The sequence below is a fragment of the Perca fluviatilis genome, chromosome 19, assembly GCF_010015445.1.
Source record: "Perca fluviatilis chromosome 19, GENO_Pfluv_1.0, whole genome shotgun sequence".
NCBI lineage: Eukaryota > Metazoa > Chordata > Actinopteri > Perciformes > Percidae > Perca > Perca fluviatilis.
Genome location: NC_053130.1, coordinates 35,416,535 through 35,560,713, shown reverse-complemented (window position 1 = coordinate 35,560,713; position 144,179 = coordinate 35,416,535). Strand labels below are relative to the sequence as shown.

At 41.7% G+C, this 144,179-nt stretch overlaps 1 protein-coding gene, 3 long non-coding RNA genes and 1 pseudogene across 4 annotated transcripts; 4 read left to right on the top strand and 1 right to left on the bottom strand.

Annotated features, from left to right (window-relative positions):
• The first annotated feature begins 10,720 nt into the window (after positions 1 to 10,720).
• Positions 10,721 to 11,296, top strand: LOC120548520. The gene is made up of 3 exons (XR_005637184.1): positions 10,721 to 10,976; positions 11,072 to 11,122; positions 11,204 to 11,296. It is a non-coding gene; the product is annotated as an uncharacterized LOC120548520 (long non-coding RNA).
• A 35,761-nt stretch (positions 11,297 to 47,057) lies between these two features.
• LOC120548342 lies at positions 47,058 to 47,412 on the top strand. The gene is made up of 2 exons (XR_005637171.1): positions 47,058 to 47,126; positions 47,226 to 47,412. It is a non-coding gene; the product is annotated as an uncharacterized LOC120548342 (long non-coding RNA).
• Positions 47,413 to 49,449: 2,037 nt separating this feature from the next.
• Positions 49,450 to 50,788, top strand: LOC120547823 (annotated as a pseudogene).
• An 18,800-nt stretch (positions 50,789 to 69,588) lies between these two features.
• On the top strand, positions 69,589 to 71,407 carry LOC120548395. The gene is made up of 3 exons (XR_005637180.1): positions 69,589 to 69,941; positions 70,240 to 70,366; positions 71,109 to 71,407. It is a non-coding gene; the product is annotated as an uncharacterized LOC120548395 (long non-coding RNA).
• Positions 69,897 to 135,240, bottom strand: LOC120548394 (synaptic vesicular amine transporter-like). Its single transcript, XM_039784658.1, has 15 exons — positions 135,231 to 135,240; positions 134,926 to 135,107; positions 129,867 to 130,203; positions 124,330 to 124,388; positions 124,147 to 124,230; positions 112,910 to 113,002; positions 112,231 to 112,320; positions 108,210 to 108,253; positions 103,433 to 103,493; positions 93,827 to 93,922; positions 91,399 to 91,477; positions 90,699 to 90,750; positions 89,792 to 89,855; positions 89,582 to 89,701; positions 69,897 to 70,400 (listed from the first exon to the last, which is right to left on the bottom strand). Exons 2-15 carry the CDS (start codon positions 135,056 to 135,058, stop codon positions 70,126 to 70,128), a joined length of 1,587 nt encoding a protein of 528 aa, XP_039640592.1. The 5' UTR covers positions 135,059 to 135,107; positions 135,231 to 135,240; the 3' UTR covers positions 69,897 to 70,125.
• Positions 135,241 to 144,179: the final 8,939 nt, after the last annotated feature.

Here is a 144,179-nt window from a genome sequence, read left to right as displayed (position 1 = left end):
CGTTCTCTTAATACACCCATGGGCTGACAAAGGTTCCGGTTTTTGGGAGGTTGACGTCAACTTCCAGCTTTGTTGGGATTCGCCCGTTTTCAGCGGCAGTTTCAAAATATGAGATTTTCATAGTAAAGGGGTGTCAATGGGACATTGAGCTTCTATGTATGTCCTATTTACCCACCGAACTGTCGTTATTCAACTATGACAGGGTAAAATCGGTCAGGGTAAAATCGGTCATTCTATCACCTCTTTAAAGTAAGGTGACCAGATTTCTGAGACAATATCCGGGAACATTTTCGGCTCAGAAGCGGAAATACCTCCAAAACAGCTATTCAATCAGGAGAGACTTTGTTGCAGATATGCAAAGGTTTATTTGTATGTATGCATAATATGAAATGTACAGAGTCTTTGGAGATTAGACTCCATCGTTATAAAATTATTTTTAAAGGGGTGGAGAAGCCAAGACATATTCCCCTGATGGAGTCTAGACACTGCTGGTGGTGGTGAAGGAGCCTGAAGACCGGAACGAAGGGGTCGACGGGAACGGTCAGCCGGAGGAAGACCCAGGGTGCCGTAGGTGATGATGACTGGAGGTGGAAGGGGAGGAGGAGGGTTGCACTCTATGGGCCCTATCTTGCACTCAGCGCAATTGCCTTTGTACACCGACGCATGTATCATTCCTATTTTGCACCCGACGCACAGCGGACTTTTCCCTCCACAGACGCACGTCGGTAAATTAGGGAATGTATTTGCGCTCCAGGGGGCGGTTCAGCAAAAAGAGGAGGCGTGTTCCGGCGCAAACATTACGTGGTCCTATTTTGCAGTTTCAGAAAACAATTCCGCCACTGACCAGGAAAAACCTGGTCTAAAGTCAGTGGTGCTAGTCTAAAGTCAGTGGCGCTAGTCTAAAGTCAGTAGCGCGTTATTCAGATGCTATTTTAGGGACGAATGCTTGGCTATAATGTAGCGTGTGCACAACGCGCATACACTTCTCTCATCTACAGCAGTTCCCATTTTTGAAAACCATACATAATTATAAAGAAAAAATAAACACCGTTATAATAGCAACAGCGCCAGAGATCCGCCCACAAAGCTACTTGGGTTTGGCGTTTCATACTTGCGTTTCAGATCGTTAAAATAGGGCCCTTTGTTTGAAATGACAGCTGAAAGCAGTAGGGAGAGAAACAGATTTAAAGCAGGGATGTAATGCTGTGATTGGTTCGTGAAATTCATGGCCGATTTTGATTGGTTTAACTGACAAGTGTCGACCGGTGTGGCAGTTCGCTGAGGCGTCGCGTCGCTCCTTGTGGCCGAGCCTTTTTATTGCCTTCCCCGGGGCGGATGTTTTGACCTATACTAAAAAGGAGTTGCTTTTGACGCTTCCCTGATTAATTTAGTTTATAGAGACACACACGCCCTCCGTCTAAGGAGAAGCCCTCGCCCGGATCAGGGAGCCCGAAGGCGAGACAAGAGGTTAGATACACACTACACCAGACGTCCCCAAAAACACGGGCTCTTATCCCCCTGTATATGACAAGCACTGCCCGAGGGGATCTTTAAAACCAATGATTTTTCTTTAGTACTTACGGTCTGTTAGCCGTCCTCCCAGGGTCACGGAGGTCCCTTCCTTCTCAAGGACGCCCGCCTTGCCCTTCTTGGTCGCCGGACTGAGAGATGGGGATGCTCAGAGGCTCTGACCAGGCCGCGCGGATAGGGAAATGCACTCCCACTAGGAGATAACAGGAGGTCTGCGTGTCCAAGTCGATCCCCGCCGGGAGGCAACTCTCCACGGGCGGTTAAAGAGGAGTCGCTAACACCCGTAAGGGGGGAAACCCCACCCGCTTGACAGCGGGCGGTACGATCCCAGAGAAAATAAAGAACTGGCAAAGATTGGCTCCCCTAGTCTAAAATCAGACTCAGGTGATTTTTATTATTTTGTAACAAAAGCAGAAATTAAAAGCAAGTGGTCCTCTACAAAATAAAACTAAAACTAAGAATAAAGATAAGGCCTCCGCTCTAACAGAGGTATTTAAAGCCGCTTCTCTTTTCCTCCTGGCCCTGTCTCTCCCACACTCATAAACGAGCAGCAGGAACCCCTCTCCGGCTGGGAGAGTGATAATGAATCTTCCCCAAAACACAGAAAGTGCAAGGGTAGATAAAGAAGGCTTCATGGTATCCCGATGCCACGTAAAGCACTCGGTAAAAGAGCCCGAAGGAAGCCCAAAAGGGACCCAAAAGGGACCCAAAAGGGTAAAAGGGGCCAAAAGGCACCCAAAAGAGGGGCTCACCCGAAAAAGGGCCGCTACTCGGCAAAAACACTCATATTCATACACAAAAAAACATTTTACTCCTCCCAAAATTATCAAAAGGGGTACCTATATGTACTTCCCTATCCTTGTAAGGTAATGTAGGAAACACTTCACAAATAACGTAACAGTAATGAACTTCATGAACTCTACAGCTCGTGTGCTGTGTATGGCCACACATGTGCCTTCAAGACGCACACACACACAGCTGCATGCACCGGTCAAGGCCGCAGCTCCTGCCTGTGCTCTTATCTGTCTAGGTGCTTTCCTACACTTTACTGTTTCTCAAAGAAAACTCTTTCTGTCATAAAATGCAAAAACAGATTAGTATGTAAGCAAAAAACAGATTAATATGTGAGCAAAAACAGATTAATATATAAGCAAAATATATGTTATTTTTTTTGGGTTTCAACACACACTCTAAGCAATGATATAGTTTGCTTTTCAAAACACATCTATCTAAGTGATTATATGGTTATCTTGTTAACACTGACAACGCTATATATGTTGTAAAGCAAGAAATGACATGGATTCTGATATTTCTTCGTTTTTGAGTTTTCATCTGGCCTTGCGGACAACATCCTCCCATGAAAACACAAAAACTATCAGTGTTCAAAGTTTATTATAGTCCAGAATGATGACCAAGGGGTCCTGATCACGGTTCGTCAGGATCAGGAACCTGTTGCTGGTTGCGGTAAACACATGCCAGTGTTTATCGACAGGAATGCATTCTCCGTCTCCATCTGGGAAATCAGAGGTCACCGTCTTCAGATGAGTAGAATTCTTGATAAAGTAATCCATATTTGCTGTGGAAGGTTCTATCATCCAATTGTGGCGGAACTGTCCCAGTTTCACGTGTGTGAAATATTTCCACATGGCCGGGTCACCAGTTGCACGCGGGTGAACCCTAGTTTTCTTGTGTCTGTCCCTCACCTGACCAAACTGGTAGATCCTGAAGGCTGACTCCTCTGTTGCCTGAGAGTCAGGGATTGGCACAGGGACAGGGGTGTCCATCGGGACAGGGGCATCCATTGATACCTCAGAGTTTGGGACCGGTGTAGGAACAGGATTTCCTACAGGTCCCTCTGGTTCAGTCTGAGTTCCTCTAGACATTTTGGCAGGGAAATTAGAGGGGGTTTGAGTTTGAGTACTTTTTCTCTTCTTCTTGTGTTTTCTGACATGCGGGCGAGTCTCAGAGCTTGCGGGAACAGCAGGCAGTGGTGAGGGGAACAGCGAGGAGGAGGGGGAGCACTGGTCTGGATCTTGCCCACCTGCTACCGGGGACCCGGCTTGCTGACTGCTCGTGGCCGCCTCCTGAGTGGATTCCTGGCCCGTTCTGCCGGGCCCGGGTTGCAGTAGCTCACCAGCCGCTCCAAGATGCCTCTCCTTCTTGTCTTTCCTCCGGTTCTTTGCTCTGCTGGGTTCACCTCCAGTGTTGTTTCTGTTCCACCCGCTTGTGTCGTCTCCCGGGTTGAGGACTGACACGGATAGGGGTCGAACACGACATACGGCTCCGGCCCGGTTTTCGCCAGCATCTTCGTTATCTCTCTCTGCTCTGCAGTCTGCCAAAACCACGGTGTGGGGGGCCACGGTATTGATGGGTCGGGAGTATATATTGTCAATGGCTGAGGAGATGATCTCTCCGGTGTCAGTGGGGGGGATGGACTCCTCTCGGGTGTGTGAGAGGGAGTCCTCACCAGCAGGATCGGAGAGGGCCTCTCCGAAGTCAGCAACGGGGATGGATCTCTCTCGGATGTGTGAGGGGAAGTCCTCACTGGCAGGATCGGAGAAGGGCACCTCAATGCCGAAGCTGATCCTGCCAAGGCTGAGGAGCTGGTACTCTCCATCCTCTCCATCCCCGATGCCAAGACTGTCAAGAGTTTGGAGGAATGATTCACCCGAGCATCCATCTCCACCGTCACTCGCCTCTGGTCCTCCACCCTTGGTTGGAGGAATATTTGACAGGTAGACATCCCGTGGCTGGTAATTGTCATATCTTTTGCTGAGGCTACTTCTCCAGTCCGGGTATTGAACACTATCCACCCTTCTCCTTCATCCAGAGTAAACTGGTAGAACAGAAGAGGGCATGATTACTTACTGTGTTCACAAAAATAAACCCTTCTTCTATTCCTAATGTCTATCTACAGAAGACCTCCTACCCGTCCTCTTTCTTAACTTAGAGGGGCCCAGCATCTCAGCCAGGTTTTTATGGAGGTTATTTATGGCCAGAATCCACCTATATTGGACCTGGTATAACTTTGTAATAAACCTCCCCAATTATACATGGGTGAAAATAACCTAAGATGCTTTAATAAGCCTGCCACTTTCCTATTTCTATCTTTACTACATTTATGACATAAACCCACAGATAATTACTGCATGGCCTGAACACAACAAGTGCCAGGTAGTCATAATTCATGGGCAGGCAAAAGCATTCTATGGCCTACAATATTTTTTAAGCAATGGTACATTTTGCTATATGTAACCTATACAGAAAACCCTATTGACACTACAAGATACTTCAATAGGTAAATAATAAAACCTTACCCCATTAAGCATGTTCAAACTTTCATCCAACTCTGCGAAAGAGTCAATCTGGTTTGCTTCGTTCTCCATTGCTTTTGGATAATAAATTTGTCAAGGCGCAGTTACACGCTCTAGTCTCCTCACTATTCGGGGAGCAAAATGAAAATGATTGCTTAGTGCATGTAATTATATTGTTTATGTGTGGTTATCAGTTCCACCTCCTCTTCCGGTGGTGGTAAGGCCCAATAGAGTTCTGTTCTTCAAGGTCAGGTGTCTTCCTCTATATCTTATCTTTAAATGGCTTGATTGAGCATCTTGTATTTTCTGCTTTTGCATTTTCGCTGTATTAACAGCCATGTTAGTTTCCAGCTAGCGAATCCAACAACTATGCAAGACAGCAAAGCCACAAGAGCATATAAACATCCCCATAATGCATTACCCACCCATCCCATAACAGAGCCAACTGAGCCCGCAACAGCAGTCACTGTCACCTCTGCAGCCCTTTTTATGTTGGTAGGTAAAGACACCATGGCATCTGTAAACACAGACAAAAACCTTTTATTTTGGTAGCTTAACAAGTGATTCCAGTTCCTGGCAGCCACGATATCAACACATTGGCTGCAGAAAGCAAACCTAGCATTACCACTGCATTCAATCCCTGTTTTGGCCACTACCGGTTTCCTTGCTGTGGGCCTGGTTGCTCTAAGGCCTTGCCAGACTATTTCATAGCACTGGATCCCACAGTGGACACAATGTCCAGGTATATAATTTTCCCATTTCAAAATGCCATTGGATCGTTCATCATCATTTTTACCCACATATTGGACTCCTCTAAAGTCGACGGACAGCAGAAATCGGTATCTGGGACGAATCGTAACCATCTTGGGTGTGTCTCTTTCTAAGCTGTAGTTGGGAAATATGTACTGGTTATTTATAACCTTTTAGTACTACTAGATTGTTAGGTAGCTGAAATTGAACTACCAGACGGATATTTCTGTGAACTTATCAAGGGACAGACTGTGAACTGTCCCGGATTTAGCAAGGTTTACCGAGATCCGCTGCAACTCTCAGTTCTTTTTAAATCAGGACTGAGGACCTATTTTTTTGATGTTTTTTCTTTACATACTCTATTTTATCTGCTTTTATATGTTTAACTGTTTTAACTGCTCTTTCACGTTTCATGTAAAGCACTTTGGATTGCCTTGTTACTGGAATATGCTATATAAATAAAGCTGCCTTGCTTTACCCCCGCTCCCTGAAGCTTTGATTTAACACTTGCTTCAGTCTTCGTGTAATCCGAGTATATCTAGACCTCGTCCCCGTCCTGACAAACAGGAGAGGAGTTGGTAACTTGTTTTGGTTTATAATCTACCAGTTTCCCCTGACTCAGTGCTTCATTCATATATGCCACTCCTGCTGTAAACCCACTTTTCCTACACTGTTCTAAGTACTGCTTATCGCTCTGCCCATCTTTTCGACTGGGCATTATATCTAGCAGACTAATCTGTCCCAGCAGAAATACTGGGCCTTCTTCAGGCTCCATGAGGCCGTCAGACAGCAGGCTATCCCACTGGCTTCCCGTACGTCTGTATCCAGACCCCGAGGAAGCTGTAGGCCAGCCGCCACTTGTCCTCCTGACCTGGTCATGAAAGTCCCTGAAAGTCTCCACATCCTCCTGATTTTCCTCAGGAGATTCCTGTCCATTCAACCTCGGGGTACTATTCCTTTGGGGCGGTTTCTGGGGTTCCCATCCTCCTGAGCCCCTTAAGGGATCTGGATCTGGGTCACCTCCTTCTCCACCACCTCCGGCTCTTCCCCCGGATCTACTGGCAGGCACATCCCTATACTGCCTTTCTACAGATCTATCTCTATGAATACAGACTTCCCGGTAAAAATCATATCCTTGTTTAAGATATGAGCTTTTCCAGGGTCCCCTGATTCTTGGCATTGCCAGAACTTCAGGGCCTGTCATAGACTTCTCTACGCATCTTTTTTTTTCTCCCAGCGAGACTGGGTACCAACCCGTTCCCTCCAATATAGGCTCCTCTTCCCAGCCCGAGTCGTACTCTCCCTGCTCCAGGAGCTTGGGATTGTACCGACCTGAATCAGTCTGGTATGTAGGTGCACTACACAGATATTGGTCAGGGTTGTACAGTCTATCTGGTAACGGCTTAACTGATCTCCCCAATCTGCCCCTGGGGGCCCGTTTGGGTATCGGTGGGTAAACAATAGTAGCCTAATTGATTTCTTCATCTGGTGCCTTCCAGGGGGTCTCATTGTCTGAAAACCCCTCGGTTGCTTTCCAGATGTAAACAATATGCCCCTAGGTCCTGGTGTGGGAGAAGTAGAAACTGGTACTGCCCGCGTCAGGTTTTTTTTTTTTTTTTTTTTTTTAAACCTCTGCGTTCAGTCCTGACTCCCACTTCCCGACCTCTCGCTAGGGGTACTTTTACATACGGGTCATATGCCGCTCTATAGCCTATCCCCTGTGCAGAGGTCAGACAATCCAGCGCATGAAAGTTTCCTTTCTTACACACCGGTCTAGCCTGTATCTCTGTGGGGTACTCCCTGCCTGTCCAGACTACTAGCTGTTGTTCATAGTCCGGTAGAGGCTCCTTCCTCATATGCGATTTGAGGCATTCTGAGGCAAGCACGTATGTGCTGCTATACTGAGGGTACCCCTCTGGCCCCCTCAGCATGTGCACTACGGCCCTGTGCCCAGCTTCCCCATCTCCGGTTTCGCTGAGTATCTCCCTCCCTTGGCTTCCTGAAGCCGAGGAACCCCCAGATAGCTCTACGGCCCCTCTGGGGTAACTTTGGCTTTTCTGACTCAATCTGTCTGAACCACCATGCTGTTTTCCTGGGGCTCCAGTCCGCTGGCTTGGGCTGTCCCCGCCTGCGTCTCTGGAATTCCCTGGAATGTACACAGTTACTAACTTTGCCGGACAGTACGACCGGGGCTCATGTCTGACAAAAGGATCAGGGCAGATAGGGCCCGGATCTACCAGGGCTTGCTCTATCATTCCCTTCTCACTTTCAGAACAGCACACCACCCATTCGTACCTCCGGTACTCCCTCAGCATTCTGGCCAGAGCACTCACCCCAGCCTGCATCGGGTACTGGAATAACCCTGTGCCAAACAGGTTAATCACCCTGTAAGGGTGTCTAGCTAATGTTACACTATTACAGAGTATTCTGTAAACGTAAACTTCATCCTCTGCGTCGTAGAATTCTGACGCTAGCCTAGTCTGGTCTGACTTTATGCTAAAACAGCAGTGTACTACCTCCCCGTATGTACCACTTTTTGTAGTGCTGTGCGCCTGACGGACTACAGTGCCATCAGGTAATGCCTGCACTGGTGCCCAGTCACAAGACTGGGGAAATCGTTGCTTAAGTGCTAATGCTACACCTCCCCCATGGTCCAACTCTCTATTTGCTGGGTTGAACCATGAAATTGGTCTTAGCTGATTAGGCCACGGGTCACAGTCTTGGATCCATCCATTGTAGTATCTGACTGACCCTGGCCCCACATCTACTAGACTTTCCGATAGCCTAGCGGCGCCGCTTACGACTGGAGTGTTTTCCTCCGTGTCGGTTTCAAGGGTAGATTGTGCGCCAGGCTCTATAGCTGCCATGGCTCCAGGGGGTTTATTAGATACTTTGCTCTCACGGATTTCTCATTCAACCAAAATTCCTCTACACTCCTTACCCCGCCTATTTTATATCTAGACGAACTTTCGCGTTGCTTTCGGTCTGGTTTACCTACTTCACCTAACCTATTTAGTAATGGATAGGACTTAGTCCTCAGTATCCCCACTACTTAGGAGATCCCTCTCACTAAGAGCCGGTACGTAGAGATCCGGGTGTGCCTATTTTTCCTAAAAGGCTGTAGCTCCTCTATTTACCCCCACCCAGTGGCATAAATAGATTTGTGCGGCGCACTACTTTGAACTCTAGAGTATAAAACGTTGAACCCGGGATGTCTTCTCCCTAAAGTTCGACCCTCTAAGACCGTTATTAGGCTGTATTCGGTTTGCTAAGAATTAATCCGTTTTGACTCTGCTAGTTAATCGGAATTTAACTTTACGTTACGGTGCTTAATTCGTCGCCCCTTAGCACTAAAACGGTCCCATTCAATTAAAGAATAAAAAATAAAACTATTTCATTTATTTTTTATGCATATGAAATGGTCCCATCCATGTGGTCCCATAACAGGAAAGAACAGAAAATAAAACTATTTCATTTATTTTCAGTGCACAGAATAAAAAATAAAACTATTTCATTTATTTTTTATACCTAGACAATGGTCCCATCTAATGTGGTCCCACAAGAGAACAGATAAAAAATAAAACTATTTCATTTATTTTTTATGCATATGAAATGGTCCCATCCATGTGGTCCCATAACAGGAAAGAATAGAAAATAAAACTATTTCATTTATTTTCAGTGCATAGAGAATAAAAAATAAAACTATTTCATTTATTTTTTAAACCTAGAAAATGGACCCATTGGTCCCATCTGGGGTGCCATGACGACCGGTGTGGCAGTTCGCTGAGGCGTCGCGTCGCTCGCTGTGGCCGAGCCAACCCCTTTTTATTGCCTTCCCCTCAGCAAACCCCCGGTCCTACTAGTGCCCTCTTTTGCCGTACGGACGAACGCCAGTTGCCCGTCAGCGGGGCGGATGTTTTGACCTATACTAAAAAGGAGTTGCTTTTGACGCTTCCCTGATTAATTTAGTTTATAGAGACACACACGCCCTCCGTCTAAGGAGAAGCCCTCGCCCGGATCAGGGAACCCGAAGGCGAGACAAGAGGTTAGATACACACTACACCAGACGTCCCCAAAAACACGGGCTCTTATCCCCCTGTATATGACAAGCACTGCCCGAGGGGATCTTTAAAACCAATGATTTTTCTTTAGTACTTACGGTCTGTTAGCCGTCCTCCCAGGGTCACGGAGGTCCCTTCTTCTCAAGGACGCCCACCTTGCCCTTCTTGGTCGCCGGACTGAGAGAGGGGGATGCTCAGAGGCTCTGACCAGGCCGCGCGGATAGGGAAATGCACTCCCACTAGGAGATAACAGGAGGTCTGCATGTCCAAGTCGATCCCCGCCGGGAGGCTACTCTCCACGGGCGGTTAAAGAGGAGTCGCTAACACCCGTAAGGGGGGAAACCCCACCCGCTTGACAGCAGGCGGTACGATCCCAGAGAAAATAAAGAACTGGCAAAGATTGGCTCCCCTAGTCTAAAATCAGACTCAGATGATTTTTATTATTTTGTAACAAAAGCAGAAATTAAAAGCAAGTGGTCCTCTACAAAATAAAACTAAAACTAAGAATAAAGATAAGGCCTCCGCTCTAACAGAGGTATTTAAAGCCGCTTCTCTTTTCCTCCTGGCCCTGTCTCTCCCACACTCATAAACGAGCAGGAGAGATATAGGGAGGAGGTTACTGTCACTTTGGAATGTGGGATTTTGATGGATGACCTTTTGACCTGGGGGGTCAAGAGGTCACAACCTGTCAGAAATGTGATTGATGCCTTCCAGGTGTGTGTGACTGGACTGTTCTGGAAGCTTCTAGAAGGAAGGCGTGTCCCGGAAATGACGTGCGTTAAGTGATGCAATGAGGGCGTCACAGGAAGTAGAAATATCTTCATTTAAATGATCCAATGAGCGTTAGAGATGAAATATCCGGATGTTTTTGAAATGATCCAGTGAGAGAAGAGGGGTGTAGCGCTAATTTTGAGCATAAAAAGGGTTTCTTCCCGCTTGAAACAGAGAAAGATAGGTTTTTCATTCTACACACAGCATGAATGTAAGTTTGAGTAACACAAATGCGTTTGAAATGAGCCAATGACCAAGAATTAAATCAAGTATCTTTACACTCTTTGGAGCAGAGAGCAGAACGTGTGTAAGGCAGGGTTGTAAAATAGGAATGTGTAAGTGTCCTCTTACAACAGGCCAAGGAAGTGTCTGAGCCCCCAAAAAGTCTGCACACCCGCACTAATGCTCGCCCCTAAATAGGCAATAAAGTGTTTACCACATGTTTGGAAGAAACATGTGCTTCATTCAGCCTACTCTCCCACTCGGCTTTGCATACAGACCGTCACTTCATTCAGAGGAGTCAAAATGATTCAGTCACAGTACTTTTCAGGTGAGTTCTACATTATTATTATGGATTAATTAATTATTAATGCCAAGTGTGTTGAAATATTCCGGGTCAACCATTATGACTGTTCTTCCTAACAGAAATCAATGACGAGGACTTTAGAGATATCGTAATCACAGATGACGATTTTGGTAGGTTATTTATACCATTTAATGCTTTATGTATCAAGGTAATAAATAACTGATCCTATGTTGTCTTTTCTCTCCCCAAAGGCGTGATAGATGACAGAGGCGTTGCATATAACAATCAAAATCCAGCAGTCTTTACAGGGGTTATTGAAATTGAGGAGGTAATGCCTGAAGAAAGACCACCGCCGCACGGGCAGCCAATTGCGCGCGCGCGAGACGTCCCCACCGCATCACGATTGAAACAGAATTTAGGCAGCGGTATACAGCATATGCAGTCAAGAGATGACAACGCTGGGCCCCCCCACGGCTACCCTACAAATGACTGCCGGTAAGGCCTTTCATATTATTTATATTATACCTGCAACTGGGTAGATGTGAGATAGAGGGAGACAAATATTATTTATATTATAACTGTAAATGGGTGGATGGGAGATGGGGGGAACACATGGTGTGTGTGTGTGTGTGTGTGTGTGTGTGTGTGTGTGTGTGTGTGTGTGTGTGTGTGTGTGGGTGCGAGGTGCAGGTGGTGTGGGAGGGGTGTGGGTGGTGGTGGGTAAGAGGGCATTGTGGGAGATAGTCATTTGATTGGAGAGAGAAAGAGAGAGAGAGAGAGAGAGAGAGAGAGAGAGAGAGAGAGAGAGAGAGATAGTTATTAACACTTAAAGTAAATACATTGAATTGAAGTAAGTTATATATTATTTTCAAAATGAACAGAGATTGAGCCTGCAGCATCCACAGAAAACGGTCAGGAGCCTATCCAGGCCCTCGCTGATTCAGAAGAAGAAGCAGAAGAAGCAGAAGGAGAGGAAGAAGCAGCAGAAGAAGCAGAAGTAGATGGTGTAGTGGTTCTGAATGCAGTTGAAGATGGCAATGAAGTGGAACTTAATCTTTCAGAAATCCTCGCCCTTGAAAGAGCATCTGAGCAGCAGCGGGAAATAGTTGAACAGAACATTACAGAGACCGTCTCTGTGCAAACTCAAACTCAGGACGCGGGTAAGTGCTTTTAAGTTATACCTGTTACTGCAGATGCATGGTTTTTGTTCATTTTTAAAACATTACAATGTAAGATGGGAAAGAGCGGGGGTGTGAGAGATTGACCATCTGGTTGGGTGATGGTTGGGTAACCAAATGGTGTGTGTGTGTGTGTGTGTGTGTGTGGGGAGCAAGTCAGGTAGGGGGGAGAGAGAAGAGAGAGAGAGAGTTATTCAGACTTTCGCTCATTATTATCTCATTATTTTCCAAATAAACAGAGATTGAACCTGAACCTGTCGCCAGGACCGTACATCCCACTGTACGATTCAGAGGTAATTATTATTTATATATGTATATATTATTGTATTGATAATTAAATATATAATTAAAGATGTATATTCTCTAAATTTTATGAAAGGACGGAGGGGTATTCATCGAGTGAGATATGTCAGGGAGAGGCCTGAACCCGGCAGAGGTAATTATTATTTACATATCTTAGTATTATTGTATCGATAATTAAATATATTTAAAAGGTATTTTCTCTGATTTTACGACAGATGCTGTACTGAGGGGCAATCGCCGAGCCCAGAGAGTGAGAGATCTGGAAAGCAAGTTGGAGATCCTACAAAAGCTGCTGACAATTGTGCAGACAATTCTTCAAATGTAAAAGTTGTAAGGTGTTAGCTGTGACATTTTGTTTTATTTTATTTTATTTTATTTTATTTTTAATCACATGCAAAATGGAGCCTGACCAGTCTTGTATAATTCCCATACAATTAGTTATTGCTGTAGACGATGTAAACGGGGATCCACTGCGTTTTGTAACACCAGCGCTTGCTGAAGCCATCCAAGAGTTAAATCATAATAATCCCCACCCAGACAATCGTCCTGATCAACCTCATTTAAATAACGGCAGCACAGAGACAGCACAACCAGAGCCTGCGAGTGATTACTTTCAGCCGTTAGAAAGGGCCTTACAAGAGCTTGATAATCATAACCATAATGACATTCAACCGGTAGAAAATACCTTATTACAAGAGATTGAGAACCATGACATTCCCCCGTTAGAAAACCCCTTACCGCCAATAGACCCCCATGACATTCAGTCGAGGAGACGCGATCGCTTTGGGAATTTGGAATTCCGTCAGACCTTTAAAGTACCTCCCATAGCGAACGTCGGGGATTTGGCGCAATTTTATGAAGATGTTTTGAATCATTTTAACGCCTTAGCTGAGAGAGTGAGACCTGAGGTTAGACCTAATGACATCGTACAGGTTGAAATAATAGCGGAAAATGCACAGGAACACGATATCATTCAAGTCGGTGATATGGGGTTGACTTTCAGAACGTTTTGAAGGGTTACTGGAGAGATTGATACAATCTAACAGAGAGCTAGACGCTGACTCCCCACTGGAAGTAGTCATTCAAGTTGTCAAAAATCCTAGGGGCGGTGCTGGTGATAAGCGAAAACTTAAAAAAACTCTGGTCAGCGAGATCGTTAATAAGAAAAAAAAACACTTGCATGTAGTGCCCAACGTAAACAATAAACTATGCTTTACCATCAGCTTGGCTCTGCTCATCAACACCGACTTCACCTACATACAAGCCGTCGAGCACGCTAGAGAGCTTCATCATTTAGCGGGTCTGACCGAGGCCACCGCAGTAGCTCTCAGTCACATCAATAAATTTGAACAGATAGTAAACCGGAAAATTGTAGTCTTTTACAGAGACGCAGAGGACCGCGCTCTCTCGCATTTTGAAACACAATACCCAAAGTCTGACCAGCCAGTGTTTCTATTCCTGCTTAACGAGCACTATTATGGAATAAAAAATCTTAAAGGGTTTTAGGGGTTGATAATGTATGTCATTACTGTTACCGAGGTTACTGCCGGAGCGAGTCCCACTCTTGTCCGGGTCATTGCAATCTCTGTTTCGATCCTACATGCGATGCACATGTACAGTGAGCCTGTATACCGTGCAGAATTGCAACAGGACTTCTCATTACACGCGTGTTAACGTTAAACACAAAAGTCTTTGAATGACACGACCCTCAGTACATGTCAGAAGATTCACAAATGTTCAAATTGCAAATATCTCTTCTCCGCTAGTACAGAGCACAAATGCATGAACTTCAAATGTAAAGTGTGTGGTGTCCACAAAGGTGACGAGCCACACCAGTGCTACATACAACCGGTGAAATTTCAAGAAAATCAGACCCAAGATATCTTCTTTTTGCAACTTGCATTTGTCAATGACAAGGGAGAACACATGCCCTACCTCGTGTGTGCCGAATCGCTACAGGGTGAAAAATGGATGTCCTACGGCTTAGACTGCGTCGAGAAGTTTCTCATGAAGTTCAGGAAACCTCAATATAAAAAAGCTACATTTATCGCACACAATGCTAGAGGTTTTGACAGCTACCTAATCCTCAGAGGCCTGATAGACTTAGGAATGATCCCGTCGCTTGTCATGCAAGGCAGCAAAATAATCTGTTTTACAGAAACAGATTATCTGCTAAGGTTTATCGATTCCCTGTCCTTTCTTACCATGAAACTCGCCGCTATGCCGAAAGCATTAGGATTTGCAGATCAATCAAAGGGCTTCTTTCCCCACAAATTTAGCAAAGAGAAGCATCTAAAATATATTGGGCCTTACCCGCCGCCGGCAGATTATGGTGTAGAAAGCATGTCCGCGGCTCAGCAAACCGAGTTTTACAGCTGGTACAAAGAAGCATCGAGGGGTGTTTTTAACTTTGAGAAAGAGGCAGTTTTTTACTGTCAAAACGACACAAATATTCTGCGCGAAGGATGCATGAAATTCAGAGAGGAATTTGTAGGGGAGACGCACGTGGATCCTTTCAGCTGCGTCACAATTTCCTCGGCATCAATGAAAGTATTTCTCACAAATTTCCTGGTTGAAAAGACACTGGGTATTCCTTCGCCCGACGATTACAGGCGTCAGTTCAAAAAATTCTCGAGCTGCTCAATTCAATGGCTGGAATGGTTAATGTATTGAAAAAACATTTTCATTCAGCATGCTCTAAACCGCGGGGAAAAGAAAATTGGTACGTATTTTGTCGACGGTTACGCCGCCATAGAGGGGTTAGACTGCGCCTTTGAATTTCAAGGATGTTTTTATCATGGCTGTCCTACTTGTTTCCGACCCCACGATATCTGCCCTATGACAGGGCTGCCTTCTGAGGAAATGCATTGGCTAGCCAGGAGAAGCTGCATCAGTTGAGGTCCGCATGGAGTGCATACAGAGGTGATGACGGAGCATCGTGGACTCTGATGAAAAAAACACACACGGGGGTGCGAGAGTTTATGAAGAAATATGATCCACCTGAACCTCTGGCTCCTCGAGCCGCACTGTACGGGGGGCGTACCAGCGCGCTGAGGCTATGGTACACTGCAGGTGCAGACGAATCTGTGCATTATGTAGATGTTACGTCATTGTATCCGTACGTTAACGCAACAGGCTCATACCCTTTAGGCCATCCGGTAATAATTCACAGAGATTTTGACGAAATTGAAAACTACTTTGGGCTGATCAGAGCAACCGTGATTCCCCCAAGAGGTCTGTATTTTCCCGTGTTACCTTATAAAACAGCTCAAGGTAAATTAGTGTTCACACTCTGTCGTACAATAATCAGAGCGACTCATGTAGTCATGATGACGATGCCAGAGCTCTGACTGGAGTTTGGGTCAGTGCAGAGCTGCACAAAGCGGTACAGATGGGTTACAAGGTGTCGAAACTTTCTGAGGTCTGGCACTTTGAGTCACAGAGCAGCACGCTTTTTATCGAGTACATTCACACCTTTTTGAAGGGTAAACAGGAAGCTTCAGGCTTTCCGGCGGAGGCCGTGGACGATGAGAGTAGGAAAAAATACATCAGAGACTACGAATTGCATCAAGGCATCAGGTTAAACCCAGAAAAAATTGAGACAAATCCGGCAAAGAGACAGGTGTCCAAGGCTTGTCTGAACGGCTTTTGGGGCAAGTTTGCGCAGAGAAGTAATTTGGTTCAAACCACACTCGTCAAGTCGGCCGAACACTTTTTCACTTTAGTGTTTTCTGGACAATACACTCTAAAACCGCGTGTCGTTTTTACCAACAAACCGCGGACGACGTAGCACTGATTCAGTGGTTGTATAATGACAGGTGTGTAGTCCCCCAGGTCGAAGCAGTAATGTTTTCATCGCTTCGTTTACCACCGCCGGGGGCGTCTGAAATTGTACAGTTATTTAGAAAGGCTGCAACAGAACATTCTCTACGTAGACACAGACAGCTTGATCTATGTGATAAAAGAAAATGAGACGCCTCTGGAGCTGGGTAATTATCTCGGTGACCTCACGGATGAATTATAATCATTTTTGGTCTGGTATGCATAACTCTTCGGACCCGCGGCTACAAAGTCATGTATTGTGTCGCCGCGGGTCCGAAGAGTTATGCATACCAGACCAAAAATGAGAAAAAAGTGGTGATGAAAGTTAAAGGTATTACACAGACGCGAGAATACAGTGAACTGATCAATTTTGACAGCACAAAAGAATTGGTCGAAGGCTATCTTGAGGGGTCTAAGGAAAGATTCCTTGAAACGCCGCAACAGACTATAAAACGTGATAAAAACGGATTTCTGTTGAAAACGCTACATTCAAGAAAAAGTTTAGAGTCGGTAATCGACAAGAGAGGGGTATTTCCTGAGCGGTACAACTCTGCCTTTTGGTTATTAGCTGCATGATGGAGCAGATTGATTTTGATCCAAGACTAAAGGTTCCATTTTCATGTTTGGTAGTGGGCCCAAGTGGTTGTGGTAAAACCTATTTTATTAAATCTGTACTGGAAAAATGTGAACGTGTGATGGACGCTCTACCAGAAAATATTGTATGGATTTATACAAGTTATCAACCCATGTATGATGAAATGAAGAAAATGAATAAAAGAATTACATTTCTGGAAGGACTCCCCGATTCTTTTGACGACACTAATCTGTTTCCTCCTGACCATTCACATCTCGTCATCCTGACGACGTCATATTTCAGGCAGGTGACCACCCTGAGGTGGCGAAAATATTCACGCATAATACCGACATCACAAAAGGATGAGTGTCATGATGTTGACTCAAAATGTATTCCATAAAGGTAAATACAGCCGTTACAATCAGTTTAAACTGTAATTACCTCATGCTATTTAAAAACCCCACGACCAACTGCAGATGAGGGTACTAGCACATCAGATGTTTCCCTCCCAAAAACTGTTTTTCCTGGAAAGTTTTCAAGATGCTACAAAGTCAGCGCACGGATATTTAATTTTGGACCCTCACCTTCATGCCCAGAACGTTACAGAGTGCACCCGGGGATACTTCCCCACCAGCAGACGACGGTTTACATCGCTAAAACAAAATAGACCTTCATTATGTCGGAGCGGTTAAAAGGGAACGCTCTGTTACTAAAAAGCCTTGCACCACTGCCTGAAGCCTTCAAAGCGCAAAGACATTTTAAAACACTGCTCACCTGATTTTCTGCAGGCCTTGTGCGAATTATCTCTTAATCTTTTGAAAGGGCATCTAAAGGTGTCCCCTTCTCAATAAAGACAACTGAAGCGTCAAAAGAATATTATAAGGCTGCTAGCCGATAAAAAAGCAGCTTAAAGCGTAAACATCAGGTTCTGAAAAAACAAACTGGGGGTTTTATCCTTCCTCTGCTTTCTGCCGCCGTGCCTATTCTGGAAATCTACTAGGTTGGCTGATTCCGAGAAGCTAAGAGGAGAAGAAAAAAAATAATAATATGGCTCTAAAGGCTACCAAGAAAATGTATTTGATTCGCCCCAGCAGCTGAGTAAAATGACTAGACCAGAGCCATACATCAGACAGACAGCCGAAGATGATTTGAATGAGAAAATGAGCGCCGACAGTAATGTATCAAATAGCGAAACAAAAGAAAAAAGCGGGTCATAGGGTTACTCTCCTGCATCCGGATGTCGCACAAAGTCAACACTCTGCATCCTCATCAGATGCACCAGCTGCCGATGCACCAGTAGATGGTGCTGATGGTGGTGTAGCAGCAGCATCAGCACCGGACCCCCAATCCCTATTGGATGAGGCTGCAAGCAATGTGATAACAAACCTGCCCTGCGACCCGACGAAAACGCCTCTACATTAGTACGAAATTACCCGCGAAATGACGTGAGATGGTCCTCTAGGGGCGGAATTATTTACAAAGGTTCTGTCGATAAAGGCTCTCATATGATAGATTTATTCAAAAATCTATCGCTGCCTAATAAGAAGAAGAAACCCAAACAATGCCAAAAGGATGGACTAGTTTCTTAAATACTTTGTCAGTGCTCAACATTCCCGTTCGATGGTGAAAAATCGCATGGCGTGAACAGTACAGACAACTCAGAATGGACGGAGATGGTTTTGAAGAAAAATCACCGCGTCAAAAAAGACAAAAATCCCCAAGATGGTCTACGTGGGATTAAGGTTTTAAACTTGTAAATGAAGAGAATTTCCGTACACTGTCATTTTCAATAAAGCATTTTATTAATCACAAGTTTATGGTTACAGCGTTTGTTTGTTTTTCATGTTTCTTACAAGTGATAACAATCTTTAAACATTTTCAGAGAGCATACACTATGATGAAAAGATTCTGAGCCGGTTCTGAGCAGCATCTTTGATATTTATTCACAAAAGTAGATACCATGCGGTCGTTTTATAGACACCGTCAGCATGATACAACCCCAAAATGTTATTATAAGATAAACGTCGCAGCGGTGACAGAGATAAAAACGTAATGCTGTCCGCTACTATGAGAAAGTATGCTGGAGCTGGCGGTTGTGGTAGTGTAGCTTCTTTGAACGACTTTCCAAAAATTGTAAAATGCTCGCTGGGTAATGAGCAAAATCTGGCGGAAATCCATAAGAGTCGAAAAAGTTGCACTCCGGCCTCTTCCAACGTCAGTGCGAAGCCAGTGCTGACCAGGCATGTAGGAAGGATGAGTGTTCACTATAAAATAGGCTGGCAGGTTAAAGGTCTGGCTCAGCGCTGGTAGCTGATCACAAGCCCACACCGTGGAATGTGTCTCCTATAAGATGATTTAAAAGCCTTTCTAGCTGATGATTATCCATATCTTTAATAATAATCCACCAACACCTGTCTTTTAGAGTTGATCTCCAGAATGGAATCGTAACAAGCGTATACTATTAACGTTGTTGTGTAAGGCAGAGGGACCCTGAAGTGCATTTCAAGACGTAAATTCCCTGAGGAAATGGGCGACGCTTCGCGTGCTCGTTCGCCCCCAGATTGAACACGAACAAAGAATAACCTTCGTTAAATTCCCCACGGTAATGCTAAGAGGCAGATCCTTGAGGTGTCTCCCAGTAGATGTAAACATGTTGTAATATTCTCTAACTGAGCTGCCTGTGTTGAAACGGGGGCGGAAGGGCCTTAGTGGGCAGCGCCTCCATCCTGACACAGTGCAAGATATTCAATGTCATTATGAAGAAAGTTAAACGGGGATAGGTCCCTTCTTCCTGAAAAAAGAATCTACTCGAACCATGGCTAAAGCTAGATAGCGAGGCATAGCACCCAGAAATAGGTTTTCCTGGTTACAGATCCTGGAATTTTCCGTATGGAATAGGTCTTCACACAGACGCGGTGAGAGCGGATAAAGAGCATTTCTTTTCATCAGGGCTGCGGCGTGACCCAGACGTACAGCGGGGGAAACGGTGACCTTTTTAACAAACAAAGCAATGCCGATATTATCTTTAGACAGAACTCGGAATCACGCGGCCCCATAAGACAAAATGCATCGTTGTTACGGATCAGTTTAATTCTCAAATCAACAGAGTTTAACATCAGTCTTTCGCGAGAAAAATATGTCACTATGTAATGGGCCCCAAAAGGTCCACTTCGGCAGATTCTGCGCTGAATTGACCTCTCTGGACTAACCCTCTGTTAGGACCATTATTTATTACCACCGGAATCCATGGCGCTCGCGGTGTCTTTGTAAAACAGACCGGGCGCTTAAATTGACTCTTTAACGGTCGCCTGAAAAGTTGAGCAAAGTTTCTATAATCGCTCGATATGGATGCGTTGCACTTGACTGGGAAATTAATCTATCCCCCAGAATAACGTCGCATTGACTGAAAATTGTATTCAGCGGTAGTTGATGAGCCCAACTGCTGTATCTGGTGGGATGTTTGACCCATCTTTCTCTGTAATTTTAACTCTGAGATGAAGCAGCGGTCGTTTAAATCGGGTACCTTTTCACCGTCTCCAGGTATGTAAAATTCAATCGGGGAGGAGTCCGAAAGTGCTGATAACGGCTGGTACTCTTGATATTTTTATCCTTCACGGATAATTGTGTCATGGGAGCTGAAAAGAGGTCCAGCTCGGCCAGGGTACACTCTACCGATTTCTGATGTAAGAGGGCCATTGTTTGCAACGTTAAAATATGTCGGAGCTCTGTGCAGACTTCCTTCTTCGAGCGGCGTCTCCTGACTGATTTGCTCGGCTTAGCAGGCTGGCGCTTTTTAAATGCAGCCGAAACAACCCTCTCACCTGGCGGCGCTTCCTTCTTACTGACAAGACTCATACATCGCCGGGCGCCTTCTTGATTTTTGTTCTCGTGCAGTTTCCCCATAAATCCTTTCACTGCATCTGATGCAATGTTTGTAGCGGCTGTTTTAAGATGCGGGTTTTGCTACAGCGAAACCTTTTCTTAGCAGAGGGGCTACAAAGCGAAACAGCTTTGAAAATATTGAGCCTATACCTCAACCGCTTACAACCGAGCTCCATAAAACCGATGTAACGCTTCCTACTTGTCCTTCATAGAGTAGGCCACAAACGGGCGGGGTGTTCTTTGATATGAAGCATCTTACAAAGAACGTTCGCACTGGTTTAAAGTGTAGTTTCACAATTGTCTTTCCAAAAACAAAATCCACGGGTTTGTTAGCGATCTGTTTTAATTTCGATGCGGTATGTTTTGATGTAATTTTTCGACAGCGGCATATAATGGAGGTATGGTAACGAATGTTCGTTATGTCACCAAAGTCACCTTTTCACATTCACGACACGCCAGTGGTGAGTAACTGTCGTCAACCGCTGATACTGAATGATATCCGTATAGACAAACAGGTTATATATGCCCGGCTTAAATCACAAGGATATGTAGACGGCGTTTGGATAGCGTCCACCATTCATTAACTTTCAGTCCGAGCATGTAAGCCAGAGGGGGTAATGCTTTTGATTTTGTAAAGACCATCGCCTTTGAAGTCAATCCGGCTTTGGTCACGTGTGTTGAAAGAGGCGTCCAAAGGAGGCATCATATTTTTAACCGGCGGGACCAGGTATTCCAGGAGATCTTTAGACGCATTATAGTACGGCCGCCCTGTTAAATTTTACACTCACCAAGGGCTGAGGCTCATCGCTCACTCGGTTCAGTTCAAAAATAGGATGAATCTGCCGGTAAATTATACCACGTGGCGAGGATATATGATTTCGCGATAGGCCCACCAACCATTCGCCAGCAAGTTCAATCGGTTTTGCCAAATCGATTGTGTAACAACTGCTAGTATTACTTTTAAATATCTCCTTACTGGCGTTAGGCGAGGCAAGTCACCTAAAAGCCCTCAGAGGCGTGTGTTCCATGATTCTCTATTGAGCGCGAAGTGATGGACCGGTCTTTGTACACAGAGAGGTTTATATACCGACCACATCAGCCAATTTAACCCAGCTGTTAAATTTTTCGGCCAGTTTTTCCATTGCACAAAAGCCTGTTTTTCTCCCTGTCAGTTGGCCCTTTTAGATTTTTTCCACTTGAAACATTTTGTTGCGGCCATTTTTACTTTTTGCATCTCTTGCTTCATAAAATGACCCCTCACAGGTTCGGCGTCATAGTCTACTAAATTTATATACGGGAGGTGTACGGGAATACGCCGGTCACTGTAAAGACTTCGACCGTAAAACTCTGCTCGTATTTTTTATCGAAAAACGCCTCACTTCGTACAGACGTGCACTCAGATCTCCTTTCTAAAAGCCATCTTTATTTTATTCCTGTGACGAGGCAGAGCTAAGTGCCGTGACAGATTGTGGAACACTTGATCGGTGTTCTCCGCGCTGTGACCTCCATAGGAGTTATTTTAATAGAGGTGTGATAACTGTTATTATAACTCTGTACCAGGTCTGGTAAGACGCTGAGGTATCGTCTGGTGTTGTGAGCAGTAAAATATTTATACATGCGAAGCTTTTCAGGAGTGCGGTTATAACGCCAACAACCGAGCTTTTAAGTCACTGTCCTAAAATGTTTGATGCTGTGTTTCTTCATCAGAGTCTCAAATTTCTTTGTTGAAAAAACTCTTTTCCAGCGTCCGTTTGTAGCTTTAGAGGTATTAAACTTTTGAAACAATCGATTGAAATGCTTTTACCACTTCCGAGGCAGTCTTCCTTCAACGCACGCATATGCTTTTTCTAATACATCTATGACGTGTAAATAATTAAATCCTCCCATTATGTTCTGCCAAGGCTTGCATGTCACAGAGATCGGTTTGGAATTGATTTAAAGGCTTAGTAACAAACACCTCGGTTTCCTCTTGAAATGTACTCTGGCAGGCTTATGCAATGTATAAGCATCTTGCTCTGCTAAAAATCTCTAACTTCCTGAACACTGACATTTTCGCCAGTCTCATCCTTTATACTCCTGACGCGGAGTCGTTTTACACCTCCATAGCTGGCTGGATTTAGAGGATCGTAATACACTCTTTTCCATCACACGTTTCTCTGCCATCCTTTCCTCTGAGACCTCAACAGTTCTCTAAAGACATCCGTGATGCAAGAATGAGTCTTTATTCATTTCTTTTTTTTTTTTTTTTCCTTTATTTACAAAAGATTGTAGATACAACATGTCATTCAAGTTTTGTTGAAAAGAAATATTCAAGGATACACACTGGATTACATATGTTAAAAACACTAGATATTTTGTTGAAAAGAAAAAATACAATTCTTAAAACAGATATAAAGATAAAAAGAAATATTCAAAGATACATGCAGGTTACATATGTGTTAAAAGGTACAATGTCACATTTAAAAACGTCATTTTTTTTTTTTTTTTTTTGGTTTTGCTTTCCGTTTTCTAAATATGGTAAAATATAATCCCTTATGAGTCCTCATAACACTCGGTGACCAAACGTAGTTGGAAGATTTTCACAGAATCCTGACCAATCAAATTGTCGTACATCTCGGTGATGGGATCAAAGATCTTCTTTGCTAGTTTCAGTTCATGTAGTAGCCGTTCTCTGCTACCATGCGCACTTGAAATCTTCTGTTTCGATGGTGCGGCACGTAACAGAACGTTGAATAGCTGGAATGAAACGAGGTGTTATGAGTCTTTTCATCAAACGATAGAAGTTGTCCCTCGTAAAAGTTGTCAGCCAATGCTTCCAGGCAGTCATGCTGCCTCCTGGCTCGGATGGTCAATCGTGCATCCATGACACAGAGCCCGTCTGTCTTTGTGTATAATCAAGTTGAGAAGGTGAAAACGGCTGATTTGACGGTGTCGGTGAGGACAGAAGATACCCACCCATCGGTCTCATCTTCCTGGCAGTCCTCCTGTTTGTCCGGATTAGGGCTTTCTAGGGCTCTCCTGAGCATCTGGAGGGCTCCCTCCTCCTCCTCCATCTCATCCTCCTCCTCCACTGAGGAAGGAGGACCTTCCTCATCTTCCGACTCCTCCTCCTCCTCCGACTCTCTTCTCCGACTCTGAATCGTCCTCCAACTCACTCCGCCTCCACAGCTCCTCACAGACCACTTTAGCAGGGTTTCACTGATCCTATATTATCTTTTCTCTCCCCAAAGAGGCATTGATAGATGACAGAAGCGTTGCATATAACAATAAAATCAAGCAAGTCTTTACAGGGGTTATTGAAATTGAGGAAGTATGCCTGAAGAAGACCACGACCCAGCGGGCAGCCAATTAAGCTGCGAGGCGTCCCCACCGTCTGATGAAACAAATTTAGGCAGCGGTACAGCATATGCAGTCAAGAGATGAAAACGCTGGGCACCCACGGCTACCCTACAAATGACTGCCAGTAAGATATTTCATATTATTTATATTATACCTGCAACTGGGTAGATGTGAGATAGGAGACAAATATTATTTATATTATAACTGTAAATGGGTGGATGGGAGATGGGGAACATGGTGTGTGTGTGTGTGTGTGTGTGTGTGTGTGTGTGTGTGTGTGTGTGTGTACCGTGTGGGTTGAGGTGCAGGTGGTGTGGGAGGGTGTGGGTGGTGGTGGGTAGAGGGCATTGTGGGGAATGAGTCATTTGATTGGAGAGAAAAGAGAGAGTTATTAACACTTAAAAGTAAATACATTGAGTTGAAGTAAGTTATATATTATTTTTCAAAATGAACAGAGATTGAGCCTACAGCATCCACAGAAAGCGGTCAGGGAGCCTATCAGGCCCTACGCTGATTCAGAAGAAGAAGCAGAAGAAGCAGAAGAAGAGAGGAAGAAGCAGCAGAAGAAGCAGAAATTAGATGGTGTAGTGGTTCTAGATGCAGTTGAAGATGGCAATGAAGTGGAACTTAATCTTTCCAGAAATCCTAGCCCCTTGAAAGAGCATCTGAGCAGCAGCCGGGAAATAGTTGAACAGAACATTACAGAGACCGTCTCTGTTGCAAACTCAAACTCAGGGCCTTGGGTAAGTGCTTTTAAGTTATACCTGTTAACTGCAGATGCATGGTTTTTGTTCATTTTAAAACATTACAATGTAAGATGGGAAAGAAGCGGAGGGTGAGAGATTGACCATCTGGTTGGGGTGATGGTTGGGTAACCAAATGGTGTGTGTGTGTGTGTGTGTGTGTGTGTGTGTGTGTGTGTGTGTGTGTGGGGTGTGTGTGTGTGTGTGTGTGTGTGGGGAACAAGTCAGGTAGGGAAAAAAAAAAGAGAGTTATTCAGACTTTAGCTCATTATTATCTCATTATTTTCCAAATAAACAGAGATTGAACCCTGAACCTGTCATGTGGGACCCGTACATCCCACTGTACGATTCAGAGGTAATTATTATTTATATATGTATATATTATTGTATTGATAATTAAATATATAATTAAAGATGTATATTCTCTAAATTTTATGAAAGGGCCGGAGGGTATTCATCATTGAGATATGTCAAGGGAGAGGCCTGAACCCGGCAGAGGTAGTTGTATTTACATATCTTAGTATTGTGTATCGATAATTAAATATATTTAAAAGGAATTATTTTCTCTGATTTTCTGACAGATGCTGTACTGAAGAGGGCAATGCTTGAACCCAGAGAGTGAGAGATCTGGAAAGCAAGTTGGAGATCCTACAAAAAGCTGCTGACAATTGTGCAGACAATTCTTCAAATGTAAAAGTTGTAAGGTGTTAGCTGTGACATTTTGTTTTATTTTATTTTATTTTATTTTATTTTTAATCACAATTGCAAAATGGAGCCTGACCAGTCTTGTATAATTCCCATACAATTAGTTATTGCTGTAGGCCGATGTAAGCGGGGGATCCACTGCGTTTTGTAACACCACGCTTGCTGAAGCCATCCAAGAGTTAAATCATAATAATCCCCACCCAGACAATGCGTCCTGATCAACCTCATTTTAAATAGCGGCAGCACAGAGACAGCACAACCAGAGCCTGCAGTGATTACTTTCAGCCGTTAGAAAGGAGACCTTACAAGAGCTTGATAATCATAACCATAGTGACATTCAACCCGGTAGAAAATACCTTATTACAAAGAGATTGAGAACCATGACATTTCCCCGTTAGAAACCCTATACGTAATAGACCCCCACTGACATTCAATTCGAGGAGCGATACGCTTTGGGAATTTGGAATTCTACGCCGGACCTTTAAAAGTACCTCCCATAGCGAGCGTTAGAGGGTTTAGGCAATTTTATGAAGATGTTTTGAATCATTTTAGGCGTAGCTGAGAGAGTGAGACCTGAGGTTAGACCTAATGACATCTTACAGGGTTGAAATAATAGCGGAAAATGCACAGGAACACGATATCATTCAAGTCCGGTGTGTCACGGTTGACTTTCAGAACGTTTTTTGAAGGGTTACTGGAGAGATTGATACAATCTAACAGAGAGCTAGACGCTGACTTCCCCACACTGGAAGTAGTCATTCAAGTTGTCCAAAATCCTAGAGGCGGGGGTTGCTGGTGATAGCGAAAACTTAAAAAACTCTGGTCAGCGAGATCCGTTAATAGAGAAAAAACACTTGCATGTAGTGCCCAAGCGTAAACAATAAACTATGCTTTACCATCAGCTTGACTCTGCTCATCCACACACGACTTCACCTACACATCAAGCCCGTCGAGCAGCTCAAGAGCTTCATCATTTAAGCCGGGTCTGACCGAGGGCCACACTCAGTAGCTCTCAGTCACATCAATAGAATTTGAACAGATAGTAAACCGGAAAATTGTAGTCTTTTACAGAGGCACGAAGGACCCGCTCTCTCGCATTTTGAAACACAATACCCAAAGTCTGACCAGCCAGTGTTTCTATTCCTGCTTACTGCGAGCACTATTATGGAATAAAAAATCTTAAAGGGTTTTAGGGGTTGTATGTATGTCATTACTGTTACGCGGGTTACTGCGGGCGAGTCCCACTTTCTTGTCGGGTCATTGCAATCTCTGTTTCGATCCTACATGCGATACTGCGTACAGTGAGCCTGTATGCCTTACGCAGATTACAGCAGGACTTCTCGTACAGCGCGTGTTACGTTAAAACACAAAAAGTCTTTGAATGACCACGACCCTCAGTACATGTCAGAAGATTCACAAATGTTCAAATTACAAATATCTTTTCTCACGCTGGTACAGAGCACAAATGCATGAACTTCAAATGTAAAGTGTGTGTTGTCCACAAAGGTGACGAGCCACACCAGTGCTACATACAACCGGTGAAATTTCAAAGAAAATCAGACCCAAGATATCTTCTTTTCACGATTTTGAAACATTTGTCAATGACAAGGGGAGAACACATGCCTACTGTCTGTGTGTGCCGAATCGCTACAGGGTGAAAAATGGATGTCCTACGGCTTAGACTGCGTCGAGAAGTTTCTCATGAAGTTCAGGAAACCTCAATATAAAAAGCTACATTTATCGCACACAATGCTAGAGGTTTTGACAGCTACCTAATCCTCAGAGGCCCTGATAGACTTAGGAATGATCCCTTACGCTTGTCATGCAAGGCAGCAAAATAATCTGTTTTACAGAAACAGATTATCTGCTAAGGTTTATTGATTCCCTGTCCTTTCTTACCATGAAACTTCGCCGCTATGCCAAAGCATTAGGATTTGCAGATCAATCAAAAGGGCTTCTTTCCCCACAAATTTAGCAAAGAGAAGCATCTAAAATATATTGGGCCTTACCCGCCGCCGCGCGAATTATGGTGTAGAAAGCATGTCCGCGGCTCAGCAAACCGAGTTTACAGCTGGTACAAAGAAGCATCGAGGGTGTGTTTTAACTTTGAGAAAGAGGCAGTTTTTACTGTCAAAAGCGACACAAATATTCTGCGTGAAGGATGCATGAAATTCAGAGAGGAATTTGTAGGGGAGGCCACGTGGATCCTTTCAGCTGCGTCACAATTTCCTGCGGCATCAATGAAAGTATTTCTCCACAAATTTCCTGGTTGAAAAGACACTGGGTATTCCTTAGCCCGGCGATTACGAGGCGTCAGTTCAAAAAATTCCCGAGCTGCTCAATTCAATGGCTGGAATGGTTAATGTATTGAAAAACATTTTCATTCAGCATGCTCTAAACCGCGGGGAAAAGAAATTGGTGCGTATTTTTGTCGCGGTTCCGCCCGCCATAGAGGGTTAGACTGCGCCTTTGAATTTCAAGGATGTTTTATCATGGCTGTCCTACTTGTTTCCGACCCACGATATCTGCCCTATGACAGGGCTGCGCCTTTGAGGAAATGCATTCGACTAGCTAGGAGAAGCTGCATCAGTTGAGGTCCGCATGGAGTGCATACAGAGGTGATGGCCAGCATGCGTGGACTCTGATGAAAAAACACAGCGGGGGTCGCGAGAGTTTATGAAGAAATATGATCCACCTGAACCTCTGGCTCCTCGAGCCGCACTGGCAATACCGATACCACGCTGAGGCTATGGTACACTGCAGGTGGCAGACGAATCTGTGCATTATGTAGATGTTACGTCATTGTATCCGTACGTTAACGCAACAGGCTCATACCCTTTAGGCCATCCGGTAATAATTCACAGAGATTTTGGCGAAAGTGAAAACTACTTTGGGCTGATCAGAGCAACCGTGATTCCCCAAAGAGGTCTGTATTTTCCGTGTTACCTTATAAAACAGCTCAAAGGTAAATTAGTGTTCACACTCTGTCGTTACAATAATCAAGAGCGACTCATGTAGTCATGATAGCGATGCCAGAGCTCTGACTGGAGTTTGGGTCAGTGCAGAGCTGCACAAAGCGGTACAGATGGGTTACAAGGTGTCGAAACTTTCTGAGGTCTGGCACTTTGAGTCACAGAGCAACACGCTTTTTATCGAGTACATTCACACCTTTTGAAGGGTAAACAGGAAGCTTCAGGCTCGGTGCGGAGGCCGTGGGACGATAGAGTAGGAAAAATACATCAGAGACTACGGTGCATCAAGGCATCAGGTTAAACCCAGAAAAATTGAGACAAATCCGGCAAAGAGACAGGTGTCAAGGCTTGTCTGAGCGGCTTTTGGGGCAAGTTTCGCAGAAGTAATTTGGTTCAAACCACACTTTCGTCAAAGTCGGCGGAGCACTTTTTCACTTTAGTGTTTTCTGGACAATACACTCTAAAACACGTGTGCGTTTTTACCAACAAACCGCGGCGACGTAGCACTGATTCAGTGGTTGTATAATGACAGGTGTGTAGTCCCCCAGGTCGAAGCAGTAATGTTTTTCATCGCTGCGTTTACCACCGCTAACGGGCGTCTGAAATTGTACAGTTATTTAGAAAGGCTGCAACAGAACATTCTCTACGTGAGCACAGACAGCTTGATCTATGTGATAAAAGAAATAGAGCGCCTCTGGAGCTGGGTAATTATCCCGGTGACCTCACGGGATGAATTATAATCATTTTTGGTCTGGTATGCATAACTCTCAGGACCCGCGGCTACAAAGTCATGTATTGTGTCGCCGCGGGTCGAAGAAGATGCTCTAGGTACAAATGAAAAAAGTGATATGATGAAAGTTAAAGGTATTACACAGACGCGAGAATACAGTGAACTGATCAATTTTGACAGCACAAAAAGAATTGGTCGAAGGCTATCTTGAGGGGTCTAAGGAAAGATTCCTTGAAACGCCGCAACAGACTATAAAACGTGATAAAAAACCGGTTTCTGTTGAAAAACGCTACATTCAAGAAAAAGTTTAGAAGTCGGTAATACGACAAGAAGGCGGGTATTTCCTGGGGTACAACTCTGCCTTTTGGTTATTAGCTGCATGATGGAGCAGATTGATTTTGATCAAGACTAAAAGGTTCCATTTTCATGTTTGGTAGTGGGCCCAAGTGGTTGTGGTAAAACCTATTTTATTAAATCTGTACTGGAAAAATGTGAACGTGTGATGGACGCTCTACCAGAAAATATTGTATGGATTTATACAAGTTATCAACCCATGTATGATGAAATGAAGAAAATGAATAAAGAAATTACATTTCTGGAAGGACTCCCGATTCTTTTGGCCGACACTAATCTGTTTCCTCCTGACCATTCACATCTTCGTCATCCTGGACGACGTCATATTTCAGGCAGGTGACCACCCTGAGGTGGCGAAAATATTCACGTAATACCGACATCACAAAAGGATGAGTGTCATGATGTTGACTCAAAATGTATTCCATAAAAGGTAAATACAGCCGTACAATCAGTTTAAACTGTAATTACCTCATGCTATTTAAAACCCCGCGACCAACTGCAGATGAGGGTACTAGCACATCAGATGTTTCCCTCCCACAAAAACTGTTTTTCTGGAAAGTTTTCAAGATGCTACAAAGTCAGCGCACGGGTATTTAATTTTGGACCTCACACCTTCATGCCCAGAACGTTACAGAGTGCACAGGGATACTTCCCCACCAACGAACGACGGTTTACATCGCGTAAAACAAAATAGACCTTCATTATGCGTCGGGGCGGTTAAAAGGCCGCTCTGTTACTAAAGCCTTGTACCCGCGAAGCCTTCAAAGCGCAAAGACATTTTAAAACACTGCTCACCTGATTTTCTGCAGGCCTTGTGCGAATTATCTCTTAATCTTTTGAAAGGGCATCTAAAGGTGTCCCCTTCTCAATAAAGACAACTGAAGCGTCAAAAGAATATTATAAGGCTGCTAGCCGATAAAAAAGCAGCTTAAAGCGTAAACATCAGGTTCTGAAAAAACAAACTGGGGTTTTATCCTTCCTCTGCTTTCTGCCGCCCGTGCCTATTCCGGAAATCTACTAGGTGGGCTGATTCGAGAAGCTAAGAGGAGAAGAAAAAATTAATAATATGGCTCTAAAGGCTACCAAGAAAATGTATTTGATTTCGCCCGCAGCGCTGAGTAAAATGACTAGACCAGAGCCATACATCAGACAGACAGCCGAAGATGATTTGAATGAGAAAATGGCCGCGCATTAAATGATCCAAGATTGAATTCGTATGAAAAGCTAAAAGATACGAAGCGCTGATGTTACGCTATCTCACTTTGCTCAAACAAAGCGAGAAAAGCGTCATAGGGTTACTCTCACTCTGCATCCGGATGTCGCACAAAGTCAACACTCTGCATCCTCATCAGATGCACCAGCTGCCGATGCACCAGTAGATGGTGCTGATGGTGGTGTAGCAGCAGCATCAGCACCGGACCCCCAATCCCTATTGGATGAGGCTGCAAGCAATGTGATAACAAACCTGCCCTGCACGACCCGGAAAACCGCTCTCTACATTATGCAGAAATTAGCCGCAAATGACGTGAGATGGTCCTCTAGGGGCGAATTTATTTACAAAGGTTCTGTCGTAAAGGCTCTCATATGATAGATTTATTCAAAAATCTATCGCTGCCTAATCAAGAAGAAACCCAAACAATGCCAAAAGGATGGACTAGTTTCTTAAATACTTTGTCAGTGCTCAACATTTCCCGTTTCGATGGTGAAAAATCCGCAAGCGCGTGAACAGTACAGACAACTCAGAATGGACGGAGATGGTTTTGAAGAAAAATCACCGCGTCAAAAAGACAAAAATCCCCAAGATGGTCTACGTGGGATTAAGGTTTTAAACTTGTAAATGAAGAATTTCGTACACTGTCATTTTCAATAAAGCATTTTATTAATCACAAGTTTATGGTTACAGCGTTTGTTTTGTTTTCATGTTTCTTACAAGTGATAACAATCTTTAAACATTTTTCAGAGAGCATACACTATGATGAAAAGATTCTGTGCGGTTCCGACGCATCTTTGATATTTATTCACAAAGTAGATACCATGCGGTGCGTTTTTATAGACACCGTCAGCATGATACAACCCCAAAATGTTATTATAAGATAAACCCGCGCGTGATGCAGAGATAAAAACGCAATGCTGTCCGCGCACTATAGAAAGTATGCTGGAGCTGGCGGTTGTGGTAGTGTAGCTTCTTTGAACGACTTTCCAAAAATTGTAAAATGCTCGCTGGGTAATGAGCAAAATCTGGCGGAAATCCATAAGAGTCGAAAAAGTTGCACTCCGTCCTCTTCCAACGTCAGTGCGAGCCAGTGCTGACCAGGCATGTAGGAAGGATGAGTGTTCACTATAAAATAGGCTGGCAGGTTAAAGGTCCGGCTCCGCGCGGTAGCTGATCACAAGCCCACACGCCGTGGAATGTGTCTCCTATAAGATGATGTAAAAGCCTTTCTAGCTGATGATTATCCATATCTTTAATAATAATCCACCAACACCTGTCTTTTGGAGTTGATCTCCAGAATGGAATCGTAACAAGCGGTTATTAACGTTGTTGTGTAAGGCAGAGGGACCCTGAAGTGCATTTCAAGACGTAAATTCCCTGAGGAAATGGGCGCCAAGCGTCGCTGTCTTCCGTTCGCTCCCAGATTGAACACGAACAAAGAATAACTCCGTTTAAAATTCCCTACGGGTAATGCTAAGAGGCAGATCCTTGAGGTGTCTCCCAGTAGATGTAAACATGTTGTAATATTCTCTAACTGAGCTGCCTGTGTTGAAACGGGGCTGGAAGGCCTTAGCAGGCAGCTGCCTCCCATCCTGACACAGTGCAAGATATTCAATGTCATTATGAAGAAAGTTAAACGGGGATAGGTCCCTTCTTCCTGAAAAAGAATCTACTCGAACCATGGCTAAAGCTAGATAGCGAGGCATAGCACCCAGAAATAGGTTTTCCTGGTTACAGATCCTGGAATTTTCCGGTATGGAATAGGTCTTCACAACGCGTGAGAGCGGATAAAGAGCATTTCCTTTCATCAGGGCTGCGCGGTGACCCAGACGATACCGAGCGGGAAACGGTGACCTTTTTAACAAACAGCAATGCCGATATTATCTTTAGACAGAACTTCGGGAATCACGCAGCCCCATAAGACAAAATGCATCGTTGTTACGGATCAGTTTAATTCTCAAATCAACAGAGTTTAACATCAGTCTTTCGCAGAAAAATATGTCACTATGTAATGGGCCCAAAAGGTCCACTTCGGCAGATTCTGCGCTGAATTGACCTCTCTGGACTAACCCTCTGTTAGGACCATTATTTATTACCACCGAATCCATGGCGCCTGCGGTGTCTTTGTAAAACAGACCGGCGCTAAATTGACTCTTTAACGTGTCGTCTGAAAAGTTGAGCAAAGTTTCTATAATCGCTCGATATGGATGCGTTGCACTTGACTGGGAAATTAATCTATCCCCCAGAATAACGTCGCATTGACTGAAAATTGTATTCAGCGGGTAGTTGATGAGCCCAACTGCTGTATCTGGTGGGATGTTTGACCCATCTTTCTCTGTAATTTTAACTCTGAGATGAAGCAGCGTGTCGTTTAAATCGAGGTACTTTTCACCGTCTCCAGGTATGTAAAATTCAATCGGGGAGGAGTCCGAAAGTGCTGATAACGGCTGGTACTCTTGATATTTTTTATCCTCTACGGATAATTGTGTCATGGGAGCTGAAAAGAGGTCCAGCTCGGCCAGGGTACACTCTACCGATTTCTGATGTAAGAGGGCCATTGTTTGCAACGTTAAAATATGTCGGAGCTCTGTGCAGACTTCCTTCTCTTCGGAGCGCGTCTCCTGACTGATTTGCTCCGCTTAGCAGGCTTTTTTTTTAAATGGCGCCGAAACAACCCTCTCACCTGGCGGGGGTTTCCTTGCTCCGTGACAAGACCATAATACCGCCGGCGCCTTCTTGATTTTTGTTCTCGTGCAGTTTCCCCATAAATCCTTTCACTGCATCTGATGCAATGTTTGTAGCGGCTGTTTTAAGATGCGGTTTTGCTACAGCGAAACCTTTTCTTAGCAGAGGGGCGCGAAAGCGCAACTTTGAAAATATTGAGCCTATACCTCGACCGTACATAACGGACTCCATAAAAACCGGGTTAACGCCTCCTACTTGTCCTTCATAGTAGGCCACAAAGGCGGCGGGTCTTCTTTGATATGAAGCATCTTACAAAGAACGTTGCACTGGTTTAAAGTGTAGTTTCACAATTGTCTTTCAAAAACAAAATCCACGGGTTTGTTGCGATCTGTTTTAATTTCGATGCGTATGTTTTGATGTAATTTTTCGACAGCGGCATATAATGGAGTGTATGGTAACGAATGTTCGTTATGTCACCAAAGTCACCTTTCACATTCACGACGCAAGCAGTGGTGAGTAACTGTCGCCAACCGCTTGATACTGAATGATATCCTTATAGACAAACAGGTTATATATGCGCGCGTTTAAATCACAAGGATATGTAGACGGCCGTTTGGATAGCGTCCACCATTCATTAACTTTCAGTCCGAGGCATGCGCCAAGCCAGAGGGTACGTTTTGATTTTGTAAAGACCATCGCCTTTGAAGTCAATCCGGCTTGGTCACGTTGTTGAAAAGAGGCGTCAAAGGAGGCATCATATTTTTTTAACCGCCCGGGACCAGGTATTCCAGGAGATCTTTAGGACGATTATGATGCAGCGCCCTGTTAAATTTTACACTCACCAAGGGCTGAGGCTCATCGCTCACTCGGTTCAGTTCAAAATAGGATGAATCTGCCGGTAAATTATACCACGTGCGAGGATATATGATTTCGCATAGGCCCACCAACCATTCGCCAGCAAGTTCAATCGGTTTTGCCAAATCGATTGTGTAACAACTGCTAGTATTACTTTTAAATATCTCCTTACTGGCGTTGGAAGGCAGAGTCACATAAAAGCCCTCAGAGGCGGTGTGTTCCATGATTCTCTATTGAGTGCGAGTGATGGACCGGTCTTTGTACACAGAGGTTTTATATACCGACCACATCAGCCAATTTAACCCAGCTGTTAAATTTTTTCGGCCAGTTTTTCCATTGCACAAAAGCCTGTTTTTCTCCCTTGTCAGTGCGGCGTTTTAGGATTTTTTCCACTTGAAACATTTTGTTGGCGGCCATTTTTACTTTTTGCATCTCTGCTTCATAAAATGACCCCTCGACAGGCTCGCCGTCATAGTCTACTAATTTATATACGGGAGGTGTACGGGGAATACGCTCGGTCACTGTAAAGACTTCGTCCGTAAAACTCTGCTCGTATTTTTTATCGAAAACGCCTCTCACTTTCGACAGACGCACCAGATCTCCTTTCTTAAAAGCCATCTTTATTTTATTCCTGTGACGAGAGGCAAAGGTGCCGTACAGATTGTGGAACACTTGATCGGTGTTCTCCGCTGTGACCTCCATAGGAGTCATTTTAATAGAGGTGTGATAACTGTTATTATAACTCTGTACCAGGTCTGGTAAGACGTCGAGGTATCGTCTGGTGTTGTGAGCAGTAAAATATTTATACATGCGAGTTTTCAGAGTGCGGTTATAACGCTCAACAACCGACGCTTTTAAGTCACTCGCCGTCCTAAAATGTTTGATGTTGTGTTTCTTCATCAGAGTCTCAAATTTCTTGTTGAAAAACTCTTTTCCAGCGTCCGTTTGTAGCTTTAGAGGTATTAAACTTTCTTGAAACACCGATTGAAATGCTTTTACCACTTCCGAGGCAGTCTTCCTCTTCAACGCACGCACATATGCTTTTTTCGAAAATACATCTATGACGGTCAGTAAATAATTAAATCCGTCATTATGTTCTGCCAAGGCTTGCATGTCACAGAGATCGGCTTGGAATTGATTTAAAGGCTTAGTAACAAACACTCGGTTTCTCTTGAAATGTACTCTGGCAGGCTTATGCAATGTATAAGCATCTTGCTCTGCTAAAAATCTCTAACTTCCTGAACACTGACATTTTCGCCAGTCTCATCCTTTACACCCTGGCCAAGTGGTTTACACCTCCATAGCTGGCTGGATTTAGAGGATCGTAATACACTTTTTCCATCACACGTTTCTCTGCCATCCTTTCCTCTGAGACCTCAACAGTTCTCTAAGACATCCGTATGCAAGAATGAGTCTTTATTCATTTTCTTTTCTTTTTTTTTTCCTTTATTTACAAAAGATTGTAGATACAACATGTCATTCAAGTTTTGTTGAAAAGAAATATTCAAGGATACACACTGGATTACATATGTTAAAAACACTGTGATATTTTGTTGAAAAGAAAAATACAATTCTTAAAACAGATATAAAGATAAAAAGAAATATTCAAAGATACATGCAGGTTACATATGTTTAAAAGTAAATGTCACGCATTTAAAAACGTGATTTTTTTTTTTCTTTTTGGTTTTGCTTTCCGTTTTCTAAATATGGTAAAATATAACTCTTATGAGTCCTCATAACACTTTCGGTGACAAAACGCGGTTGGAAGATTTTCACAGAATCCTGACCAATCAAATTGTGCGTACATCTCGGTGATGGGATCAAAGATCTTCTTTGCTAGTTTCAGTTCATGTAGTAGCGTCTCTGCTACCATGCGCGCTCTGAAATCTTCTGTTTTGATGGGTGCGTTACCGCGTAACAGACGTTGAATAGCTGGAATGAAACGAGGTGTTATGAGTCTTTTCATCAAACGATAGAAGTTGTCCCCGTAAAAGTTGTCAGCCAATGCTTCCAGGCAGTCATGCTGCCTCTGGCTCGGATGGTCAATCGTGCATCCATGACACAGAGCCCGTCTGTCTTTGTGTATAATCAAGTTGAGAAGGTGAAAAACGGCTGATTTGACGGTGTCGATGAGGACAGAAGATACCCACCCATCGGTCTCATCTTCCTGGCAGTCCTCCTGTTTGTCCGGATTAGGGCTTTCAGGGCTCTCCTGAGCATCTGGAGGGCTCTCCTCCTCCTCCATCTCATCCTCCTCCTCCACTGAGGAAGGAGGACCTTCCTCATCTTCCGATTTTTTTTTTTTCTTCGACTCCTCCTCCTCTTCCTACTCTGAATGCGTTTCTCCAGATCCACTCCGCCTCCACAGCCTCCTCACAGACCACTTTAGCAGGGTTTCCCTCCTCAGATTGACTGTCCGGAGGCATGTCAAATGTCTCAGACTCCCGTATAGCAGCGTAGCCAGCGTTCAGCTCCATAATCGCATAATCCAGCCTGTCTGTCTCGGGGGAGGGCGGCGGGCCTTGGAGGTCATGCCCGTCTGTCTCTGAGGAGGCGAAGAGGACCCGCGGTGTAAGTGTTTTTGTCCAGGGTGTAAGGGGTCTCTTTGTTGCTGAGTCGAACATTGTTGTAATCTTTCTTTGTTCCCCGTTGAACATCTTACCATGTTCTGTCACTGTCTGCTTCAGTCTTTATACTATTGTAAGGGGGTGTGGTTACGAAAATTCTGGAACGGGGGCGTAGTTTGGAAACTTCTGGAAAAGAGGTGTGGTATGGGCGTGGTTAAAAAATAAATAAATAAATAAATAAAAAAATAAAAAATAAAAAGTTTAGAGTTTTTTTCACAACCAGTGTATTTTTCCACCCGCGGCTGCTATGGAAGAGATTGGTCAATCTATCCCTCACCTCCATCATCCTGTCAGCCCATTCCAATGCTGGTAAGGCAAGCACGGTTCTGAATAAGCCGCACTCTGTATTAAATCTTTGCAAAACAAAGAGGTCACAGGACCTCGTTGTTTCCGAATCTCTGGAGAGCAGAAGGGCCTGGAACCACCAGCGCCCCACGGCTGTGGTAACAGATGGCCATGTTGATCCACAGACGATGTTCATCTTAGACAGGTCGCTATCGCTGGGATAAATATCCATTCTAGGACGCTCCCCCTCGGGATTGTCTTCAGCGCTGCTACCGATGTTCACCGACACTTCCTCCTCCTTACATTCTATCAAAACAGTCTGAGTCTCTTTATCTTGAGTAGCGGTAGTCGGGTTCTCGGAGTTGCTCTGATCAGTGCCAAATTGTAGAGACAGATACACTACGCATTTCTTTGGAGCTCCGGGTGTCGTAACAGAATCTTGGAACATTGTTATTGGAGTCTCACAGATCAGCGAAGAAGCCCACCGGCTGGAGGTGCCTCCTTGGTATGGACTCAATGGAGCGGTTGCTTCTTCATCAGACATCTCTCTCGCAGCGTTACTCAAACTTACATTCATGCTGTGTGTAGAATGAAAAACCTATCTTTCTCTGTTTCAAGCTGGAAGAAACCCTTTTTATGCTCAAAATTAGCGCTACACCCCTCTTCTCTCACTGGATCATTTCAAAAACATCCGGATATTTCATCTCTAACGCTCATTGGATCATTTAAATGAAGATATTTCTACTTCCTGTGACGCCCTCATTGCATCACTTAACGCACGTCATTTCCGGGACACGCCTTCCTTCTAGAAGCTTCCAGAACAGTCCAGTCACACACACCTGGAAGGCATCAATCACATTTCTGACAGGTTGTGACCTCTTGACCCCCCAGGTCAAAAGGTCATCCATCAAAATCCCACATTCCAAAGTGACAGTAACCTCCTCCCTATATCTCTAGCAGGTAATCTCCTTCTTCGATGTCGAAGAGGGTAAATAAATCTTCCCCACAACGCAACGAAGAGAGCGTCTGGGTAAAAACTAAGAGAGAAGAGCACTTTTTGGCCTCTGTATAACAGAGGTATTCGAAGCCGCTTCTCAGAGATAGTCTTTTTTTCTTTTTCTTTTCCTCCCTTACACTCAGCGAGCGCAAGGGAACCCCTCTCCGGCTGGGAGAGTGATAATGAATCTTCCCCAAAACACAGAAAGTGCAAGGGTAGATAGAGAAGGCTTCATGGTATCCCGATGCCACGTAAAGCACTCGGTAAAAGAGCCCGAAGGAAGCCCAAAAGGGACCCAAAAGGGACCCAAAAGGGTAAAAGGGGCCAAAAGGCACCCAAAAGAGGGGCTCACCCGAAAAAGGGCCGCTACTCGGCAAAAACACTCATATTTATACACAAAAAAACATTTTACTCCTCCCAAAATTATCAAAAGGGACGTACTATATGTACTTCCCTATCCTTGTAAGGTAATGTAGGAAACACTTCACAAATAACGTAACAGTAATGAACTTCATGAACTCTACAGCTCGTGTGCTGTGTATGGCCACACATGTGCCTTCAAGACGCACACACACACAGCTGCATGCACTCGTCAAGGCCGCAGCTCCTGCCTGTGCTCTTATCTGTCTAGGTGCTTTCCTACACTTTACTGTTTCTCAAAGAAAACTCTTTCTGTCATAAAATGCAAAAACAGATTAGTATGTAAGCAAAAAACAGATTAATATGTGAGCAAAAACAGATTAATATATAAGCAAGATATGTTATTTTTTGGGGGTTTCAACACACACTCTAAGCAATGATATAGTTTGCTTTTCAAAACACATCTATCTAAGTGATTATATGGTTATCTTGTTAACACTGACAACGCTATATATGTTGTATAGCAAGAAATGACATGGATTCTGATATTTCTTCATTTTTGAGTTTTCATCTGGCCTCGCGGACAACACAAGTGAACTGACCAGTGAATGCCTCGAACCAGTTGATCAGCTTTAGGAAGAGAGAGAGGTGATTAAGTTGAGAAGTCTTCCTGAAAGAATTTGCGCTGAGCTTCATATGTTTTTATCTTTGTAAATTTAAAACGGGGGACACTGCCCCAGGGGTGTCACTAGACCTAGACCCCCTAGGGGGGTCCATGGGCATGCTCTCCTTTAAGAAAAGTTTGTCTATTTTAATGTTTAAATGCATCAATCTGGTGCACTTTGAAAATAAATTCAGACAACCAGCAGGGGAGGGGGTTCTATGTGTGGAGTAGTTTTTGAGACATGCCTCTTTGTAATTATGACATATAACTTTTTTTTATGGCAAAACATATTCCCCAAAATTATGCATATGCATATTTTTGAAAAGTAAGTGATGTAGTACAACCAACAGAACACTAATTATGTGTGAGGTAAGTTTAGAGACACAACTCTATTTAATTATTAATATATTAAATGTTTTTTGCAAAATATATGTCCCAAAATTATGAATATGCAAATTTTTTTTTAAAGCAAGTGCTGTAGTACAACTAGCAGGATAAATGTTATAATTGAGGTAAGTTTGGAGACACCTAATTAAACATTAAATTAATAAATATTATATTTGGTGTTGTAGTTTGTAGACGGTCCCTAAGGTGTTGTAGTTTGTAGACGGTCCCTAAGCACTCGTCGTACTGCGGTCTCACTGCCGGCTGCTCCTAGAGACCAATGTTATTTCTCCAGGTTGGAGGACGGCACGTTTTAATGAAAATAAGTTTGTAGCTCGTTGTTAGTAGTAATTGAGTAATTGATCCCAGAAGTTTGAATCTGTGAATATCTTTCTAACTTTACCGAAGTTGAGCTCTGAGCAGCACTTGCTCTGGCTGAGCCTGCGCATGTAGGGTGTGCGACTACATGTTTGGTCAATGTTTTCTTTCTTTCATTCCAATTTTGGGTCTGTCAGTCACAAAACCGGGGACATTCCCAGGGACAGCGCCAGCCGGGGACAGGTCACCGAAACCGGGGATGTCTAGTCACCCTAACTTAAAAGGAGATAATGAAAACAAGTTTTCACCTTTCAGCACAATGTTCCGAAATGCAACATCGGCCCATCATCTGTACCCGCTTATCCTGTTAGAGAGTCACGGGCGGCTGGAACCCATTCCAACTGACACCGGGCGAGAGGCGGGTACACTTGGACAGGTCGCCAGGCAACCACAGGGCTGACATATAAACAGACAACCATTCACACTCACATCAACATCTAGGGCCCAGATCAACCTAACCTCAGCCTTTGGCTCTTGGGAGGAAGAATCTGTGGGACCGGCAAACAACATGCAAACTCCACTCAAAAGCCTAGCGGGTTCAAACCCAGAGACCTCGTGCTGTATGTGCTGTGAATGCAACAAATGCCCAGCACAAATGTAAAAATTAGGGCTGTACGATATGAGGAAAATAGCATTATTGAATAGGCAGCTTTCTTTCTACAGCACATTTCAGCAACAAGGCAATTCAAAGTGCTTTACATAAAACATTTAAGAGCAATTCAAAACAGTCAAAAATATAAAAACAGATAATATATGAGAATAAAAGTGACAGTGCAGTATAAGAAATAAACAATTATTTAAAGAAAGGCAGGATCAAACAGAAAAGCCTTCAGCCTTGATTTTAAAGAAAGGAGAGTTGCAGTTTATCGAGAAAACGACATTACTTGCAATAACTAAACAGATATTAAAGTGTACTCAGTTGCATTTCTGCTGCTTTCTTTATTCTGTTAACATACAACAAATTGCTTTTTGAATTTAAAACAAATGAAATGAAATCATTTCCAACATTTTATTGAACAAATTGAACTTCGAATTGAATATAAAAGGCAGTGAGTTATATTTTAAAGTGCAGTTTTCTACTGATATTTTCTTTCAACTGACTGAATGTCTCTCGCGATATGTTTATTACAGCCCTAGTGAAAATGTCTGTTACGCTTTGGTCTCCAGTGGTTACAACAAGCTGCTCAAAATGTCTCAACATTTATAATCTGCTGTAAGAAAGAACAAGTAGTACTAGACCTTCATAGTATAGTCTTCTAAATGTCATCAAAATGTAGCTCAGCGTAAATTCTGTCAGGGAGACGTCATTTACGTTTACTCGCTTCTATGAAACTGAAGAGCTGGGGGGTGGGTGTTACGGTAGTGTAGACCATCAGAATCAGGCACGGTTGTGCAAGCCAATCACAGCATGACTACCTTGCTTCAAAAGCTGTTCTCTCTCCTGCTTCTGTCAGTTGTTGTTTCAGACGAGAGCGTGCCCGCCTCCTCCCCTTCTGCCTCCAGGCTTCTTCGACCATGGTGTCTCGGCCGTTTCTCTGGCTGCCGGCTTCCTTCTGGTTCTTCCGGTCTCCGGTTATAGTTTAGTTGCCACCACCAGTGTCTGGACTTTCTGATGTTAAACCCTAACAAAACTGAAGTTATTGTGCTGGGCCCTAAACACCTCCGAACTTCATTATCTAGAGATATAGCTACTCTGGATGGTGTTGCCCTGGCCTCCAGCACCACTGTTAGAAATTTAGGAGTTATCTTTGATCAGGATATATCCTTTAATGCCAATCTAAAACAAACCTCAAGAACAGCCTTTTTTCATCTTCGTAACATTGCCAAAATTAGGAATATCCTGTCTCAAAACGACGCTGAAAAACTAGTCCATGCATTTGTTACTTCCAGGCTGGACTATTGTAATTCCCTACTGTCAGGTTGCTCAAATAAGTCTCTTAAGACTCTCCAGCTGATCCAGAATGCTGCAGCGCGTGTTCTCACAAGAACTAAGAAAAGAGATCATATTTCTCCTGTATTAGCTTCTCTGCATTGGCTTCCTGTTGAATCCAGGATTGAGTTTAAAGTCCTTCTCTTGACCTACAAAGCTCTAAATGGTCTAGCACCATCATATCTAGAAGAGCTCCTAATACCCTATTGTCCTACTAGAGCACTCGCGCCCCAGAATGCAGAGTTACTGGTGGTACCTAGAGTCTCTAAAAGTAGAATGGGAGCAAGAGCCTTCAGTTATCAGGCTCCTCTCCTATGGAACCAGCTCCCGATCTGGGTTCGGGGGCAGAAACTGTCACCTCATTCAAGAATGAACTTAAAACTCTCCTATTTGATAAAGCTTATAGTTAGGGGAGGGAGTTGCAGTGTTCACCTAACTGGCCCAACTGCTTCTCTTCATAATTGTTAGATTAATAATACATAACAAAGTAGAGGGGAGGCAGGCCAGCCAAGCCAGATCCGGCAGGGGGAGAGTTCTAAGCCCGAAAAGCTACCTCTCCTTATGACCTGTCTCTCTTAGTTACCTGTTATAGTTTACGCGTTATAGTCCTAGACTGCCGGGGGACTTCCTTCCTTTGACACACTGAGCTGCTCTCTCCTCTCCCTTTCTATTACTGTTTCTATTACTGTTACTGTTTCTATTACTGTTACTATTACTATTACTATTTGTGTGCAGCCGTCCGGCCCGAATGCTTGTTACTAATCCTAGCTTCTGGGGAGTTTACCTCCCGGAGTCCTTATGTTTTTTTCCCCCAGCGTATTTCCTTGGAGAACGTTGGCACCAAGACCCTGGTTGCAGCTGTGCGCCGGGTCCTGCTGCACTCCCTGCTGAGCTCAGCGATGCCCTGCAATGTCATGCTGCGTCCTGCTGAACCCTGCAGCTTCCCGCTACATCCAGTCACTGTTCCATTATTAATGTGACTACTATCGCCACTGTTCATCACCCCCAACCGGCTCGTCAGACACCGCCTACCAAGAGCCTGGGTCTGTCCGAGGTTTCTTCCCAAGAGGGGAGTTTTTCCTCGCCACTGTCGCACTGCTTGCTCTTGAGGGAATTACTGGAATTGTTGGAATTGTTGGGGCTTTGTAAATTATAGAGTGTGGTCTAGACCTACTCTATCTGTAAAGTGTCTCGAGATAACTTATGTTATGATTTGATACTATAAATAAAATTGAATTGAATTGAATTGAATTGGACTCCATTGGGGGATATGTTGGTTGTCTGTATACCTCAATAATATATTATCCCTTATAAGTTGGAGGCTAGTCTCCATACAAATTTTCTATTGTCGTACGTTGATATTGTTCTTATAAATAAATATTTGCATATCTGCAACAACGTCTCTCCTGATTGAAATGTAGTACTTTTGCTTGCTATGTATAGTAAGGGTAACATTGTGCACTGGTTGGTGTGTAAGGCTTGTTGAGTCTTGTATGAGATGAGGTGACTCACACAGGCGGGGCTGCTGTCACACAGGGATCAGGTCCTGATTGGTTCACTACAAACTGCAGCTAGTTTGCTACCTGGATATGATTTATCATTACAATCTTGCAGCAGCTGTTGTGCAGCAATATTTTGTTTCACATCCTCACATATTGAGAATCAAACAGAGGGTTGGAATAAGTTGAACCCTGCTATACAAACAGCTCACTAATGACGCGACTGAGGCCACCGTGGCCACGTGTACACCAGGAACACGCCAAATCAAAAAGTCAATCAGGGAACGAGCAGCGGGGAGGAAGTATTCAGATCCTTTACTGCAGTAAAAGTACTAATACCACACTGTAAAAATACTCTGTTACAAGTAAAAGTCCTGCAGTTAAAATGTAAATGTAAAAGTGTTACTGTAATGTTCCTATCTCTGTGTTTCAGGGTCTGAATCGGACTGCTATGTCATTCTCTCTCTCCCCACGGCAACGGCAATAACCTACCGCACAGCAACTGTGTCAAACACTAACAACCCGCAGTGGGATGAAACCTTTACCTTCAGGGTCCCCACCAATGTCAAAGTGAGTCAATGATGAAAGAAACACTTCACCCAATCTATCCTTTAATATTTAAATAAGAATACAACCTATCCTCACTGCTGTAGCAAGTACTTTAATATTCAAATATAATATACAAGCCCTTTTCCTACATTTGTAACAGCCAACAGTTACAGTATAAACCATTGTGTGATGTCAGTTTATTTTTGATTGCTAAACAATAGTGGGCACAACTGAAGTCACATGCAGTGGTGGTTCTATATTGAATTACACCCAGCCCCCCCACATAAAAACTAAAAACTAAACACAAAATTGCAGAATTTTGCAGAATTACTACATTATAGTGTATATTTATTTTAAGTTCCGATAACTTATAATGTCATATTTTGTGCAGAATTGTGTTCATTGTCTTTTGTGTTCATTGTCTTTTGGCATTGTAAAAAATTGTTTCCTGTTGTAATTGCAATAGTTAAATAACTGGATTCTCTTAAGTGTGTTTTTCAAATGTTCTAATGAAGGATTTGTGCAATTGAGAAATATAATTTTCTCTTTCACTTACATTGATATATATATATATATATATATATATATATATATATATATATATATATATATATATATATATATATATATATGAACAGAAAAAACAAACTAAAAAAAAGAACTAAAACTAAAACCTTTCTGGCCTTCCTTTATGCAAAATCATCAATGATGTTATCGTATGAAATCTGCTCCCCTATTGAGTGATTGATACTGACGGAAAGGCCAGTGAGCCGTTCCTGGGACATGGTTGACCTCAGGTATGACTTGATCAACTTTAGTTTGGAAAAGCTCCACTCTGCTGGAGCCACAGTGACTGGCAGAGTAAGTGCAATCCTGAGAAAAGTCCAAAAGTTGGGGTAGATCTCAGATAGATCCTTATCATCCCTTGTCCGGACCGTTCCATTTGGGAGACCAAGCAACATAGGCGGCGATTTATGTTTTCCTCTGTGGGTGCTCACGGGCGCACGCCCTTTAAAAAAAAATGTGTCAAAAAATGTACACACACACCTATCAACTCCGTAAAGTCGGCTATCTTTCAACTCAGAATAGGATTGGAGATGAAAAGTTTAACTGACATAACTGCGATCAGCTTCATGGGTGCTCAGTATTAGCGGAGCACAAACAGGATCGGCGCCTATGCCCAGCAACCTGTTCGACCCAGAGGTTAACTTACCCCTGTTCCCCCATCCCCTTTCCCCTTCTCACACAGCAGTGTGCATGGTACCTTCTCAGCAAGCAGGGCAGTCAATTTGCCAATTCCCCACACAGTGAAATGATAGATAATACAGTAGAAAACCACTTTGAGGATTTTTTTTTTTTAAGTGCTCGTGCTCGTGCCCCGGGCAGCTGCCCGCTTCGCCCGTGCCAAAAAACACTACTGGTCACATGTGCTAAACTCTAACTACAGTCTGCACAGCAGCAGTTCATGTGGACCAAACTCTAGCTAATGTAAGTCGAAACTGCCTGCAAGCTTATCCTGTACTATACGGTAATTCCTCTACTGTGTGACACAATCGTTAGCATATTTTTACAAAAACGTCTGCTACGGAGCCATAACGTGAGATAGGTAATGGAGCCTTTTATACATTGTCGTTTTTCTTTAGAACTAAACAATGGACAAATAGAGTCTTTAAACGCTTCAGATGTAAAGTTATTCACTGTCAAGTGACGTCAAAATGAATGCTAGTGTAGCCGGTCTGGCCTGACACTCCCTTAATCTCAGTATGTGTAGTAATGGACGACAGACATCTTCTGCTTTGCCAGTTGGACAGGGGGTTTATTTTGTATACCTGTGTACAACACACATTTATCAGTACAGCAGCTCTGGATTCCCACACGCACACCTCTCCTCATCACAGCGTACCGCTACTCAGGAACACGTGCAGTGTTCTTATTCAAATAATGTAACAAAATACATTTCAATGTGATCGTATAGTCAAAATGTCATTATAGAATCAAAACAATTTCCCCACATACCAACTGCAATTTTTATATTTCATTAATAAATGTAAAATATAAAAATGAACAAACAAAAAAACTATATATATAAAAATAACATTTTCATCACAAAACACAAGGGGAGTACTCACATACCTGTGTACAACACACATTTATCAGTACAGCAGCTCTGGATTCCCACACGCACACCTTCAAATGACAGGGAGAAAAGAGCCAGCACATAAGAATCCACACGTGTGCTCTTCATTAAGCTAGCCTGAGAGAAGCGAGCTAGCATCTCACACAAAAAGTGCCGCACACAATAAAACTGTATGTACACATTCAAACAAATATCGCCATAACAAAGGACAAAGCTCGTGACAGTTAAAGTGTAGCAAGAACCTCTACTTAACGGTTTTAACATGTTTTAAGTCACTTTGAACCAAAGCGCTCCGATTGTCTTACCTCTCCTCATCACAGCGTACCGCTACTGAGGAGAATAGCGCCGACAACACAGGAAGTGACATCACCAACAGGAAACTGGTCACACCGCCAGAATAAAATTAACAAAATAAAAACTCCCCAAAATAAATACACACAAAACCAGATTTATATGAAAATAAATAACAAAATATCAACGAACATGGATTTTTGGTGAAATATAACAGTTAGAACACATCGGTTACACTAGTCAGTGGAACGCTAACGGGAGGTGATGGCTAGGTAGCATCAAAATGGCGCCATAGGAGGTTCGAGTTCTGAACCGAAGCTTACCCCCTTGGATATGCATGAGTTGTTCACATTAGCCATCTTGTTTCCCCTCAGTTGCTAGCTACTTTAGACCTCTTCTTAAAAATGATAATATTTTTTATACAAAAGAGACGGTGTTAATAATAATAATAATAATAATAATAATAATAATAATAATAATAATAATAATAATAATAATAATCCACTAGTGGGAAAGTGACAAGCAGGGGTTTCCTGGAGTCTCTCTCTCTTTTCCTCTCCCTCTCCTCTGCTCGCTCTTTTTCTCCTCTCTCACAGTGCAGTGTGACTGGCCGCTCCTGGGATGACGCACAGCTGAAGGCAATCTCTAATCAACCACCTGTTTCCTGTGGCTCATCTGCGCAGTGTCTTAAGCTGTGGCTGCCCTCTTGTCTTGTCACGTAGGTGAACGTCCAGCCAGTATCTGTCTCTGATCTTTTTTTTTTATCTTGCTGTTTTTTGCCTGCCAACCTTAATACTGTTTTTCTCATGTCCTGAAGGAATACCACTCTGTTCTGCTGTCGCTGAACCTGCCTGTTGACGCCACTCTCCGCCTGCAGTCACCAGCCCTGCATGACTCGTCTTCCCTGCCTGTGATTGCTACCTGCTCTGTCACCTGAGAGGATTCCCCCCACCAGTCCATTCTGCTAAATTCTCTGATTCAGAAATAAACTGTTAAAACGTTGAGCTGTGTTTCTGTCTGCTTCTGAGTTCAAGCCACAAATCCTGACAGCCTTTCATGGTACCCAAGGTTGCTTAACAAATATGTGGAGTGGAGGGGAGGGGGGGGGGGTTAGGGGTTCAATGGACTTAGTGAAAATAAATGTTTTGAGGTGCTTTTTGAACATGAGCGGGGATGGGGCAGAGCGGATGTGGAGTGGTAGACTGTTCCAGAGTGTGGGAGTATTGGCAGAGAAAGCCCTGTCCCCAAAAGTCAAACGTGAATGAGTGTAGGGGTGGAGGAGATCTGTGAAGTATTGTGGTGAGAGTCCATGGAGAGATTTGTAGGTGAGCAGGAGGATCTTGTAGGTGATGTGTGACTTGACTGGCAACCAGTGGAGCTGTTGGAGGTGTTGACATGTTATGGTTGTGACAGTAGCAGTGTTCAACAATATGAACAAGTTTAAGAGAAAATAGCAAACTTATGGGAGCTTGAGTGATCTTGAAGAATGCAGTAGAGCTGAAGGTTTGAAAATGGGGTCCTCAGGAATGTAGTTGACCTTGTAATTGCCTGGTTTTATTGCTTTTTATAAACGCGTGACGAATATGTGGCACACATTTTGAGCAACCACAAAATAATAGAGAATATTGTTCAAACTCACTGGTTGTAGTTTTTAATACATATTACAATGTACTCTTTCATGTGGTAAAGATAGTATTAAATTATTACTTTTTTTTTAATCAAGTTGAAATGATAATCACCTATCCAAAGACAACTGATTTTGTAGACAATGGGCCAGCATATAATCATTAAATTAATACAAATTAAAAAATAAACCTATAAAAGAACCTTACATATGCGCAAAGGACTAGAGCTGTAGATCTTTGCCCGAACCCAACGGGACCCGACGGATTCAGTCGGGTTTGGTCTTAATTTCTATCATTTTACACAGGTTCAGGCTTGCGCTCCGGGTTGCGCGGTGTAATGGGAAAAATTACATTTAAGCATAATTCCTTATATTTTTATGTTTTATTTCTACTTCAATTCTCTCACAAATGCTGAAAGAGTCTATCTCATTACGCACATGTAGATTTTGATTCTAACTTTGTGAGACGTCCAGTCTGGAACATAATGTGAACACTGTTTGTCTAAAAAAAATCGTACAGGGAGGAGGAGGCGAAATGGCTCCGAGATGTCTCTTGTGTTTTTTCTGATTGTCTTCATGTGTATCAGATTGCCTGTAAGAATTGTAGCGTCATAATATTCCAAGTGCGTGTGTGCTGTCACTCTGAAGATGCATATAAGCCTAGTGTTCTTGTTCACTCATTTGAGAAACTGACTCCACACTGGGCTGCGGCCTTTTGTGAAATCATGTTGCTCCTATTTGCAAATATATATGTTTTTAATAAAATACAAAAACCCAACTTGGTTCTAGTCTCAGACTGTCTTATTTGTTTCATTATACTAAACTTTGAAACCTCTCTCCCTGCTGCAAAGGAAACTTCCACTACAGCGGTAAGGTGAGTGGTCAGGTGATGTGTTTCGGTTAGCGCGAAAATGGATGCTGAGGACGTGAAACAGAGGCTGGCCTCATTTTGAGAGAAGTCTGAGTTGTGGAAAACTTTTGACCATGTGCATAATGAGAATAATGAGCCAGTGGGTGTGTGCGTGCGTGTAAAAATGTAAAAATGTCGTTAGACCTCAGAGGGTTAATGTGTTGATCAAATGATCATGGTTAAAGGTTATTCCATTCACTGGTGGAAGAAGAAGTCAGATCACTTTTACTTGAGTAAAAGTAATAATACAGCAGAAAAAGTCCTGCATTCAAGTTGAAGTACAAAAGTATTAGCATCAAAATATACAAAAAGTACCCAGTACTCAGCTGCTTTCCTCGTGGCTCTGGCTCTGTATAGAAGACATAATAGTTATTATTATTATAATAGTGTTTTAGGTAAACAAGAAGGAATGTGTCACGGTTTCAGCAGGGGCCTATACCATGAAGCTGGTTTAGGTGGCTAGCCAGCTATGTTTCAGTTTACTTTCCACCAACCCTTGGTTTTAGGTACTATGAAAGTAGCTCGGCTTTAATCGGTGTTCGTTGCCATGGTATCTTACGCTGCACGGCTAACCTGCTCCGGGGCAGGTTATGTTCTGGATTCGAGATCTCAGTCTGAAGTTTGACCAATCAGCGGTGAGCAAAGAAACATATAGGTGACGTAATTAATTCCCAGCTTCTGTTCTCTGTTGCAATCATTGCAATGGCTTCACCTTTTCTTCCAAATCCTGTGGACATCTCAGCGCAAATTGTTAGACGAGCACTTCGTAGAGAAGGAGTTTTTAGGGACAGACAAAATCCCCTTGACTTTCCTGATACTTACTTGTATGAAAGATACAGATTTTCCGCTGAAGGAATAACTTATCTTTGCGAACTTCTTGAGCCGCACATAAAAAAAAAGCCATGCACTTACTGTACCGCAAATGGTATGTATTGCATTGCGTTTTTTTGCAAGTGGTCGGTGATGCAGAGAACCTAGGGAAAAACACGGTTTGTCGAACCATTCGCAAGGTGGTCCTCGCACTGCAGGGGTACATAAATAGCTTCACTGTGTTCCCTGGACATTTATCGACCATGTCCATAAAAGAGGGATTTTATAAAATTGCCGGTAAGATATATTGATAGGGTGACATGAACAAATTTAACCTTTCACAATCAGTTTTAGAGCACTTAGAGCACTTAAGTATTATACAATAGTCTACAGTAGCTACATGTTAAGAATGGTTTTATATATATATATATATATATATATATATATATTTATTTTTTTATTTATTTTTTTTCATATGAAAGGATTCCCTAGTCATTGGAGCAATAGACTGCACACATGTTGCAATCTCCACAGCTCTAGGAGAACATGAGGCAGATTATGTGAACAGAAAGTCCTGTTAAAAAAACAAACATGTTAAAGTGTTTATTTTAATTGTGACAGCAAAACTTTTTTTTTTTCTCAGATTTTCTGTTCTATGACAGGGCTTTTTGATGGCCTGTTGGTAGGAGACAGGGGTTATGCATGCCAGAGGTTTTTGCTAACCCCCTATCCTGACCCTCAGACAGGGCCACAAAACTGCTTCAATGTGGCCCTCAGTAAAACCAGGGTCAAGATCGAGATGACCTTTGGCATCCTAAAGGCACGTTTCAACTGCCTTAGGCGCTTAAGAGTGTCACCAGAGCGGGCGTCACAGATAGTAGCTGCATGTGCCATTCTGCACAATATAGCCACTATCAGAAAGGAGCGAGTACCACCACAAAACCAGCTTCTCACAGATGAAATTGACCCCATCACACTTGACCACCCAGCTGGCGCAGCTGTCAGAGATGCAATCACAACACAATATTTTACTTAATAAAAACACATTCACACTGCAGATAGGTCTCAAACTGTTTTATTGGTAATGTGGCTATAGGGAGGAAAAAGAGAGCAAGAGAAAGTTATATTACAACCCGTTCTCATTCCGAACTCGTAAAAATAAGTATGTTTGGTCAGTGGCCTTCAGCGTCTGATGCGACGAAAAAGGCACCCTTCGGCGTATTTGTGTAACGTACTGGGGAGAGCCGCAGTCGGATGAGATTTAGCGAGTGGTATGTAAAGGGAAATTGCTGTATAAGGAAGTTGGTTGGGGTGGTGGATGGGTAAAACACCGGACTTTCACTCAGGAGACTTGGGTTTTGAGGCGTCCTTTCCCCGTTGTTTTTCTCCTAAACCCAACCTCCTCGTCCCGCGTGTGGCGTTTTGTTTCCCCGCCTCCGGCGTGCGTTTCCCGGCTTTTGAGGCATCCTTTCCCCATTGTTTTTCTCCTAAACCAAACCTTCGCGATTCCGTTATTGTCACGCTTCACCCGCGGCCGTCTCCCGCTTGGCAATAGTGGCAACCAAGCATGTTTACATGAGACGCTAAAGGAGACTTTTAACGTCAATAAGAACCAGAAAGGCTCCTGACCGAACGTCCTTATTTTACGAGTTGGGTGTGAGAATGTGTTGTATATTAATAAATATTCATAGTGTTCACACTAAAGGGTTACTTGATTAAATAAGTTAACATACTGAGATCTGTTTTTTTTCCAGCTGATTGATCTCCAATTTAATTTTTTTTATTTGGAGCCTCCTCAGCTCACAGTCCGGCCCTGACTGAGTCTGTTTCCACCTGAAACAATTCCACCACAAACAATCATTACAAGTTTTCTGGAGGTTAATCAAATCACATAAAGTGGCATGACTTTTTACAAACATAGATATTTTTTGTCAAGGGTGTAAAGTATTACCTTGTTCACATTCCTTCTGTAGCCCCTTGAGGTAGATGCCTCAGTTTCTGGGTCAGGTTGTGAAAAATCCTACAATAAAAGAGATGTGTAAGGGCCAGTCACTTAAAGGGACACTTCACCGATTTAGCATTAAGCTTTGTATCAGTAGAAACCTGGTAGTATTTTTGAATGACCGTGCTTCCCTCCCTCATGTCCCCCTGAGAGGGGAGATCTCTGTATTGTGGATCTGGAAAAAAGCCTCAGATGACGCAAAATGACAATTTTTGTGTCATCTGAGGCTTTTTTGCCCAGAGGCAAAAGACTACAGCCTGTATTAGGAGCCACTTCCGCATAGCCCATAGGGGGTTGGACTGTCAGCTTTTTCCGGAGATTGCCGAGGAAAAAACGAGTGTCAGCCATCTTGAATCCTCGCTTAGCTTCTCAGCAGGAGGAGAAACTGTTCATCCCGACGGAAAAACAATTATGTGAATTCAAACTACCACACACGTGTACCACCAGGATACATTGGAACACATCGGAGAATATGCAGGACACTTTATTACAGACGCAATACTCGACACACGCCTGCAATAAAGCCATACTCCACGCGAGCTTCGCCTGCATGGAGACCAGCGGTGGTGCTCGATGCCTCTGGCCGGTAAAGAGACCTCATCAGCGGGGAGCGTTGAACGAGTGTGCCGGTGGAAAGCTAACGCTAGCCGGCCACCTGTTCCACCAATCCTGCTTGCAAGTGTCCGCTCATTAAAGGTCCTATGACATGGTGCTCTTTGGATGCTTTTATATAGGCCTCAGTGGTCCCCTAATACTGTATCTGAAATCCAGCCTTGGTGCAGAATTACAGCCACTAGAGCCAGTCCCACACTGAGCTTTCCTTAGGATGTGCCATTTCTGTGTCTTTAGCTATTGAGGAGGAGAGAGGGCGGGGCAAGGTGGAGGGTGGGGGTGTGGCCTTGACCAATCGTTTGAAAGCCATGATGTCTCTCTCCCATGGGTTGGCCAAATTCTCCGGGCGGGCAAAGCAGAGAAAGGGGAGGTATTCCAGAATGGCTCATCTGAGCTTTCATTTTCTCAAAAGGCAGAGCAGGATACCCAGGGCTCGGTTTACACCTATCACCATTTCTAGCCAATTGGGGACCATAGGCAGGCTGGGGGAACGCATATTAATGTTGAAAAACCTCATAAAGTGAAATTTTCATGCCATGGGACCTTTAAACAAACTGGACTACATCCAACTTCAACAAAACTCCCAACGTGAGTTCAGAGACTGCTGTGTTTTTGTTGTGGAAATATTGCTGTGGACAATCCAGCCTGCTGCTCTGTCACCGGGTAAGACTACTAGTGGAGGTGGGCTGTGTTACCCCGGACTGCCTGTTGCAGAAATGGGGGGATTTGTATCCAACTAACTGCTAACTGCTGGTGGAGTTTGTGACTGTAAAATGCCGACCATTCTACATCCCACGCAAATTTACGGTTGTGTTTATACTCAATGTTTATACCACAGCCCACCAAGAGCTAAAGCTAGTAGCTATGTGTTAGCCTTCTTTTATGGCTTGGTTGAATTCTGATGTAGAATGCGGTCTGTTATTTTCTTGATAACAAACCGCTGCTAAGGATAACACACCGTTGCCATGGACACAGTTCTGTTCACTCTGGAGCTATCAATCAATCCGCTGAAAGAAGTCCGGATAATGTATCAGCTGTGGCAAAAAAGTATATATTTTAAATGTGTAACACCATTTGAAACGTTTTTTCGTGTATATGGTTGAAATGACAATAAAACACACTTGTTGAGTTGATCGCCTCACTGTCTGTCTGTAAAGGGTAGGTGTGGCTTGGGAGTAGACGCTAAAGCAGCAAAGCAAGTGCATTCTGGGATTTGGTGTCTTTCATCCACATGAGCCAAAAACACATTTTCTGGCTTTTCTTGGCCTAGAAGCCACCAATTTCTAAAATAATTTCACATTTCTACTACATAAGTGACCCAATTTAAATATATATTCATCTTTCCAATGGTGAAATATTCCTTTAATTATGTTAATTATGAAACATTCAAGTGTGTGCCATAATAAAAAGCCCATGCAGGGCATTCACCTCAGCAACTGTCTCAGAACACACAGACAGAGTGTCTTCATTTGCTTCACCCTAATAAGTAAAAGTAGGCCAATGTAAACCATAACTGTTATAAAGAAGGTTATGTTCATGGTGTTCTGCCTGCTGCATACTGACCTCTGTGTGGGAGACTGTGTGCATGTGTGCTGGCTTCAACAGGGACACTGTATTTCCCTCTACTGCAGAATCAGAGTCAGCCATATTTAACCCTTTTTTTTTAATTACTAGTAATGCATTGAACACACATACCCAGTGTCACTTGCTTCGAGGAGCCAGCACCAGGGTCAGATTGCACAGCACCTGAAACCCCATCCATAATTGGCCGCCCCTTATTATTACTCAAAGCCAACTCCTCTGCCACAGTGTACTCTGCAGGAGTTTCCCAGTTTTCCAGATTTCACATTTTTTTCTGTTTGCTGCAAAGAAGTGTTTGTGATAAAATGTTCACAAAAATAATAAAAGGTTGTGGTAAATACTCACCACTTTGAATTATATTTTGTCTTGATCTGCTGCCAAGAACATTTGGAGTTGGGGTTGCATCTAAAAATCAATTAATATTAATCTTTCTTAGGGACATCCTAAGACAGAAAGCCAATACATTCACATTCATATATATATATATATATATATATATATATATATATATATATATATATATATATATATACATTTTCATTTTATTTAATACATTTTTAATATGATTAGCCTATATTCATAATTTTACATTAATGGCCTATAGAATGTATTTCTTTAACTTACACATTAACGCAATCAGCAATATTCCTCCAAGATTGTTCTTTTGCTTTGGCAGCAGAGAGTATTACTGCGTACTTGAAAAACATTTTTATATTCTTCATATTTCTGAAGAATAATTTGTTGCTCCTCCGCGGAAAAATATATTGCTCTCGCTCTATCCATATCGAACGTGAATGGTTGTTCGGTGCCGATGTCACTCTTTTATGTGCACGCGTGCGCGGAGTAATATGAGTTTAAGGATCAAAGCCTGAGTTGACAGAGAAAGTTGATGAGCTGCGTCATGGTACCAATAAAGCCTGATTGCATCGGTTTGGTTTTGTCAACTCTAAACCAATCCTGCAACCCTGAGTTTGTTCAACTACCATCATGGTACAGGCCCCAGGAGGACCCTAATGCAAGACTCTTTCATGCAGATGTGCAGAACTAACACACTTTATTTTGACTTATTTTAACTACAAACGAACAGGACTCACAGGAACAAACAGAGAAAGACGAACCGACAAGATACAAAGCAACCGAGGGGTGTAGAAATACACAGACCAATGAACAGAGGCCCGTTCCAGAAAGCAGGTTTAGTGAAAACTCTGAGTTGGTTAACCCTGAGATGAGGGAAACTCTGGGTTTTCCGTTCCAGAAAGAGAGGTAACTTCACCTCAGAGTCAGTTACTATGGTAACTGAGCCTGTGAACCTAACCTGGTCGGGAGCAGGTTTTCTTCAAGAAACCTCGTGTTTCTCTCATTCTCCTCCCTCAGAGGGAGGGGAAACTCATTTCCTCATTCATTCATTCATTCAGTCTGTATCAGGCGCATTTCAATGCAGTTTGTTATCTGCATGAATAAAAAAACGTATTGGTTTATGTTAGGCAGACTATAAAATGTTTTTTTTCTCCTTTTTTCGACGATCCCGTTGATGAAAAAGCTGTATTAATTCAGAGAGTTTACGTCGGGAGATGATATTGAGTCCTGACTATAGATGTTTTTTCATTTCCACATAACCGATTTGAGAGGTGTTTTTTATCACAGTCTATTAGATATGTAGATACCTTATCCTTCCACTAGTTCAACATCGTGGACAGGCTTTAACATCCCAGCAGATTCTTTGTGTCGCATTACGTTTTTTGCAAACGGCAGTTTTCTTTATAACAGCAGCGGATCATATTAGTAAAGCCACTGTATGTAGAGCCGTCAGAAAAGTGTGATCGATCTGAAACGTTTTTTAAACGTGTTCCCTGGACACAAACCAGTGAGAGCCATTAAAAAGAAATAAATGATCATACTTATAATTTTGTGGTTAATGATCATGGTGCTGCAGCCTCAGAATGGGAATAGTATAGTCATACCCGTCGCTATGGGCGGGCCATAGGGGGCCGGGCCCGCCCCCAAAAATGCTTGTGCCCCCCCCACTTGAGGCACAGATCTCTTAAAAAAATTACTTTAATTTTATATTATCATAGTTGCTAATTTTGTGTTGCATTAATGTTGCATTCTTTATCATTAAAACATTATAAATATAAATAAACAATGGTGTGATTTTTGTTTGATTGATGGGAATCTACACTGCAACAGCCTATCACGGCCTTACTAAAAAGAAGTTAGCGTACCGACGTGGCGTAGCCTGCCTACTTCGGTAGCTGCTCAACAGTTACCGCACATTTTTGAAAGCTGGATGAGTTTTCGCCGGCTTACTCGCTTCAGTTCGTGATGGTAAGTGGTTGAAAAGCCCACCAACATTCTCCTCTGCCAAATTGGATACGACACCGACACCTCCTGATGTTGTCGTTGGAGAAGGAGCCCCTGGACGACAGTCTGAGCCTGATGCTAGTAGCTCCGTGGAGCCCGACCCTGGGCCTGGCAGGACCTGCAGGTCAAGTGCAACTGCGACTGGGGCAGCATTTGGGTCACAACTAACTGTTGAATCAGGGGGTGTGACGGACAAACCCAAACAGGTTGTGTTGAGGAAATATCCAGTCAAAATGTTTGGTTAAAAAAAAAACGTAGCTGTAGCTGGCATTTGAACAGAGACTGGCTTGCGTAGGCTACTCGGTGGAAAAGGACTCCGCATTTTATTATGCCTGCAGGAAATTCACATCTGTATCATCGGACGCGACCTTCTTCATTAAGGGGTTTAAGATTTACAGACAAGGGCTTAAATAAGCATGCAACTTCAAATGACAGGAAGGACTGGAGAGAGGACAGGCTGCCTCCACTCAAAGTACCGGTAGGTTCAAAGTCTCTCTGTGTGTGTGTGTGTGTGTGAGTGTGTGTGTGCGTGCGTGCGTGCGTGTCTCTCATGGCACATGCATAGCAATGCATATCCTTCTGTTGACTGCTTTAAAATGCAATGTTTGAGAGATGCTTCTGGTGTTACATCTAATATGTTGTATAGTCAAGTGTTTTATGGATATTCATAACATTTCTTCTATGTAATGTGTTGTAGGCTATATAGGTTACCTGGTCATATTGCTGTTGGTTATGTTTAACGTGATGATTACGTGCGAATAGTATAACAAGAGTATATGATTATTATACATATACGTACTGTACGCCAATAATAATTGTGCCCCCCCATGTATTTCATGTGCCCCCCTTAAGACTGAGGTCTAGCGACGGGTCTGAGTATAGTTACTTTTTCGCCCGCAGGATCGCACCTGAATAAAATTATAGGTGTAGCCTACAATTCTAGTTTTCACCAGTAGCCTAATATTATAGTTAACTGTGATTAAATATGAAATTAATACACTGTTAATGTGTACGCATTGACTCGAGCAGCAATTTTCTCCCACACCAATTCTCTCTCTTTTGCAGCAGCAGCCGCTGTCTTGCTTTTTTAAGGAAATGCATGTTCAAACCATAGACAGTATATAAGAAGGTTCAAACTCGCTGTTTGTGCGCCTGAGTATTTCCGCCGACCCGTTTGTTTGTGGTTGTTACAATGGTGAATCGTAGAATCATGGCTCCATTCATGCTGCCTTATGTGCACGCGCGTAACCCTGAGTGAACATACTCCGAGTTGATTGAACCAACTCAAATCAGCTGTTCTGGAACCGAAAACTCAGAGTTTCCCATCTCGGGGTAAATCAACTCAGACATCAGGGTTAGACTCAGAGTTTGTTAAACCTCCTACCTGGAACGGGCCTCAGAAAGACAGAGGATTGGACAAGACAGTAACGAGCAACAGGTGAGAGCAGAACAGGAGGTAAACTAATAAGACAGAAAGACCATATAAGGGGATGGGCGGAGACAAAGACACATGACAGACAGGTAACCACAGAACACATGGAACACAGCAATTCAATTCAATTCAATTCAATTCAATTTTATTTATAGTATCAAATCATAACATAAGTTATCTCGAGACACTTTACAGATAGAGTAGGTCTAGACCACACTCTATAATTTACAAAGCCCCAACAATTCCAACAATTCCAGCAACAAGCGCAAATCACAACAAAATACACAAAATGGCCACAAGAGTGGCACAAAGGCAGTCAGTCACAGCCGGATTCTGACAGAATGACAATCAGCAGTTTGCTTCAATATATGTTTTATTTTGTATCTAGTTATTTATACCATCACTGGAAAAACTAAAGTTGACTAATCCTGCCTCTCTACAGCATCATGCAACAGGTGTTCGCTCCACCACATTGGATGTCTGCATCATCTCTAAATACAAATGAATGTTGTGTTTCCATTGCTTTCACCTCCATTATTTTCTGTAAACAGTAAGTGTTCAGTTTTACAGTGTTTTCACATTTATTTCATAGCTGTGTATGTAACCTCAGACATTGTATCTGGACACATTGGCATCGTAGCTCTTTTACCTCTTCGCTGTTTTGTTCAAACAAACATTCCTACGGCTCCATGTCCGACCACGGCTCCATGTCCGACTACGGCTCACTGTCCAACCATTGCTCTATGTCCGACCATGACTAGCCATCCGATTACATACCGACTACTACTCATGATCCGTTTTTCTGAGCATATGTGGAGCTGTCTGAGCGGAGTTATAAGGAGCTGGAAGCCTCACCCTGATCAACACTGTGTCAACACCTGGTGCATGTGTGTGGACGTGGGTGTGTGTTCCGCTGTGAGATAGCCCTGTGTTTTCACTCTGCACCCATGAACCCGAGAACGACTGACATCTTCAGGGTTTTCTTTATTTACTAAAATAAAGGCTGAAAGAATGAAATCCATTCTGTTTTGAGTGTGTGGTTAACCGTTTTGCCTGCAGCGTGTTAGCATTTGAACAAAGTGCAGTATGTTCACAGTGTGTGCAGACTGTACTTACAGTTTTGCCTGAGGCCTCTTGGAGGAGCAACACTTAGGGATGTTGTTAGAACTTCTTACACTTACAGATAACAGTAAAGGCGTTATACTGCCAGCTATTCCATCAATCAATAGATAATCTCTCTCAAGGGTTAAAGACGACACAAATATAATATGAATAATATACACAAAATATTTGTGAAAATATGCAGATGAAGTTGTAAAAAAAAAAAACAATGACATTAATGATGGCTCAGGTAGTGCTGCTTCCACTGTGGAAGCATGGAGCAGCGCCAGAGCGAGAATGAAAGCTGGCAACATGGAGGCAAAGCAGAGACACATTCAGTGTATCTCACTTTCCTTAAATTGCATCCTTGCTTCCTTATCAAGTAAGGGACATGGGATGCAGCCCAGAGGCTGAAGAGAGAGCTCGTGGCAGGCCATCCAGCAGCAGCGTCACACATATTCTCCAGTGAATATGGTAGATGCTATAGAGCCAGTAGGTGCAAAGCTTTAATTTGTCCCCACATCCATATCACTACTGAACAAGTAACCAGTCCAGCCCTCGTCGCTATAACACTGGGCCAGCTTTAACCTACACTACCGGTCAAAAGTTTTAGAACACCCCAATTCTTTTTGTTTTTTATTGAAATTTTAGCAGTTCAAGTCCAATGACTAGCTTGAAATGGTACAAAGGTATGTGGTGAACTGCCTGAGGTTAAAAAAAAAGTAAGGTTTCCCAAAACAACAAAAAGGCCTTTTTCAGGGAACAAGAAATGGGTTAACAATGTAAAGCTGTTCTGCAGCAATGGAGGTTGATCAAGCTTTGAAAGTTGGTGCTACCAATTCCCACAGGTGTTCCAACTTGTCTGGATTACTTACAACCCCCTCTGTTTGTATAAAAGTATTGTTGGAACACACTGTGGTACCGTACCCTCGTGAGCATTATATGAACAGTATTGTACTGCAGAAAGTAGTGTGTTGCCATAAAAATGGCGGGAAAAAGGCAATTAACAATGGAAGAGAGACAGACCATCATAACACTTAAGAATGTTGGTCTTTCCTACAGAGAAATTGCGAAGAAAGTCAAGGTGTCAGTGAGTACAGTATTCTTCACCATCAAAAGGCACTTAGAAACTGGGGGAAACTCTGACAGGAAGAGGTCTGGCAGACCCAAAGCCACAACAGAATCAGAAGACATGTTTCTGAGAGTCAACAGCTTGCGTGATAGGCGTCTCACAGGACAACAGCTTCAAGCACAGCTTAATAGTGGTCGTAATAAGCAAGTCTCAGTTTCAACTGGAAAGAGAAGACTTGGAGCTGCAGGTTTGATAGGTCGAGTTGCAGCAAGAAAGCCATTGCTAAGACGTCAGAATAAGAAAAAGAGGCTTGCCTGGGCCAAGAAACATCGTCAGTGGACTACTGAAGACTGGAAGAAGGTGTTATGGACTGATGAAATTTGAAATCTTCGGTTCATTACGCAGGATTTTTGTACGCCGTCGAGTAGGCGAAAGGATGGTTCCTCAGTGTGTGACATCAACTGTCAAACATGGAGGAGGAAGCGTGATGTCTGGGGCTGTTTTGCTGGATCCAGGGTCGGTGATTTGTACAGAGTGAAAGGCACCCTGAACCAAAACGGCTACCACAGCATTTTGCAGCGCCATGCAGTACCCTCTGGGATGCGCCTAGTTGGTCAGGGGTTCATCCTACAGCAAGATAATGACCCAAAACATAAGTCCAAGCTATGCCAGAACTACCTTAGCAAAAAAGAACAAGATGGTAAGTTTAAAAACATGGAGTGGCCAGCACAGTCACCAGACTTAAACCCCATTGAGCTGGTTTGGGATGAACTGGACAGAAAAGTGAAAGCAAAGCGACCTACAAGTGCCACACATTTATGGGAACTTCTGCAACAGAGTTGGGAAGAACTTTCTGAAGAATATTTGATTTCCATTGTAGAAAGAATGCCACGAGTTTGTTCAGCTGCTATATCTGCCAAAGGGGGCTACTTTGATGAGTCAAAAATGTAGAATACATTTTGGTTTATAAATTGATTCCATGATTTCTTTTTTAACTTCAATTATTTCTTTTTTCTATTCTTTCATTTCAGAGTACAATAAGACATTGAACTGCATGAATTTCAATAAAAACCTGGAAAAATGGTGGTGTTCTAAAACTTTTGACCAGTAGTGTATGTAATCTGTGTCATTTACTCACCATGTTCAATCTCTTATATCAGCAATTTGCATTATTTTATTTGTGCAATTCCCTTTATATGCGTCATTTATTTCATAATAGGGCACATGCAAGTACTTTACATTGTTGTCTTGTTATATATTGTCATATACTGTACTGTCTGTGACAAACTTTGTGACTGATAACTAATGCATGTGTTTGCATGCAGCTGTTGCCAGTGCTTCTTGCCCAAGACAAATTCCCAACGGGACAATAAAGTTGATCTTATCTTATCTTATCTTCTCTTATCATGTGTATTGTCAGATGAGCTCAACCAGGCACGTGCACGACTTCAAAAGGGGCTTGAGAACCTGCACTTTTTCTTCCTGGAGAGAAAGTGCCCTTTCTTCTGGATGCATGTTTTCTTTTCTTTATTATGACTGAATATAGCCTATAGCCTATATGTTACTGTTTGCACACAGCTTCCCTGTGAAATAAATGTATTTATTGAATAAAAAAATCTAAATATCAGATCGGGAAATTAGACTTTCTCTCTCTCTCTCTCTAAGCAGCCAGTGCCTCGAGTTTACAGCTAATTAGCCAAATGACAAAACAAATAGTTAACTTCTGTCTGTTGCTACCATGCATGAGCTATAGCTTATGTATTGTGTTAGCTAAGGTTTAGCAGAGGCATCACGGCCCTACAGGCTAATGTTCTGTACTTAATGGAGACCCTCCAGGTGAACAGCTACAGTAGAATCTGTGTCTAATAACGTCATCAAAATCGCCACATTGATAGGCAAATTAGGCGTTAACTAATTAAAATGCGTTAATATGCAAACATTTGACAAGGCTCTGCAGGTGAACAGGATAGACAAAACTAAACATATCAGCACAGAACATCATCAGTTAATGAGTTAAGAGTCTTTCCCCCTTAAATATTAGGTTCAAATAAGGAGAGTAATTTAGAAGAAATCTATAGATTCAGCCTAAAACCAATAACATCTAAATGTGTATTTTGTAAGTTTTATTTCCATTAGAGTAAAAGAAGACATGGAAGCAAAAGAGACAAAAATCTCTAAAGTGACCACAACATGAAAAAAGTGTCCTGCATTAAACAGTAACTTCATCATTTATATCGAAGGCTCCTCAGAATAATAATAATAGTGTTTTTATTATTGGTTCCTTTTTTTTTATTGTTATTTATTCCAGTAACACCAAAAGATTTAAAATGACTCATTGCCATTTGCAAAATAAAGATATTCTTAGTGAAACTATGTCCCTTTCCTTGGTGCAGTCACATATTCTAAATCTAAACTTGAAACTAGTAGCATAGAAAACATTGTGACAGAGTTTCCTTCGCTGTTTGTGATTAATCTGGTGAATTCTAAAAAGTCTCTGTGTGAACTGATTATTTATTAAATCTGTTAAACAATTGCATAAGGGAAATAAGAAATTCGTAAGGTAGTCAGAGTTGTGTTAATATATTTTAATAATTTCATATAAATAATTATTTAACTATTTGGCCTTTTTTTTTTCTTGAGCCCCTGCCCTGCCACGCAAAATGTCTGTGCACGTCCCTGAGCTCATTATCTTTATGCACGCTTTAGTCTTGTATAGACAGACCTTCCTCCACAGAGCTGTGGAGAAGGGTCTGGCTAGTCCACACAGTATTCTGGGATGGGAGAAAAAATGCTCTGGTTTATGTGCATTTCTTTAACCCAATCACAGCAGGGCTGTGGAACCCTATTGCTTTCCTAAGGTTTCTTATTATTCTTCCGCTGATAAAACACATTCTACAGCCTAAACCGTACATGGTGGGGCGTTTTCAGGGCTGGTCCAGATCACTGCAAGGACCTCGGACAAAAAAATTCAGCCACTAGGTGGCGCTATAGCAGAAAAAACGTGTTTGGCCTTATAACTCCCACACCGTACACCCACCATTCAAAACCCATACATCTACGCGTTCACTGGATCCAGCTGAATCACGTGGTATAGGCCCCGCCCATTTCCGCCTAGACTTTTATGCGTGAAAAATCGCGATTTATCATAAACCTGCATTTTCGTACTCCTCCTAGACCGTGCGACCAATCTGCATGAAACTTGGTAGGTAGCCTCTCCAGACCAACCTGACAAAAAATGAAAATTTCGTGAATTACGCACAACCAAATTTGTGTAGCTAGCCACGAAGACACAAACATTGCCATATCTCGGCCAAAATAAATGGTATCATCGCGAATCTTTAGAATCTTGTTTGGCATGACCCTCTAAGGCTCCCCAACCAGTTTCACAAAAATTGGCCACTAGGGGGTGCTACAAGTACAAAAAGTTTATCCGATTTCATCCGATTTTTACGAAATTTTGAGTGTACCATCTCGGCCCACTCCTGAGGCCACGCCTACAGTGGGGTACTGATTCGTCAAAGTGGGCGTGGCCTATGGGACCAAGGTTTGGATTCACCACTTACACTAATGTGAGCAACTTAAAATTTACAGCGTAGATGGACAATGGGTCATGGACCTTACCTACCAAAAATTACACACATGCATGTCTAGGTGGCGCTATAATGACGTAAAACGTCTACATCGTAGATTAAGAAACCTTATATCCCCGTGTTCCTTGAATCCATCTGAGTCTGATGACATAGGCCTCGCCCATCTGCGCTAAGAAGTTTTTTCGCAATATCGCGCAATGCGCAAAACCAACGTTTCGAACTCGTCCTAGGCCGTGTGAGATATTGGTACGAAACTTGGCAGGTAGCATCTCCATACAGACCTGACCTAAAGTTATCAAAATAATTTTGCTACGTTACACCATTCGCAATTTACAAGCAAACTAATTTTCGTAGCTAGCCACAAAACACGAATGTTAGCATATCTTGGCCAAATTAATAGGTATCGGAACAAAACTTGGTATTGTTGTTCGACATCTCACTCCAAGCCTCCCTACCAAATTTGGTGAAAATCGGCCGTTAGGGGGCGCTATTATGAACGTAGAGGCCTTTTGGCAAATAAGTCAATGCATTTAAATGGGAATAATTTGCAATGAAATATCTCTGCTGCAGTAAATGCTATCATCACAAAACTTGAGATTATTGTTGGACATGCCACTCTGTGGCTCTCCACCAGATTTGGTGATGATCGCCCTTTAGGGGGCGCTATAATTCAGGTAGAAGTGTTTTGGCCTTTTATGCGGTGAAGAGGAAATTTGCAATTGCAATTCACTACAGACTTTGGACCTCGCACTTGGTCAAATTTCCTGACTTTTGCCTCGCCGCCATCGTGCTTTGGGTTCTCCTTTCGCGGGCTCCACTTTTGTGGGCTCTTAGCGTCGTCAGGGGCGACTCGCGCCATGGGGGGACTGGCGCTGGGGAGGCTTGGACCCTGTTCATAACTGCTTGCAGTTCTAGTTTTATTATTTAATTTAATTATAATTAAAAATGTAGCTTCTGTGATACATTTTCTGTGTTTGACTGTTCAACGTTCCATGCTTATTAAAAGAAAAACACTTTTAGTGGCTGGCTATTTATATCTATGTGGAGTTTTGATGGTATCTCATGTTATAATGCTCCATGACAGGTTTTATCTGTTACACAGTGAATATCAGACTTCTACCACCAGACTACAGAGTTGCTTCGTCCCTCAACTCCAGCATAAACCTCAGCTCTGCATGTTTTCTAGATGAAACATTGCACTGCATCTGGGAATCTTTGTTACATGGAACTATTCTGTTCTGTTTTGTTCATTACCGTACCATACTACTTTTTGCTAACTTATGTTACATCTTATTTTTTGCCTATTTTATCGTTTTATTCCATTCTATATTATATTCATTTAATAGAAGCACTGCAGTTACTGGAACCTTTCGCGGAGACAAATGGAATCTGTGCAAATATTTTGCTTTATGTTAAATTTTTGTTAACTTTGACACAAATTAGCTTCATTGACCAATAGCAACCAGTCTTGACAGTGCTGACTTATGAGGGACTGGAGAGCAGGAAAGTCCAAAACAGAAGAAGCCTTTATATTAATAACTGTGATGCACCATCTAACTTTATATAGTCGATCTCAGGATTGCTCAGGAAATTCCGCCAGATGTCCTTCTTTTCGGCCGGATGTCCATCCCCTTCCTCTTTCTTTGTGTTGCCGTTCTAACCTCCGGTGGATTTGTGAGGACTATGGTTAACTGCTCCTCAGATCTCTGCAGGGTAAATCCAGACAGCTAGCTAGACTATCTGAGTTTTCTGTTGCACGACTAAAACTACTTTTGAACGTCCACATGTTCCACCAAAACAAGTTCCTTCCTGAGACTATTTAGCAGAGGCAATGTGGCTCCGTCACGAGCTTAGCACAAAAACCTATGATATCCTACAAAATTAGCAGACCACCAGCTGGTCACGTGACGCCGGCTGGCTAGGAGCTCCATGGCGCCGAGCGGCAGTTGATAGTCACTACCGAGTTTTGTGATGTCGGCTACAGACCTCCGTTGTATCAGCAGTAGTTGGTTGCTCAGTTACCTGAAAATAGGTGACTTTGAGTCAGGTACAGAGCACCGCAAGCTGGGACATTACGGTTAAATTTAGTCCACAAAATATGAGCGTTTTGCTGTGACGAAAGTTAAGTTTGGCACCAAAATGACTATTTAAGATTAGGAAAAAGATGGTGGTTTGGATTAAACCACTGCTAAGGAACACGCATTTCCTGGGTGAAAGGCTTTAGTTTTCCCCAGGAAGCGAACTCCGCTCTCTGGCTTGAAAGTCCTGTATGTTAACACCCACTCAAATAACTAACCAGTATGATGTGTGTTTCTTTTGTCAAAGCTTGGTACAACTAAAGACACCAATTCCAATTCATGCTTGTATTACAAAAAAACTGGATACTAAATTTCAACATGGTGCCCCATTTAATCCTATGAATGCCTGCTGCCTTCCATTGCATTCCATTTTTGGAACAAGCAGTTGTGGACGAGAAGTGCTGGTAAGAATCATATTAGTAATTTGGCCACATCAGCTGTAGGCTACTCATTTAAGCAACACTAGAGAATTTGTCCCGCTTCGCAAACTTGCATAATGTAATGGAATGTAATGGACAATTCCACTTCCAACCTGTAGGGGGACCGAAGCAGAAAAAGTTCTCTAGTGTTGCTTTAATTTATAAAAACAGATAAGTAAAATATGAACAGAGGAGCTTTGCTGCACTTTGTGCTGTGCACCTTTATGAAAGCAACGCCCACAGATTGGGATTGTTTAATTTTTCTTCAAAAATATATACCATCAGAGTAATTTTATGCTTGATTATCACATACAAATTCTATACATAGGGGCTTAATGCATATCATGTTTTCTTCGACATCTAACCTAGTGGTGCAAGAAGTTCTTCGCCTGCTTTTTATAATTATACACTTTTAACATAGAACCCTTCAAAAGGCCACCCAGTATCACAGTTAAGGCCTACCACCACCTTCACATTGAAATGCAGTTATTGTGAAGCATACATGTGTTTTAGGTTTGGGCTTTGATGTGCAAACAACACATTGTTTCCTTCATACTGTCTGTCTGGGTGTACCCCTCTGAATGAAGCTCTCCGTTTTAGCGCCTGTCTCTTTAAGGGGCAGCAGTAGCTCAGACTGTAGGGACTTGACTTGGGAACCCAAGGGTCGGTGGTTTAGGAAGTTTTGGACTGGTAGCTGGAGAGGTGCCAGTTCACCTCCTGAGCACTGCTGAGATGGCCTTGAGCAAGGCACTGAGCCCCCTCACTCTGACATCTCTACATTAGTGCATGTATAAGGTCCTGTTTGTGTATGTTTTATTTTTTTATTATACCTTTATTTAACCAGGAAGAGACTCAATGAGAATTAAAATCTCTTTTTCAAGAGTGTCTTCACCAAGACAGGCAGCAGTACAACCACACATACAGTACATACACACACAAAATACGCAAAAACACCAAAAACATAAAACAACTGACACAGCAAATCTTTCAAAGTCAACCACAATCCTAAACACATCAGGCAAAACATCTGCAGCTAGATGTGGCTGCCTCCAAGTCAATCAACATCCTCTTAAAAGCGACCAATGAGACCAGCTCATTAAGTTTCATGGATTTCTGTAACTTGTTCCAGGTAGAGGGAGCAGCAAACTTAAAGGAATATTTCACCGCTGGAAAGCTGAATATATCTTTAAATTGGGTCACTTATGTAGTAGAAATGTGAAAAAAAAATTGAAATTGGTGCCTTCTAGGCCGAGAAAAGCCAGAAAATGTGTTTTGGTCTTATATGGATGAAAAACACCAAATCCCAGAATGCACCTGCTTCGTTGCTTTGAGTCCACTCCCAAGCCACGCCTACCGCTTGACAGACCGACAGAGGCATTCAACTCAACTCAAGCGTGTTTTATTGTCAATTCAACCATATACACGAAACAACGTTTCATCGTGACTCAAGTGGTGTTACACATTTAACATATATAAAAACGACATTATATAAAAACGACATACGAAACAGGCTACATTTAGTACACACACTTTATAGGCTCCGTAAAGTTCAGCTAACGCATACTAGCATTAGCGCTTGGTGGGCTGTAAACACCAAGCATAAACACAGCCGTGAATTAGTGTGTAATGTAGAATGGTCGGCATTTAACAGTCAAAAACTCCACCAGCAGTTAGCAGTTAAATGAATACAAATCACCACATTTCTGCGCCACTCGGTGTTAACACAGCCCACCTCTTTTACCTGGCGACAGAGCATCTCTAGCTCGGAGGGCTAGCAGGCCTGGTAGCTGGACAGTCCGGTACACTATTCAGGCAGGTTTCTACAACAACAAAAACACGGCAGTCTGTGAACTCACGTTGGGATTTTCGTTGAAGGAGGATGTAGTCCAGCTTGTTGTTTAATGAGCAGACACTTGCAAGCACGATGGATGGGACAGGTGGACAGCTAGCGTTAGCTTTCCACCTAGCCGATGAGGATGTCCCCTAGCCGGCTAGCGGCATTGAGCGACACCGCTGGTCTCCGTGCAGGCGAAGCTCACGTAGTGTGCCGAGTATTGCGTCTGTAATAACGTTTCATCCATATTCTCCGATCTGTACCGATGTATCCCGGTGGTACACGTCCGGTAGTTTGAATGCAGATAATTGTTGTAAATGTTTTCTGCTGAAAACCGAAAGCCTGTTTAGCGAAGATTCAAGATGGCTGACAGTCGTTTTCATTCGGAATACCTCGGCCAGACTCGGCAGTCCAACCCCCTGTGGACGTGTTGGAAACATACGGAAGTAGATCCTACTACTGGCTGTAGTCCTTTGCCTCTGGCCCAAAAATCTTCCAATGACGCAAAAATCGTCATTTTACGTCATCGGAAGATTTTTTCCAGGCCCCAAATGCAGAAATCTCTCGTCTCGGGGACATGAGGGAGGGAGGCACGGTCCTTCAGAAATACTATCGGGTTTCTACTGATACAAAGCTGAATGCTAAATCGGTGAAGTATCCCTTTAAAACGCCTTTTTTCCCAGCTCAGTTCTAACCTTTGGAACAGACAGAAGGAAAAGATCCTGGGAACAAAGATTCTACTTTAAGTCCCGGTACTATTTACACTGATGTAGGTCAGAAGGTAGGATGAAAGGAGACCTAAAATAGCCTTGTATATGAAGGTATGCCAGTGTTGAAGTCTCCGTGTTGAGAGAGAAGGCCATCCACCACATTCACACAGTTCACAATGGTGAGTGAGGGCTTTCATACCAGTGATGAACCTCAGAGCTCCATGGTATACAGTGTCCAGTGCATGTACACTTTGAGACGAAGCATGCATGTATAAAACATCACCATAGTCAAGTATAGACATAAAAGTGGCAGCGACCAGACTCTTTCTAGATTCAAACAAAAGGCAGGATTTGATTCTGAAATAAAATCCTAGTTTAACGTCCAGGAACCTGAGGCCATTTTTACAATTCCTTTTTATGTCTGGTTTTATTTTCTAAAAAAGCTTGTAAAACATCAACCCTGTTGTCTATAGTCAAACAATGTACATCATTTTTTTCAGGAAAAACTGGGCTATTAGCATATTTGAGCTGTAGTGAGGTCAATTGGAAGTAAAAAAAGGTTATATGACCTTAAAAACAAATAAATAAATAAAACGGAAAATGAATCTCACAGATATTTATTGATATCACACACAGAACAATAAAAGCTAAGCCAATCTCCTGTCTAAATCAGTTCCCATATGTCTTGGGTGTCAAACTGTGAAGAAATAAACATTATAACTTATATAGTTGACAAAATATATAACATTTTTCAAAAAAAGTCCAGACGCTTTTGCCAATAATCAAAATAATAATGTTCAAATGTATTGATATCACACACACAGCAAGCATTTGTGTTGTCTAAAACAGTTCTCCTATATATTTGGAGTCATCCAGTGCAAAAATAAACATAATGAACATTATAACTCATATAAATGACAAACTATTTACATTTCTTCAAAAAAAGGCCCAAATGTATCCCAAATATCTAAAAAGTGACGCCATTATTCTCTGTAGAACGGTCATAGACCGTAGTTATCTTTCTTTTTCACTTTGCTCTTTGTTCTCGCTCCTATTTCCTGGAGTGAACTCTCTTTTCGACTATATACTCTTTGTGTGATGGACCTGCCTTCCCATTGGTTGAAAAACGTCAAAACAGTCTTGCAAAGCATCATGGGAGATTTATACTAGACTGTAGCAGCCGGTAGCACATAGCTAGTTGCCAAAATGACGGAAAATTGATAAATTACGGACATCGAGTGGATAAATCTTGGATGTAAGCGTTTGGATTTATTGCTGAACAACTCCGAAAAGAGGCACAAGTTCCAGGCTGGATAGAAAACCTTCTGTAAAGGCTACAAAGACAACAAAGACACCCCCGTGATGGCTAGCTTGTTAGCTTCTAGCTGGAAAAAACGGTAGGAAGATCGATAAAAGTTTCATTAAATAATCTAAATATTAATCGGAGGTGCCGTGTGACGTCGTGGACAATGCCGTAGGGCTCTGATGGGTTTTAATCTTTTTGCTAGCTGCTGAATATGAAGGGTAAAAGAAAGAGATTCATCAATTAAAATACTAAGATATCTGTACTTAGAAATACATTCAATTTTCGTACCCTGGGAAGTAGGATTGAAGGGAGATTTGAGTTAGATTTCGAATTTGAAAAAAGCATGACTTTAGCTTTTTCTGCATGTGTGCCTGTGTGTTAAAAAACAGATAACAGACAAATACAGACAGAATGTAATGAGAGGTGATGAATGATGGCAGATGCTGCATGGAGACAAACAAATGGACATGAAGGCAGGATGGAGATATGCATGCAGCCGATTGATGTCCGATGATGGTAAGGTAATTCATGGTTTTCCCATCACTAAAGTCTGTAAAACATGAGAGAGTATGTGTTTCTGTTAAGCTCTAAACAGAAATGTTGAAATGTTTTCATCCACATCAGACAAACTGGCAACTCCTTTATAAGAGTTATTTGCATGTGTTGTGTGAGATACACATATAAACCTCATGGAAGCTCTTTTTTTCTTGCATTGCCTTTGGAATCCAATATCTTTTACTCAGGAGTTCCAACAGTGCAATAGTAAGGGTTTACCTCAGTATTCATAGTAAAACAGTTAAATGTAGTTTATATCTCAACTTAACTGTCACTTGATTGTGTCTAGCTGAAGTTATTAAAACAGAGGTATAATTTGTCATGATTTTCTCATGAAATTAATGAGGTAAGCTCAATAACAAGTACTGAAATCAGTGCACGAGTAATGGGCTTGGCTGGTTGGAACTGAGCAAAATGGTGCTAAATGAACACCAGTTTCAAACACGGTTATAATCGTACGGAGCCCCCCTGGTCCCACTTTGTCAAAAAAAATGTATTATAACTATCCCGTGGCCACGAGATACGATCTCGTGGCCACGAGATAATTCTTCTTCATATTTTATAGCCTATATTTATACTTTTTACATGTATATATGGCACAAAGTGGAGCCAGGCAGCCAGAGTTTTCTTATGTTGTATATAGTGTGGTGTTTCGGGTGTTTTATTTTGTATATAGTGTGGTGTTTTGGTTTTTCTGGCACAGAACGGAAGACTCCTCCCAGCGCACCTGAGGCAGATCTCATCAGGAGAGATGCTGGAGGAACACGGAACGCGCTCCAACACACCGGGAGCGCATTTTGATAATGAATGGCTGAGACACAAGGAGGAAAGAGGAGCTGATAGAAAGTGAAAAAGAAACGTTGGGGACGCTACAGGAGTGCAGGACGGAGCACAGATAGACGGGCAGGACAGCGGAGCCGGAGGACAGCTGTGGATGTTTGGTGGATCGGCGCGTTGGCGCCGGGAAAAGCAGAGTGGACGTTGTGTGCTGCTGGCCCTCTTCCCCCCTCCCTCAAACAGAAAAGGGTAAAGACTGTAGTCCCTTTCCCTATAGACTGGTTGAAAAAAAAAGACTATAACTAAACTACAACTAAGAATTTTCAAAAAATAAACTAAACTAGCAAACCCGCTTTAAAAAGTAATTAAAACTAAAATGAATTTGAAAACAAAAAGTCAAAACGAAATAAAAAAAAACTAATGAAAAATGCAAAACTATAATAACCTTGGTGTCAAATGGAAAAATTACATTTGACTTTGCCCTAACCTATTAAAGCTGTGTATTGATGGAAACAACATAGTGATGACTTTGCTAATCTTAACCATACTGCAGTTGCGATTGGCAAATTGTGTAGAAATAAAAAAAAAAATGTTTTTATTGAACAGGTTTTTGCAGAATCGTTCAGTATCAAAATTAGAGTTAAATTCTTGTCTAGTGATGGGTTTAGCCAATTTAGTTGTCTTCTGCCTAGTATGTATTGAACAAATAAGTAATATGTTTTTCTATGATTGATATAGTTTGTATAGTTTCTATTAAAAGACTGTATTTGTGTTTTCGCGTTTATTTTTCTTTTTAAAATGTGGGTTGGGGTGGAAAGGGCTTGGAACGGTGTCTCTGTATTTGTTTGGTGAGTTCTGTTAAAAATTTTTACAGGACAGTATTTGGACCAAATCTAAATCTAATGCTTAACTTTGATTGTTTCATTGTCATGGAATAAGCAGGATACTGTAACTCACTTGCCTTGTATGCAGTTATGAAAAAATAATAATGCAATATCTCTACTTCAGTAGAACACCATAGCTTACATTGCTCTTGGGGGGAAATTGTTGGGTCTTTGTAAATGATAGAGTGTGGTCTAGACCTACTCTATCTGTAAAGTGTCGTGAGATAACTCCTGTTAGGTTATGACACTATAAATACAATTTTACTTGAAACTAAACTGTTAATAATAGATTAGCCATTTTGGTGTGTCATTCAGTGTCCCATGCCCTAGGTCAGCCTGTGACGTGCACACAGTTCTTTTCTTTTAATGTTTTAATTTGGCCCGTTCTAACTTCTTAAAAGCAGACATGATTAGAAATAATATGCTGGTACCTTCTGTACAGTTTTGAGGTGTGCATGAGTATAGAATGGGTGGACAGGATACTGTTGTTTTTCCAGCACAGTCTCTCTGCAGTTTTGACATGGATATGGCATTTATTGTATAGAATATAATGTACACTTTGGGACTTTGGGATGTTTCACGTACCTGTTTTAAAGCTTGGTAATGGAGCTACATGTCATTCAGACCTAGAGATAATGCAAGTAAAACTAGCAAGCAGTTATGACGGGGTCCGAGCTATCCACCCCAGTCCCCCCAGATGACCTGCGAAGCCCGCGAAAGTCGAACCAAAAGCATGACGGCGGCGAGGCAAACGTCAGGAAATATTGCAACGTGTGAGCTGCAAGTGAATTGAAAATGTAAACTTCCTACTTACATTTGTTTTATACATTGATTGTAACAGCATTAATGCATTTTTCTGGGGGGTAATAGGCCATGCCCATTTTGACCAATCAGTACACCATTGTAGGCGTGGCCTCAGGAGTGGCCCAAGATCGTACCCTCCAAATTTCATAAAAATCGCATGAGCACTTTATGAAAGCCTCAGAGTGGCATGATCAACAACAATCTCAAGTTTTGTGTTGATAGAATTTACTTTGGACGAAATATGCAAACGTTTCTGTTTTGGTCGCTAGCTACAAAGATTTTAAAATTGGTAATTTGCGCATTTATGAACCGAGCAAACTTTTTTTTGACAATTTTTTGTTTTTGTTATATGTCTGAAGATGCTACATGCAAAGTTTCAGGCAGATCGGGCGAAAACTACAGGAAGAGTTCAAAAAAAGGTTAAGGTTAAGGTTTTTCAATGTGTAATGTAAGAGTTATCTGCCACAACCCATATACCTTGATTATAGAGGCACCTGTTGGTCCACATAGGTCATTTTTGATTTGTGAGGTGTAACATTTTGTTGACCTTGCCTTCCAGGGCTTCCATATTTCTTTGAGTTTATAAAGGATTGCATTGACTGTATTTATGTGTGCTTTGAATCTTACAATTTTCTCTTCTTGTCCCGGTGGACTCCTGAGGAAGATGCAAAGAGGAGCAAAAATAATATTCACTATTCCAATGATGGTCATCAGCCAGGGGAAGCCAATACTCCCAGCTATGGCTCCTCCGATTGATGAACCTGCATCAGTCAGGGACAGATCACATACAATACTTTTTTAGTTTGGGTTGTTCGATTAGAGCAGCACTTTGCATTGCAACTCTGTACAGACATATTTGTAACAACAGGTTCATTGAGGGTAAATACATGGTATAGAGGAAGTAACGTAGTAATGTTTTGGCAACGATGAAAACATTTTTTAATCTCTGCAACAGGTAGTCATGTAATGTCAGTAATAACATGGTAATAATGGCATAACAAACGGTTAAGGTAAATGTTCTATTATTATTATTTTTTTTCTTTCTTTCTTCTAATTAGTTTTTTGGGTTTTTATTTTATCTGGTGGTATTGTTATTATGTCCCTTTATGTATGTGTGTGTATGTGTGTGTGTGTCCCTTTACCTTATGTATATAAAAATGGAATAATGTAATTTTAAAATCTTTGCGATTAGATAGTTGTATTTGGGGTAATATGGACCTTGGGTACATATATATTATTTTGTTTAATATTCCATTCCAAATATTCTGAGTCAATATTCTAGGTAAAATACTGTGATTTGTTACATGGAAACACATACGGTACTTGCTGTGCAATAATAACAAATTAGTGCTAGAAGATGCATAACCACTTGTTTCTATTTAATGTCATGGTTACATTGCTTTAACCTAGACACCAAGTACCACAACCATTAGCTGGAAACACATATGGTCATGTCCTAATAATAACTAATGACTCAGGCCAAAATCAAGATGAGCCAAAGATTTCTAGGGATTTGACACTTTCTGTTGCTTTTGTTGGGAACCGAGCAGTGTGGTTAAACACTATCTTTTGGACAAAGATCTCAGAGCATCAGACCTCTGAGACAAAGGAAACCACGTGTCCCACATGAGGCCTGAGCGCCCTTTTCAAACAAAGAGAATGCGGCCTCCGTGCAACTGTAAAAGCCTAAAAGTCACACCTCCATGAGAAAAGATGGCTGGAGGTCTAAAAAACTACAGACGTTGTAGTTCACACCTACATGTCACCGTCAAGAACCCTGATTCCCTATTGTCCAGGGTCCCTGAATGCAGCAGGGGTCCGTGCCCAGGTGACTGGGGATATAAATACACTGGAGTCTCACTTCTCATCATCATTCCATTGCACGGGAAAGCGGCTACAGGATGCACACAGTCAAACGTTTATACTGTAATTAAATCATTTCATTTTCCAAACAAGTGGACTATTTTTGGTGTTCTGGCAACACCCTGGATCCTTTGGAATACGCATCAGTGTTCCATCTCTGCAGAAGAGAAAATAAGAAATCAGACAACAGGGACACCGCTTATTGTTATCAAGTCGACTATAACTTGTTCTCCACTGCCTTTGGAGAGAAACAAGTTTTTCACTGACAAGTGTTCCGGACCCGTTTTGTTTACCGTGGAGCATCTATGGACCAAACAAACGAGAACACACACAGTAAGGAGGCTGACGTTTCTGGGCAGAGAAATATAGGTGTGTGTTATTATTGTCAGTAACCGCTATTGCTGCAACTTGTTACGACATTGAATGTGATTAATTAGTAAGTGCTACTGTTGCAAATGTCTTACTGTTAATATGATTGTGACCACCGAGTCCAATTCATTGCTGTGAAAGTACTGGATCAGGGTACTTGTTGATATATGTTGTGTTTGATGCAACAGCTTATTGAAATTGTAATGCTACACTGCTGTCTCCCGCCACGGAGAATTTAGTTACTGTACAAGCGAGATAATAACCTTCAGACCGTCAGTCGAACCACGGCACCGCAACGTAACAAGACCGTTACCTTGTGGCCCCGTGTTGGACAAAGGGTTGGTTATTATCGCCCCAAGAAATCAGCTGTTGGCCCACCAGAGGCTGCATAATAAACATCCCCTCGTTAGACAACTTCTCAGCCCCTGCCATAACGTCAAGTTAGGTTGGAGTCCTGAGTGAATGAGAGGGTTGGTTATTATCATTTCCTCGAAAATCAAGTGTCTTTCTTTCTCTAAAGCGTGCTTTGCTTTTCTCTTCACACACTAACCTAACACACGCATACACGTACACGGATCAGCTGATGGCCACCCCATAGTCACGTGGTATTGCAACCAAGATTCAATACCCACCATCTTGGGGTTAAATAGCCGGTTTGTTCATTTCCTCAAGTAATAATAATAATAATAATACATTTTATTTAAAGCGCCTTTCATGACACCCAGGGTCACTTCACAAACAAAAAAGGACATTCAAATTATAGTCATCTCATAAAAAAGACCACCTCCCCTCCCAGATGAGCGGGGTTTATATATGTAAACAAATCCATGCAGGACTGCCTAATTCAGGTGGAAGAAATCATCACTCCGCTGCCACGCCTCCGCGATACACAGACATTCCAGTCCACGGTCCACAACAAAGTCATCGACGAGAGAAGCCCCACCGGTGAGGGATCTTATGTTGAAAAATCCAGCTTTCAGTCGGTTTGACTGCATATCCAATCTGGGCAGACAGGCAAGCACAGTATGATCAACTCGTCGATCAGGCTTCAAATGACCACAATCAACAGTCCAGAGACAGGGGAATATTTTGCCATCCTTGCGAGCCATGTAGATTTTGTTACGACAAGATCCTCAGTGGGCATACTTTGGGCGTCGGAGAATGTCGCGTTGACACAGAAGCTCCGCAGAAGTTGCACAGCTCCCCCATAGCTGGTAAAGTTCACTTATTCAATATTTCCTCATCCTTACTCCAGCAGATGTAGCCAATGCATGCAGTTGTTGTGGGTAGGTAGTCCCAGTGGGCTGTAGGCTTAGGCTACTGCGGTAAACTTAACTTGCATCCTCTGGTCAAAGACGGATGTCAGGCTACATGTCAGACTCCAACCCCGTATAAAATAAAATACGGTGGAGAGATGTTAAAATGCGTTGCTATATATAACTATTGAACTTTGCTAATGAACTGAGTATGAAAATCAAATAAAAATATCGATGTATTCGTGAGAAAAAGTAAAATTACTGAAAATAAACAAGCCAGACGGAGCGCCGTCAATCTCGCCAGAGTTCCCCTTACTAGGCAACTATTGATTTTTAATAATTTTAATTTTGAGTAGCCATTTTGCGCCTTGCACTAAAAAATACAAAGAGCCTCACATCTTGCGTGTTTCAACCGCCATCTTGATCTCGCGTGGCTTAGCTACTCACGTGATCTTGTCACCTCCCCCTCTTTCTAACACACACACACAAACACACACACCACATTTTGCTTGCTTTTGCCTTTGTTGTAGTTGTAACAAGTAAATAGGTTTATTGATTTTCAAAGAGAACACCACCTGGGGGAGAGGTCACGTGACCGTCGATCGCAATGGTTAAAAAACAGGTCTATTCCTTCTTTTTTCGACACAGAAACCCACCAACATGGCGGCGGCTTATATGGCTACTAAACATGGAAAACATAATAGCCAAGATCGTGGAAAAGCAACAAAGTGTGCTTGAATCAGTGGTCTGCAACGCAGTGAAGGAAGCGCTAGCAGAAATTGATACCTCGCTGCAACACATCAGGACAGAGCTCGAGAGGTAGGGAGCTACGGTATGTGATCTGGTGCAACGACTAGACAAGACACAAGGGGATAGCAGGCAGATGAGAAACATTGTGAACGCTTGTGTTGAGAACAGGGCCGGCGATTGCTATAGGCGACCTAGGCGATAGCCTAGGGCGTCAAAAGTGTTGGGGGCGCCGTGTCGCCCTTAGGTCTACTTCCCATTAATAATAGAATTATGAATGACAAGCAAAGCAAAAGCGTGTTTATTAAACATGATCATCCTCGAAGGCCCCCTCAGTCACACGTTTACTTTTCAACCTTTCATTGCCGCCGCTTCCTCCTCCACTCTGGCAGACTAACACACACGGAGCTCTGAAGCAGACCTGTGCGTTGCTGTGTGTCCACCTCGCTGTAAAAAGAGACGAAGGCAGCGGCACAGACACGGACGCTGTTGCAGCGCCTTCCCTGGTCTGTGCACCTTCAGGTTATAATGGACGCGCTCTGCTGTGGGCATGCTGCAGCAGATGTGTCCCTATTTCTGCGTAGTTTTGTGTTTCCACCTCCAATGTAGAGCAGCGTAGCCTACAGCCTCTTCCCTAAACTGTCTCATTCAGAGACCAGGGTCCCAAACGGGGCTCTGTGTCTGTCAGGAGGTCTGACATCTACCGTATCAACAGAGCAATCTTGTAATGCACAGCAGACTATGGTGCAGGTGAATTATTTTCTGAAATATAGTGGCTTTATTCTTGTAGTAGCCTATTGCATTATCACTTTATTTTTCTCACAATATCACAACTCCTCCAAACCTCAGAGAACACAGATGAGATATACTGTATTTTGAATGTGCACAAAGTTTTGAACATGAGCAGAAATCTTGCTCAAACACATCTGAAATATTACAGTCCAGGGGTTTATTAATTCATTAAAAGGAATTAATGTATCATTCAGGTGAATCATTTTAATATGCACGTTTAAGGTGGTTACTTCCTCAACAAAAGAAGCAAAAGTGGGAAGAGTAAATGATGCCTAGGCTACATGTGTGCTGACTCCGATATAATTAGAAACATCGATCCAAAGGAGAATTAATAGATGAAAGCAATACAGAATGCCTGAGAGCCTTACTGCAAAATATTCCATTATGTTTTATATTTGGATTGTAATCTATGTTTCCCTTTAGATGAAGATATTTCCAGCACAAATTGATTCAGAAAAAGGTAAAAAAAAGAAAAGTGCATAATTATTCACCAGAATGCAGGAAATGAAGTATTTCATGCTCAAAATTTTCAGGGGGTGGACCCCCAGAACCCCCCATCATAAGTCACCATGCACACAAATCTGGAAACAAAAAAACTGGCCTTTGGGTTGCCAGACCAGTTATGATTAGACCAAATGTTGGTGCCATCTAACTTACATGGAAGCTAGAAACTAAAATGAACATACATTGCTACTCTATTGCTGACACAGCGCTGTGGAGATCTGGTAATGCAAGACTGGGGGGGAGGGGGGCGCAAAACTCAATCTCGCCTAGGGCAACCAAAGGGCTAGAACCGGCCCTGGTTGAGAACCAGAAGAAATTTGAGTATGAGCTAGTCGAAACGGAAGACAGATCCTGACGCAACAATGTACGCATCGTTGGACTGACAGAAGGCAATGAAACATATGACCTAGTTAGATTCCTGCAAAAGCAGTTACCGGTGTGGCTCCCATCCCTACAGAACAGGGCTACCATCGAAATTGACAGAGCACATAGAATCTACTGCAAGGGTACAACGACACATACTCAGATTTTCAGGTGTTTGAGATACCAGGACCGCCAAGCAATCCTTCAGGGGGTGAGACAAGTACAGCAGAAAGGCCCGATTTGTGATTCCAAAGCAACGCTATGCTTTAAGGCTGACTACAGTGCTTTCATCGTCCAGCGGCGCCAAGAATTTATAGGAGCTCAGCATAAACTACATGCTAAAGGCATCTCAAACTTCCTTATTTATCCAGCCATCCTGAGAGTGACCCACGGAGGGAGAGTGCTCACCTTCACTCCAGCCAACGATGCAGACATTTTTTGTCGGGAGCTGGATACGGAGGATGACGGGACATCCACACAAGCTGCTCTGTGGCTGGACCGAGTGCCAACGTCGGGGCCAGAGGACGCCGGGGGGACCTCTCGTCTGGTGCTGGAGCCAGTGGTGGGCCTGGGGCTGGCAGACCCGGTGGCTATGGACTAGCGGTATCTGGAGTACTGTACTAAGTTTGACTCGAGGGCACTGTACCTAAGTTTTGGAACCAAGCTTTAAAGGGACATTTAAATAGGCTGAAAGAACATGATGAATGCAGACTATTCAGTTTATAATCTATGTTTACTACTCCTACTTGGCTGGTATGTTTTGCACATATCCTATTTCAGAACTTAATAGCTGGTTGAGACCTAGTTCTAAGGTTTTTGTAACATTGTTCATGTTTGACATAAGAGTGCACTAGACCTGTTTCAATTAACCTGTGATTTTAGACAGGAGGGGCAGTTTTGAGCTGGAGTTTTGCGCGAGCTGCGTTTGATGCGGCCATTTATCTTACGGATAGGGGAGGGGGTCTGCGGTCTTAGAGAGTTAGGGGATTTATTTGATTTTTTTATGTTTTTACCACACTTTGCTTAGATCTAAGAGTTCACCCTTTGCTACAAATTTATCAGCAAATTCCGGTAGGGTACTCGAGACATGTACATGTGTTCATTTTGAAGATGGCTGAGCTTTCAATCCTTTCAGTTAACATAAGGGGGCTTAATGGGCCAATCAAACGAGCTAAATTCCTGGACTATTTAAGAAGGAAGAACATAGACGTGGCGCTTATTCAAGAGTCACATTTACGTAAAAGAGATGTAAATCGTCTGCAAAATAAATACTTCAAGGTTGCTGCTTCATCTAGTGACGACACCAAAACCAAGGGCTCCATTGTGTTGCTGTCATGGAAATGCACACTCACCTTAGACAAAAGTAGTAAAGACCTATCAGGCAGGATATCTTATATATGTACCACGATAAGGAGTAGGAAAATAGCCTTTGTATTGATATACAAGCCTTTGTATTGATAGCGCCTAACCACTGATTGATTGATTATATTTTGTGCTCCAGTGAGCTTAAAGCAATGTTCCACACGATAGCAATAGAAGCAGCAATTCTGTCTGATCACAATGCGCTGATAACCACATTCCATTGTGATATGTAAGGAGAAAGATCTAGGAAGTGGCAATTTAATAATTCCCTTCTCCAGAACACAGCTTTTGATGCAGAATTTAGAGCCAAACTGGCTGAGATTATATCGATCAACACTGACTCAGTTACTGACCCTGTGCTTACCTGGCAGGCAACTAAAGGATTTATTAGAGATTTCACATCCTCCTTCGCGGTCAATTTTAAGAGGAAAAGAGAGGCAAGGATTGCGGAGTTGGAAGAACGCTCTAAATCTTTATCTACACATACTCTTCTAGTCACAAGTCGAAGAGAGCTAAATGATCTGCTAAGGAGAGCTGAATTCATAATGCACAGTGAGGTGATATCTCAACAAATCCTAAGGATATTAGCGCCATTTCTCAATCCTTCTGTTCAACGTTGTTTTTGCAACTCAGATCTGACACAGTGCCAGGAGTTCCTCTGCTGTTCCTCTGCTGCACGGCCGGATCGCCGGCTGTCGTCACGGGAAGGGACTGCTGTCACGCTGGGCTTCTGCGGGATGCGGGTGTGAAATCGTCTTTTACTTATCCATCTGAGGCTGTTGCTGACTGCTGTCTACCTGACGCTGGCCATCTATACTCCCCCATTCCTCGTCTGCTCTTCCCCCCAACCACAGTGATTATTGGTGACTCCACCCGGGGTTTACGGTTTTTCAATCCATCACACATTGTTTTCCAGGAGCCAAGTTTCTAGACATCCTCGCAAAAGTTAAGGCCCTGTTACCCTCACTCCCAAGCTCCATTAAAAGAATCATGGTCCATTGTGGACATAATGCCATGTCCAATCAGGAGAGTGAACAAACAAAGCTGGACTTCAACCTTCTCATCAACACTTTAAAGAGCACTGGGAAGTCGTTTTTTATTTCAGGCTCACTTCCATCTCTAGCTCGCGGAGCAGGCCTTTTTAGCAGATTACTCTACCTTGACACCTGGTTCCAGTTTACATGCAGCATTCACAAGATTTATTGACAATTTTAATCTATTTTGGGAATGTAGCACTCTGTTTATCAGGGATGGTATTCATCCAAATACACGAGGCAGCAAAATGCTCTGTGGAAATTTGCGGCACGCCCTGCAGACTCAGAGCTATGATTGACTGTTTGTATTCCGTAAACACATGCACATGCACACTTCACAGTCACACTCTCCCATAAGTTCTTCTTCCTCTAGAAATAACTCTGTTAGCCCACAGAACAGCTATATGATCCCAGTTAGAATTATTAATAGACCACACAAAGTGGTGAATCCGAAAAAAAAAAAAAGAAGCACTCAACTGCAAACATAGTAAATCTAACACCCATTCCCCGTCAGCCACAGTCTGTCCCAACAAATGAGGCAGATAATTCCTCTAACACACCAACAATAGCCCTACTGAATGTCAGGTCTTTAGCAGGAAAATAATTTGTAATCAATGATTTTATTATCAAATATAATCTTGATTTTATGTTTTTAACTGAAACCTGGTTAGACCAGAATAACAGTGCTGCTGTTCTCATTGATTCAGCTCCCCCCAACTTCAGCTCTATGAGCGAGAATAGAGTGAATAAGAAAGGAGGTGGAGTCGCCATTTTGTTCAAAGATTCATTCCAATGTTCACAAGTATCTTATGGAAATTTTTCTTCTTTTGAATATGTGGCTCTTCAGCTAAGGTCCTCCCCTCGAGCTATATTTCTAAATATCTAAAGACCACCTAGATACTATGCAGCTATCTTCGATGACTTTACTGAAGTGCTGACTATGATCTGTATTGACTTTGACTGTGTAATTATTGCTGGTGATTTCAACACTCATGTTGACAACCCTCAGGATAGAGGAACCAAGGAGCTGTGTTGTGTTTTTGAGAACTATGGACTGACTGACATGTGACGGAGCCCACACACAATAAGGGACACTTCTTTTTTTTTTTAGCTCTAAAAGGGGTGATAGAATGCAAAACCCTGTCATAGTTGAATAACGACAGTTCGGTGGGTAAATAGGACATACATAGAAGCTCAAAGTCCCACTGACACCCCTTTACTATGAAAATCTCGTATTTTGAAACTGCCGCTGAAAACGGGGCGAATCCCAACAAAGCTAGTTGCTTACGCAAGCATCTCAAAATCCGGAACCTTAAGAGAACAGTCAGCCATTTAACACATAGGCTACACAACTGACCTGAGATCAGGTAGTCTTCTGAAGCTAGCAAGGTCACGCGCGAGATCTGCTATTCCATTACAAAATTAACTTCTGAAACTTTTGTCGGAAATCAACCATATAAAGCTCAAATATGGGCCGCTTTACGAAAATGGATGGCTAATTGCGAAATTTTCTCCGATTCGTTGTCGGAGTTTAGTTCCGGTGTTGGTGCTGCCTGTGTTGCTACATCGCCACCCTGACCGCAGTGTCAGCGAGCTTGTTACACCGCAATCTTTACCGCAGCCCGCAGGGTTCCGGTCAATCTTATAATGGGTATGTGTGTTGAGTTATTTAAACAAACAATTGGGGAAATAAAGCCTCTTGTCCGCGAGTCTCATTGATAGAGCCGCGGTGAGATGGAGTCCATCAATGAGAGCAGCTAGCCTCCTCCTAACTCTGACATTCACAAAAATACATTCAATTGAAATCCGAAATCGGACAAGTGTTAGCTAAGCTTTGTAAGACCTTGAGGAACCTGTAATATTCATGCCGTGGACGAAATTCAAACTGTAAATATACTTTAGTTATGCGCGAGTGAGCACCGCTGCGATATTTCCCCATTGTAATGAATGGGACATATAGCAAGCAGCTGCTCGTCCTACAAAGACGCGCCGTTCATAAAAATGCCTTAAAATCAAATCGGACACAACGGTTAGCTTTATAAGACATTGGGGAATGATGTTGTATAAGTGCGTGATGAAATTCAAACTGTAAATATAATTTAGTTATGGCGACAGTGTAGCTAGCTAGCTGCGGTATTTCCCCATTGTAATGAATGGGACATATAGCAAGCAGCTGCTCGTCCTACAAAGACCACCGCCTTCCTTAAAAATGCCTTAAAATCAAATCGGACACAACGGTTAGCTTTATAAGACATTGGGGAATGATGTTATATAAGTGCCGGGACGAAATTCAAACTGTAAATATAATTTAGTTATGGCGAAAGTGTAGCTAGCTAGCTGCGGTATTTCCCCATTGTAATGAATGGGACATATTGCCGAAGCAGCTGCTCGTCCTACAAAGACGCCTCACGGCTCATAAAAATGCCTTAAAATCAAAGTGGCGTGACGAAATTCAAACCGTAAATATATTATAGTTATGCCGGCAGCTGGGCCGGAGCCCGTAGTGCAGTATCCACAAAGGGTGACTTTGCCCTGGGTATGGAGCCCAGCAGGCTGCCGCTTTCTCGTCAGACTGTGTGGAGCTCCTAAAGTCCGACACATCTTACCAAATTTGCAATTAGCCATCAAATTTTTGTAAACCGCCCCATATTTCAGCTTTATATAGTTGATTTCTCGCTTAAAAAGTCTCAGAAGTGAATTTGGTAATGAAACATTGCAGTGTCTGGAATATGAGATTCTGTCGCTTCTCTAATGTTGTGTATGTGTGGGGATTCGCTCAACCAATCAGCGCATCTCTAATATGTGCGTATGGCAAGTCGCTCAACCAATCAGCGCGCAGCTCATCTAAATATTCATGACCATACCATATTTGGAAGAAAAGCTCTTGTTACAAATAGGGCCAAAACACAGGGATGCATAAGGGCCAATAAAATATCAACCAGGCCATTTTCAGCCCAACCAATGTTACATACCCCATTAGGAGACCATAAGGAACAGTGTGAAATACCCTATATAATCATTCTATCACCCCTTAAAGGTCTGAACATTTCCAAGGTTATGGTGAAAGATGTTGCTCTCTCTGATCATTCCTGTGTGTTCTTTAACAGCTTTATCTCTGTGCACAAAAGTGTTCAAACAAAGATAATGAGAAAACTATACACTGAAAACAATATATATCACTGAAAACACCAGTGAAACATTCATTCAGCTTTTCTCCTCCACACCCGCCGTTTCTCGGGCCTCAGTCACTGAGCTTGTAGATAATTTCAACTGTAAAATTAAAAATGTTATTGATGCCATTGCTCCCACTAGGGTCAAAGCTGTCTCTAGTAAGAAAAGATCTCCATGGAGAAATGTCACACTTGTAAGATCCGAAAAAAGAGAGTGTCGAAAAGCTTAACGAAGGTGGTGAAAAACGAATCTCCAGGTCCATTATGACGCTTATAAAGAGAGACTTTAATAATATAATTATAATTTGGAACTCAGGAATGGAAGGCGATCCTTCTTCTCTGACATTATTGCTAAAAACTAAAATAATTCACGTGCTTTGTTTGCTACTGTCGATAGGTTAACAAACCCTCCCGTACCAGTAGCATCTGAACTTTTATCCACCAAGGTTTGCAATGACTTTGCCATCTTCTTCAGTGAAAGAATTCTGGAAATTAGACAGTCAGTGCCTCCATAACAGGTACAGGGTATGCGTTGTCACAGTGTTCAAGCAAAACAAATTCCAATATGACATAATTTCAAATGATTAACCAAAATAACCTGGAGGACATTATACAACATCTGAAAACCTCCTCCTGTTGCCTTGATATTTTACCAACCGGCTTTTTCAAAAATGTTTCAAATTTTTTGGCTTCAGATCTTTTACAGATTGTAAACACGTCTCTTCGCTCAGGTATCTTCCCACAGGCCCTGAAAACTGCAGTCATCAAGCTACTCTTAAAAAAGAAAAATTTCGATACGTCACTAATGGACAACTATAGGCTGAGATCAAACCTTCCATTTTTAAGTACAATCATTGAAAAAGCGGTTTTTCAACAACTCAACCATTTTTTGTCATTAAACAATATTTTTGATGCCTTCCAGTTGGGTTTTCGACCACACCACAGCACTGAGACGGCTCTTGTTAAAGTAGATAATGACATCCACTTAAATACAGATAGTGGCAAAACTACCGTACGATCTCAGTGCTGCATTTGACATGGTCAACTACGACATATTACTAGACCGATTGGAAAACTGGGTTGGCCTTTCTGGCTCAGTATTAAAGTGGTTTGAATCCTATTTAAAGAATAGGAACTACTATGTGTCTATAGGTAATTATGCATCTGAGCACACAAATATGACGTGGAGTTCCCCAAGGTTCCATCCTGGGGCCTCTTCTGTTTAATATCTACATGCTTCCACTGGCTCAGATTATGGAAAACAACAACATAAGTTATCATAGTTATGCAGACGACACACAAATTTACATAACCTTGTTGCCTGGGGACTATAGTCCAATACAAAAACTGGCTAGTTACATTGAACAAACTAATGACTGGATGTGCCAGAACTTTCTTAAATTAAATGAAGAAAAAACTGAGGTGATTATTTTTGGAGCAAAAACAATTAAAAGTCAGCACTCAACTTCAAACGACAATGTTAAAAACAACAGACAAAGCCAGAAATCTTAGTGTAATTATGGACTCTGACCTGAATTTTAACAGCTATGTTAAGACAATAACAAAGTCTGCCTATTACTACCTTAAGAATATATCAAGGGTTAAAGGGCTTATGTGTCAACAGGATTTGGAAAAACTTGTCCATGTTTTTATCTTCAGTAGACTTGACTACTGTAACAGTGTCTTTACATGTCTCCCAGAAATATCAATCAGACAGTTGCAGCTGATTCAAAATGCCGCTGCTCAAGTCCTCACTAACACCAAGAAAGTGAATCATATCACTCCAGTTCTTATGTCTTTACAATGGCTTCCTGTGCCTCAAAGAATAGATTTCGAAATACTTCTGCTGGTTTATACATCACTGAACGGTTTAGGGCCAAAATACATTTTGGATCTCCTTGTAAACTATGAACCACCCAGACCTCTTAGATCATCTGGGACAGGTCTGCTTGCTGTCCCCAGAATCAGAACCAAAAAGGGCGAAGCAGCGTTCAGTTTTTATGCTCCACATATCTGGAACAAACTTCCGGATAACTGTAGGTCCACAGCAACTCTCCGCTCTTTTAAATCAAGGCTGAAGAGCTATCTTTTTGACATTGCCTTTTTTAATTCATTGTACTGCATTGTGAATTATATTCCTGTATTCTATCTGTTTTTAATTTTGTATTCATTTCATGTAAACATTTCATGCACTTTTGCTGAGATGTGCTATATAAATAAAATTGACACAGAGGAGGCAGAAGAACTGGGTCAACCTAAAACGTTAGAGGAACTCAAATCAGCATTAAAAACAGTTAAAAAAGGGAAAACGCCAGGGTTGGATGGAATTCCATCAGAACGTCTTCTACAATATTTTGACATATTAGGACCTACCATTTTACAGGCTTTAACCTCAGCCAATCCAATCCAATTTATTTATATAGCACGATTTTAACAAACACAATGTTTCCAGAGTGCTGCACAAAAAGATAAAACAGAATAAATAGATAACACAATAAAAGAACAGAGGTACCCAATATAAAGATAAATGCAATAAAAATTTAAATTAAATTAAATAAGTAGAATAAATAAAAACTAAAACGCACTGTCCGCACTCAATTAAAATAAGCAAGTATAGAGCCATAGAGAAGGGTACTTTCCACCAACAAACACTGCGCTAATTTCTGTCATGCCCAAAAAGGGCAAAGATCTTACGGATTGCTCAAATTTCAGGCCCATCAGCCTCATCGGGACTGATAAACTTTATTCCAAAGTCTTGGCTCTCCACCTAGAGCGCTTTATCATGAAACTAGTCCACCCTGACCAATCAGGTTTTATACCAAAGCATCATGCTGCAGACAATGTACGCAGACTATTTCATGTAATAGAAGAAGCCAAAAACTTTCCAACAATGTCAGCAGTTTTATCAGAGTGGAACTACTTGTGGTGAATAATGGAGAGGCTTGGCTTGGGGACCAAATTCATTGACATGTTGTGTACTTTATATGCGAATCCCACGGCCATAGTCTCAACCAATGGCTTGCATTCTCAGCCATTTCCCATCAAGTGGGGCTCACGACAGGGATGCCCGCTTTCCCCCATGCTGTTTGCAATCTCTCTTGAACCGTTAGCCCAAGCCATAAGGCAAAATAAAATCTGTAATGTCCAGATTAAATCCAATAGCAGCTCAATATCATTATTTGCAGATGATATTTTGTTGTACATCTCTGATCTATAGGACTCTATTCCAAAACTTCTTAAGATCTTCAATGAATTTGGCTCAATTCCCAGCTATAAAATTAACTGGAATAAATCTAATCTTCTCTTATTGAACAACAGGCTGGAGACATCAGCCATTAGTGTTACAATACCAACCCAAAGCAAAATTACATATTTGGGCATCACCATACACGCATCCCTACAGCGAATTGTCCAGGATAACTATGAAACTATATTAAGTAGTGTTCAAAGGGATCTGGCCAATTGATATGTGCTGCCGGCATTGCTATGGTCCAGGATTGCTGTTGTTAAAATGAACATAGTTCCTCATGTGAATTTCTTAAGTACAATGCTCCCCTTACCCACACCAATACATTTCTGGAAGAAACTTGATACCTTAATTCAGCAGTATATTTGGAATAATAAACAACCTAGGCTAAAGTACCCTGCAACGTACCACAAACACGACCACCACAACTTTGAAATGTATCACAGACCCTTCCAGCTACGGGCCCTCAGAGTGTGGATGGACCCCTCATCTACAGTTCCATGGAGAGAAATAGAGCAAAACCTCACTGGAAGTCTAAGACTTCAGGACCTTGTCTTTACAGGTGTGTTTCCAAAAAAGTGTATGCTAGCCTATGGCCCTATTAACACCAACACATTGACCAACTTTAAACAGGTGGAGGAGCAACTACGCTACACTAATAAGTGGCATTTGAATACCCCAATATGGCACAATGCACACTTACTGTCTGGTAACAAACCCTTTGTTTGTAACCAGTGGAGTGACAGAGGTATTTATACTTTAGACCAGCTATTCAATGAGAAAGGTATGTTGAGTTTTGAAGACCTGAGAGCTAGTTTTGAGGTCCCCAAGACATCCTTCTTCTTTTATCTTCAGCCCTAAAATGTTATGGAGTGCCATGGGGAAACAGTCTTGAGGCGCATCCAGTCATTAAATGGTTTGTTGATTTTCCTGTGAGAGGATTAGTGTCCAAGATTTATGCTAAACTGATGCAAGTTTCCATAGGAGAACTCCCAATAGTAAAGAAATGGGAGCAAGAGCTGAGCCCTAAGGGGAACGCAACTAATTGGGAGACAGTTTGGGACAAAATTTTCCACTGTTCCAAGAACCCAAATCACCAGTATATCCACTTCAACATATGTCATAGGACATATTGGACTGCCCAGAAGAGATACGTTTCTAAAGTCATTCCCACTCCTTATTGCACATTCTGTCAACCTGAACAAACTGGAACATTTACTGCACATGGTCTGAGAGTGTAAACAGGTGCATGAGTACTGAAATAAAACAACATCAATAATATCTGCTGTGATAGGATGTCGAATTCCTACTGATCCGATTGTTTTGTTACTTAATGATGAATAAATTACACCTGCTTGGGAGATAGAGGAATATCTGGCTAGCCGGCGCAACTGCAACCAAGAAAATGATAGCTCAATGCTGGCTCCCCCCTCACTCGCTTTCTATAAAACAGTGGTTGGCGTATTTTCTAGACATAGTTATACTTGAGCTCTCTACAGCAAGGATTAACAAAGCCAAATCATCGACTATCAACCTATGGAAAAACACAGCAGAACAAATATCAGACCTAATGACCTCAGCGCCACAAGATATAGAGGAGAGTGACTAGGCAAGGTGTGATTTCTGTTTGTTCATTTGTTTTGTTTTCCTCGAGACGGCAGAGGGTGGGGGGTGGGAGAGGGTTTTTGTTCTTGTTCAATTTGTGTTTCTCTGTTCTGTATGTGTAATGATAAAAAACAATGAAAAATGTATCATAAAAAAAAGAGAATACCAACTATTTTCACAGTTCAGTTATTGGTCCCTGATTCCAGGGTGGTGCCAGGGTGGTCAATTTGGTAAACTTATTAATAGACATATTCATAACTTTATTAATATTGATAAAACAACTTTGATAAATTGACAATATTCTAATCTGTACCTCCCCTATTCCCAACACTTTTCAAATTCAAAGTCACTTCAGAGGTATCCTTATAATACTGCTAAGGTTTCATGGTTCCTTCTTACCGAAAGCAAGTCCCATGCAGAAAGCCACATCAGTAATGGCATACACACTTCCATAAACAGACACATGGCGCAGGTCCACCAGGTAACCCATGATAGGCATCATAGATGAGTCCACCATGCCTGTAACACAGCACAGACGATACAGCTCTTACACGCTCAGCCATGGGAACACTTGTATTTGATAAGCACAGTATTACATTTATGACTTACCAATAGCAAAACCAACACCTAAGGTTGGAACAATCAGACCATAGATGGTTTTGGCAAATGGAACCTAGAACAGAACAGATTTACAAAAATGTATATTTATGTTTATTCAATTTGAATTTATTCATTTGTAAACGACAAACATTTTCCATTTGGGAGCAATGCTGGCTGCTTTTTGATTATAACATTGAAATAACTGTGAATGCAGACTCCCATTGGCAGAATGAGGGGTGAATGAATTTGGAGAGTCATGAGATATAGAACAGGTGGATAATGTGGATCATTTGGACAATCTGGATGTTTTTTACAGCCGGATGTCCGTCCCCTTCCTCTTTCTTTGTGTTGACATTCTAAACTCCGGTGGATTTGTGAGGACTATGGTTAACTGCTCCTTAGAACTCTGCAGGGTAAATCCAGACAGCTAGCTAGACTATCTGACCTATCAGAGATTTCTGCTGCGCGACTAAAACAACTTTTGAACGTACACGTTCCACCAAAACAAGTTCCTTCCTGAGACTATTTATCAGCGATACCGGGCCTGCTGCTGGCACTTGCGCTGCCCAAGACAATTGTGATTGGTTTAAAGAAATGGCAATGAACCAGAACACGTTTTTCTCCTATCCCATAATGTTGTGTGGACTAGCCAGACCTTGCTCCGCAGCGCTGTAGAGGAAGGTCTGGCAAAGCGAGACTAACTCAATTGTGACGTCATTCCCAGCTTCTGCGTCAGAGTTCCGAGGTAAATGGAACACACTATTATTACACACCACACAAATCCTCTTTAGAGTTCAGTTTATTTTAAGCAGCAACATTTCTGCTCCATTCCCTAAACTCTTTAGTGACCCTCCAGTGCTCTAATATCTGATATCTGAATTCCCACTAATGGTGTAGTTCTCAGCCTTATACTTACACATATTACACTGGCTCCAAGTAGTACCATTCCAATGAGAGCACAAAGCCATCTGTCCGGGAGATAAGCCAGGGTCAGTGTTATCAAAATGAAAACATTTTTACAAAGAGCAACCACATAGTGTTTGCTAAATTTAGAAAAAGTATGTATGTTTTTCATGCGTATAACACATATCTACATACATATGTTTAATATTATATTTTACCTCATTGCTTAGTGTACATTAACATAACTCATGAAATACTGTAAAATGTTATTATTATTAGTTATGTACACTCTCCCACCCAATATCATCAATATATCACAGATGTTGCTTAATAGCTGGGAATGAACAGTGTAGCTAACACATCTCTATAAGCATAATGTGTATTTATTATTTTGGCTAGTAGTTTTTATTGGCAGCCCATGGCAAATTAACTTATTTTTTCCATTGGGGTAATGTGGAGGTGGGGTAATATTTTGATGAAAAAGAAGGAAAATATGGGAGTTGGGATAAGGTTATAATGTAACAGGAAATCACCATTATGACTTACCAGAAAATAATACTGAAGTTCCCCTCACCATTCAAAACATTCCCCTTTTTCTTTCAGGTAATCCAGCCAGAATTCTACTTCAGATGACGTGATTTTTTTGTAAGAACCACCAATTAGCACTGCACTAACTCCTGTTTGTGGTAGATAAGGATAATTTCTCTCCTTACCTCCCCATCTTGTGCGCTAACTTGCCAAAGATGTAGGTTCCAATAAGGTAGGAGATGGATGTTGGTATGAAAGCGACGCCTGGGCCACAGACAGACACATACAGAAGAGAGAGAGAGAGAGAGAGAGAGAGAGAGAGAGAGAGAGAGATGAGAGACTGAAGGTGTTGGCAGGTTTTCCAAGATAAGCATCTTCTATCTCTACATCTTCCATTGCCTGTAAGAAAGACTTGTGCTTTCCACCTGCCAGCACATGACACCCTAATATCCTGTTCCCCACTCATCCTTTTTATCTGACCTAGACTTCATACACAACCAACTGGAACAAATTAATAACACCAAAGGGCTGCAGCAGAGAAGCTGCAAGTTGATCTCACAGAATTCCATGAAATGAACACGGTCCCTTAACTCAAAATCTGTGGCGGTTTCACGGAATTGCTGAAAATTCTAACGGGACGCGGGACAACAATGGGACAGTTGGGTTTAGGAAAAGAAGAACGGGACGGTTGGTTTTAATAAAAGAAGAACGGGACGGTTGGGTTTAGGAAAACAATAACAGGACGCGGGACAACAACGGGACGGTTGGGTTTAGGAAAAGAAGAACGGGACGGTTGGGTTAAGTAAAAGAAGAAAGCAACGGTTGGGTTTAGGAAACGTGACACGCGGGACACGATCCCCGGTCTCCTGGGTGAAAGTCCTGCGTTGTTTGACCAATCCACCACCCCAACCAACCTCCCTATGCTGATATTTGGCTTTTCATACTACTCACTACCGTAGTCACTCTTAATACATTATGTAGCAGTATGAGTTTAACTCATAACTATCTGGCGCTCTTTTGGCCAATCTCTGCTGCAGGGCCACCGTATAAAAACACCTAGTTGTCCTCCTACCGCCCTTTCTTGCTCGTTGGTGACGGAAGTACTGTACACTTCCGGGTCGCTCACTCTGTGAGTTGTTCTGCTGTGCTACAGGTAGGGTAGTGGCTTTGCTGCCTCCGCACTCATTTTCACTGTCATTTCGTTGCCGTTATTTTACTATGTATTGAACGCTTGTAGATCTTCAGTTGGCGGGTTATCCTCCACATTCCCTTGTGTGTCTCCCCGTTTTCATTTGCTGTGTTCACTGTTGTGTGTTTTTGTGTGTTCACGAGTGACTTTCCCTGTGATCCCTTACTGCCCTCGTACTCCCTTCTCCTCCACTGGTAAGCCTCAGCACAATTACTTTCTCCCCCTTTTTTGGTAAGAATGTGTTTTAAACTGTTTTGTTTTTAAACTTATTGAAATAAAATGTGCTCCTTTTAAAAATTGAACCTCATCTCTGGCTGCGTTGTATACTTACCTGTGTGACCTTAAATATATCAATAACCTTGCAATTGGGAAGTAATTGAAATCATTCTCTGGGTGAAATTCCCAGGGTGGCGTTGTTGGTGTTTTTGAGGTAGGTTTCATCTAGAATACCACCTCCTCTGTTCTGTCCGCTCTCGTGCCGCCACAAACAGTTTAAAAAACGTGCTGACCATCACGAAAAAAACGAGATAAACGTGTCTGTGTAAACGAATCAATAGATTAAATTAGGTGAACATTTCACAAACTGCCGTGAGACTGGGTTGCATTATATCCATTACATTGACATTACATTTCTGACGATAGCATCCCCCACACCATTACACCACCACCAGCCTGCACAGTGGTAACAAGGCATGACAGATCCATGTTCTCATTCTGTTTACGCCAAATTCTGACAGTACCATCTGAATGTCTCAACAGAAATCAAGACTCATCAAACCAGGCAACATTTTTCCAGTCTTCAACTATCCGATTTTGGTGAGCTTGTGCAAATTATAGCCTCATTTTCCTATCTTTAGTGGAGATGAGTAGTAACTGGTGGGGTCTTCTGCTTCTGTGGCTTCACAAATGCTTTGCTGCATACCTCGGTTGTAACGAGTGGTTATTTGAGTCAAAGTTGATCTTCTATCAGCTGGAATCAGTCGGCCCATTGTCCTCTGACCTCTAGCATCAACAAGGCATTTTTGCCCCCCAGGACTGCAGCATCCTGGATGTTTTTCCTTTTTCAGACCATTCTTTGTAAATCCTAGCAATGGTTGTGTGTGAAAATCCCAGTAACTGAGCAGATTGTGAAATACTCAGACCAGCCCATCTGGCACCATCAACCATGCCACGCTCAAAGTTGCTTAGATCACCTTTCTTTCCCATTCTGGCATTCAGTTTGGAGTTCAGGAGATTGTCTTGACCAGGACCACACCCATAAATACATTGAAGCAGCTGCCATGTGATTGGTTGAGTAAATAATTGCATTAATGAGAAATTTAACAGGCTTTCCTAATAATCCTTTAGGTGAGTGTAGTATACTGTGAGTGCATAATGTGTATTTTCTTAGTGAGTACTGAAGATGTACAGAGCATTGTAAATACCTAGCTGCCATTCACTGGAACACATGGTCTCCATCATCCAGATTGGCAGCGTTGGCTCCATCATGGCCATGACCATATTTCCAAAACAAATGGCACCTGGGGAGGAAGATTGAGCATAAGTGGACAAAGTGTCAAATATACTCTGTTTTTGTTCTTTGGTCCCTATTTCTTACCCTTTCCTTCCAACCTCCAGCCGCCTACACAGACACACACACACACACACACACACACACACACCCTGCTCTCTTTGTTGCTGTGTTGTCACAGTAATTTACATGATGGGAAAGGCTAACACATATGCAATTTTCCTGCCACATACATTTGTATTACCCTTCTTGTGAGAACCATGTAGTGACCATGTTTTTTCTCTAATTCCTAGCCATAGCCGGAAAAAGACAGCTCTTAGGCCAGCCACAAACTGGCTGCATGGCGTGAGCGTGGCGTAAGCGTGGCGTGAGCGTGGCATGAGCGTGGCGTTTCTGTTGTGTGTCAGCTGCATGGCGACTGCATGGATTTTACACACCAGAAACGTGTCTGATGCGGCGGTGCTGCTGCTAGCCTTGTCTGTACACATGTATGTTTCCCATTGATTTACTGCACTCAAGCAATTTTTTTTTTCAATTCCTTTTTTTTATAGTATCAAATCATAACAGAGTTATCTCGAGAGACTTTACAGATAGAGTAGGTCTAGACCACACTCTATAAATTCCAAAACCCCAACAATTACAGTAATTCCGTCAAGAGCAAGCATTAGCAGTGGCTATTGTGACAGTGGCAAGGAAAAACTCCCTTTTAGGAAGAAACCTCGGCAGACCCAGACTCTTGGTATGCGGTTTCTGACGGGGCCGGTTGGGGGTGTGCTGAACAGTGGCAATAATAGTCACATTAAAGATAATGGAACAGTGACTTCAAAGGTCATCGTGGAAGTTCATTACATAGCAGGGCACATCGTGTCATACTGAGTAGTGCAGTCTCCTATACCGGATCCTGACTACTCTGTGCATATGAACATCACAGCAGGGCATTGCGGGATGTAATGTGGCGCTGCAGAGCATGGGTGGATGCGGCAGACGCAGCAGGACGCAGCAGGATGCGGCCGTGAATTGCAGAGAAGAAAGAAAGAAGAAGAAAACATAAGGACATAAAACATAAGGACTCCGGGGAGTAAATTCCCCAGAGCTAGGTTAGTAACAAGCATTTCTGGGACAGGATGCATACAAAAGGAAACAAGTAGAGATGACAGAGCAGCTCAGTGTGTCATAGGAAGGAAGGAACTTCCCTGGCCGGGTAAAAAAAAAAAAAAAAAAAAAAAAGGGGGGGGAAAAAAAGGGGGCCTGGTCGGGCTAGAACTCTCCCCAACCGAATCGGACTGTACTGGCCTGCCTCCCTCTACTCTCGCTATATTATTAATTATATAATAAATAAAACTGATGACTACGAAGAGGAACGACCAAAGTGAGAGCTGTGTCCGGGTTCTCGGCAGTAAGTCGGACTCATTTCAGGTGATGGTTGGCCTCCGCCAGGGCTGCGCTTTGTCACCAATCCTGTTTGTAATATTTATGGACAGGATATCAAGGCGTAGTCAGGGTGGGGAGGGGTTGTGGTTCGGTGGGCTGGGGATCTCATCGCTGCTCTTTGCAGATGATGTGGTCCTGATGGCATCATCGGCCTGCGACCTTCAGCACTCACTGGATCGGTTCGCAGCCGAGTGTGAAGTGGTTGGGATGACGATCAGCACCTCTAAATCTGAGGCCATGGTTCTCAGCAGGAAACCGATGGAGTGCCTACTCCAGGTAGGGAATGAGTCCTTACCCCAAGTGAAGGAGTTCAAGTACCTTGGGGTTTTGTTCGCGAGTGAGGGGACAATGTAGCGGGAGATTGGTCGGAGAATCGGCGCAGCGGGTGCGGTATTACATTCAATTTATCGTACCGTTGTGACGAAAAGAGCTGAGCCAGAAGGCAAAGCTCTCGATTTACCGGTCAGTTTCGTTCCTACCCTCACCTATGGTCATGAAGGCTGGGTCATGACCGAAAGAACGAGATCCAGGGTACAAGCGGACGAAATGGGTTTCCTCAGGAGGGTGGCTGGCATCTCCCTTAGAGATAGGGTGAGAAGCTCAGTCATCCGTGAGGAGCTCGGAGTAGAGCCGCTGCTCCTTCGCGTCGAAAGGAGCCAGTTGAGGTGGTTCGGGCATCTGGTTAGGATGCCCCCTGGGCGCCTCCCTAGGGAGGTGTTCCAGGCACGTCCAGCTGGGAGGAGGCCTCGGGGAAGACCCAGGACTAGGTGGAGGGATTATATCTCCAACCTGGCCTGGGAACGCCTCGGGATCCCCCAGTTGGAGCTGGTTAATGTTGCTAAGGAAAGGGAAGTTTGGGGTCCCCTGCTGGAGCTGCTCCCCCCGCGACCCGACACCGGATAAGCGGACGAAGATGGATGGATGGACTACGAAGAGGAGCAGATGGGCCGGGTTAGGTGGACGCTGCAACTCCTCACTCCCTAACTATAAGCTTTATCAAAGAGGAGGGTTTTCAGTTTACTCTTAAATGTGGTGACGGTGTCTGCCCCTCGAACCCAAAGTGAGAGCTGGTTCCACAGGAGCGGCGCCTGATAGCTGAAGGCTCTGGCCCCCAGTCTACTTTTAGAGACTCTAGGAACCACAAGTAGCTCTGCATTCTGGGAGCGTAGTGCTCTACTAGGACAATAAGGTACTAAGAGCTCTTCTAGGTATGATGGTGCTTGACCATTTAGAGCTTTGTAGGTCAGGAGGAGGATTTTAAATTCGATCCTAGATTTCCCAGGAAGCCAGTGCAGAGAAGCCAATACAGGAGAAATATGATCTCTTCTCTTAGTTCTCGTCAGAGCACGTGCTGCAGCATTCGAGATCAGCTGGAGAGTCTTAAGGGACTTATTTGAGCAACCTGATTATAAGGAATTGCAGTAGTCTAGTCTAGAAGTAACGAATGCATGGACTAGTTTCTCAGCATCGTTTTGAGACAGGATATTCCTAATTTTGGCAATGTTACGAAGATGGAAAAAGGCTGTTCTTGAGGTTTGTTTTAAGTGGGCATTGAAGGATATATCCTGATCGAAAATAACTCCTAAATTTCTGACAGTAGTTCCGGGGGGCCAGGGCAATATCATCCAGAGTAGCTATATCTTTAGATAACGAAGTTTGGAGGTGTGTTGGTCCCATCACAATAACTTCAGTTTTGTTTGAGTTTAACATCAGGAAATTGTGGGTCATCCAGGATTTTATATCTTTAATACACGCTTGAAGTTTAGCTAACTGACCACTTTCGTCTGGCTTAATTGACAGATATAATTGGGTGTCGTCTGCGTAAGAGTGAAAGTTAATTGAGTGTTTCCTAATAATATTACCTAGAGGAAGCATATATAAGGAGAATAGAATTAGTCCAAGCACTGAGCCTTGAGGAACGCCATGGCTAACTTTAGCGTGCTTGGAGGGTTTATCGTTAATGTTAACAAATTGGGATCGCTCAGAGAAATAGGACTTAAACCAGCTTAGTGCGATTCCTTTAATGCCAACTAAGTGTTCCAGTCTCTGTAACAGGATGGTATGGTCAATAGTGTCAAAAGCAGCACTAAGATCTAGTAAAACAAGAATGGAGACAAGTCCTTTGTCTGAAGCAGTTAGAAGGTCTTTAGTAATTTTCACCAGTGCCGTCTCTGTGCTATGATTCTTCCTGATTGAAAGTCATCAAATAAACTATTGCTATGTAGAAAATCACATAACTGATTAGCAAATACCTTCTCAAGGATCTTGGCTAGAAAGGGAAGGTTAGATATAGGTCTATAGTTTGCTAAGACCTCAGGATCGAGGGTGGGTTTTTTCAGAAGAGGTTTTATCACAGCTATTTTAAATGACTGCGGTACATAACCTGTTAATAAGGACAAATTGATCATATCTAGTAATGAAGTGTTAACCACGGGTAACGCTTCTTTGAGTAGTCTCGTTGGGATGGGGTCTAAGAGACAGGTAGATGGCTTAGCTGAGGATATCTTTAACATTAATTGTTGAAGGTCTATAGGATAAAAGCAGTCTAAGTATATGTCGGGAATAGTCGTTCTTTCTAGCGGTCCTGCGTTTAAAGGTGAACCGTTAGAAGTTGAGGGCAAAAGGTGATAGATTTGATCTCTAATTGTTATAATTTTATCATTAAAGAAGCTCATGAAGTCATCACTACTCAGAGCTAGAGGAATAGATGGCTCAGTAGAGCTGTGACTATCTGTCAGCCTGGCTACAGTGCTGAAAAGAAACCTTGGGTTGTTCTTATTTTCTTCTATTAGTGATGAGTAATAGTCTGATCTGGCCTTTCTTAGGGCCTTCCTATAGGTTTTGAGACTTTCTTGCCAATCCAAACGAGATTCTTCCACTTTGGTGGAATGCCATTTACTTTCGATGTTTCGCAAGATTTGTTTTAATTTGCGAGTTTGGGAGTTATACCAAGGTGCTAGTTTCCTTTGCTTAATCATCTTCTTTTTGAGGGGAGCAACGGAGTCTAAAGTCGTCCGTAGGCAGGTCGTAGCACCGTCTACAAATGTATCAATTTGAGAGGGACTGAGGTTAACATAAATGTCCTCTGTTATGTTAAGGCATGACAAAGAGTCAAATTCTGTTGGAATCTCTTCCTTAAATTTAGCTATAGCACTGTCAGATAGGCATCTAGTGTAGAAGCTTTTATCTAATTTAGTATAGTCAGGTAGTAAGAATTCGAAAGTAATTAAAGAATGATCTGATAATACCGAATTCTGCGGAAATATTATTAAATCCTCAATTTCAATACCATATGCCAGCACAAGTCGAGGGTGTGGTTACAACAGTGCGTCGCCTTGTGCACACTCACAAAGCAGTAGTATACTTCATGTTAAACATAAATATATACTGATTCAATTACAGCAAAGACAACGTCGGCAGTATTGACGGCAAAATAGGCTACAGAATATTTTGTTCTGTATTAACAGATGTAATATTTGAAAATCAATAATGTTTTTTTTTTTTTTAATTACATTTATATCTGCATTTATGTCAAAACCTAGAGACTTTCAAACATCAACATGTCATTTATTAATATGTATTTGCGTCAAAATTACATATAAACATCTTTTCCATTCTATTTTGCCGGCAAACGCTTCCAACACGCTTGCGTGTTGTGTGAAAAGTAGGCGTTGGTTCTATTTCTAGCATGCACGCATTTTTCGGGGCGGCTCGAGCCGCGCCTGAGATGTGCGTGTCACACAGGCAGTGTGCAAGCTCTAACCTGTTACTGAAATAAAAACGGACAAGCCACGCAGCTGACACGCTCACGTGACGCAGCCAGTGTGTGGCCGGCCTTAAATCTTGTGATTCTGTCCTTCTGGTGATCTGAGACTTTAAGACTCTTTGTGGCAAGTCATGGATGTAAGCCTCTGCAGGGAGAGTGAGTAAATTTGTGTTCCTGTTTAAAGGTGCTTGTTGTCAATTAAGAGAAGCCTGCAATCATTCGTATAATATAACATGATGGCACATAAATTTAACCTCAAGACTGTTTTTTGCTGCATAGTCCAGTTGTTTTCCAATGCAGTTAGCAGTAGGAATGAGATCATGGCTTGAAGAGTTTAGCCTTGGGTAGACTCCGTGGGTAGACTCCGACCTGCTAGGATTGTGAAACTTGTGTTTCTCCACTTTTTGACATTTTGTTCATAATGACTTTTGGCCTGTGTTCATATCATTCCTGTCTGTCACTGCAGAGGATCACCACCTTGTCAGAGTGAGAAGGCTTGGGTTTGCCTGTGTTGTCTGGTGCCCAGTAGCTTTTGAGGCTGGATTCACACCTGCAAAAAAAATAATAAAAAATGTATATTTGCAGTAGGCTTCAGGTAGGCTTCAGGTTATTATTACCACAATGAATTCATAACCTAGGCTTAGGCTTACCTGTGTCCCGTAACAGACATGATTTGTCTGGACTCCAGCCCGGCCTCAGACAGACAACGGACAGCCGTGCTTCTAAGACTGTGGTTGGTGTATCTGGTGGTCAGACCAGCTGCTTTGGACTATCGTGGAAGCATGTCCCCCAGGTAGTTCTTCCCCGTCGGCTGTGTGGAGTACCAGAGATGTGGTTTGAGGTCCTTCAGTGGATGGAGGTAGAAGGCGGTGACACCCGGCGGACGTCTGGCGAGATATTTTTTCGAGCTCAGGACTGGACATCTGGGGTTGCACCTCGGAGGTTTTCCTTGTTTGGTCATTTGGATGTTTGTGGTTCTTCGTCTCCGGATTGAATGACAAACTAACGTATTCATCCCCGGCGTCCTTTCCGTTGTTTAAAAAAGTCAAACAAATGTTAAATGTTAAACCCAAACATGCAGTGAGGGTGAATTGAGAAAACCTAGAATAGGCCCCTATTCGCAAGGTGCAACCCCCGATCTCCTGTGGAAAGGCTGGGGACATGGAATCTGATCTGGGCATGATCTACTTGGATGCTCTACATGTCCTGTCATGCCAGCTCATTGGTGCATGTGTCTGTAGTAATCCAACAACACAACAGTTGTAAAAGAAGCCATCATGATGAAAAAGAAGGCCTTTCAGGCTCGCCTCTCCTGGGTAACTTCTGAATCAGCGAACAGGTATCTGGATGCAAGGAGGACTGTAGCTTCTGTGGCTGCAGATGAGGGCAGAGAGGCCATGGAGGAGAACTTTCTGTTGGCCTCAAAAAGTTTCTGGCAAATCATCAGACAAGTCAGGAGTAGAAACAATGGCTTACGGTGCATTCAGACCAAAAAAACGATCCGGTGAGTCTCCGCAGGGTAGTGCGGCATGGGGAGTGTCAATGAAACAGCACATTTGTGTTCTTAAACCCCCCAACAAAGCACAAGTAGACTTTATATTTCACAGTTACTGTTTTCCGTCAGATCATTTATAGATTTAGAGGTTTTTCCAACCCCCTCGAAAACAGCTTCATTTCCCAGGAGAGAGAGAAAGAAAAGAGAGGAGCGAGACACAGCGAGTGCTTTGTTGTTGCAGGAAACAGTCAGCTGTTACACAACCTCGCAGGCAGTTCAGTGTTTGTCTTTCGTTTTTACCCTCAAAGTGTTTTAAACTTTCTTGTGGCAGCGATAAAAGCAGTGATGTTTCCTTTTCACTGTACAGGATTCTCACACTGCCTCAAAACACGTGGGTTTGCGTTTCGGCAAAAGTTGAGTCGGTCTCAGCTTTTCGGCGCAGGCCCTCTATGTTTTTTTGAGTTTCCCCCTGCTGCAACCCCCACCGCAACCTAAACACACTACCCCCATTTGATTGTCGTGGACAGAAATTGAGCAGCTAAGCACTGGGAAGCATCCAGTTTGGTGAACTAAGAACTGCACAGTTTTGCTGATGATGTAGTTCTGCCTTCTTAATCAACCTGTGACCTCCAGTGCACACTGGGGCAGTTTGCAGCTGTGTGTGAAATGGATGTGCTAAGAGTCAGCACCTGGTACTGTGCTAGAAAACAGTGGATTGGCCCCTTTGGCAATGCTCTCAATTTAAAAGCCGTGTTCCAAACGCTACTCCATGGTCTTGATCTTCGGATGGTGACTGAGTGTGCAGACAAACTGCCAAAATGAGTTCAGAGTGTCTGAGCTCAACCTATTTTACTGGGCTCTATTTAGAATTTAATTGTGCTTGATAAATATACTGGACGGAGTGTAACTTAAAGATGGTACATGAATTAAATATAAGGAAATTATGGAACACACTGAACACAGTGTTGTTCACAGCATTTTTCTGATGGATAGATGACTCTCTTTAACATGCCAAACCCACTTCACAACACAAGGCCAAGCCAAGCAAAGTGCTTTAGACAAAAAACAAGATGTGGGTCAATTGCTTTTCCCTGATTTTTTCCCAGTGTTGTCCGCAAGGCCAGATGAAAACTCAAAAACAAAGAAATAGCAGAATCTATGTCATTTCTTGCTTTACAACATATATAGCGTTGTCAGTATTAACAAGATAACCATATAATCACTTAGATAGATGTGTTTTGAAAAGCAAACTATATCATTGCTTAGAGTGTGTGTGTTGAAAACCCCCAAAAAATAACATATATCTTGCTTACATATTGATCTGTTTTGCATTTTATGACAGAAAGAGCTTTCTTTGAGAAACTGTAAAGTGTAGGAAAGCACCTAGACAGATAAGAGCACAGGCAGGAGCTGCGGCCTTGACGAGTGCATGCAGCTGTGTGTGTGTGCGTCTTGAAGGCACATGTGTGGCCATACACAGCACACGAGCTGTAGAGTTCATGAAGTTCATTACTGTAACGTTATTTGTGAAGTGTTTCCTACATCACCTTACAAGGATAGGGAAGTACATATAGTACGTCCCTTTTGATAATTTTGGGAGGAGTAAAATGTTTTTCGTGTATAAATATGAGTGTTTTTGCCAAGTAGCAGCCCCTTTTCGGGTGCCCCTTTTGGGTGCCTTTTGAGCCCTTTCGGGTGTTCCCTTTTGGGTCCCTTTTTGGGTCCCTTTTGGGCTCCCTTCGGGCTCTTTTACCCGAACGCTTTACGTGGCATCGGGATGCCATGAAGCCTTCTCCATCTACCCTTGCACTTTCTGTTGCATTAGGGAAGATTAATTGTGCCTCTCTCAACTGGAGAGGGGTTCCCTTGTGCTCGCTGAGTGTAAGGGAGGAAAAGAAAAAGAAAAAAAGAAAAAAGACTATCTCTGAGAAGTGGCTAAAAAGTGCTCTTCTCTCTTAGTTTGCCCAGACGCTCTTTTCGCTGCGTTTTGGGGAAGATTTATTTGCCCTCTTTGACACCAGAGAGGAGATTACCTGCACTCTTATGAGTGTGGGAGAGACAGAGCCAGGAGGAAAAGAGAAGCAGCTTTAAATACCTCTGTTAGAGCGGAGGCTTTATTTTTATCTTTATTTTTAGTTTTATGTTGTAGAGGACCACTTGCTTTTAATTTCTGCTTTTGTCACAAAATAATAAAAATCACCTGAGTCCGACTTTGGACTAGGAGAGCCAACTTTTGCCAGTTCCTTATTTTTCTCTGGGATCGTCTTGCCCGCTGTCAAGCCGGGAGGGTTTCCCCCCTTACGGGTTTAGTGACTCCTCTTTAACCGCCCGTGGCCAGTTGCGGCCCGGCGGGGATCAACTTGGACATGCAGACCTCCTGTTATCTCCTAGTGGGAGTGCATTTCCCTATCTACTTGGGGACGTCTGGTGTATTGTGTAGTGTGTATCTAACCTCTTTTCTCGCCTTCGGGTTCCCTGATCCGGGCGAGGGCTTCTCCTTAGACGGAGGGCGTTTGTGTCTCTATAAACTAAATTAATCAGGGAAGCGTCAAAAGCAACTCCTTTTTAGTATAGGTCAAAACATCCGCCCCGCTGACGGGCAACTGGCGTTCGTCCATACGGCAAATAGGGCACTAGTAGGGCCGGGGTTTGCTGAGGGGAAGGCAATAAAAAGGGGTTGGCTCTGCCACAGCGAGCGACGCCTCAGCGAACTGCCACACCGGTCGACACCAGCCCCATTATGAAGAGCAATATTCCACTGATGCTTCTCCTAAGTGGGATGACATTAGGTTTCCTCATAATACTGTGTGCTGGTATTATTTTCTTACCAGCTGCGATCAGAATGTATGGATCCTTTATTAGCGTCAATAGCGGGGTCCCCTTCTGACTCTGTGAAGGACAAAGGCACAAGAACAACATTATATATTAAATACAAAAAGCTTATACCATAGCCCTCAACCCAACGCACTTGTAAAAGATGCAGGTTACAAATCTTAGTGATAAAAAGCATTTTTATACTTCCTTTGTATGTTTGCACACACTGCCAACATCACCTCACTTTGTCAGACCTTCCTTCACAGCGCTGCGGAGGAAGGTCTGGCTAGTCCACACAGCATTCCAGGATGGGAGAAAAACGTGCTCTGGTTTATTGGCATTTCTTTATACCAATCACAATCGTCTTGGGCGGTGCTAAGCGCCACGGTGACTCTGCAAAATAGCCTCGGGAAGGAACTTGTTTTGGTGGAACGTGTACGTTCAAAAGTAGTTTTAGTCGTGCAACAGAAAACTCAGATTGGACAGATAGTCTAGCTAGCTGTCTGGATTTACCCTGCAGAAATCGGAGAAGCAGTTAACCATAGTCCTCACAAATCCAATGGAGATTAGAACGCCAACACAAAGGAAGAGGAAGGGGACGGACATCCGGCTGAAAAGAGCGAAATCAGGAGGAATTTCCGGCGGCATCGGAACAATCCCAGAAGAGGAAGGTTGTGGATATAGACTAAATTTAAGTTAACCTCCTCCTCCCAGTGAAATACAACATTTGAGAACTACTCTAGGGTCTGGGTGTCATAGCACTGACTGAATTAATTTACGGAGTGTCTATTTGCACCCCCGGTACGAATAGCCTCGGCCACACAGCTGAGCTATTTACACCCTGTGACGTAACAACAAAAAAACGTTGCTCGCGTGCACCGAAATCATGGCGGACGTTCATCTTCCATGACCGCAGAAACTGGCATATTAGGGAAGTTTTGTCTCTAAAGTTTATAACAATTGAATTTCTAGCGGAAAATGGATACTACAGTTGCGCTTTCTGTCTTCAGTGAAAGCATACAACTGTTAGTTTGTTAGTTAGTACCTATTTTTTTGTATACAGTATGGTTAACTAGCAACCGAGGCTTGAAGAAACCAAGTGGTAAAAAGTTGTTCAATTTCCTGAAAGAACTGCTAGGTGAGTGGTTAGTGCGCTTGCCTTTGGTATGGGAGTTTGGAGTTTGATTCCCCTGTGTGGTGATCTTATTTTTAAAAATTTGGATTGGATAATTTGCATGCAATTGCGCAAGTCAGGACCCGCGAACGCATATTTTTTTTGCAGGGTGGTAGGGAAGCTAATATGCCTGCTCTGGGTTGGTTAGGTTTAGGCAAGAGGAGTGGGATGGTTATGGTTAGGGTAAGAATGTCAGGGCAATAATATTCCAAAAAGGTGTAATACATGAGTAGTATGGATAACTGTGTGTAAATATATGCCAAGGTACTGTAAATGCACAGGGGTGCAAATAGCATACATTGATATTTGTACCAGGGGTGCAAATAGCATACACTTCTAATTGTACCAGGGGTTCAAATAGCATACACTTCTAATTGCACCAGGGTACAAATAGCATACTGCTAATTGTACCAGGGGTGCAAATAGCATACACTGCTAATTGTACCAGGGGTGCAAATAGCATACACTTCTAATTGTACCAGGGGTGCAAATAGCATACACTTCTAATTGCACCAGGGTACAAATAGCATACTGCTAATTGTACCAGGGGTGCAAATAGCCTCACCCATTAATTTATGGATAATATCTGCAACTATATTTAATGTAATACCATAATACCCTTGGATACACAAACTCTCCAATGACATTCTTTTCAGTGGGCAAATATGTAAGGCAAAGTAACCAAACACATGGTTAATGGAAACTGGCTGACAGTACTACCTTTGTTTAAAAAAAATTATGAATAAATAATTAAAAAACAATAAATCAAATATAAGAAGAAAATTTAATTTCATAAATCCCCACTGCTTACTGGCCTAGAGGTAAGTCACCAAGTCCATCCACAGATCCAGTTCATCCTGAGGATTCTTTGTGACACATGTATGTTTACCATCAAAACATGATTCATAAAATCATACCAACAATTATTAGGCTATTCTATGCAAAACATTTATGTATAAAGGCTTTAGGCTGCCCTACAAATTGTTGTAGGCCCAGTTTAATATGCAACTTCATTTTATACAATATATGTAGTAGGGGGTCCCTGCTCCATCTCTCCTTCAGTTAAGGGGTCCTTGGCTTAAAAAACGTTGAAGACCCCTGCCTTAAAGTAATTATCTTGAAGAGTTTCCTTTAAATAAATGTCCGTTAAGTCACTATCTATTGTCGAATGAGGTAACACAATGGTGATTACCATTATGGCCTACTGATGAAAGCCCTTGAATTTTCAATATTCATTATACAGTATGTGGCATCATTCCCGGAAAATATCACGTGGCACACAGTTAGTGGCATAATTTCCATTACCCAGCAGAGGTTGGTCCACCAGAGAGGGTAGGCAGAGCTAGCGCAACAGACTCGCTCCTCAACTGCCAACTGACTGACGTCACACAGGCGACACTGTTTGGATCTCTGGGAAGTGAGATCCCAATACACCTACAATTCCCTCTTAGCACCATAGTTGAACGGAGATCTTCCAGATTGTAACTTTAAAGAATTGGCATGTTATTTGGAGCAAATGAAAAGGCAAACATGTTATACATGTAAAACTGAGAATGAGATATACTGCTAATAGGACTAACGTAGGTACCGTTCACATTTTAACCGGTAGCTGAAATATGGTGCCGGTACCCAATGATAGAGCCTGAGATGCTCAGGCCATAGCCTTGTTAAATCAATGGTTATGTTTTTTAACTGACAGCTGACAGAGATTTGACCAAATGTTTGATCAATTTAGCCTCTCGAATCAACACTTGACTTGCCTTCAATAAAATCCATAGATATAAAACACTTCAAGCATATAACAATGTTAGTTTAAACGTTTATTATCACCACTACTGTGAAAAGGCATTTTTGACAAGCGGAGGCAGGCTGCTGCTGCTCGCACCGACGTGCAGAAAAACAAACTCTTCCAGTTTTGCTGAAGACACGCTCACTGAAATGGAAATTTTGTAACCCCACCCACAATCTTTACCTAAACCTAACTGTCCCGTTATTGTCCCACATGTCAGTTAAACGTAAGCCAAGAGTCCCGACCAAACCCATCTAAATATGACGCCAAAGGACTAGACGCTAAAGGAGGCTTTTGCGTCAGTAACAAACGCCAAAGGCCCCTGACCAAGTGTTGCTTTTGACGCGCTGGGAGTAAGAATGTGTCGAACATGCAGGTTTTTTTCAGTCGGTATAGTAAAAAGTACCACATTCGGTACACAACCCTATTCTGCCTTGCTGCAAGCCTCTGTGCAACCTAACTGCAGTGTCTAATCAGGCCATTGGGCATTTTTTAGAAATGCGTTAGATGAAGAATACTGAAAAGGTGAAAGCATCTGCTATTGACCCAAAACAGATTATCTCGTTGGCTTTGCTTCCATCAGCAGATCTGTTTGGCTAGTATCCCCGCTAATAGATCAGATCATGTGTCATCCTGAAAAGATGCAGCAGAGCACTCTTTCTTTCGTTTCTGAAGCAGTCATTAATTAGTGTTAAAAAAACTATGTCTAATGAGTTAATTGAAGCCACTGTGAAGTGCTTTTCACTCTCTTTAAAGCTAATGGCCCCATACTGTTGTATCTACCCTGCCCCAATCACCTTGTTACAATTACAATTAAGACTCCATGCAGAGGAATAAGCATGGAGAAGCAGACACACGTGACTGACATCCATGGGCTCTTCTATTGTTAAATCAACGTAGACGTAGTATGTAGCCGGGTACAGCTCTTAGTGCCCTGTACCCGGCTCAGAGACCCCTATTCTCGGGTGACTCAACTACCAACTGCTGCTGATAGGACGGAGCTCTGTAGCCGGTGTCATGGCTTTTTGAGTTCTTCCGCTCCACCAGTAGCCATCACCGTCTCCGTCATCTACTTTTAACACGATCACGTCAACAGAAAATTGCGTTGCCTGTATCTTTTCACGGCAACCCTCCATTAAGTAACAGCGACAGCAAAACTGCATTTCACACTATTATTATGGTTAAACTTTGCAATTAATCCGCAGTTCACTCTGAATCGTGAGTGTTGATTCATACGGACCATGGATCAACTATGATCTGTTACACCACTACTCCTTTCCTTGTACTTTTTTTTTCAAATAGACTTCTAATTGGCTGTGGCCTGGGGCCTCTTGGCAGCCATTGTTAAAGACACCCATCAAATCCACAGATCAAAGAAAAGAGCCAGTAATGGTCTGACGAAAGATTACTTCAATTACTTACAGTTCCCTTTGTTGCTCTCATTCAGGTTATGTGGGCATATACAGTTTTAAGTCAGTAATTTTAACTTTATCTTAAAATGGATTGCAAAGGTTGGATCCTGAATGTTAAATTGTGAGTGTCCTTGTTTGCTTGGGTGAATGTCAGGCACTGTAAAGTATTTTGCACTAGTGTCAGGTTAAAGGTTCTATGTATAGTACGTGCAGTCCATTTACCATTTACCAAAGGCCATGGATGTTTTGTTGCATGTCATCCACCTTCTCTGTTTCTCTTCACACTTCCTGTATGTATGATCCAATTAAGAAAAAAATGCCATAAAAACTTCTTTGAAATGTTTTGCAGCTGTAAAGGTCATCTTAATGAAGTAAGATAAGCTTTAGGAAATGAATGATCATGCTACCAAACTCACCTCTGGTTCCACCTTGGTGGGTTGAAGAGCAACGAGCTGCAGAGCTGTAAAGACACACATTGATTAAACTCAATATTAGCTTTTGATATCTAAGCAGAGGTGGAAAAAGTACTAAAATATTGTACTCAAGTAAAAGTACCAATACTTTGATGAAAAATTACTCAAGTAAAAGTAATATGTAGTTCATTTAAAATGTACTTTAAGTAATAGTTACTTAGGTCATGAAGGTCATGAATTCAAAACTATTTTGTTTTTACTCAAAGGAAAATGTATAAACATCTATACAAATGTATACACATGTAATAATAACATAACACATGTCACACATGACATTTAAGACCCTTAGAAAGGTATAATGTGCAATTTTAGTTCAGACCATCCCATAAAACGTTTTCAAACAATCAATTGAAAGTGAAAGTACCAGACATTGTTAATTCTGAGGGACATCCCTTTCTTCACAAACATAAACAACAGTTATAATGAAAATCAAGGCCAAATCACGTGTTTTGACTCCATAAATGGGTTAGACCCATAGATTGTTAATTATATTAATATAAACAGACCCTAATGTTCACAGCCCAGACTAGCAGCTAGCTTCTACACACCTAAGTAGCCTGTATGAGCTAATTAGAGGTATGTGAATTAATTTAGCCAGTCTCCTACATACGTTGTCCTACGGAAGGGGTGGGCGATTAATTTTCCCAAGGGGCCACATGAGAAACAGGGACTGTTGTGGAGGACCGGACCAATAGGCTCAATATTAATTTTATGTCAAGTGGCACATTCTCAAACGTCTCTTTTTACGCTGGGCATATTAGCGCAGCAGAGTCCACCAATCACTCTTTAATAAACTCCCCTTCAGAAAATGGCTTACTGTTTTGGCGATTTTACGGGCTATCCAGGGCTGGACTGGCCATCTGGCATACTGGGCATTTTCCCGTTGGGCTGACGCACTTTTGGGCCGAATCACTGATATAATAGGCCTTTCTTATTTATTTTTTGCCCATAAAGAACTGACAGCGGCCCATTGGTTAATTTTCTTTATTGGCAATTGCCTGACCCAATCAAATCCAGGAACCCCTTTCCCCATTCCCGGCCCTGAGACACAAGCTATAATAGTTATGCTTATGCTGAAAGTTTAGCATCCAAGTTAAAATGGACAAACGACCACCAAAGTGCAAGGGAGGTGCCGAGAAATTACAGGAGAAAAAGATGAAGAATCTACAGGCGGATGTCTCAAAATGTGCCAAAATTTCTGACATGTTTGGGGCTGTAGTAGCTGCTTCAACATTAGCATGACCTGAAGTAGAGGAAGGAGGAGAGGTGGCTGGCTATACAGAGAAGCAGAAACAACATCATGACAGAGAAGAAGCCGAGAGTGCTCATGACAGGGCCATGGGAGCGAGTGAGGAAAAGATGGAAGAGAGAGTAGAGGACGATGTGATAAGGAGTAGGCACATTAACAGGAACTCTCAGGAAGGGACGGCGGCTCTGTGTGTGTGTGTGTGTGTGTGTGTGTGTGTGTGTGTGTGTGTGTGTGTGTGTGTGTGTGTGTGTGTTATGTGCGCCTCACGTCATAATGACAACAAGCAGTTTGGCTGTAACATTAACATGGCTGTCAGGTAACCTAATTGCTTAAGCTTACATTGAAAATGCTAGCGGATGGCCAGCTGAAATGTCTGTGTGATCTATAAAATCAGTTTTGATACAAGCATCAGTGTTCCTTGAATTGCTTAATGAGCTAATGTTATTCAGTAGCATTGCAAATCCAAAGTTCTCTTTTCCAGGGCATATACTACTCTCAGCTTTATTGTAGGAAGTGTTATGATTATGGTTATTGTATTTAGCAGACACTTTTGTCCAAAGCAACAAAATATGAATCTTATAGTTAAAATTAACAGTAAACAGTTTTTAAAAGTTGCTAAGCCAATATTAAGCAAAATAGTAATAATAACAATAATGGCAATACAATATCAAATATCAATTAAAGCTGCAAGCAGCGTTGGACGGGCACTCGCGCCTCTGCGCGCATCGGGGTTAATGGCGGATGGCGCTCCTTGTGACTGTGCATTTGCGCGGCACTCAGACACTGCAAATCATCACCAGTGAAAAGGGAACTCCCTGCTGAGTTCAATGATACCTGACACAAGATTCTACCTTAAACTGGTCACCAGTTATGAAAAGGGGCATGGCTTTAGCATAGGCCACCACACCCACACCGTATGACAAAAAGTTTTTCTTTTAATAGCTTTTCATCTTTAAGGTGTTGAGATGGGACAGACCAAATTTGAAGTCCATTGGATGAAATCTCTAGGAGGAGTTCGTCAAAGTATAGCACCTTGACTTTTAGGCCTACTTCCTTTTGCCACTGTGAGGGGCTATGACTTTGAGTCAATTTTGTACTGTAAATGTTCTCAGAGTTAGAGTCTTATGAATCATGAACAGTTTTGAGCCAATTGGACAATGTATACTTGAGTTACACCCACTTTCTGTTTCGATGGCGAAAAGCACAAAATGGCCGCCCCGTCACGTCCATGCCCTATAACAAAAACTTTTTCTTTTAATAACTTTTCATCTCTAAGGTCTTTAGATGGCACAGACCAAATTTGAAGTTGATCGGATGAAATCTCTAGGAGGAATTTGTTAAAGTACGTCATGTGGAAATGGCCAAAATCGCAGTAATTTCGAACTTTCAATTCAAAATGGCGGACTTCCTGTTGGGTTTATGGTATGGCTCAAATGACGTTCTTTGTACGTCTTGACATGCTACATATGTGTACCAAGTTTCGTGAGTCTATGTTAAACGTACTGCAGGGGCTCAATTTTGTTAATTTTGTAGGGGGCGCTAGCGAGCCGTTTTTTGTGTGCCTATTCCCGAAACCGTTAAAATACGTAAATGTTCACCAGTCCTGATGCAACTGCCAATTTTGGTGAGTTTTTTAGTATGTTAAGCCTCTCAAAAAGGCAAATAATTTGCAGGGAAAAGAATAATAATTCCTTCAGTTTCAATAGGCACTCTGGCCCTAATAATTAAAAAAATAAACAAATACCATAAATACACAAATAACTCTAAGAATTAATTATTTAAGTGTAAGATCAACAGATAAGTCTTGAGACCCCTCTTGAAGGATCCAAAACTATCACATGAACACAGAACACTAGGCAACTCATATCATAGAATGCACGCATATTTTAAGAGGACTGTCTGCAGGGAATGTGTCTGACCAATCACAGTGGGTGTGGGCCGCCTGGGCCAAAAATGCCAGCGCCGATTTTTTGTCCCAGTCCAGCCCTGGGGATATCACAAAGCTGGTCTTGACTGCTGCATCCCTGGATGCCTTGTTGCTTTTGCAGCATAACTAGCAAAGCTAGTCCAGTTGTTGTATTTCTCTGCATGGTGTTTAGTATTGTAGTGGCGAATCAAATTATAATCCTTTAACACAGTGATCTTTTCTTCGCAAACTAGCACACAGCTTTACCTTTGACTTCAGTAAATAAATACTTAGAAGTCCATGTTTGGTTAAAAACTCGGCACTCTGTATCAACCTTTCTTTCTTTCCCATGAGCTGACATTTTTGAGGGATAACAGCTCATTCACGTCCATGCTAACATCTCCAACTCAGTTCGCGGATCGCCGACACATCCATGGGTCCGACCCATAGACAGTAAAAGAAGGTCCGACCTTCCGACCCTGCAGTTCTTCTTCTACTTCTTTTTAATTGTGACGTGCAACCAGAGAAGAAGAAGCTGCATACGTAAAATGTAATGAAGTACATTTTAAAATACCGATTTTAAAAACTACTTCAAAAATACAAAATACACAACTAAACTACTCAATACAGTAACATGAGTAAATGTATTTCGTTACTTTCCACCTTTGGATTTAAGAGAATACATAGTATTTCAAAAATGTATGGAATTGTGTTCAACAATGTTGAGCTCACACATTATCTTTGATTATATTACTATTTGATATATTGTTCTTAGTTTGGACGTACAGTAAGAGACAATGTAACTATACCTCCATCAAACAAAGCCAGGAAAGCCAGAATAAGGAAAGGAGCAGTCTTCCCAACAAACTCATACATCACACTGCCGAATGGGGGTCCAACTGTGGAGAAAACACTGCATGTTCAGTTGTGGAGAGATCAACTTTAATATCACTGCAGTTAATGCAGCTTTTTAACCTAGCTTTTTAAGACAGCTCACGTTGCAACAAGTGTGTCAGGTTAGTTTTGAAAAACATACCGGGAAAAACATGTTTTAAAATGAGATATTTGTATGGAATGTACAGTAAAACCATGGAATATATGTTTTCACTTGTGTACTAAAAAAGTTGGGGTGACAAGTTTCATGAAATAGCCCCATTAAGCCACAAAAATTTTTACTAGCTTAGACTTGGACTGGTTGTAGAATGATGAGTTTGTATGTCTTTGGTCGCAGCTTTATGGTTTCTTGAAGTTTTGATTGATAATTTACAGAGGATGGGAATGTTTTTTCTGTTCAGAACAGATGTGGAAGTGTTAAGCTAAGAATCTTGCCTAGTGCAGCTGTAGACAATATGTTACGGCTGGCTTTCTTACAAAAATGTATTAATAAGGACTCAGCATTAATGGTAGACACTCAACCCACGCTCCATGTTTAGTCTGTTGTCACCTTTACAGAAATGTCTCTTGGTTGGACTACACTTGTTTACATACCTAACACTCCCAGTGCCAGCCCCCCCAGGGCGATCCCGATGGCCTTGCCTCTCTCCTCATCATCTGTGTAAACACTTGCAAGCATTCCCATCCCTGAAAACACACAGATGTAAAGATCGTGCGTGTATTATCACTTGTTCATACAGGTTTTACACAACAAAACCATTACTGATAGAGCAAGTCCTATAACAGTTATACAAGACATAATTTGTGTGATTGACATGAATGCTACTGTAGCTAGTTCCATGATGATGAAGTCTTTGGTAACACTTTATAATAACCATCATTACATAGATAGATGGACCAGATATTCCTAACACTTTGTTAAAGAGTAACTCTCGCCAAAATGCAACCTAGGGTCTTTTTGTGAATGTACCCGATTCAAACTTTTGTTTAAAAGCATATTTAGGACGGAAGCGCCACTTTTAAGATTCACCGTATTTTCGTTTTTCGGTCAAATGGCCTTTTGAATGGGAGTGCTATGGGCACTTTTATGCTAGTCTCAAAATAGCTATTTTTAAAACACTAAGAAGGCTCAACACAACATGAAATGTTGCTCGAAGTATTACCAGGGGCTCTACACCTTAACGAAAGCATTGACCATATTGTTTGTGTACCCAGAGTTTACTAAAAAGAAAGGTTTTGAACAACTCATCGTAGCTCTTGTTGTTTCCGGCCGCTACCACCTCGGCAGTCAAAACGAGTCGATATTCGAATGACAATGAACGGACTCCATATGAGGCTCCTTTTTCAACTACAAGGTCAATATTGTTTTTCAATAATGACAAAACAAGAAATAATCCGTGCATTTATATGGAACTAAGCTTTATGAGCTTTCCATCTTTACTCTCCTCCCTGTTACGTTGCATTCGGAAATCAATTGTTTTATACTGATAAAAATGCTGCGGCCGGAAACAACAAGAGCTATGGTGAGTTGTTCAAAACCTTTCTTTTTAGTAAACTCAGGGTACACAAACAATGTTGTCAATGCTTTTGTTTAGGTGTAGAGCTCCTGGTGACCCTTCGAGCAATGTTTCATGTTGTGTTGAGCCTTCTTAGTGTTTTAAAAATAGCTATTTTGAGGCTATCATAGTAGTGCCCCTAGCACTCCCATTCAAAAGGCCATTTGACGGAAAAACGAAAATACGGTAAATCTTAAAAGTGGCGCTTCCGTCCAAAACATGCTTTTAGACAAAAGTTTGACTCTTGTACATTCACAAAAAGACCCTAGGTTGCGTTTTGGCGAGAGTTACGCTTTAAGGGTTACTAGTTGCTTTGTAAACCGTCTATAAACAGTTACCACCAGTAACATACCACCTTCACAATTCTTGCGTCCATTGAACTTGTGAGTTCATGGAGAGTTTCTGCTTGAATTTCTTTGCAGGATATCAGAATAGCCTCCCAGAGCTGCTGTTTTGATGTGAATTGCCTCCCACCCTCATAGATCTTTTGTTTGAGGATGCTCCAAAGGTTCTCAATAGGGTTGAGGTCAGGGGAGGATGGGGGCCACAACGTGGTTGTTCAATGAAATTTGACTTATACCCTAACGGTTGGTGACTTGAAAATTGTACTGCATTGACTATTTAGGAAAATTAGTGTATATATCATATAATATGGAACGCGGTGTGTATATATATATATATATATATATATATACACCATATAGATACGTACATATATATGTATGTATATAGATACGTTTTTAAATATAATTTAATGAAGGGCAAACAATCTATCATTGCTTCACCAAGCATTTACTAACCAATAAGTAACTATGAAAAACATCAGTCACGACTTTACAATAGCCAGCCATATAATGTTTATAGTTGGTTTACAAAGTATTTATTAACAATTTAACAAGGTATTATAGTCATCCTTTGCAACTTTATAATAACCATCCAGACACTGTTTATAGACGGCTTACAAAGCAACTAGTAACCATTAACTAAGTGTTAGGAATATCTGGTCCATCTATCTATGTAATGTTTATAGATGTTTTAAAAATGTTTTCTTAAAGGTTTACAAACATTTGTTAATCATTACCAGATACCTAATATAGTATATGAGGGATATAATGTGTGTAACAAAAATCCGTTAATTAACAGCACTACTAATAATTAGTAAACATTATTAATTATAATGTAATTGTTTGTTAACAATAAAATGACAATAAACTAAAGATAAATTAACTATCAATTTACTATCTATTAAAGGAACATGCCGATTTATTGGGACTTTATCTTATTCACCGTAACCCCCAGAGTAAGACAAGTCGATACATACCCTTCTCATCTCAGTGCGTGTTGTAACGCTGTCTGACGGCTACAGCGGCATCAGCCCATCACAGAGCATGCAGGTGAATGGTTCCAGTAATCCTACTGCTCCGAATAAGTGACAAAATAACGCCAACATGTTCCTATTTCCATGTTGTGATTTGTAGAGTGACAGCGTGTACAAAAAACAACGTAACATGAGACACAGCCGTCTTCTAACTGTAAACAAACCGGGAACTATATTCTCAGGCGGAAGAATATAGTACTTGACAGAGTGATATGCTCGCAGCAAGCCTGTCTGAGAATATAGTTCCCGGTTTGTTTACAGTTAGAAGACGGCTGTGTCTCATGTTACGTTGTTTTTTGTACACGCTGTCACTCTACAAATCACAACATGGAAATAGGAACATGTTGGCGTTATTTTGTCACTTTTTTCACAATTCGTAGCAGTAGGCTTGTTGGAACCAGTTACAGGATCTGTGCTAGGCTAAGCTAATGCTGGAGCCGTCAGACAGCGTTACAGCACGCATGGAGATGAGAAGGGTATGTATCGACTTGTCTTACTCTGGGGGTTACGGTGAATAAGATAAAGTCCCAATAAGTCGGCGTGTTCCTTTAATGATGGTTATTATAAAGTGTTACCTGACTTTCTTATAATATGCACCTCAATTGTATATAGTATATGTAGTAGGGGGTTCCTACTCTGTTTCTCTTTCAGCTAAGAGACCTGTAATTGTTGCAGTTACATTATAAAAATGTATAATTAGTCTTCAACCAATGTCATGATTGAGAATTTATATAAGTTGTATTTGGTATAAATACGTGATTTTGATTTGGTAAAAGGAAAGTACTTTTGAAGTCTCCACACAAGGCCTGTTGGGAAGCGCGTATGGGAGCGAGTCACAGCAAGCTTACAGAAAGCACGGAAAATTTAATGCTCTGATGAAAGTTTTACAGTTTTTATAACGGATGTCAGCGACCATAAGGAAACCTCTTAAGACTATTCCCTTGTTTGTAGTATGCAGCCAAATATGTATGTTGTTTTGTACACTATGTCTGTATTTTACTTTGGTGAATGTTATTCTACATGCTGTGCATGTCAATTTATGTTCATATTAAGCTAGTCTATATTAACAATGTTCCACTTCCAGGATTGCTCCGGTGCTCTGCTGAGTTCAATAATACCTCACACAAGACTCTACATTAAACGTGTAATTAGTTATGAAAAGGGTATTGCTAACGCATATGGGGCGGGTCAAACCATTACCAATCAAAATGTAACTCTGCTGAGTTCAATGATACCTCGCACAATACTCTACCTTAAAGTGATGGTTTGGAGTAATTCACCCTAGGGTCCTTTGCACCATGACCTTGAGCCAAACACCCCCCCAGAAGCTTTTTTCACCTGGGTCGAACATTGGGAGCGTTAGCATAGAGTAGCGTTATCAGCTGAATAGCTTAGCGCAGGGGCTAACGGACCCACGTTTGTATCTCGTAAATTACCCCACTAATAATGCCCGAAATAATACCAAACGTCTACAAGTAGTACAAATAGGTTATGCTCTCATAAAACGATGGATTGGAAAGTTTGTAAGTACACCAGAAGTTTGAAATTTCCCACAATCAACAAGAGTCCAGGCCTGAGGATATCTACAGGCCAATATTGGTCAGAGCGCCCCCCGCTGGCAACAGGAAATCATCCGATTTACATGAAACTTGTGTGATGTGGTCTACTTGTGATACTGAGCCGGCCCCAATACTTTAAAAGAACACGCCGACTTATTGGGACTTTAGCTTATTTACTGTAACCCCCAGAGTTAGACAAGTCGATACATAGCCTTCTCATCTCCGTGCGTGCTGTAACGCTGCCTGACGCCCCCAGCATTAGCTTAGCCTAGCACAGATCCTGCAGGTAACTGGTTCCAACTAGCCTACTGCTCCGAATAAGTGACAAAATAACTCCAACATGTTCCTATTTACATGTTGTGATTTGTATAGTCACAGGGTGTACAAATAACAAAGTCACATGAGTAACAGCCATCTTCTAACCGTATACATACTGGGAACTATAGTGTCAAAAAGGCGAAGCTGCCCTGGGCTTCTCAGGTGCAGCAAGCATTTCACTCCGCCTAAGTAGGAGAAGTAGCAGTGCTTCGCCTTTTTGAGAATGTTTTGTTGTCATTTGAATGTACAACATGTGTAACAACCTGACGTTGATCTAGTGAACAATCGATCCTTGCGTCCGTAGCTTTTGCATGCATTTAAAATACATTGATATATCCCACTTGGTTTGTTAAGTTTCAAGAGAGGACAACTATGCAGAAGACATGACAGTGAAGATGACAAGAGCGGGAACATGTCCAGTGTAATCTCAATACAGGACTCACACTGTTATAGCTCTGAGTCTTCAGTGGAAAGAAAGATGAGAACTGACTGATGAAAACCTTTTTTACAATTTGAATATGTGTGCATAACAGAAGGTTGTCACGAAGATTTTATTTCACATTGACAATGTTTCACTAATGTTTAATAGCTGTATGAATGTTTAAGTCAAAGAGTATTAATAAACTATGAATCATTGTTTAGTAATGCTTATTCAGCACTCTTATGCATTTATCAAGTGTTAAAGGTGCATATGTTCTCATCTTTACAATAAGGATACCACAGAGCATTAATACCTGTTAAGTTATGGTTTAGTAATGCTTATTCAGTATTATTATACATTTATCAAGTGTTAGTTAAGGTGCATATGTTCTCAACTTTACAATAAGGCTATCACATAGCATTAATAACTGTTTAATTATAGTGTATTAATGCTTCTTCAGTATTGTTATACATTAATTAAGTGATAGTTAAGGTGCATATGTTCTCAACTTCACAATAAGGCTACCAAACGGCATTGATAACTGTTTAATTATGGTTTATTAATGCTTCTTCAGTATTGTTACACATTAATTAAATGTTAGTTAAGGTGCATATGTTCTCAACTTTACAATAAGGCTATCAAACAGCATTAATAACTGTTAAATTATGGTGTATTAATGCTTCTTCAGTATTGTTATACATTAATTAAGTGATAGTTAAGGTGCATATGTTCTCAACTTCACAATAAGGCTACCAAACGGCATTGATAACTGTTTAATTATGGTTTATTAATGCTTCTTCAGTATTGTTATACATTAATTAAAAGTTAGTTAAGGTGCATATGTTCTCAACTTTACAATAAGGCTATCAAACAGCATTAATAACTGTTTAATTATGGTTTAGTAATGCTTATTCAGTATTATTATACATTTATCAAGTGTTAGTTAAGGCGCATATGTTCTCAACTTTACAATAAGGCTATCACATAGCATTAATAACTGTTTAATTATGGTGTATTAATGCTTCTTCAGTATTGTTATACATTAATTAAGTGATAGTTAAGGTGCATATGTTCTCAACTTCACAATAAGGCTACCAAACGGCATTGATAACTGTTTAATTATGGTTTATTAATGCTTCTTCAGTATTGTTACACATTAATTAAATGTTAGTTAAGGTGCATATGTTCTCAACTTTACAATAAGGCTATCAAACAGCATTAATAACTGTTTAATTATGGTGTATTAATGCTTCTTCAGTATTGTTATTCATTAATTAAGTGATAGTTAAGGTGCATATGTTCTCAACTTCACAATAAGGCTACCAAACGGCATTGATAACTGTTTAATTATGGTTTATTAATGCTTCTTCAGTATTGTTACACATTAATTAAGTGATAGTTAAGGTGCATATGTTCTCAACTTTACAATAAGGCTATCACATAGCATTAATAACTGTTTAATTATGGTGTATTAATGCTTCTTCAGTATTGTTATACATTAATTACGTGATAGTTAAGGTGCATATGTTCTCAACTTCACAATAAGGCTACCAAACGGCATTGACAACTGTTTAATTATGGTTTATTAATGCTTCTTCAGTATTGTTACACATTAATTAAATGTTAGTTAAGGTGCATATGTTCTCAACTTTACAATAAGGCTATCAAACAGCATTAATAACTGTTTAATTATGGTGTATTAATGCTTCTTCAGTATTGTTATTCATTAATTAAATTATAGTTAAGGTGCATATGTTCTCAACTTCACAATAAGGCTACCAAACGGCATTAATAACTGTTTAATTATGGTGTATTAATGCTTCTTCAGTATTGTTATACATTAATTACGTGATAGTTAAGGTGCATATGTTCTCAACTCCACAATAAGGCTACCAAACGGCATTAATAACTGTTTAATTATGGTTTATTAATGCTTCTTCAGTATTGTTACACATTAATTAAGTGATAGTTAAGGTGCATATGTTCTCAACTTTACAATAAGGCTATCAAACAGCATTAATAACTGTTTAATTATGGTGTATTAATGCTTCAGTATTGTTATACATTAATTAAATTATAGTTAAGGTGCATATGTTCTCAACTTTACAATAAGGCTATCAAACAGCATGAATAACTGTTTAATTATGGTGTATTAATGCTTATTCAGTATTATTATACATTAATCAAGTGACCATTTAAGGTAAGTAATGCTTATATAGCATGCACAATAATTTATATAGGGGCTTTAAGTTAATGTCTACATGAAGACAAAGGAAGAAGCAAACCTCTGCATGGAGACTATGGAGTCTTTTCACTGATCTCACCCTCTACCAAAAGTACCGTATTTCCTCAAATAAAAGCCGGGGCCTTTATTTACCTGAACTGCAGAAGGGACCAGGCTTGTATTTGAAGCAGGCTTTTATTAGAGGCAGGCCTTTATTTCTAATTCCATCTGTTTGATAAGTATAATTATTTTAAATAAACTGTTTTAAATGAAAAACCATAGCGTTCACATTTGCAAAAATATCAACATATACATCAACAGCCAGAAGGGCGACAAAGCAATTTGGGTCAGAATTAATCAAACACCACCATTGTGTCAGTTTGAACCCTGTAAATGTACCGGGTATTTATTTCAAATATAGGTACTACAGTATTACTGGTAGATTACAATAAGAGCATACAGTAGTTACACCAGTATCTGATTAACGTTACAGACGGTAGCTAGCTACCGGTAGCTGTCAGTACCCGATCCGTTCCACCTGCACAATCTGTTCTGCGCATGTGCAAGATGACACGTATGCCATGACGTTGGCGCAGATGATAATGCTGCGTTCATGCCACCTCGAAATAACAGGCACCGCCCCACTGGTTACGTTGTTTCTGCAGCTAGATTCAGTCTAAAATAACGTTAAGTCAAACTTAATGGGAAAAGCAGGCTACAGCTATATTAAGACATTACAGTAATAACAATAAAGACAAGTATTGAGTGATTGTATTTTAAATGAGCACAAGTAAAGTAGAACTGACGTAACAGCTGTTATATATGTTAACGTTTATTTTCAAGTTTTATTTTGAGGGTCTTTTAAAGTTTACATGCTGTCTCAGCTAGCGGTTAGCCGAATTAGCTGTTAGCTAAACTAACGTTAGCTTAACTGTGGAGGCTAACGGCAGACCGCTGCAATCAGCTAGCGGTTAGCCAAATTAACCGTTAGCTAAACTAACGTTAGATTCCCGGTGGAGGCTAACGGCAGACCGCTATAATCACCTAGCGGTCCGCCGAATTAACCGTTAGCTAAACTAACGTTAGCTTCCCCGGGAGGCTAACGGCAGACCGCTATAATCACCTAGCGGACCGCCGAATTAGCTATTAGCTAACTAACGTTAGCTGGAGGCTAGCGTGTGAACATCTTGCGCATGCGCAGAACGGATCGTGCAGGTGGAAGCGGTGCCGTTATTCCAAGGTGGTGGTGGAATGAACGCAGCATTATCATCTGCGCCTACGTCATGGCATACGTGTCATCTTGCACATGCGCAGAACGGATTGTGCAGGTGGAATGGATCGGGTACTGACAGTAGCTTTGTTTCTAGCTCCAGGCTAACTTGTTTCCTCCCACCTCCAGCTAGCTAGCCATGCTCTGCTCTTGTCGGCTAATCTTGTCAGCTCATCCTTCTGTTTCTTCTAGTATCGGATTCTCCTGGGGTCAATGTCGAAACGTCCCGCAGCTTTTTCACCCGAGTTTTCCTCCGCATACTTTAAAACTCTTTTCGTTTTGTTGTTGAAAAGTCCGTCACTAGCACCAGATTCCATCTTTCTCTGCTAGCACTAAATGAGCCCCGTGTTACATCCAATGTAGCTACTGCCATCTACTGGCACCTGTACGTTACTGCACACTACACTTGGCTGAGTTACACATACAGCCGCATAGGACAATAATCCAGAAAAAAGCATGAATATATTGTTGAATCTGTTAAATTAAATTGGTAGAAATGTACAATGAACTTGAATTTTATTTTGACTTAATAATATATGAAAGGCATTTAGGAGATTATCCACACTATTTTTTCCCCGGCCTTAATTTGAGACCGGCCTTTATTTGTTCGTGTTGACCACGCCCCCGGCCACTATCAGAGGCCCGGCTTTTAATTGACTTCCGGTTTTTATTTGAGGAAATACGGTAAGTCATATGTTGGAAGATGGACAAATATAGTGGACAAAGGTATGTGGACAACCATAACCCATAAATAAACAATAAAAACAGTTTTTTCATAATGAGATGGCTTGGCTGTGAACCGTAAGACATACATGCTATCAAATATCTTTATCAACCACCTAGTAATTTTAGGAAATACCTTAATTAGCATCAACTAAGGGTTTACTTAGACACTTTAGTTAGCTTTTATTTCCAGTTTAGGCTTTTTAGTACATTACCTAATTTTAAAATATACAGCTTAGTTAACTGTTATTAACAGTTAGTCAAGGCTTGTTACTGCATTAACTAATGGTAAAATAGACACCTTAGTTAACTGTGATTAACAGTTAGTCAAGGTTTGTTACTGCATTAACTAATGGTAAAACAGACACATTATTTAACTGTTATTAATAGTTAGTCAAGGCATTAACAAATGGTAAATACACGCCTTAGTTAACTGTTACTAACAGTTAGTCAAGGCATATTACTGCATTAACTAATAGTACTATACCTTAGTTAACTGTTATTAACAGTTAGTCAAAGCTTAATATTGCATTTACTAATGATATAATAGACACCTTAATTAACTGTTATTAATAGTTAGTCAAGGCTTATTACTGCATTAACTAATGGTATAATAGACACCTTAGTTAACTGTGATTAACAGTTAGTTAAGGCATCAACTAATGGTAAATAATGCATCAATTAATACCTTAGTTAACATGAGCATTGTTAAGAAATGTTAAACAATTAATTCAAATGTTAATAATGGTTGGTTAATGCTCATTAATGAATTAACTAATGCTAATTAATGTACCCTTATTGTAAAGTGTTACCATTTAAAGTTGATGTAAGAAGGTATATAAGAAGGCGCTGCCGGAGCATGGACACTGAAACTGAATCCATCTGTGATTGGATGAATTCATCCAATGGGATCGCTTGTTAAGTTAGCTGCACGCAAAATGTTAAAACCAAAATAAATAAAGTTTGAAAAAAATAAAAAAGTTCGTTGCCCATAGGAGACTCACCCCAGGTTAACCCTAGATGCACAGAGGATTCACGAGTTTTGCCGTTTACGTTAGGCTAGTGTAGAGTTGGCAGATTTTTTTCCTTGTGGTTGTTGATGGATATTGCACAGATACCTCTTATTATGGAAGTAGTGGCTTTTTCTGCGAGTTGAACTCCCTCTGCATCAACGATGTGCCCTGAGGCGGTGAACATCAGCTAGCATCAGGGTGAGTAGAGAGGGACATTGGAGTCTTTTTACAGACCTGCTGTGGTTTAGTTAGCAGCTAGTAACGCATTATTATTAATCTGTGATATCGTCGGAGTCAGGATTTATTCATACAGTCTATGGTCGGAGTGCTAGCTTGTGGAGTTTGACATAAGTGTTTCCAACGTGTTTAGCTGCTAGCCGTTTCCCTAGGTTGGATCTTGTGGTATCTAGCTTGGTTTAGTGACTCAATTTCAATGAATGGCCAGTGTGTCAGTCTCAGTTTGGTTGAACGCTATAAAGCCTACACGTTAGGCTTTATTTGTGCATGTAAGTGAATATGTACGTGTTTTGTGTATGTGACAACAACGTTACATCCAGCCCTTTGCCTAGTAGACTTGCTAGCATGCTGGATAACAGTTAAACATACCTCTCTGTCCTCTGCCTGATGGGAGCGTTTCAGCACCCTGTCTCTGCGGCAGATAGCATCGGTGGTGTTGGTACAGGGGCTGTTGGAGGGCTAGCCAATTTTAAGGCAGCTAGCCATGAGTTGAGGACTGGTTTCCTTGTCAAAGGTAGCCTGTGGAAATCTATCTTAACCCCAGCTGCCTTAGCCCTATACAATTCATTACTGCAGCCAGGTGCAATACAGTATGAACCCCCCTAGACCTGTTGGTTTCCGTTTCCTCAGCCATGTCCGTTAGCCTCTGACTCTTTACGTTCTATGGCTGCTTACCATGCCAGTGACGTAGCCAATTGTGGAATTCCAACATGGCGGCGCCCATGTAACAACAACAACACTTTCAATGCACCATTTTATCCCTTTTAACAAATTCAGCCATTTTAATCATTGTACCAACGAGAAGAAATACAATACATCTGTTATATCACCTTTACTCAAATTCCAGTTCAGTTCATCTTTAAAATACATACATTTTCACCAGGCTTGATGCGACCGCCAATTTTGGTGAGTTTTTGCCCCTCAAAAAGGCGTTTGATTTGCCGTAATAATAATTCCTTCAGTTTCAATAGGGCCTTCGCCGCTGTCGGCGCTTGGGCCCTAATAAAAGGCCTACTCAATAACACTCAATGTCTATTTTAATTAATATGAATGTATTCAGATGAGCTGAATAGCTGAACAGATGACGGACTAGATATGAGCATCACAGGGAATTAGAGAGGGGGGGTCTTACCAGCCACAGAGGAGCAGGACGAGCCCACACCCTGCAGGGATCTGGCCACAAACAGCAGAGCGTAGCTCGATGAGAAGGCAAACACTTCACAGCAGCAGGAACAAGAGAAATACAGACAGAAACATCAGGCATGATGCAAGCATTCAGATTTGTGATAATGAAGACACATTGGATGGAACTTACTGATAGTGGAGAGGAACATGATACAGAAGCCAGCGAATAGGGGAAGCTGGTATCCTATTCTAAAGGGACAAAGAGAAAAAAGACTACATTTAAGCTTATAATTAGTTTGAGGTGTCTACACACACAGGTTAAAGAAATGGCTGCATTGAAAGGGGAAATTCAATCTTTTCAGCATATTGTCACTTTCTAAAGCAGTGAGACCTAAAAATAATGTTAGAAGTTATGGAAGACTGCTAATTATTTAAAGGGGTGATAGAATGCAAAACCGATTTTACCCTGTCATAGTTGAATAACGACAGTTCAGTGGGTAAAAAGGACATACATAGAAGCTCAAAATCCCATTGACACCCCTTTACTATGAAAATCTCATATTTTGAAACTGCCGCTGAAAACGGGCAAATCTCAACAAAGCTGAGTTGCTTGCGTAAGCATCTCAAAATCCGGAACCTTAAGAGAACAGTCACGCCCCAACATTTACATAGGCTACACAACTGACCTGACATCAGGTAGTCTTCTGAATCTAGCTAGGTCACGCAGATCTCTGCTATTCCATTACAAAATTCACTTCTGAAACTTTTTTATGCGAGAAATCAACTATGTAAAGCTCAGATATGGGCCGTTTTACAAAAATTGATGGCTAATTGCAAATTTTGTACGACTGTGGGTCGGAATTAAGCAGCCGGTGCTGCCTGGGTTGTTGCCTCGCCGCCCGGCCTGCTGTGAGCTCCGTTACGGCTGGCAGCCATACCCGCGCAGAGTCACCGGTAACACCGCTAATGGACCACTAAACCCAGGGCCTGCAGCTCCCCTCTTCCTGCTAGCTAAATGCCCGGTATGTGTGAGTGAGAGCGCGGTCAGCGAGCTTGTAACACCAGCAATCTGTTACCACAGGTTCCAGTTACTCTTTTAAATGTGTGTAATTATAATGTGTTGAGTTATTTAAACAAACGATTGGGGAAATAAACGCCGCTTGTCCGCGAGTCTCATTGATAGCGCCTGCGGCTGGATGTAGCTCTATCAATGAGAGCTAGCTAGCCTCCTCTTAGAATTCCTCTGGAATTCACAAATATTCATTAACTTGAAATCGGACACCGTTGTTAGGTTTATAAGACCTTTAGTTAGATGTTGTGTAAGTGGCGTGACGAAATTCAAACTGTAATATAATCGAATTAAGGCGAAAAGGAAGCTAACTATCCGTGATTTGTAGCTAGGATTGAAGGGACAGTCACAGCTAACGAAACACCTAGCTAGTCTTCACAAATATTCATTAACTTGAAATCGGACACCGTTGTTAGGTTTATAAGACATAGTTAGATGTTGTGTAAGTGGCGTGACGAAATTCAAACTGTAATATAATCGAATTAAGGCGAAAAGGAAGCTAACTATCCGTGATTTGTAGCTAGGATTGAAGGGACAGTCACAGCTAACGAAACACTTTGTCTTCACAAATATTCATTAAATTGAAATCGGACACTGTTGTTAGCTTTATAAGACATATAGTTAGATGTTGTGTAAGTGGCGTGACGAAATTCAAACTGTAATATAATCGAATTAAGGCGAAAAGTAAGCTAACTATCCGTGGTTTGTAGCTACACATAGCTAGGATTGAAGGGACAGTCGCAGCTAACGAAACACTTTGTCTTCACAAATATTCATTAACTTGAAATCGGACACCGTTGTTAGCTTTATAAGACCTTTAGGTAGATGTTGTATAAGTGGCGTGACATGTGTGTAACATGTGGTAACAGATTGCTGGTCTAACAAGCTCGCTGACGGAGCTCTCACTCTCACACAACGGGCCATTTAGCTAGCAGGAAGAGGGGAGTTGAAGGCCCTGGAGCTCTGTCAGGGCAGCGGTGTTGGTAATCCCTGCTGTGGGCTGCCAGCCGTGACCGAGCTCCAAGCACTCATAGCAGGCCGGGGTCTGTGAAGGAAGGCAGGCTGGGCGGCGAGGCAGCACCGGCGGGCGGCGAGGCAGCACCAGCGGCTAAACTCCGACACACAGTCTTACCAAATTTGCAATTAGCCATCAATTTTCGTAAAACGGCCCATATTTGAGCTTTATATAGTTGATTTCTCGCTTAAAAAAGTATCAGAAGTGAATTTAATAACGAAATAGCCGGATAAACAATGTATAACTTTGCAATGAGACCTGCTGTCGAGTCTCCCATGTGTTTCTATGTAGTTTGCTCAAACCAATCAGCGCGTAGCTCATTCTGAATATTCATCAGCATACCATATTTGGAAGAAAAGCTCTTGTTCCAAATAGAGCCATATTCACAGGGTAGTTAAGGGCCTAATAAAATATCATTCGGGCAATTTTCAGCCCAACCAATGTTACATACCCCATTAGGAGACCTTAAGGAACAGTGTAAAATACCCTATATAATCATTCTATCACCCCTTTAAATGGGAAACGCTTCAACCAGTGCTGTACATATGCATATGAATAACGGTTAAAATCCACTGTCTGTATGATTACATTATTGAATACATTATTGCAGGTATGGAGGATGTAGATTGTCTCCAACTGTGTATGAAGTGTCAAAACGGAAGGCACAATGATTACGGATTCATTACCTGAGAGCCAAAATGATTCACATAAACTGCATAAATACTGTAAGTGTCTTTTTAACAGCATAGACACAAAGCATTTGTAGAAATTCTGTATTTGCATGACACATTCTTGCCAGTTACAATTGTTAGCCTGACATTTTAACAGGAGGACTATAGCCCTATTCGCACGGGATAAGTATTACCTGGTGACCTCCAGTCATTTGTAATAATTGCGGAGGTTGTCTGTGATCTTAATCCCGAGCGAATCGGTCGTGTCTGTAATTTGTAAAGTAATAATTCCCCCGCAAATGACCTACCATATTTTGCCGAAAACGGAGGTCCTGTGATAATATTAGTACCTTGCGAATCGGCATCTCTGATTTGTCCAGGATTTGGCGGGGCTTTTTTGTTTTTTTAAGGTACCTATTTCCTTCTTTTGCGCCTTTTTATCCATCTTTCGCGAATAATGGAGGGTGCGTGGAGTGTTTTGACAGTGTTTTGGGTGCTGGGTCATGTCGCTATACATCATATACAATTTGCAGAAAGAGAAAGATGAAAACCACCACAAGTGCGAAGACAAAAAGAATGATTAGATAGCGATGGATGACATGTATAGCAGCATGCGGTAAGTATATTTTTTATGTTTGTATCATACATCTAGAGATAACGACAAGACAACTCCAAGCAATAGCTTATCAAAAATAATGCACAATCAAGCGAGGGGGCTCACTTCATAATTGGAGGTTAATGTTACAAATAAATCAAGCGTAAATAGCTTGAGCTAATAGATTTCAACCTGGTGAAATGTTTAGTTTTATCCATCTAACCGGACCCTGCTTGACACCACCCGGAGAAAAAAGTGAGAGAAAAAGGAGAGGTCGCAGTTCGGACGATGACTGACTACCCGGTTGAGATTGTATGCGTGTGTGTCCTCGAGATCTGACCACACACAAACACGTAGCAGAGCTACCCACACCCATGTTTCTACTGTTGCTTAATGTCAGTAAATTCGAGTAAAATCACAGGCTTCGCTTATCCCGTTCGAATGCGCCAGATGAAAATCAGACGTGTGTGGGTAATTTATAATTCACACGAGGTCCCTAGATAATACTTATCCCGTGCAAATAGGGCTTATGACAACATCTTCTTTCATTAAAATGCTAAAAGCTGCCATGCACACGGAGCTGTTGTATCCCCCGTAGATACTGGACATGCTTGACTTGCCTTATATTGTCCTCTGTCAGGAGGGAAGGTGACTAACAACAGGTAATGTTCCTTGCCTCAATTACAGCATATCTGAGTGCCCATCGGAGACACTAAATATTGCTTTTGATGTGAGTGCCAATAATGTTGGAGCATCCACGCTTCTCCCTCTCCACTGAACATTTATCTCACATTCTGCTCAAATCTTCGGGCTGGCTCTGTTCTGGTAGCTTTTATTCTTCAGAATTCTTTTGTTTTCTTGACCCATTGTTATAATAATATGTATAATATAAAGTTATCTTCTAGATTTTAGGTGCCACTCAACTTGCAGCAAAAAAATGAAAAATGTGAAGAAGTAAAAATCAAACGTAAAATCCACTATAATGGCTCCTCCTTGCAATTTTTGTCCAAAAGAATCAGCGCTGTACTATTGAAGCTACATTGGCCTTCTATGATGGCAACAGTCTCTAAGCTGCTGGCTGCATGTCTAACAGATGCAAACAGGTAGTTCATTAAAGCAAAGCCATTATTATTTAAAAGATGTGGCCATTGGGTGGCAACAAACCAACCAACATATTACTTGACATATCTGTATAAAGTTGTTATGGCTGACGTGTTACAAACAACAACCAATTTACACATTAGCATTCATTTGAAGTCATTTTTTCTGGTAGCTTAACAAAAGAAAGTCCATTATTCACATGTAAGCTCTGTTTTAGTCTCAATAACAAATTCAATTGATAATGTCTGCATTGGTGGTGATCATGAGAATAGTGTTCTCCTTAATGGAGTTTAAGGCTTTGCGACAAGTACATTTTGGAAGGCGATTTGTTGATTGGCTGCCTGAAATTTGAGTAACTCATCCAGCTATCCATGCAAGAAAACATAATACACATGCACACACATGCAATCACATAATCTGGAATTCTGCGGTTTTTGATTCAGTTTGACTGGATCTGGAGCTGACATGACATTCACCCTCAAAACCAAAAGGACATTAAACTGTCAGGGTTTCAATATTCAGCTTTAGATTTCCTTCTCTAAAACTTGAAAAGGGAGTCCGTTGCTGCTCTTTCTCTTCAATTTCTGTTGGATGTTGAATTAGATAAGTGTTGCTCTCTGGCTGCCTTTCCAAACACAAAGGAGAATTTGGCCCTGGGCTAGCAGGAAGCCTCTGTGGCCTGAAAGGAAAGCTGTCATACTGTGATTGTCTTGCTCTGTCCTTTGTTATTCGGCTTTAAATGAAATAATTTCCTCTCCAATGTTTTTTCTGTGTGTCTTTAACAGTTTTTGCATTATGTCATAAAATGCCACATAAAGCACCATTGTAGTTATTGCAAATATGTTCTTCACATGTATTTAAATGAGCTAAACATTGAAGTTGTAGACACATTGCATTTGTTACAATTGGCAATTTCTAAAGTAACCAGTAGGAAAGAGTGTGATGGTGGTCACTGAAAAGTCAGTGTTTAACACAAACCGAGTCTAGTACGAACCAGAAAGCTAGATCTATCCTCATGTTGATTGTGACTGAATGATTGAGAAAGTAAAGGGAATTATATGCTAGGATGAATGGCAACTTGTAGCTTTCTGTTCATTATGTGACAACTACATGAATTTCGATTGCTTCTACTGATGATTTTGTGACAGTAATTTCCAGGCTGCGATTACAAAAGCAACAACAATGTTCCAGGTTGCCTGCGAAAACCCTTAACCAGCTAATTCCCCAGCTGTAAATGCTACATAATAAATGTATCCTCACAGAGAGAAAAACCTACCTGTTTGTGAGTGGGCCTATGAAGGGGTTGGTAATCAGCTGTACGATGGCCTTGGAGGCGAACAGCAATCCCACTTTGACATTCTCATTGAGCAGCGTACTGGCAGACTGGGGACAGTCAGAGGAGTTGTATGGCAGCTCTGTGGCAGCGGGGGCTGTAGGGACCAGGTCCGGAAACCTGGCTGTGGTGTTGGAACCTGAAGACCTCACGGTGTTGTCGTATAAGGACACAATGCTGTGAAAGGTTCCTGGAGCTGCTGGCTGTGACGCAGTGCTGTTCTTCAACACCACGTCTGTTGACTCATCCAGAGTGTACAGGTAGCTGGGGATGATGGGAACTAGAGGGCACAAAGAGGTTGATGCAATGAAATATGACACGACCACTGACTGATGTTCACTAGCATGATGCTATTCCAGATGTTACGGCAACATATGTCAGTAGAGAACAACAGGGCTAATCACAAGCACTAACCTAAAGAAAGAAAGAGACCATCATGATCACATCACCAAAAATTACATTATAGAAAAGAAATGTAAAGTGTAAAATAATAACAGCAGTCATCTCAAGACACTTTACAGGTAGAGTAGGTCTAGACCACACTCTATAATTTACAAAGACCCAACAACTCCCCCCAAGAGCAAGCATTTGGTGCGACAGTGGTGAGGAAAAATAATTATAGCAGTTGGTATGATGAACAGTGGCAATTACAATAACAATAAGGATAATATAACTATGACTAGTATTAATAGTAGTAGCAGTGGAGGGCGTAGCAGGGCGTGGAGCAGGACCACAGCAGCAGCTGCAACCACGATTTAGGTGCCACCACAATCCAAAGAAATCTGCAATTTCTTTATAATTACGCCAACATTTCTCACTTAGCCCAAAAGTTATCTATTCTTGCAGTTAGTCTCAGATATCAGCCCTTCTTCTGCCACCACCTAATACAATAGAAGTGAATGGAATTATTTTGTGGTGCTCAAAGCACCAAAAGTTAAAGAGCACATATTATGCTCAAGGGGGAGGAGGAACCTAAACCAAGCTTTCAGAGGAGCTGCAGATGACGGTAAGAGTTTCCCGACAATCTACAAAGTTTATTGAAACAATGTCCCGCCTCCTCTAGATAGTCATCCTTGGTATTCGCAGTAATCATAGGAACTGTTGACAGTGAGCCCTGTGGATTATGTTGCTGGTAAAAAAACGGTACGTGACATTTCACAGCTTTGACCACCACGAAGGATTCCATTTACCTCCACTGTGGGAGAAGTTTCAGAAGTACAGGCTGAATTTGGGGGAAACAGTACAGATTAAATAATTTCCTTTTGATGGAATGGTACTCTGTTTTTATGGCATTTTTGTGAATTGTATGGCTTTATTAGGGAGTTTTAAACAGAGAGGTGACAGGAAATGAGAGTAGGAAGAAGCTCAGAGCAACATGCAACGAAGGTTCCCGGTTTGCTCTTCATGGTCAGCACCCAAAACTCCAAAGCTGTAGGGCGACCCCACACCCTTACATTCTATTATATTGCTGAGTGGAAGGAGGGAGTAATATAGCACTGCTCATGACATGATGCAGGCAGGCAGAAACACGCTCACGGGTGAATGTTGCTGCTGGTAACAGAAAATAAAGACATTTGTACAGCAAGACTCTTCAGAGTGATTCGGCGAGACAAACCAGTTTGAGGCAACTGGTATTAAAAAAAACAATCTACCTTTTTTGATTCTTCACAGAAACATGTTCTATTTTCTCACATGACAGACAGTGAATAACAAACGCATCAACAAAATCATTGGCCCATTGTGTTCTCCTGCTGCTCCTGGACACGCTTGGTCAGTTTGGCTATTTGATCTCTTCATGATACAGCACTCTTAAACAAATGTCAATCAAAACATAGTTAACACGGTCTGTTGGTAAACCCCTCTTTAAAATATGAGTTTGTGTGATTGGTTACTAATAAAGTTAAGCCTTGAGATTATAAAGTACTAGCCAGACAGAAACTGTTGGCATTGGCAGTGTAGAACAAATGCTACAAAAATAAAATGATATATAACTTTACATCATTTTTACATTTTACATTTTGTAACAGAAAGAAATGAATTACAAAAATATGAATAATATATTCATATATTGAATTTGCATGGATGGCACTGTCATCCATACAATGTCTAAATAGTATAAATGATTGTGATAGTTGACATGAAATATGATCTACGATTTTGAATACTGCAGTGATTGAATATTAATGTGGGTTAGACTTTAAAGGCTGCATGTAACCAACAGATGTAATTTTCTGTCTTTAGGTTATTTTCAATGATTCAATTCAACAATTTTCAATAATTGTGCATCACGTGCCAAGGTCTGCTTCATACTAGTGGAGCGATCTGCTTTAACAGCCTTAATTCAAGATCTTGTCTCTATGAAATTATAAAATTCTATGAATAGATGAGAATGGTTCCAGCTGTCAGAAACAGATGCAGAGTGTGTGGAAGCTGCAGGTCTGACTCCGTGATCCAACAAAGACGTATCTGATTGCCTACAGACGTAACACAACTTGTCAAAAACCTTTAAACTGTTATACCCATTAGTAATGATGTAAACCATGTTTTAAAGGAAGAATCAATAGAAATGTTGATTATATATTAGATGCATTTTATATCATCAAAATACCTAATATATGATATGTTTTTTTTTTTAGAAAAGAATGAAAGGTATTTCAAAGGGTGCTGTGGAAATGATTGGGATGATAATGACACACACACACGCGCGCGCACGCGCACGCACGCACGCACGCACGCACGCACGCACGCACACACACACACACACACAGAGCCAGTTTTCAGAGCATCAGCAGCAGTAACACACTGGGTTATATTGAACATTAGACAGAGTGTTTGAGCTGTGATGTAGCCCGTGAGTGATCAGCTGTGAACGTGCACGCGGACAGCTGCTGTTCTGCTGCTCCAGTGAGCATCAAGAGCTTTGGAGCCGGTTTAACTGGACATGGATCTTTATTTTGGCTCTTGGAGGAATTTTATATCATAATAACAAATATTGGCGGATGACGTGAGCCCGTCCCCGGTGGTGATTACGCGCTTGTAGCCTATAGGCTACGAGAATGAGTTTTGGAAAATGACAGAATTACCATCAATAGGCTCAGGGCCGGTTCTAGCCCTTTGGTTGCCCTAGGCGAGATTGAGTTTTGCGCCCCCCTCCCCCCCAGTCTTGCATTACCAGATCTCCACAGCGCTGTGTCAGCAATAGAGTAGCAATGTATGTTCATTTTAGTTTCTAGCTTCCATGTAAGTTAGATGGCACCAACATTTGGTCTAATCATAACTGGTCTGGCAACCCAAAGGCCAGTTTTTTGTTTCCAGATTTGTCTGCATGGTGACTCATGATGGGGAGGTCTGGGGGTCCACACCCTGAACATTTTGAGCATGAAATACTTCATTTCCTGCATTCTGGTGAATAATTATGCACTTTTTTTTTTCCTTTTTTTTTTACCTTTTTCTGAATCAATTTGTGCTGGAAATATCTTTATCTAAAGGGAAACATAGATTACAATCCAAATATAAAAACATAATGGAATATTTTGCAGTAAGGCTCTCAGGCATTCTGTATTGCTTTCACCTATTAATTCTCCTTTAGATCGATGTTTCTAATTATATCGGAATCAGCACACATGTAGCCTAGGCATCATTTACTCTTCCCACTTTTGCTTCTTTTGTTGAGGAAGTAAACACCTTAAACGTGCATATTAAAATGATTCACCTGAATGATACATTAATTAATTTTAATGAATTAATAAACCCCTGGACTGTAATATTTCAGATGTGTTTGAGCAAGATTTCTGCTCATGTTCAAAACTTTGTGCACATTCAAAATACAGTATATCTCATCTGTGTTCTCTGAGGTTTGGAGGAGTTGTGATATTGTGAGAAAAATAAAGTGATAATGCAATAGGCTACTACAAGAATAAAGCCACTATATTTCAGAAAATAATTCACCTGCACCATAGTCTGCTGTGCATTACGTGATTGCTCTGTTGATACGGTAGATCTCAGACCTCCTTACAGACACAGAGCCCCGTTTGGGTCTCTGGTCTCTGAATGAGACAGTTTAGGGAAGAGGCTGTAGGCTACGCTGCTCTACATCGGAGGTGGAAACACAAAACTACGCAGAAATAGGGACACATCTGCCGCAGCATGCCCACAGCAGAGCGCGTCCATTATAACCTGAAGCTGCACAGACCAGGGAAGGCGCGCTGCAGCAGCTCCGTGTCTGTGCCGCTGCTCGTCTCTGTTTTTACAGCGAGAGTGGACACAAAGCAACGCACAGGTCTGCTTCAGAGCTCCGTGTGTTTGAGTCTGACCCGTAGACTGGAAACGTTGCGTAATGAAAGGTTGAAAAGTAAACGTGTGACTGAGGGGGGCGCCCTAGGATGATCATGTTTAATAAACACGTTTTATTTCGCTTGTCATTCATAATTATATTATTAATGGGAAGTAGACCTAAGGGCGACACGGCGCCCCCAACACTTTTGACGCCCTAGGCAATCGCCTAGGTCGCCTATAGCAATCGCCGGCCCTGAATAGGCTACACTGTATTTGAATAGCCTACCTACGGTGTATTGTTACGTTATTACCTGGACGCTACTCATGTTGAAATACACACTTTACTTAAGAGAGTATATCAGTAGCTAGGCCTATTATGGGATGTTATCTCTCTGCCCGATGCAGGGTTAGCGATATATGACCTGAGCTCACATCTGATTTTGTAGTTTTTCAGTCATTCGATATTCGATTTGAAAGTTAAATGTAATAATGATAATAATAATGTTCACTTTGGTAACCTGTCACTTGCACTATATTCCAGACATATGGACACATGATTATGAGGGGTTTGATGGAGCGCTGATCTGCTGGCTGACTGACTGACTGGAGCTACAAAGACACTGGGCATCTCTGGACAGACCTGGGGAACTGGACTACCTGTTGCGCAAAGAAGAAAAGAAACTCTTTGCAGAGATGCAAGAGATGAGAAAAGTAGCAGTGTACCTACCGACTACAGTCAGCAGCATGTTATCCAAGAGCAGAGCGACGGAAACAATGAAGAGACTCAGTTTCCTCGATTGTCTCTCTTCTCGGAGCCATTTGATCAAACTAAACTGCCGAAGCGCATCCAGTCTCCCCATTGTGTTAGTCCCGAAAAGAGCAGGGTAACAGAACGGACGACAGAAGCTCCTGGAGAGACACAAGTGCCAACGATTGGTCAGTAACTTTAACAAATAACCCTCCCAGTCTATGTGAAGCGGTGGATAAACTGCTGAGAATGTGAGGCGGAGCGCTGCACAGCATGCATCTTACCTGGGATGCGCAGGGGTCAACAGCAGCAGCAGCAGCGCGGCTGGGAGGAGAGGGGATGCTGTCTTTCTACTGACTGGAGCCACCGCTGACGTCACTCAACCTGTATGTGTGTGGGTCCCCGTCAGACCTACCTTCACACATTCAAACCGCAACTAGATTAGATCAGCCCAAACAATGGACAACACACACAAAGCCTAACTCTCGGCTGTAATGATGATGGATCAATACTGAGCTGATGCCACCGTGTGAGCTTTCACACTGCTTGGTGATCAGAAACAGGGCTCAACGCAAATCTTCTTATTAACAACATCATTTAAAACCCATAAAGAATCAGAACAGACAATAATAATAATAATAATAATAATAATAATAATAATAATAATAATAATAATAATGTTTGTATACATTTTCATTAAAGACTTCAATAAATGCCAAAAGCCCAATCACTAACTAACAGGTCTGCATACAAGATCAAATATAGATCTAGGCTATGTGTTTCGCAATTTACACAATTGAAAATTAAATTTGAATCCACATGTGTGCCACCATCCCTATATTGCATAACAACATAAAAAAACCTGTATATACTTTTTGGCCCACAATCCATGCCCCTCCAGATATTTTTGACTGACTTTAACACTGTCCCACATTATTATCATACTGCCCCCCTTTTTCCAAACCACATTTCCTAAAGTGGGACACTAGGGAATGTAATAATAATAATAATAATAATAATAATAATATATTTATTTGTTGGCACCCTTTAAGACACCCAAGGACATCTTACAAAACAATGAAAACAGTAATATAAGCAATTTGTCTAAAATATGACCAGCTATATATTTTGATATGAATGTATAGTTTACACATACATACATTAAACTGTTTTTGGATGGACAAACATTTCATAAGAACATTAGGCCAACAAATAGCAGGATTATTTTCAGCTGGATGTCCGTCCCCTTCCTCTTTCTTTGTGTTGGCGTTCTAACCTCCGGTGGATTTGTGAGGACTATGGTTAACTGCTCCTCAGATCTCTGCAGGGTAAATCCAGACAGCTATCTAGACTATCTGTCCAATCGGAGTTTTCTGTTGCACGACTAAAACTACTTTTGAACGTACACATGTTCCAACAAAACCAGTTCGTTCCTGAGACTATTTTGCAGAGGCACCGTGGCTCCGTGTGGCGCTTAGCACTGCCCAAGACAATTGTGATTGGTTTGAAGAAATGCCAATAAACCAGAGCATGTTTTTCTCCCATCCCGGAATGCTGTGTGGACTAGCCAGACCTTCCACCACAGCGCTGTGGAGGAAGGTCTGGCAATGTGAGACTAGGCAGTGTCCCACTTTAGGACAATTCACCCTATTTGAGGTGATCTGATCATGAAATTAGTGACATTTGAAGGATTCTATTCTAAAATGTGACCGATAACCGGTCAGACAGACTTAATCTGACTCCAATTGTATGGTCACTGCACTTCAGAATGGTGTTCGTTTACTGGTAGATCAGAGAAAATAGACTCAGGATTCAAATTAAGACTCAAGATTCGTCCAGTTAAAGTTAATAACAAGCTTTAGTGAATGATATTGCAAAATACAAAAGCATATGCATACGGATCAGAAATGCTATCTTTCACCTATCCATCAGACAGAGATTCCCCCAGCATCTGATGCCGGCTAACCCAGAACCCTCACTTTTTATCCATTTTTTCTGCTTCATTCGTGGTGCAGTTATCAGTTGGACGTAGTCCCAATCTTCTGGCTGCAGCCGGCTAACGATATGTAACACACTTTATGAAAACATGACCCTGAGTTCTCTCATTCTCAGCTCAACAGAGACAAGTCGCTATTGTTGGGTCCGAACACCTGTATGTTTTTAATTTCCTACAAACTAAGGAGTTTCCTGAGAGCCAGGTCATCTTCATACTCTGTGTCACAAATCACGCGCTTGCAAAAAACTGACCATTGTTGCCTCGTTCCCCCCCCCCTGATCAGAGAAGACCTTTTTTTCTCAGGCAATAATCTCAGACTCCCTTTACAATGTTAAATCACTGTAAAACCAGATGGCCTCTCATAACCCTGGGAAACAAGGCAACAAGGTCAGCATCATGAACTCTACAAACCTGTTACTCTTACTCTCACAAATATATTCTAACACATTGGGTAAAACTGCTGAATTAGATCCATACCAAACCAAAAGTAAAGCCGTAAATGTTTGATTAAGGACTTTAACAAGTTAAGTTAAAGCTGCATTCATGTTTTTCGACGTGTTAGAAATTGGAACCATAACTATAAAAATGAAGGATGAAGCTCCCGAGTATGAAAAGTGAAGCCTTAAAGCTGCATTCTCCCAAGCCTATAGACATCCACAGCAGGTGTTGCAGGACCAATGGTACAATTATAAAGCATGACAGTCATCTGACAATGGCCTGTCTGAACTGTTGTGAGGGAAGCTCTACCACCTGAACATGATCCGGGGTAAACCGCCGAGGTAAGGCGCAGAGCAGTGTGCAGTTCAGTTCAGTTCAGTTCAATTTTATTTAGGTAGCACGTTTAAAAACAACCATAGTTGACCATAGTGCTTAACAAGGTCCAAAATCAAAGAGATAATATACACAAATAATATACAATACAAAATAACCACCAGTAAAAAAAGGTCAAGATATCAAAGCTCAACTTGAATTGAAAGCCAATGCATAGTAATGGGTCTTAAGCAAGGACTTGAATGTTTCAGTGGTCCGAGCTGTTCTTACATGAATAGGTAGCCTATTCCAGAGGTTTGGAGCAGCCACTGAAAAGGCTCGGTCACCTTTGTTTTTTAACCTGGATCTGGGCACATCGAGGAGCATCTGATTGGAAGACCTGTGCTTTGACAGGTGTGTGGGCATGTAAAAGCTCCGATAAATAAGAAGGTGACAACCCATTTAAGATTTTGAAAACAATTAATACAATTTTAAATTAAATCCTGAAACAAACAGGAAGCCAATGAAGCGTGGCGCCAAAACCGGTGTAATGTGGTCGCGCTTTTTGGTCCTGGTTAAAAGTCGAGCTGCTGCGTTCTGGACTAACTGTAACCGACGAAGGGATGACTGATCCAGTCCAACATACAAAGCGTTACAGTAGTCTAATGCATATAATAAATGCATGTTGACTCTTTCAAAGTCGTTGCGTAGCAGGTAGGGCTTGACCTTATCCAAAAGTCTCAGCTGGAAGAAACTGGTTTTAACAACAGAACTAATCTGTTTCTCAAATTTAAATTGCAGGCAGAGGCAAAGCACAGCCAGGTACACGTCATCATCATAATCATCATCATCATCATCATCATCATTATCATCATCATCATCATCATCATCATCATCATCATCATCATCATCATCATTGCCTCTAGCTACCCCCTCTCATGCACTGGAAAAAACAAGTCTTTTCAATTTACTTGATTTTAATGATCAGTCCTACATGATCAGAATGTGGCTAACTGACACTTGTTTTCTCTCTCTCTATTACTAATTTATTGCCAAACCAACATATTTTATTCATATTAGACTGTCTATTAAAATTGTGTTAATTTAACATTATTTTTCTGTTACAGTAATATTAATTTATTGTGTAATGTTAAGTAATTTCATCACCTGATTTTAGACTGCAACTTGATTTCTTAAAGCTAGTATGTAAAGGTATTATGTAACTTTAAGGCAATTTCATCATGTCCCTGGTAGTGGGGTCTCTAAATCGAACATGATTTGTTAACTCTATCCAAATGTATTGTAGCCATCAGTTCCTTGTTGTGTGTGTGTGTGTGTGTGTGTGTGTGTGTGTGTGTGTGTGTGTGTAAATACAGTTGTATGTTGAAATGCTTTGCATTGACGAAAAAAGCAGAGTCAGAGTTCTGTACTCAAAATTGTCTATATTGAGTATTAAAACTTAGAACGTACCAATTTTACCCAAAACGAATGAATCCGTGCAGTTACTATGAACAGATTTCACAGAGGGATCAAAAATCGTAACCTCTACATCAACAGCAGTGGATTCAACCACACAACTATGCAAACCACAATGTTTTCAAATTGTTGTAAATTCTGCATACAGTGCAATGGTTATAAATATAAAGTAACCGTGCACTAACCATTTTCACAGTGTAACAATTGGAGCATATACATACTTCAAAACATATCTTCATAGTGGACTTTGAACAGCAAAGACATTTATTATACTTAATACATATCTTCAGTGGACAAAGCAAAGACAATTATAGTACTCTTTTCAAATTAGATTTAAAAGTGCAAATACAAAATACTGTGAACTGTTATCACAAACAGAGCTCTCCTGAGAGCAAATAAAAAAGAATAACACCATTTCCCTGAAAAAGTCTAAATCAAACATGGCACAAAGTGTTTATCCGTGTTTTAAGCCCCCCAACATCTAATTCCAGGCAGCGCTGCCCGGAAGGCACTAGGATTAGGCAATGGTAAGGGTTAGGGTTAAGGTTAGGGTTGATTGGTAGGTTGTTATTATGTTTACTCCTAAGCTTAAAGGGTAACTTCAGTTTTTTTTCAACCTGGACCCTATTTTGTGTGTAAGTGACTGATGTGAACAATCTTTGAAAATTGGTCCAGCATTGAGCAAGATCCCTGTGAACGTGGTCCTGCTCCGCGCCCTGCTATGCCCTGCTATGCCCTGCTATGCCCTGCTATGCCCATCTACACGCTGCTACGTCCTGCTACACCCTGCAACGCCCTGCAGTGCCCTGCTACACCATGAACTACTACAACTACTATTGTTACTATTATTGCCACTGTTCATCACACCCCCAACCGGCACCTTCAGACACCGCCTAGCAAGAGCCTGGGTCTGTCCGAGGTTTCTCCCTAAAAGGAAGTGTTCCTCACAGCCGAGGTTTCGCCCTAAAAGGAAGTTTTTCCTTGCCACTGTCACACTAAAATGCTTGCTGTTGGGGGAATTACTAAAATTGTTGGGTCTTTGTAAATTATAGAGTGCGATCTACACCTACTCTATCTGTAAAGTGTTTTGAGATATCTCTTGTTATGATTTAATACTATAAATAAAATTGAACTGAATTGAACCGGGCTGCAATTTTATATAGGGCAACTGTGCATGGTCAGTTAGCGTCCACTAAAAGTTCCGTTTTTGTCGCTGACAGACTCAGATTATTATTCTAAGTGTCTGACAACATTATGGAAAGGATCCCTACAGAGATAGAGCTTTTTGTTAAAGAATAAGATCCTAAACAGTACTTTTAGTCTGGTGAGCTTGGGGTTGGTGATTTCGTGGGCTGATTCATGTTAAACAAAAAGGATCTTACTCTTAAACGAAAAGGTCTATCTCTGTAATGTTGTACGACAATTAGAATATTAATACGAGACTGTCAGCGGCAAAAACAGCACTTTGTGGACGTAAATTGAAGGTGTGCAATTCTCCTATAGTTTACATTGAAGCTTGTTTGGCAGCTGCCCACTGCAGCCATCTCGCTTTATACTGGATCAATGTTGAAGATTGGTGTTCCCATCAGTAACAAGAACATAGGAAAATAGGGTCCAGGTTGAAAAACCCGAAGTTACCCTTTAAATTCTGCACTCTGTTTTCAAAGTGGTTTTACAAATGACGAAAAAAAACTAAAAACTAAAATATCAACTCTGTGTACATTTTTTTCCTGAGGAATGAGAGAGAATAAGAGATTTTTTTTCCTCGAATACTCTTAAAATTGTTTTCATAATGGCTTCACAAGGGAAAAAGCGGTCCATCTGGTATAGCAGGACCAAAGAGGTCTGTTGGTTTATCGCTGACAGCTCAGTCTTTACTAAAAGAGCCTTTTTTCAGAGATCAAACTTTTGCTTTGTTTGCAAAAGGTTATTTCCATGCAGTTCCATGCAAATCCTGTCCAGTTAATTCAAACAAACAAAACTAGTCCAAAGGGTATATCCATACCAACGATGGCTTTAGGGACAACTGTCACTTTCACTAGAAGAGTCTGTTTTTTAGAGCGAGTGCTTTGTTGGAAAGTTTCCCTCCATCAAGGTCCATGAAAATCTTTTGGATTACCTCAAAGGTATAACAAAGGTCAGCAGGGTAGCTTAAGTTCAGGGCATACATTAGTCCAAACAGCATAGCAACAGCTAATGCTACATTATCAAGATCTTGCAACACCTTGATGCCTTCAAGCAGGGGTCTTCAACGTTTTTTAAACCAAGGACCCCTTAACTGAAAGAGAGATGGAGCAGGGACCCCCTACTACATATGTTGTATACAATTAAGTTGCATATTAAACTTTTTGCATATCTACTACGCTATTAAAATAATTATTAATTATTAATAATTATATAAATAATTGTTGCCATGACTTTATATATCATCTTTTAATGTTAAACATATCTGTGGCACAGTGATTCCCTTATTAACTGTATCTGTGGATGGCTACCTTAATGACTACCTTACTCTGATAGGCCAGTAAGCAGAGGGGATTTATATTTGCTAATAATATGTTGGATTCTTGTTAAGACATTAAAATTTATGAAAAAACTTTCAAAAATTAACAATAATTTGCAGGCCCCCCTGCAGAGACTCTGAGGACCCCTTAGGGGTCCCGGACCCCCTGTTGAAGATCTCTGCCTTCAAGGACAATTCCGATGTCCTCTGGTTCATCACTTGAAGCATGTTCTTTAAGAACATATATCCCAACAGTGGTGTCTTCAATGGCCTCATTGATGGCGTCTTCCCTGTTAAAAACAAAAAAAACCCAGTAAATAAGACCAATCGAGAAACAAATATAAATAAAGAAAATACATTGAAAAAAATCACATACCCACCACAACTAGCCAGTCTAAAGCAATGTTATAATCGTTAATGAAAATGAACGAAATAACGAAAAGTAGGTGGGAAATAAATTAACTGAAATAAAAATAAAAATGAGGCATTACAAAAATCGATAACTAAACTAAAACTGTAATGTCTGTTTGCAAAACTAACTAAAACAAAATAAAATTATCGACTAAATGTCCTTAGTCTTATCTTTCCGACCATGACATTTCCCGTAGACATGTATAGCTTCCGACTGGGAACCCAGAAATTCCGACATTCCACGTCAAATTGAACACAACATGTCCGTGCACCTCGCCTGGCATCATGGCGGTACCGAAGATCGGACGAAAGCGGCAGTCCTATTTGATTATGACTGTGTCAGACAAAAGCAAGTGCCTTGCAGTGGAAGGTGGTAAAATTCCACGAATTTGAAAGTAGCCTACATTTGAGAAGCGTGCACAAGGCTAACCTAGCTTACATTAACAAAGTAAAGGAGAACGCAAAGCCCCCTTTCCCCGAAACAGAAGCTAACCCCGGTAACGTTACGGGCATGGATGTATGGGGCCAGGACCAGGCAAGGTTGGGGTGTCTACACAACTGTGAGTCGACTGACTTCAAAAAGTTCATCACTTTACTCGAACCAAAGTTCAAAACACCTGTTGTTGTACGTCTTCTTTAGTCTGTTGGCTATTTAGGTTTTTTTTCCTGGAACACGTCACTTACACATTTTGCTCTTACTGCTGCATCTTGTGTAGACTGTTTAACTACAGGTGCTCATCATATGTACATTGTTTGTACTGGTGTTATTGTTGAATACATATTTCTAAGATTGTATGATGTTTTTGTTGAGTTATTATTACACAATACTTTTTCTGACCTTTTTGAATCCCCCGACAAATAACCTTACAAAAAAAAGACTAAAACTGAGACTAAAACTGATAAAAACTAAACCAAAACTAAGCATTTTCAAAAAATAAAAACTAAACTAAACTAGCAAACCTGCTTTAAAAACTAATTAAAACTAAACTGAATTTGAAAACAAAAAGTAAAAACGAAATGAAACGAGACTAATGAAAAATGCAAAACTATAATAACCTTGGTATAAAGTCATGTCTTAGATTTGTTAAGTATTGATTGTATAATGCTATGTTCTGTTTGAACATTTTAATAGATTATCAAAATTATAAATCAATACATTTTCTATTAATCAATGAAACATTTCAGCACAAGTGATCAATCAGGAGAACAAAAAGGGAGTAGTAAGCACACAACACATACCATACATTGCTGCACAAGGTTTTCTGGCTCTTCACCCATATAGATACAGACTCTCATCCAGCATCTATATCATCACACTGAAATAATTGTTTTTATTAGCATTTTAGTTTAGCACTTTTGCTTCATTTTGAAGTCAACTACTGGTGTACACTGTCATATGGGTACATATTGCTCTAAGAATATTACAACATTATTCCTACAATGGCACTAGCCTTGCTGTCAGCTCCAAATCACTTACGAAAGAGATTGACAGCAAAGACAAAGAAAGACACAAATATGAAGATAAGTAAGAAAATAAATAAATAGTGGAAAGGTTAAAACTGAGACAAAAAGATGAATATACTATAGTGGGAGAAAGATGAAAAATAAATAGATGTAGGGCCTCCCTTGCTTTCTGTACAATATGTATGCCAATAAATTGTGGTAAGTAAAAGATTTTACCATTTTATATAACCTTTCCACAATTCAAAAATCTTTATGTATTTCAATAGCACGGTCACAATTCTTGAGGTATCTAGGTTTGCTGGTCCGGGGGCCCCTAGGATCTACATCAGGCATTTGTGCAATGATTATTTTGAGCCTTTCCCCTAGCTGTCCTCCTCTCTTTTCGAACAGCTTCATCAGGAGTGGAGGTCAAGCTGAGACAGAAACTTGGATTGAAGTGGGACGGTGGTGATTCTCTTGAATAAATTTAAATTTTGGCTAAAATGTACCTTATGAATTTAAATGTGAACTTTCCCTTTTACTGCTTAGTATTAAAAAAATTGAATTTCAGATATGTTTAGGATCTGCAGAAACCCTGTGATACAATTAAGAAATATAGTAGGTTAGAACAAGTATTGCATTATATACAGGAAG

Coding starts and splice junctions, on each gene's coding strand:
- LOC120548394 (XM_039784658.1), bottom strand. CDS start 135,058: ATGGGGAGACTGGATGCGCTTCGGCAGTTTAGTTTGATCAAATGGCTC. Junction 112,321..112,909: donor GCTGGCACTGGGAGTGTTAG/GTATGTAAACAA, acceptor TTTTCTCCACAG/TTGGACCCCCATTCGGCAGT. Junction 93,923..103,432: donor ATACATTCTGATCGCAGCTG/GTAAGAAAATAA, acceptor CTTCCTCCCCAG/GTGCCATTTGTTTTGGAAAT.